The following is a 144,179-nucleotide window of genomic DNA, read 5'->3' as shown; positions in this document are numbered from 1 at the left end:
AGTGAATGGTAGTGGTAGATAGTGAATGGTAGTAGTAGATAGTGAATGGTAATTACAGATAATGAACGGTAGTTGTATAAAGTGAATGGTAGTGGTAGATAGTGAATGGTAGTGGTAGATAGTGAATGGTAGTGGTAGATAGTGAATGGTAGTGGTAGATAGTGAATGGTAGTAGTAGATAGTGAATGGTAGTGGTAGATAGTGAATGGTAGTAGTAGATAGTGAATGGTAGTGGTAGATAGTGAATGGTAGTGGTAGATAGTGAATGGTAGTAGTAGATAGTGAATGGTAATTACAGATAATGAACGGTAGTTGTATAAAGTGAATGGTAGTAGTAGATAGTGAATGGTAGTGGTAGATAGTGAATGGTAGTGGTAGATAGTGAATGGTAGTAGTAGATAGTGAATGGTAATTACAGATAATGAACGGTAGTTGTAGATAGTGAATGGTTGTGGTAGATAGTGAATGGTAGTGGTAGATAGTGAATGTTAGTGGTAGATAGTGAATGGTAGTAGTAGATAGTGAATGGTAGTAGTAGATAGTGAATGGTAGTAGTAGATAGTGAATGGTAGTAGTAGATAGTGAATGGTGGTGGTAGATAGTGAATGGTAGTGGTAGATAGTGAATGGTAGTAGTAGATAGTGAATGGTAATTACAGATAATGAACGGTAGTTGTATAAAGTGAATGGTAGTGGTAGATAGTGAATGGTAGTGGTAGATAGTGAATGGTAGTGGTAGATAGTGAATGGTAGTGGTAGATAGTGAATGGTAGTAGTAGATAGTGAATGGTAGTGGTAGATAGTGAATGGTAGTGGTAGATAGTGAATGGTAGTAGTAGATAGTGAATGGTAATTACAGATAATGAACGGTAGTTGTATAAAGTGAATGGTAGTAGTAGATAGTGAATGGTAGTGGTAGATAGTGAATGGTAGTGGTAGATAGTGAATGGTAGTAGTAGATAGTGAATGGTAATTACAGATAATGAACGGTAGTTGTAGATAGTGAATGGTAGTGGTAGATAGTGAATGGTAGTGGTAGATAGTGAATGGTAGTGGTAGATAGTGAATGGTAGTAGTAGATAGTGAATGGTAGTAGTAGATAGTGAATGGTAGTAGTAGATAGTGAATGGTGGTGGTAGATAGTGAATGGTAGTAGTAGATAGTGAATGGTAGTGATAGATAGTGAATGGTAGTGATAGATAGTGAATGGTATTTATAGATAATGAACGGTAGTTGTAGATAGTGAATGGTTGTGGTAGATAGTGAATGGTAGTGGTAGATACCACTACCACAGTACAACGGTTTGATTTGTTTGATCGTAGCTAGCTACATAGCCGTCTTTGTTTCAAAGATAATTGTGTAGTCTAGACCGATTTCCTAGGTTAGCTAGCCAGCTATTGTCGTTCTTTTAACTCAACGTAACGTAAACAACACTGCTAGCTAGCCAGCTAGCCCCCGAATAGCAGCACTGTAGAATTATTACACTCAACGGAACGACTTGATTAGTGTAGTGTCAACAACGCAGCTACTGCCAGCTAGCCTACTTTAGCAGTACTGTATCATTTTAATCATTTTAGTCAATAAGATTCTTGCTACGTAAGCTTAACTTTCTGAACATTCGAGACGTGTAGTCCGCTTGTCATTCCAATTTCCTTGCATTAGCGTAGCCTTTTCTGTAGCCTGTCAACTATGTGTCTGTCTATCCCTGTTCTCTCCTCTCTGCACAGATCATACAAACGCTCCACACCGCGTGGCCGCGACCACCCTAACCTGGTGGTCCCAGCGCGTACGACCCACGTGGAGTTCCAGGTCTCTGGTAGCCTCTGGAACTGCCAATCTGCGGCCAACAAGGCAGAGTTCATCTCAGCCTATGCCTCCCTCCAGTCCCTTGACTTCTTGGCACTGACGGAAACATGGATCACCACAGATAACACTGCTACTCCTACTGCTCTCTCCTCGTCCGCCCACGTGTTCTCGCACACCCCGAGAGCTTCTGGTCAGCGGGGTGGTGGCACCGGGATCCTCATCTCTCCCAAGTGGTCTTTCTCTCTTTCTCCCCTTACCCATCTGTCTATTGCCTCCTTTGAATTCCATGCTGTCACAGTTACCAGCCCTTTCAAGCTTAACATCCTTATCATTTATCGCCCTCCAGGTTCCCTCGGAGAGTTCATCAATGAGCTTGATGCCTTGATAAGCTCCTTTCCTGAGGACGGCTCACCTCTCACAGTTCTGGGCGACTTTAACCTCCCACGTCTACCTTTGACTCATTCCTCTCTGCCTCCTTCTTTCCACTCCTCTCCTCTTTTGACCTCACCCTCTCACCTTCCCCCTACTCACAAGGCAGGCAATACGCTTGACCTCATCTTTACTAGATGCTGTTCTTCCACTAACCTCATTGCAACTCCCCTCCAAGTCTCCGACCACTACCTTGTATCCTTTTCCCTCTCGCTCTCATCCAACACTTCCCACACTGCCCCTACTCGGATGGTATCGCGCCGTCCCAACCTTCGCTCTCTCTCTCCCCGCTACTCTCTCCTCTTCCATCCTATCATCTCTTCCCTCTGCTCAAACTTTCTCCAACCTATCTCCTGATTCTGCCTCCTCAACCCTCCTCTCCTCCCTTACTGCATCCTTTGACTCCCTATGTCCCCTATCCTCCAGGCCGGCTCGGTCCTCCCCTCCCGCTCCGTGGCTCGACGACTCATTGCGAGCTCACAGAACAGGGCTCCGGGCAGCCGAGCGGAAATGGAGGAAAACTCGCCTCCCTGCGGACCTGGCATCCTTTCACTCCCTCCTCTCTACATTTTCCTCCTCTGTCTCTGCTGCTAAAGCCACTTTCTACCATTCTAAATTCCAAGCATCCGCCTCTAACCCTAGGAAGCTCTTTGCCACCTTCTCCTCCCTCCTGAATCCTCCCCCCCCTCCCTCCTCCCTCTCTGCAGATGACTTCGTCAACCATTTTGAAAAGAAGGTCGATGACATCCGATCCTCGTTTGCTAAGTCAAACGACACCGCTGGTTCTGCTCACACTCCCCTACCCTATGCTCTGACCTCTTTCTCCCTCTCTCTCCAGATGAAATCTCGCGTCTTGTGACGGCCGGCCGCCCAACAACCTGCCCGCTTGACCCTATCCCCTCCTCTCTTCTCCAGACCATTTCCGGAGACCTTCTCCCTTACCTCACCTCGCTCATCAACTCATCCCTGACCGCTGGCTACGTCCCTCCCGTCTTCAAGAGAGCGAGAGTTGCACCCCTTCTGAAAAAACCTACACTCGATCCCTCCGATGTCAACAACTACAGACCAGTATCCCTTCTCTCTTTTCTCTCCAAAACTCTTGAGCGTGCCGTCCTTGGCCAGCTCTACCGCTATCTCTCTCAGAATGACCTTCTTGATCCAAATCAGTCAGGTTTCAAGACTAGTCATTCAACTGAGACTGCTCTTCTCTGTATCACGGAGGCGCTCCGCACTGCTAAAGCTAACTCTCTCTCCTCTGCTCTCATCCTTCTAGACCTATCGGCTGCCTTCGATACTGTGAACCATCAGATCCTCCTCTCCACCCTCTCCGAGTTGGGCATCTCCGGCGCGGCCCACGCTTGGATTGCGTCCTACCTGACAGGTCGCTCCTACCAGGTGGCGTGGCGAGAATCTGTCTCCTCACCACGCGCTCTCACCACTGGTGTCCCCCAGGGCTCTGTTCTAGGCCCTCTCTTATTCTCGCTATACACCAAGTCACTTGGCTCTGTCATAACCTCACATGGTCTCTCCTATCATTGCTATGCAGACGACACACAATTAATCTTCTCCTTTCCCCCTTCTGATGACCAGGTGGCGAATCGCATCTCTGCATGTCTGGCAGACATATCAGTGTGGATGACGGATCACCACCTCAAGCTGAACCTCAGCAAGACGGAGCTCCTCTTCCTCCCGGGGAAGGACTGCCCGTTCCATGATCTCGCCATCACGGTTGACAACTCCATTGTGTCCTCCTCCCAGAGCGCTAAGAACCTTGGCGTGATCCTGGACAACACCCTGACGTTCTCAACTAACATCAAGGCGGTGTCCCGTTCCTGTAGGTTCATGCTCTACAACATCCGCAGAGTACGACCCTGCCTCACACAGGAAGCGGCGCAGGTCCTAATCCAGGCACTTGTTATCTCCCGTCTTGATTACTGCAACTCGCTGTTGGCTGGGCTCCCTGCCTGTGCCATTAAACCCCTACAACTCATCCAGAACGCCGCAGCCCGTCTGGTGTTCAACCTTCCCAAGTTCTCTCACGTCACCCCGCTCCTCTGCTCTCTCCACTGGCTTCCAGTTGAAGCTCGCTATCCGCTACAAGACCATGGTGCTCGCCTACGGAGCTGTGAGGGGAACGGCACCTCAGTACCTCCAGGCTCTGATCAGGCCCTACACCCAAACAAGGGCACTGCGTTCATCCACCTCTGGCCTGCTCGCCTCCCTACCACTGAGGAAGTACAGTTCCCGCTCAGCCCAGTCAAAACTGTTCGCTGCTCTGGCCCCCCAATGGTGGAACAAACTCCCTCACGACGCCAGGACAGCGGAGTCAATCACCACCTTCCGGAGACACCTGAAACCCCACCTCTTCAAGGAATACCTAGGATAGGGTAAGTAAGGGTAAGTAATCCTTCTCACCCCCCCCCCCCCCCAACAAGATTTAGATGCAAGTGGCTGTTCCACTGGTTGTCATAAGGTGTATGCACCAATTTGTAAGTCGCTCTGGATAAGAGCGTCTGCTAAATGACTTAAATGTAAATGTAAATGTAAATAGTGAATGGTAGTGGTAGATAGTGAATGGTAGTTGTAGATAGTGAATGGTAGTGGTAGATAGTGAATGGTGGTGGTAGATAGTGAATGGTAGTAGTAGATAGTGAATGGTAGTGATAGATAGTGAATGGTAGTGATAGATAGTGAATGGTATTTATAGATAATGAACAGTAGTTGTAGACAGTGAATGGTATTTATAGATAATGAACGGTAGTTGTAGACAGTGAATGGTATTTATAGATAATGAACGGTAGTTGTAGACAGTGAATGGTAGTGGTAGATAGTGAATGGTAGTGGTAGATAGTGAATGGTAGTGACCTGCATTGTTAATGATTAGCCTAAAAAAATGCTGTACATGAGAATTCTCCTGTCGTCCTGCCGCCAGCAGAAACAGGCTGCAGGTTCCACAATAGCCTACAGAGAAGCACCTGGTGTGTGTGTGTGTGTGTGTGTGTGTGTGTGTGTGTGTGTGTGTGTGTGTGTGTGTGTGTGTGTGTGTGTGTGTGTGTGTGTGTGTGTGTGTGTGTGTGTGTGTGTATGTGAATTTACCAGGTCACAGATGTAATGCACTCGGACGCCCTGTTTGTTTGTGTGTGTGTTGTCCGTGCAAGTGTGTGCGTGCGTGTGTATGCATACATTTGTGTGTGTGGGCACCACCCTCTCAGTGCCCTGCCTTCCCCCTGAGGAGCAGAGCAGAGCGGAGTGGAGTGAAGTGCGGCTGAGTGGGTGGCTGGGTGGGGGAGGGGCAACCTTGGGACAGGCCCAGAAAAACCACAGCAGGATCGCAGACATTGGGATGGGCATGGTTGCCAGGGAAACGTGATTAGCGCAGGAAACCGCAGCAACGGGTAACTAAGGAACAGGAGCACACAACAGAGAAAGATTTGAATGGTACTTCCAGAGTTGGTTTATTATGGGACATGCTGTGTGGTCCACAACCGTGCTGGAACAGGACTTTGTTTGAACTAGGAGTTCCACAGTGCAGGGGAGAGTGTGTGTGCTCGTGTCATGGTTGTGCAAGAGGCTCATGAGAACAGATACAGAGGACAACTCACAGCTTGCAGCTGAGAGTGCCTGGCTGTCACATATTCTATAGTGTGGCATCAAGATAACCCTGCCACTGTGTGTGTGAGAGAGAGAGAAATAGAGTATAATCTCTCCACAGCCAGAGTCTGAGTGCTGGAGTCTCTCTTTCCTATGGGACCTAGTCCTGTGCCTCTGTCCTGCCCAGATTGGAGGGCCTCAGTGTGGGGTGAAATACGACAGGAAGCCCCCTATCCACCACATAGGCCTGGGCTGTCAAACACACACAGAGGTCTGGGCCTGGCAGTACTGTTAGTCCTGAGGTCAGGGAGAGACAAGCTTACTGGCATGTTATTCACAGTGCTGGGCAGGAAGCCATCAATTACCCTCAACAGACCCTTGCTCCAGAGGGTCATTATATATACACTGCTCAAAAAAATAAAGGGAACACTTAAACAACACAATGTAACTCCAAGTCAATCACACTTCTGTGAAATCAAACTGTCCACTTAGGAAGCAACACTGATTCATAATAAATTTCACATGCTGTTGTGCAAATGGAATAGACAACAGGTGGAAATTATAGGCAATTAGCAAGACACCCCCAATAAAGGAGTGGTTCTGCAGGTGACCACAGACCACTTCTCAGTTCCTATGCTTCCTGGCTGATGTAATGGGAACTTTTGAATGCTGGCGGTGCTTTCACTCTAGTGGTAGCATGAGACGGAGTCTACAACCCACACAAGTGGCTCAGGTAGTGCAGCTCATCCAGGATGGCACATCAATGCGAGCTGTGGCAAGAAGGGTTTCTGTGTCTGTCAGCGTAGTGTCCAGAGCATGGAGGCGCTACCAGGAGACAGGCCAGTACATCAGGAGACGTGGAGGAGGCCTTAGGAGGGTGTCGTGGAAATGTCCTCTTTTTACCAAATCATGGGAGCAAACCACACACACAAGTCAGAGTTAGTTATAAAAGTACATCTTTAATTATATGAGCTCTATCACAATCCTGTGACTCTCAGATAAATTCAGTGTCTCTCAATGAATTCTCTGAGAGCCCCCTTACAATGCAACTGAGATCCTTTAATAGCAAAGAACCCACATAATCAGACAGCATAGACATAATAAATCGTTCAGCTTTGTCTCCTTTCTCAAACCCCAGAACCATAAACCGATCCTCCATATCAACAGGCATATATCAAATTGTCATTTAGATACAACCAACCCTAAATACAACCAATCCTGGACAAGCTCACGGAGAGGAGAGTGAGGCTATAGGTTAAGATAAAAGGGAGCATGAGAATGATTCCAGACACTGCCACCCTCCTTTCCCCACTAGAAAAAGGTAGGGAGTAAAAGATATGTTTACACATGATGACACTTTGACCTCTCCCCTCTCTGGGCCCATGCAACTTAGTCTTGACATAGAACAGATAACTGCAACCTCGCCACAGTATTACACAAAAATACCATTCTGATGAGAAGTAACTTACACACATTTGATGAATAAAAAACATCTTACATATGTTACCAACAAATTCTGAATCTTCCACGACAAGGGCAACAACCCAGCAGCAGGACCGCTACCTCCGCCTTTGTGCAAGGAGGAGCAGGAGGAGCACTGCCAGAGCCCTGCAAAACAACGTCCAGCAGGCTACAAATGTGCATGTGTCTGCTCAAATGGTCAGAAACAGACTCCATGAGGGTGGTATGAGGGCCCGACGTCCACAGGTGGGGGTTGTGCTTACAGCCCAACACCGTGCAGGACATTTGGCATTTGCCAGAGACCACCAAGATTGGCAAATTCGCCACTGGCGCCCTGTGCTCTTCACAGATGAAAGCAGGTTCACGCTGAGCACATGTGACAGACGTGACAGAGTCTGGAGACACCGTGGAGAACGTTCTGCTGCCTGCAACATCCACCAGCATGACCGGTTTGGCGGTGGGTCAGTTACAGTGTGGGGTGGCATTTCTTTGGGGGGGCCGCACAGCCCTCCATGTGCTCGCCAGAGGTAACCTGACTGCCATTAGGTACCGAGATGAGATCCTCAGACCCCTTGTGAGACCATATGCTGGTGCGGGTGGCCCTGGGTTCCTCCTAATGCAAGACAATGCTAGACCTCATGTGGCTGGAGTGTGTCAGCAGTTCCTGCAAGAGGAAAGCATTGATCCAAAGTTGGATCAGCCTGTAGTGTGGTTTTCCACTTTAATTTTGAGTGTGACTCTAAATCCAGACCTCCATGGGTTGATACATTTGATTTCCATTGATCATTTGTGTGATTTTGTTGTCAGCACATTCAACTATGTACAGAAAAAAGTATTTAATAAGAATATTTCATTCATTCAGATATAGGATGTGTTATTTTAGTGTTCCCTTTATTTTTTTGAGCAGTGTATGTGTGTGTGTGTGTGCGCGTGTGTGTGTGTTTGAGTATCTGCACACATGTGCGTCTGTACGTGTGTGAGGGTGATGGAGAGAGAGCGTAAAAGAAAGAAAGACAGGAACACAAAGACAGAAAAGGAGAGAGACAAGGCGGAGAGAGAGGGTAATAGTAACAGGCATAGAGGAAGTGGGATTAGTTAGACATGTTGAGCCGACGTCTGTTTCCCCTTTGAAACCACATGATGGAGGGAGAAGGAACACTTCTTATCCCCCGGGTCAGTCTCGCCCTGCGGTGAGCGGCCTACTACACTTACCCCCCCATTCACACACACTCATAAACACACACACACACACCTACGACCCCCTCCCCTCCCCACATACACTCCCATTCAAAAACACACACATCCTGGGGGCCCGGGTCCACTATACACAGCCCCTGCTGACTCCGGTGTACTGTTGGCCACCATGCCAAGGATCAGGCTACAACAGCGCAGGTTAAGATCAAAAATATGATTTTTGTTTTTATAAAATTGGACTGCAGCTGGCCTATCGAAGGTTAAATCGCTTAGTTCTGCCTCCAGGATGTCAACCTGCCTACAGTATCCTAGGTTCTGATCAGGAATGTGCTATTTTACTTTTGGCTTCCTGTAGAAGCAGAGGGCTGACAAACAGATGTAATGGTATGGGAATGATAAGGGAATCTTCCAACTATTTCAAAAGCCTGGCTTCTGTAGTACTTTTGTGTAGATGACCCCCTGTCCCTTCTGATTTTCCTTTTCACTGAGCCAAATTCTTGATATCGCAAAATAGTTTTTGCACCAATAACAAAGACTTTCCACTGGGCACACACTGGTTCAATCAATATTGTTTCCACGTCGTTTCAATTAAATGAAGATGAACCAACGTGGAATAGACGTTGAATTGACGTCAGTGTCCAGTGGGTTATGATGCAGTCCCTTGAGGATTTCCAGTTCGGAGAAGGTTAATTTCTTGTCTCACACAAGTATAAATTCCAAAGATAAGGATGGAGGTTTCTATTACAAATGTTCTAAGATGTTTTCAATTCTCTGACTCTTGCCTCTGCAGCCAGACGATATGCCCCGACAAGCACCAACCTGCTGAGGCTCTCTGGGCTGAGTGGGCTGGGAGAAGCCTGTCCTAATGACCCCACCTCCCTCACAGCTGGGCTCCTCTGGGCTATATGGGGTGCAGAGGAGTAAGAAAACAAGGACGTTATCGGTTTCATACTTTATACAGGTATGCCACCAAAGGTTTCTGTAGGAATGGGATGCTTATCTAACACCCTTCTAACACTACTGAGACCAACCATAGTTACCACCATCGTTTCTGGAACCGTGCTGGAAAGAACAACATGGTAAATAAGATATTCAAGCCAGCCCAGTACAGTTCGGGTTGGCACTATAGTGTAAATCAGGTATGAGTATAGTGATGCTGGTATACTGGTAAAGACATTAGACACATTGCTCTCAAAGGACTCTTCGAAGACCAGTGTTTTCCTCTATTCTTCAAAAAGTACAGTGGTCTAGCAGTGACAATGTGCTCCCAGACTGCAGTTTGATGGATTCATGGCTGCTTCCACTGTCTCGTCATGTGAGACTCAAAAGACACAGACACACAGAGCAAAACATGGATTTGCATACACGTGCACACCCTTATTTTAGGATGCAATGAAAAGCGGAAAGGTTTTTAACTTTTGGGAAATGTTATACAATTACACACACACACACACACACACACACACACACACACACCCTCAGGTAATGACACACAAGTCAGGGGAAGTTGGTTTTAAACCTTCTGGAAATTCTTAACTACATATAACACACACACACATACACAGAAATCGTGCCAACAGAGAGGGCTGCCTCGCTTCTAGCTCTTAGTAAACTTTGCAGTATTTAGTTTTTGTATGTATTATTTTTTACATTCTTAGCCGGGAAGAACTGTTGGATATCAGTGGCGGTAACTCAACAGCACTACCAGCATTACGACCAGGAATACGACTTTCCTGAAGCAGATCCTTTGTTCGCACCCCCCAGGGCAATGGAACTGATTCCAGAAACCAACCCAAAACAACACCGACGGAGGAGAAGTACTCGGAGTGGTCTTCTAGTCCGACTTAGGAGGCCGGTATATTCATCGCTAATGTTCAGTCTCCGTATAATCAAGTTGACAAGCTCAGGGCGAGGGTTTCTTTCCAGAGATCAGGGATTGTAACGTACTCTGTTTCATGGCTCTCTCGGGATATACTGTCTGAGTCGTTCCAGCCAGTTGGGTTCTCAGTTCATCGCGCAAACAGGAAAAAATATCTCCCCGGGAAGAAGGGCACCTGAACTAAATTACTATCGCCCCGTAGCACTCACTTCTGTCATCATGAAGTGCTTTGAGAGACTAGTCAAGGATCATATCACCTCTACCTTACCTGGCACCCTAGATCCACTTCAAATTGCGTACCACCCCAATAGATTCACAGACGATGCAATCTCCATCACACTGCCCTATCCCATCTGGACAAGAGGAATACCTATATAAGAAACCTGTTCATGGACCTGTTCATATAGCTCAGCATTCAACACCATAGAACCCTCTAAGCTCATTATTAAGCTCAAGGCCCTCGATCGGAACCCCACCCTGTGCAACTGGGTCCTGGACTACCTGACGGGCCGCCCCCAAGTGGTGAAGGGAGGAAACAACACCTCCACCTCGCTAATCCTCAATCCTGGGGCCCCACAAGGGTCTGTGCTCAGCCCCCTCCTGTACTCCCTGTTCACCCGACTGCGTGGCCAAGCACAACTCCAACATCAAGTTAAGACAACACAACAGTAGTAGGCTTGATTACCAACAATGATGAGACAGCCTACAGGAGGAGGTGAGGGCTCTGTGAGTGTGGGGCCAGGAAAATAACCCCTCACTCAACGTTAACAAAACAAAGGAGATGATCGTGGACTTCAGGAAACACCAGAGGGAGCACCCACTTATCCACATCGACGAGACCTGTAGTGGAAAAGGTGGAAAGTTAAGTTCCTCGGCGTACACATCACTGCCAAACTGACGCAACAGCGCCTCTTCAACCTCAGGAGGCTGAAGAAATTTGGCTTGTCACCTAAAACCCCCACAAACCTTTACAGATGCATAATTGAGAGCATCCTGTCGGGCTGTATCACCACTTGGTACACCTACAGCACCTGATGTCACAAGAAGGCCAAAAAGATAATCAAGGACAACAACCACCTGAGCCACTACCTGTACAGCCCGCTATCATCCAGAAGGCGAGGTCATATCAGGTGCATCAAAATCGAATTTGTCACATTTGCCGAATACAACAGGTGTAGTAGACCTTATAGTGAAATGCTTACTTACAAACCCTTAACCAACAATGCAGTTAAGAAAAATAAGTATTAGTAAAAAATAGAGAAGTAAAAAATGTAAATAACAAATCGTTAAAGAGCAGCCATAAAATAACAGTAACGAGGCTATATACAGGGGGTACCGGTACAGAGTCACTGTGTGGGGGCACAGGTTAGTCAAGGTAATTGAGGTAGGTAATATGTACATGTAGGTGGAGTTAAAGTGACTATGCATAGTGTTAGGTTCTTATTTTTCAGAGTAAATAACCCAGACACTAGAGAAGCTTTAACCAAGTTGAATTCCTCCCAAAGGTTCTGTACAGCTGTAATCAGACAACCCAAAATTTGTCCCATCCAGATATTTATATCCCACTTAAGACACTCCTCCTTCTCTCCAATTCTTCTTATGGTTTAACAGGAAAAGAGTAACAAGATCCCAAATCCGTATTACTCCCTTCAGGTGACCTGTCCTCACCTCCTGACCTCAACCCCTCCATCTAATCCACAGATGTCCATCTGTCTTTCCTGTATCAACACGGTGCTCTGCTCCAGTCCCCCAACACATTCCACAGCTATCTGTCCTTCTACAGAGAACCCTTAACTTTCTCCTTTGATTCTATCATGTATTTAATATCTCAATGTTCAAAATCTCAAACCCAACAATAGATAATAACCAGAGAGTAGCAGCAGCGTAAAAGAGGGTGGGGGGTTGGGAACAATGCAAATAGTATGGGTAGCCATTTGAATAGCTGTTCAGAAGTCTTATGGCTTGGGGTAGAAGCTGTTAAGAAGCCTTTTGGACCTAGACTTGGCTCTCCGGTACCACTTGCCGTGCGGTAGCAGAGAGAACAGTCTATGACTAGTGTGGCTGGAGTCTTTGACAATTTTTAGGGCCTTCCTCTGACACTGCCTAGTATAGAGGTCCTGGATGGCAGGAAGCTTGGCCCCAGTGATGTACTGGGCCTTACGCACTACCCTCTGTAGTGCCTTGCGGTCCGAGGCTGAGTAGTTGCCATACCAGGCGGTGATGCAACCAGTCAGGACGCTCACGATGGTGTAGCTGTAGAACGTTTTGAAGATCTGAGGACCCATGGCCTCTTCACAACTATCTGGTGTGTTTGGACCATGATAGTTTGTTGGTGATGTGGACAGCAAGGAACTTGAAACTCTCAACCTGCTCCACTACAGCTGCGTCGAAGAGAATGGGGGCGTGCTCTGCCCTCCTCGTCCTGAAGTCCACAATCATCTCCTTTATCTTGATCACGTTGAGGGAGAGGTTGTTGTCCTGGCACCACACGGCCAGGTCTCTGACCTCCCTATAGGCTGTGTCATCGTTGTTGGTGATCAGGTCTACCACTGTTGTGTCATCGGCAAACTTAATGTTGTCGGAGTGGTGCCTGGTTATAAAGTCATGGGTGAACAGGGAGTACAGGAGGGGGCTGAGCAAGCACCCCTGAGGGGCCCCCCATGTTGAGGATCAGCGTGGCAGATGTGTTGTTTACCTACCCTTACCACCTGGGGTGGCCCATCAGGAAGTCCAGGATCCAGTTGCAGAGGGAGGTGTTTAGTCCCAGGATCCTTGGCTTAGTGATGAGCTTTGAGGGCACTATGGTGTTGAACACTGAGCTGTAGTCAATAAACAGCATTCTCACATAGGTGTTCCTTTTGTCCAGGTGGGAAAGGGCTGTGTGGAGTTCAATAGAGATTGCATCATCTGTGGATCTGTTGGGGTGGTATGCAAATTGGAGTGGGTCTAGGGTTTCTGGGATAATGGTGTTGATGTGGGCCATTACCACATCATGCTGGGACCAAGAGACTGACAAATAGCTTCTATCTTAAGGCCATCAGACTGTTAAACAGCCATCACTAGCACATAGAGGCTGCTGCCTATATACAAATACTTCAAATCACTGGCCACTTTAATAAATGGAACACTAGTCACTTTAATTATGCTTACATATCTTGCATTGCTCATCTCATATCTTTATACTGTATTATATACTATTCTACTGTGTCTTAGTCTCTGACATTGCTCATCTCATATCTGTATACTGTATTCTATACTATTCTACTGTGTCTTAGTCTCTGACATTGCTCATCTCATCTTTATACTGTATTCTATACTATTCTACTGTGTCTTAGTCTCTGACATTGCTCATCTCATCTTTATACTGTATTCTATACTATTCTACTGTGTCTTAGTCTCTGACATTGCTCATCTCATATCTTTATACTGTATTCTATACTATTCTACTGTGTCTTAGTCTCTGACATTGCTCATCCATGTATTTATATATTCTTAATTCCATTACTTTAGTTAGATTTGTGTATATTGGGCATATGTTGTGAAATTGTTAGATATTACTGCACTGTCGGAAGTAGAAACACAAGCATTTCCCTACACCCACAATAACATCTGCTATACACGTGTACGTGACCAATAGGATTTGATTTCATTTAGGGGCAGGATGAGAACTAGAGGAGTGGTGTTGAACCTGGTGGAAATGTTGAACATACATGAAGTCGAGAAATGTTTTGACAAAAAGAATCATTGGAAAAAAGGAAAGCTGTACAGTAGCTGCAAGTTCTTGAACTCTTGTATTGATACCGTCTCTCTCAGGGGACTTACCAGAGGATACACCCAACTGTGAAACTGCTCAAAGTACCAAAGTCAACAAAGTGTAAAAGGCATAAGTAATGGCAGGAGATTCTGAGAAATAACTAACCTGAATTAAGCTTCTACTTCCTCTTCTGTGCTCTACTCACCAACGGTATTCTCCCTCTCACACACCCACAAGCACACACACATGGAAAAAAGGGTTTGCTTTCATTTGAATTATTATGGATATTTCTCACCAAGGGGTTTTCCTCATAGAATACACTGGAAATAGGACAAAGCTGGATTTCTTAGAAAGGCAGATTTCTGACAATATGCAGGTATTAATAGAACTATCCTCCCTCGTTCCCCTTTCAAAACTGCATCATGTGCATCAATATATCTCGTATACCTTTATCGTAAATAAGAATAGAATGTTTCTAAACACTTCTGCATTAAAGTAGATGCTACCATGAATACAGATAATCCTGAATGAATCGTGAATAATGACCAGTGAGAAAGTTTGATGCAAAAATTTCATAACCCCCCCAAACATGCTAACCTCCCCTGTTGTAATGGTGAGAGGTTAGCATGTCTTGGGGGGGTATAATATTTCTGCGTCTAACTTTCTCACTCATCATTATACATTCAAGACTATCTGTAATCATGGTAAAATTCACATTTGGTCCAGACACTCCAATATGTCCACAGACTGTGCAATCACCGTCACACTCCACACTGCCCTATCCCATCTGGACAAGAGGAATACCTATGTAAGAATGCTGTTCATGGACTATAGCTCAGCATTCAACACCCTCGTCCCCTCTAAACTCATCATTAAGCTTGAGGCCCTTGGTCTCAACTCCGCCATGTGCAATTGGGTACTGGACTTCCTGACGGGCCGTCCAAGTGGTGAATGTAGGAAACAACAACTCCACTTCGCTGACCCTCAACACTAGGGCCCCACAAAGGTGCGTGCTCAGCCCCCTCCTGTACTCCCTGTTCACCCATGACGGCGTGGCCATGCACGCCTCCAACTCAATCATCAAGTTTGCAGACGACAACAGTAATAGGCTTGATTACCAACAATGACGAGACAGCCTATAGGGAGGTGAGAGCTCTTGGAGTGTGGTGCCAGGAAAACAACCCCTCACTCAACATCAACAAAACAAAAGCAGATGATCGTGGACTTCAGGAAACAGCAGAGGGAGCACACCCTTATCCACATCGACGAGACAGCAGTGGAGCAGGTGAAAAGTTAAATTCCTCGGCGTACAAACTGAAATGGTCCACTCACAAAGACAGTGTGGTGAAGAAGGCGCAACAGCGCCTCTTCAACCTCAGGAGGCAGAAGAAATTTGTCTTGTCACCTAAAACCATCAAACTTTTACAGATGTACAATTGAGAGCATTCTGTCGGGTTGTATCACCGCCTGGTATGGCAACAGTCTGCACAACGCATCACTGGGGGCAAACTGCCTGCCCACCAGGACACCTACAGCACCCGATGTCACAAGAAGGCCAAAAAGATCATCAAGGACAACAACCACCCGAGCCACTGCCTTTTCACCCCGCTAATATCCAGAAGGCGAGGTCAGTACAGGTACATCAAAGCAGGGACCGAGAGACTGAAAAACAGCTTCTATCTCAATGCCATCAGACTGTTAAACAGCCATCACTAACACAGTGAGGCTGTTGCTTACATACAGACTTGAAATCATTGGCCACTTTAATCAAATCGGTCACTAGTCACTATAATAATGTTTACATATCTTGCATTACTCATCTCATATGTATATACTGTATTCTATACCATCTATTGCATCTTGCCTATGTCGCTCTGTCATTGCTCATCCATATATTTATATGTATATATTCTTATTCCATTCCCTTATTCCACATCCCTAGATGTGTGTATTAGGTAGTCATTGTGGAATTGTTAGATTACTTGTTAGATATTGCTGCACTGTCGGAATTAGAAGCACAAGCATTTCGCAACACTTGCAATAACATCTGCTAACCATGTGTATGTGACCAATAAAATTGGATTTAATGCAGAAGCGACTCCAAAATGCGAAAATTTATCAAAATACTTTTGGTCCCCTAAAATGTGGGGACTATGTATAAAAAGTGCTGTAATTTCTAAACGGTTCACCCGATATGGATGAGAATACCCTCAAATTAAAGTTGACAGTCTGCACTATAACCTCAGTGATTGTGTCATTTCAAATCCAAAGTGCTGGAGTACAGAGCCAAAACAACAAAATTGTCACTGTCCCAAAACTTTTGGAGCTCACTTAAGTAGAGACCAATATTTCCCTCCTTTCTTCTTCTGAATAGACTTAGTATTGGCTGGGACAAGCACCGACATGCAGGGATTGTCAGGGAGGGAAGAGTGGATGAAAAGTGAAAGAGGAGAAGAGGGGGGATTTTGGGAGGAGGCCAGCAACTTGAGAAACTGAGTGAGTGAGTAGGTTCAGACAGAAGATGTGTTCATAAAGAAGACATTAAACCCAACATGACTGAATGAGTAATCGAATGAATTGATGACATTGTCATTAAACGTGGAAAGCCTATGGCTGATAAGTTACTTAATAAAACAAGTGCAAGATCATATACTGTACATTCACTGAGACAAGTGGAGACAGACATTCCTCTTAAGTTTTACTTCTCCAAAAACAAATCACATATTCTGCTCAACATCCTATTTGTCATAATAACCATGTAAGCAGCAATGCAGGCAGTTTTTGTTAAAATTATAAAATTGACTAAATGTATCAGTTTCACTTAAAGTCAAAAAGTTTGACAGTAATACCGTATATAATTCAAGACAGTTGGAAACAGTTTGATGTCCCAATACCGTGGCATAGGGTCTATGGACTGACATATAAAACAATAATTGACAAATCAATCCAGGCCAGCAGGTAGCCTAGTGGTTAGAGCATTGGACTAGTAACCGAAAGGTTGCAGATCGAATCCCCGAGCTGACAAGGTAAAAATCTGTTTTTCTGCCCCTGAACAAGGGCCGCCGTTGAAAATAAGAATTTGTTCTTAACTGACTTGCCTAGTTAAATAAATGTAAAATAAAGAGTTGGAGTTAAGATCAGAATAAATAGTGGAGTGGACGCTGTGGGTAAAGATCAAGCACCTGAGGAAATTAGGAATACATCTGTAAATATTTAACTACAGGTACCATAGATGTGAGCGAAGTAGAAGTATTGCTGTCTGTTAGTTTACTCCAGTTAGGGTAAGGATGGTAGAGATTACAATATTAAAGTTGTTTTCTGCTTCAAGCTCTTATTCACAACATTTAATGAATACAGAATGTCCACAAATGACAGATCATTGTTGCAGGCCCAAATGCTAGTATGAACTATGGATGGGTGTACATTTAAATGTGACTTCTTGACTAATTAAGGTATAAAAGTAGGATGGAATAACAACTAGTATTCACATGCTTCTCTCTACAGTGTATTTGGCTCCCCATTGTTGTCTCATATTGGTGTCAGTGGACTATCTACTGAAACCTGTTATTAGAACCAATTTGACAGTATGTTCTATATCAGCGTAATAACTGACTATCTTGGTGTAATTGTCTGAGGATATTATTCAGAATTTCTATCATTCATTATTATGTGAATACTTACAGCAGACCAATACGACATCTGAATACTTTATTTGGAGAGAAAAAAGTAAGTGCAAGTGTGAATCATGTTCCATTTGATTTTGTTAAAAATAATGTTAAGCAAATCAGTAATATAAATGAGAGATCGCAAAAAATTGTGACACGTATGCCTCACATCACTTGTCGTGACAGCCAATGGAATTAAAGTCATTGGGTTACAATATAATACTTTCTCACAAAACAAAACGGACAGTTACTAATGCACACAAAATCACTACTGCAAAACAATTGTGCACATTTCAAAAGACAAATGTCAAAATAACACAAAAGACATATTGAAATCTTGGTATGTGAGAACCTGGAAGGTTCATTCAGATTCAGTATGTTCTATTTTGAACTGCATGCATGCCCCAAATTGCCCCTGTTCACTATAAAGGGAATAGAGTGCCAATTGGGATCCATCCAGTGTCAATCACTTCCATCTCCTCTTTTGTTTTCTGCTGCCCCTCTAGGACACATATTCAGTACATGCTCTTGCTACTGGCGATCAGGCTCAGCTGAAACAGTCCATACTGGCTTTGGCCCTCTCCATTTCATGGAGAAAGTTGTAAAACTGGGGGAGGGTCAACTCTAAAAATAAAAAAAAAAAAAAAAAAAACAGACCAAATATGTGAATGATACCAAGAACAATAAGCAAAGTAAACCAATTACATACTGACTGGGGTACAGTACGAGTTAGAGACTCACCCATGTAGACATTTTCAGTTGAGTTCCCCTTTCTGATGACCAACTTAAGCTGGAAGAGACATAGATATATTTTCAAATAGTGCAGTAGAAAACAGCAATGTGCCAATGTCTTTGAAATATTAGACATTGGTGAGGACAGATTGTGTATATTGTGCTAATACTAAACATATGCTCATGCTATGGTCATTCAGAGTGCTACTTTCACTGTGTGTGGACATACTTGTCAACACATTAAAGCGGCTGAAGGGGAGAAATACAGTATTAGCAGTCCGCAGGAATTTTGACAAGTAGGAAGGCAGACCACGGAAACTAACGGCTAAGTCTGTTGTCATAGCGATCTATTACACCTTCATCGGTCAGTCAGTTAGTCCATAAAGCTGTAACATTCATAATTCACACTTCTTACAATAAAATGTTACTGTCCATCAAACCTTATTTTAACCTCTACGTTATGGTCTCGACAGTAGATACACACTGAATCCAGATTATATTAGCCATATTTGAGAACCTGGTCAATCTATTCAGAAAGTACTCACACTCCTTGACTTTTTCCACATTTTGTTTCATTACAGCCTGCATTGAAAATGGATTGAATAGAGATTGTGTCACTGGCCTACACACAATACCGCATAATATCAAAGTGGAATTATGTTTATTAGAATAAGTTACAAATTAATAAAATATGAAAAGCTAAAATGTCTTGAGTCAATAAGTATTCAACCCCTTTGTTATGGCAAGCTTAAGTTCAGGAGTAAAAATGTGCTTAACAAGTCACATAATAAGTTGCATGGACTGCAATAATAATCTTTCAAAAATCATTGTAAACACTATCTCATCTCGCTACCCCACACATACAGATAATTGTAAGGTCCCTCATTCGAGCAGTGAATTTCAAACATTGATTCAACCATAAAGACCAGGGAGGTTTTCCCAATGCCTCGCAAAGGGCACTTATTGGTAGATTGGTTAAAAAAAAAAATATATATATACACAGACATTGACTATTGAGCATGGTGAAGTTATTATTTACACTTTTGATAGTGTGTCAATACACCCAGTCACTACAAAGATACAGGTGTCCTTCCTAACTCAGTTGTCGGAGAGGAAGGAAACCGCTCAGGGATTTTACCATGAGGCCAAGGATGACTTTAAAACAGTTACAGAGTTGAATGGCTGTGGAGATAACTGACTCCACAATACTAACCTAAATGACAGAGTGAAAAGAAGAAAGCATGCACAGAATAAAAATAATCCAAAACATGCATCCTGTTTACAATAGGGCACTAAAGTAAAACTTCCAAAAATGTGGCTAAGAAATGTACTTTTTGTCCTGAATACAAAGTGTTATGTTCGGGGCAAATTTAACAACACATCACTGAGTACCACACTTCATATTTTCAAGCATAGTGGTGGCTGCATCATGTTGTGGTATGCTTGTCATTGGAAAGGACTAGGGAGTTTTTTAGGATAAAAAGAAATGGAATAAAGCAAAGGCAAAAATCCTATAGGAAAACCTGGTTCAGTCTGCTTTCCAACAGACACTGGGAAACAAATTCACCTTTCAGCAGGACAATAACCTAAAACACAAGGCCAAATATACACAAGGAGTTGCTTACCAAGACGACATAAAATGTTCTTCAGTGGCCTAGTTACAGTTTTGACTTAAATCAGCTTGAAAATATATGGCAAGACTTGAACATGTCTGTTGAGCAATGATCAACAACCAACTTGACAGACCTTGAAGATTAAAAATTAAAAAAAGAATAATGTGCAAATATTGTACAATCCAGGTGTGCAAAGCTCTTAAAGACTTTCCAGAACGACTCACAGCTGTAATCGCTGCCAAAGGTGACATGTATTGACTCAGGGGTGTAAATACATATGTAAATTAGATATTTCTGTATTTAATTTTCAACAAATTAGCAAACATCTCTAAAAACATGTTTTCACTATTATTATGGGGTATTATGTGTAGTTGGGTGAGATTTTTGAAAATGTTAAATCAATTTTCAATTCAGGCTGTAACACAATAAAATGTGGATTAAGTCAAGGGGTATGGATATTTTCTGAAGGCACTGTACATGTATTCTATATGTAATCATAATGGCAACAAATAATACCTGTAGAAAGGTGTTTCCAACTTTCTGAAGTTCACTCGTCCCCACGGTCACTATGGAGACAGACAACATTCAATCACAATGCCTTATTGTCCATATTGTAATTGAACTGCACTTTTAACCATCAAGAGAGGGAGGCATTTAGCTTGGCTTCAGCCAAGTGCTCGAGACACGTGGATTATAGACATGCGCAGATGCTTGAGCAATAATAGGCATGCCTGAGCAGTAATTTGTTAAATGAAGATTGTACTTAGCATACTCACGTATAGTACTTAGCATAATCGTTACTTAGCATAGTGAATACTGATTGGTTGAGTCATTAGGTCACTGTTAAATCTTTCAGTTTAGACCACTCACTGATCACAAACATTTTATGTATCGTTGTACACCTAATCACAACAGATAACCTAATGAGTCTAACGCCAACAAACCACAATAACATGCTCTGCTCATGTTGTCGTGCCCAGAGACATATATTTAGAGAGTTAGGTCAACTTTTAGAATTTTGAATATTGTTCTAATTTTAGACTTTCAGTTCCATAACATGGGGAATATTTAAACAGTGCTATGTTAATGGAGAGCTAACATGACTTTGCCTGACGAATCAAACGGAATGGTTCCTCTGCTCTATGTTCGCTACATACTTCAGTGAGACTGCCATCGTTGAAGTAGTTTGTGATGGTGGTTGTTGTACAAAACAAAGTATTCAGCGATTGGATCCTCTAAGCAGGGTATTCCCCAGAGGTATGCGCAATGCCGTCTGGGGTACGCCAAATAAAAATGTGATTTTTCTTTCAACAAAAAATATTTTTCTTAACATTTTCATACAGTACATTTATATTTTCCAACAGGGCTATACATTTAGGTGAGGTTTTTCTCTCGCCTGAGTAGCCTCATTTCACTGCCAACAATAAAATTAAACCATCTAGTGTTCAGCGAAATAAAAACAATGTCAAATACAGGTAGCCTAGTTAAATAATTAACCATTACTCTCGCGGGAAAAGTAAGCCACGGGAGTTTGAGGAAGAATAAAGACAACTTTCGAGTAGTAAGACGTATAAAAGCAACAGATACCATTAATAAGAAGGGGCTAGAAGCGTCTTATATGGTGAGCTACTGAGTGGCTAGGACAGGCAAGCCCCTTACTATTGTGGGGGACTTAATTCTTCTTGCTGCCACGGATATGGCTGGGACAATGCTGGGGGAAAAGTTTAAAAAACTATACAGACAATGGCTTCATCAAACAACACTGTTTCACGACGCATCAGTGACATGGCAGGAGATGTTTTGAAACAATTACTGCTTATCATACAAGCCAGTGAATTATATGCGTTACAGCTGGATGAGTCAACAGATGTGGCGGGCCTGGCACAGCTCCTAGTATATGTCTGTTACAGCTGGATGAGTCAACAGATGTGTCGGGCCTGGCACAGCTCCTAGTATATGTCTGTTACAGCTGGATGAGTCAACAGATGTGGCGGGCCTGACACAGCTCCTGGTATATGTCTGTTACAGCTGGATGAGTCAACAGATGTGGCGGGCCTGGCACAGCTCCTAGTATATGTCTGTTACAGCTGGATGAGTCATCAGATGTGGCGGGCCTGGCACAGCTCCTAGTATATGTCTGTTACAGCTGGATGAGTCAACAGATGTGGCGGGCCTGGCACAGCTCCTAGTATATGTCTGTTACAGCTGGATGAGTCAACAGATGTGGCGGGCCTGGCACAGCTCCTAGTATATGTCTGTTACAGCTGGATGAGTCAACAGATGTGGCGGGCCTGGCACAGCTCCTAGTATATGTCTGTTACAGCTGGATGAGTCAACAGATGTGTCGGGCCTGGCACAGCTCCTAGTATATGTCTGTTACAGCTGGATGAGTCAACAGATGTGGCGGGCCTGGCACAGCTCCTAGTATATGTCTGTTACAGCTGGATGAGTCAACAGATGTGTCGGGCCTGGCACAGCTCCTAGTATATGTCTGTTACAGCTGGATGAGTCAACAGATGTGGCGGGCCTGGCACAGCTCCTAGTATATGTCTGTTACAGCTGGATGAGTCAACAGATGTGGCGGGCCTGGCACAGCTCCTGGTTTACGTCCGTTTATGGGGGGGGTCAATTAAGAAAGACATCCTCTTCCGCAAACCACTGGACAACAGGAGAGAATATTTTTAAAGTACTGGACAGCTTTGTGACATCAAATGGACTTTGGTGGTTAAGATGTGTTGGTATCTGTACTGATGGCGCAAAAGCCATGACAGGGAGACATAGTGGAGTGGTAGCGGATGTGCAAGCAGTTGCTCCCGATGTCACTTGGGTACACTGCAGCATCCACCGAGAGGCTCTTGCTGCCAAGGGAATGCCTGACAGCTTGAAAGACGTTTTGGACACTACAGTGAAAATGGATAACTTTGTTAAAGGAAGGCCCCTGAACTCTCGTGAATTTCCTGCACTATGCAATGGATATGGGCAGCGACCATGTAACGCTTTTACAACATACGGAAGTGCGCTGGTTATCAAGGGGCAAAGAATTTACATGTTTTTAAAATTGAGAGCCGAGCTTAAAGTTTTCACTGACCATCATTTTCACGTGTCTGACCGCTTGCGTGATGACGAGTTTCTCACACGACTGGCCTATCAGGGTGATGTTTTTTCTCGCCTGAATGATCTCAATCTAGGATTACAGGGACTTTCTGCAACTATATTCAATGCGCAGGACAAAATTGAGGCTATGATTAAGAAGTTGGAGCTCTTTTCTGTCTGCATTAACAAAGACAACACACAGGTCCTTCCATCATTGTATGATTTTTTGTGTGCAAATGAACTCAAGCTTGTCAAATGTGCTATAGCGAAGCACCTGAGTGAGCTGGGTGCGCAATCACGCAGATACTTTCCCGAAAAGGACGACACAAACAACTGGAGTAGTTATCCCTTTCCATGCCCTGCCTCCAGTCCATTTACTGATAGCTGAACAAGAGAACCTCATCGAAATTGTAACAAGCGGTTCTGTGAAAATGTCATTTAAATCAGAAGCCACTGCCAGATTTATGGATTGGGCTGTGCTCAGAGTATCCTGCCTTGGCAAAACTTGCTGTTAAGACACTGATGCTCTTTGCAACCACGTACCTACGTGAGAGTGGATTCTCGTCCCTCAAGAGCAGGAAAACTAAATACAGGCACAGAATGTGTGTGGAAAATTATTTAAGACTGAGACGCTCTCCAAAACAACCCAACATTGCAGAGTTATGTGCATCCTTTCAAGCACACCCTTCTCATTAACCTGTGTTGAGTTACTCACCATTTTTGTTGAACAAATAAGACTTAAAATGTAAAATGGCTAAATAAAGAGCAAAATTATTGATTATGATTTGTGCCCTGGTCCTATAAGAACTCTGTCACTTCCCACGAGCTGGGTTGTGACAAAAACTCACTCATTCTTATGTTTAACAATGAAGGCAGTGGTTCCCAAACGTGTTATAGTCCCGTACCCTTTCAAACATTCAACCTCCAGCTGCATACAATGAAGGCAAAAAACAACATTTGAGAGTGCGCTGACCCTAGAGGAGGTAAACAGCTGGAGGTTGAATGTTTGAAGGGGTACTGGACTATAAAAAGTTTGGGAACCACTGTTCTAAGCAATAACATTTTCAAAACGTTGCTTTACCCACGTGTGTTCTGCCTCTGTCTCAACCCATTGCGGAGAACAAACTAAAGTCCGTGGGTGTGGCGTAGAGTTTGGCCCGGAGCAAGAAGCGTTCATGTAAATGCATCATAATGTAGAAACTGCATTGGCCCAACTCTCTAAATACATGGCTCTGTTCGTGCCTATTCAAGTGTATAGAGCAATTTAGTGGCCTTTGTACATCTCAACGAGAAAAGAGAAAGCTGTGCCTCCCCAAAGATAAGCTCCGTATTGCCCCCCTTCACCCTCATCATTCATGGAAAGGACCAGAAATAGGGTAATTCATCCATCCCAAATGCACACTATACACAACATCCATCTATCTATCTATAATACGATGAGGGTTATTTACAACGGCAATTCTATCCTTGCCCCCTATTCGTAAAGTATCTCAGAGTAGGAGTACGGATCTAAGATCAGGTCCATCCTGGCCATATAATAAGTATTCATTATTATCTAAAAGGCTAAACTGATCCTAGATCAGCACTACTGTTCTTACAGGCCCTGGTCTTCTGTTCATAAGATGTCAGTCCCTGATTAAGTCTTACCACCAAACTTCCACTCCATGTCCACCAGCTGGTTGACCATCAGTGTCTGTCCTACAGCCAGCCTGGACAACACAGGGTAGTGGAGGCTCCACTGAAAAAAAACATATATATATAAAAAGTCAATCAATTACATTTTTTCTCAATTCAGAACTGTACTTAAATAGAGTACTGACACAGCATGGAGGATATGATATCAAATATACCTGTTGTGAGAAATGGTCTGCCTTGTCTTCACTGACTCCTAAAAATGAAAACATTATCTATGTTGCACAGTGACACTGTAAAACTCATTAATAATGAGGACTGTGGAGACAGGAGTATGAATTAGCTTTGATACATACAGCATATGGTATTTCATATTACAACAGACCTAAAGTGAGAAGGTCCTCTTTGACTTGGTCTTCTGTCAGATTTTTCTTCAGGGAACCTAGAATTTAAAAAAAATCTTGGTTCGAGTTAAATTATACAACACAGCCAAACACATTTAAACTCAGTTTCACAATTCCTGACATTTAATTCCAGTAATAATTCCTTGTCTTAGGTCAGTTAGGGTCACCACTTTATTTTAAGAATGTGAAATGTCAGAATAGTAGAAGAGAGAATGATTTATTTCAGATTTCATTTCTTTCATCACATTCCCAGTGGGTCAGAAGTTTACATACACTCAATTAGTATTTGGTAGCATTGCCTTTAAATTGTTTAACTTGGGTCAATAGTTTCAGGTAGCTTTCCATAAGCTTCCCACAATAGGTTGGGTGAATTTTGGCCCATTCCTCCTGACAGGGCTGGTGTAACTGAATCAGGTTTGTAGGCCTCCTTGCTTAGACACGCTTTTTCAGTTCTGCCCACAAATGTTCTATAGGATTGAGGTCAGGTCTTTGTGATTGCCACTCCAATACCTTGACTTTGTTGTCCTTAAGCCATTTTGCCACAACTTTGGAAGTATGCTTGGGGTCATTGTCCATTTGGAAGACCCATTTGCGACTAAGCTTTAACTTCCTGACTGATGTCTTGAGATGTTGCTTCAATATATCCACATAATTTGTTTCCTCATGATGCCATCTATTTTGTGAAGTGCACCAGTCCCTCCTGCAGCAAAGCACCCCCACAACATGATGTTGCCACCTCCGTGCTTCACGGTTGGGATGGTGTTCTTCGGTTTGCAAGCCTCCCCCTTTTTCCTCCAAACATAACAATGGGCATTATGGCTAAACAGTTATATATTTTTTTCATCAGACCAGAGGACATTTCTCCAAAAAGTATGATATTTGTACCCATGTGTAAAGAAGAAGTTACAGGTCTGTGAGAGCCAGAAATCTTGCTTGTTTGTAGGTGACCAAATACTTATTTTCCACCATAATTTGCAAATAAATTCATAAAAAAATCCTACAATGTGATTTTCTGGATTTCTTTTTCTCATTTTGTCTGTCATAGTTGAAGTGTACCTATGATGAAAATTAGAGGCCTCTCATCTTTTTAAGTGGGAGAACTTGCACAATTGGTGGCTGACTAAATACTTTTTTGCCCCACTGTATGTCGCGCTGCATGGGGCAAATGCCAATCACACCAGATACTGACTGACTTTCTGATCCACGCCCCTACCTTTTTTTGTGACCAACAGATGCATATCTGTATTCCCAGTCATGTGAAATCCATAGATTGGGGCCTAATTTATTTATTTAAATTGACTGATTTCCTTATATGAACTGTAACTCAGTAAAATCTTTAAAATTGTTACATTTTGCATTTACATTTTTGCTCTCTATGGTGGTAACGGTATGGACCAGAACATAATTTAAATTTTCCTTGATATACCATATATCTAAGATGTGTGATGGAATCTTTACAATATTTTGGTGTATGTGTATTTCATGTTGTACAAATTTGAAGCTAAATACAAAAGTTGTTTTTAAAAAATATGCTTATTTGTGAGTGCTCGGTCAGTCTCACCATGGGGAAGCAGCAGGAGGCTCTTCATGAGGTTCCTCAGTGGGCCTGCACTCATCCCATTCTCTCCTGCAAACTCACTCAGCTGATGCAGGAACCTGTCCGCCTGCATACACAACACAATGAATGAAACACCAGTCAAGTGGCTGTCTGTCCACACAGCACAACATGAATGAAAAAGCTCTTCAAATAATATATTAAATAAGTCTTATTCCTCCCTCCCCCAAAAAATAAAAACTTGCACTTGACTTTTCCTACTTGCACTGACTTTGCTGATAACGGCTTTATTGAGGAAAACATGCATTACTACAACTGTGATATGTAGTTCTCTCACCTAGCTGTCTTAACATGAATGCACTGACTAAGTCGGTCTGGATAAGAGCGTCTGCAAAATTACTAAAATGTCAAAAATCATGCAGGGGTGTGTTTACCTCTTTTGGCTCCAACAGGAAATTGAAAAGAATCTCAGTCAGACTTGTGAATTGCTACAGGGAAACAGTTTAAAATGTGTTTATTGGCCTCTTCAATACAGTAATTGCTATTTTGCCACAGATCTACTTTGTTGACATGTAAGGCAGGTAAGACCTAATTGGAATTATGAATCATGTGACACTTGCTAGTCATGTGACCCGGCATGTTGACTCAGGCCAGAGAGGATGAGACAAAGTGAGAGGTTTTACTCTGCCTAAAATCTGTCTATGAAAATATGCCCACAAAGTGAGGAATTTTTGTATTGAGGTCAATGAGAGAGTTGAATTTGGTCAACAACAAAATGTAATTGCTAATTTGCTACGTGAGGCTTATTTGATCTAATAAAAATGTCATAATGGTTAGGTTGTTACGAATGCACTGACATAAGTGAGCATTTCTGCAACTTGTTGTGCCCATTTTCATAGAGAAAAATAGAGGACTCATCATGGATATAACCCGTTATAGCAGACATTGCCATTTAGGGATTCCACCATTTTAAAGTAGTCAACCGGATGGGGATTCCTATGAGTTGGGAGCAATCAGTCAATGAAGAAAAAAATGTAATACTTTAAATAAAATGGAGATGGCCTCAATGGCGCTGCCCATGTTGTCACAGACTATAATGACACCGATACAAAGAGTCCTCCTCTATCTCTTAGACCTGTTCTTTGCACGTCTATCTGCCCAGTCTGATCTCGCCTCCTCTAACCTGCCTTCCATCTTTGAGGACATGTATTTCCATTGTTAGAGCAGTCACTTGACTATCTTGTCAATATAGACAATCTTTGCTAAGGAACAAATGTCTATCTTTGTCGACACAAATGTGTTATCTTCATTTTGCAACATTGTATCATACTAAAAACAGCATGATTCTATAACAGTTTGACTACTACCGGTATGTCAATTCATTTGTTCCTGAGCAAAGCTTGTCTATTATATTGACTACAAGCATACAGCTAAGATTTGCATGCAATTCACTGTTCTTATCTAACGCTCAAAACGAAAATGTCGAGTTACTGAATGCTCACCTGCTCGTTGAATTTGTTCAAGTTCTGAAAGTCATTGCTCACAGAATCTGGTAAAGTATCTTTAGTAAATTGCAATTGCAACATTATAGCTGTCGGCCTGGAAATGTTTACTTTAGTGGCTACTTCCGTGATGGTATACTCAAATGAAGCTATCTTGCTATTCAACTCAGCACATTCCATATTTTTATCTTGCCTATACAGTGCATTAAAGTCGGGAAAACTATCAATTTTATTTAAAAAATAATAATAATCTAATTGAAAATATATTTATTTCAAAAATACACAATCTGTTGTAAAGTAATTTATGCTTTATTTGTTCAAGGATTGTTACAAGTGTGTCAATAGTTAAATACAATGGAAGTGTGACAATCCTCACCTCTGATGCATTAAAGATAACTTGCCTTGGATAACATAGGCCTATTGGAGCAGATTTGGCCTTAAATGGTGCTGTAATTACAATGAAATGAAGTCTATGTGACCAATCACATTTGATTTGATGAATGGCCATACCATGTGGTAAATTGTAGCAGTGAAGATTGAACAAGGTGCAATACAAAGGGAGTTGCACCTTGTTCAATCTTCACCGCTACAATTTACCACATGGCATGGCTATTCATCAAATCAAATGTTATTTGTCACATAGACTTGTTTAGCAGATGTTATTGCGGATATAGCGAAATGATTTTGTGCTTCTAGTTCCGACAGTGCAACAATATCTAACAAGTAAAGAAATGGATTAAGAATATAAAAATATATGGACAAGCAATGTCAGAGCAGCATAAACTAAGATACAGTAGAATACAGTATATGGAATATGAGATGAGTAATGCAAGATATGTAAACATTATTAAAGTGACTAGTGTTCCATTTATTCAAGTGGCTAATGATTTCAAGTCTGTGTATATAGGCAGCAGCTTCTCTTTGCTAGTGATGGCTATTTAACAGTCTGATGGCCTTGAGAGAGAAGCTTTTCATTCTCTCAGTCCCAGTTTTGATGCACCTGTACGGACCTCACTTTTTTTGATCTAACCCTTATTTTACCAGGTAAGTTGGCTGAGAACACATTCTCATTTACAGCAACGACCTGGGGAATAGTTTCAGGGGAGAGGAGGGGGATGAATTAGCCAATTGTAAACTGGGGATGATTAGGTGATCGTGACGGTATGAGGGCCAGATTGGGAATTTATCCACGACACCAGGGTTAACACCCCTACTCTTACGATAAGTGCTATGGGATCTTTGGTGACCACAGAGAGTCAGGACACCCATTTAACATCCCATCTGAAAGACGGCACCCTAAACAGGGAAATGTCCCCAATCACTGCCCTAGGGCATTGGGATAATTTTTTTTAGACCAGAGGAAAGGAAGCCTCTTACTGGTCCTCCAACACCACTTCCAGCAGCATCTGGTCTCCCATCCAGGGACTGACCAGGATCAACCCTGTTTATCTTCAGAAGCAAGCCAGCAATGGTATGCTGCCTTCTGGGTGATAACGGGGTGAACAGGCAGTGGCTCAGTTGGTTGTTGTCCTTGATGATCTTTTTGGCAGGTAGTTTGCCCCCAGTGTTGCGTTGTGCAGACTGCACCACCCCCTGGAGAGCCCTGCGGATGTGGGCGGTGCAGTTGCCGTGCCAGGAGGTGATACAGCCGACAGGATGCTCTCAATTGTGCATCTGTAAAAGTGTGTTAGGGTTTTAGGCGACAAGCAAATTTCTTCAGCCTCCTGAGGTTGAAGAGTCGTTGTTGAGCCTTCTTAACCACACTGTCTGTGTGAGTGGACCATTTCAGTTTGTCAGTGATGTATATGCCCAGGAACTTAAAACTTTACACCTGCTCCACTGCTGTCCAGTCGATGTGGATAAGTGGGTGCTTCCTCTGCTGTTTCCTGAAGTCCACGGTCATCTGCTTTGTTTTGTTGACGTTGAGTGAGAGGTTATTTTCCTGGTACCACACTCCCAGAGCCCTCACCTTCTCCCTATAGGCTGTCTCGTTGTTGTTGGTAATCAAGCCTATTACTGTTGTGTCGTCTGACAACTTGATGAATGAGTTGGAGGTGTGCTTGGCCATGCAATCAAGGGTGAACAGAGAGTAAAGGAGGGGGCTGAGCATGCAGCCTTGTGGGGTCCCAGTGTTGAGGATCAGCAAAGTGGAGGTGTTGTGTCCTACATTCACCACCTGGGGGTGGCCCATCAGGAAGTCCAGTACCCAATTGCACAGGGCGCTGTTCAGACCCAGGGCCTCGTGCTTAATGATGAGCTTGGAGGGTACTATGGTGTTGAATTCTGATGTATAGTCAATAAACAGCATTCTTACATCGGTATTCCTCTTGTCCAGATGGGATAGGGCAGTGTACAGTGTGGTGGTGATTGCATCGTCTGTGTACCTATTGGGGCGGTAAGTAAATTGAAGTGGGTCTAGGGTGACAGGTAGGGTGGAGGTGATATGATCATTGACTAGTCTCTCAAAGCACTTCATGTTGACAGAAGTGAGTGCTACAGGCTGACAGCATCAGTTAAATTAAGTGGTTATGATTTATATTATAGCATCCACATATTGTATTTTGCTTGTACCAATAGGTAAAAGGTATGGTTAGTTGCTACGCACATTATTGGATTCAATAAGGAAAGCCAATTCAAAAGTTTTATTTCAGTCATGAGTCATAGCAATACTCTAATACTCTAATACTCTAATACTCTAATACTCTAATACTGATCTATTTCATTCGTGACAATAGAGCCTACTTATGAATGACGACAATACACAGACAATGTGGTGAGTTGTGACTGTTCAGTAGGCTAGGCTGTGGGCTTTGTGGTCTGCTTTTGATTTGAGTGGCAACCATATAATAAGTGGGTGTATGCACCCTCAGCAGAAGTTATACACAGTCTGTCATATCCTCCTATAATCTTCTGGTTTATATCTGATCTAATATCTCATGGACAGACACACATAACATAGCCTAACTGGTATCGAGCAGCTGACGCAATTATGCAATATTTTAGTTCTGGGTTTCAGAAATTGTATCTGGTCAGAAGAGAAGGGGTCAAAGATCAGGTTTGGTTTGCAAGTAGGATGAACATAGAACATTACACAGGCTACAATGCAATAACAGAGACACGTAAGACAATAGTGTGATATAATTTAAATGGGCACAGTTATGATTATTATTATATGATTATGTATCTGTTATTATACCAATGGATTTAAAGGTAGTCAGATATTGGGATGAGCAATAAGGTAGCCAGATATTGCGATGAGCAAGATACAAGACTTCGCTCTCACACAATCACACAGAGTATCTGCACATGTGCACGGGTTCGCTTCACGCTTTTGGAATGTGGTAGCTACGGGATTAAAACAGTGGAGAAGTTTAGCCTTGCTCTCCAACACTCTTAGTTGTTGTGGAAATTGACCCACTATGCTGTTTACTTTGAGTATCTACATTTCATATCGCTGACTCTACCCTTTATACTATTTCAGTATATTCATTCAATGTGCTATCCTTTTCCAGTGACAACATCAAATGTTTGGATGGGTTGGTTTATTGTGAACATTAGGCTTCACGCACTCTCCTAATAAGGACCAGTGGTGGAAAAAGTACCCAATTGTCATACTTGAGTAAAAGTAAAGATACCGTCGTAAAATTTACTCTAGTAAAAGTGAAAGTCACCCAGTAAAATACTACTCGAGTATCAACAGTAAATGTAATTGCTAAAATGTATTTAAGCATCAAAAGTAAAAGTATAAATAATTGCAAATACCTTATATTAGGCAAACCAGAAGGCACAATTGTTTTATTTACATATAGACAGGGGCATACTCCAACACCCAGATGTAATTTACAAACTAAGCATGTGTGTTTAGTGAGTCCACCAGATCAAAGGATGTAGGGATGACCAGGGATGTTATCTTGATAAGTGTGTGAATTTAACTATTTTCCTGTCCTGCTAAGCATTCAAAATGTAATGAGTACTTTTGTGTGTCAGGGAAAATGTACATAATTTTATTTTGGAATGTAGTGAAGTAAAAGTAAAAGTTGAAAAATATCTAAATAGTAAAGTAACGATACCCACAAAAACGACTTAAGTAGCACTTTAAAGTATTTGTATTTGCCAGCAGGGTAGTAGACCATTGGCAGAACTGCATATAAATGGTGTATAAATGCAATACCTTTGTATTAAGGGTTAACACTGGAAAAGGTAAATCTAGTTTCCATTCAGCTACAGTGTGATTCGAGACCCGGGAAAAGTTACGCCTGAACATTGTGGCACATTGTGGAAAAAAACGAAGAAAAAAAGATTACAACAGGCAAGTTTGAAAAGAAGAGAACTCCACTTAGATATTTGCCCCACAGGGTATAAAGGCATGCATATGTTGAGGTAAATAGTGTGACACTTCGAGGCACCTTGGCAAGCAGTGAGAGAGGACCAATCAATCTCAACTCTTCCCCGCTCACCGAACGACTACCCCTGCAACAGGTACATTTTTGTGCAGTTGCCATTTATGTGTTTATGCATGCTAGTCTGCAGAGCATTATTTAGGAGATCAGTTAACAGCATGCTGTCAGAAACTGGAAGAATTCATGCATGAGGTTTGATAACTTTCTTACTGTTACAGTAATTTGCTCGATAGAGTCAATTTAATTTAAACTGTTTTGCGGAAAGACTTAGGGTAACATTACATTTCGATTCAATTGATGAAACAATGTTGCGTCGATGATTATGTAAATTGGAGACAAGGAAGGGAAAATACCCTACATATCCTCAAACATGGTAAATAAGTATATTTATCCTATAATAAAATAATATTATAATTTTTTTGTATGGGAATGTTATTGCATATGTTATTGCATAGTTTCAATTCAGAGTTGACCTGCGTCACGCGCGAGTGGAACCTAATGGATTTTTATGCGTGGGTAGTTTGTGGTTTCCAATCAGGTGGTGATTTATTTATTTTTAGCGTGTCTTGGACGTTTATTTCAACGTTTTTTGAACTTCAACTTCACTAATGGAGTGTTAGATTTTTCTTGTGGTATTGGCACAATTTCCTCAAAATCACTATAAGTTCGATTGCGCGATTGCGTTGTTTTTCATACAAACAAGTGCATGTTTCCTACTCCATGCCGTTAGAGACAGATAGTTTAGTATTTTTGTATGGCTTATTTGAAATAATTGTCTTCTGTATGCCTTGATAATCATTCCCAGTAGTGGAATTTCAATTCGAATGCTGAAACATAATATAATAAGCCTATAACCACAGGCTAGTCGCTTAAGTATGACACAATTTCGTGGACTGTTGGTGCACCTGCGTGTATTTTTTTCTATCAAATTTGCAGTTTTTGAAGTTGGGTCTTTATTCTCGGAGAGTGCCCGCGTTAGTCGTGCGCGTGTCAGCTGTTTGTTCATCCGCACCAAACCGCAATTGCTAATTCAGGGTTTCGGTCCTCGTGACCCCAAGGAGTGCACGTTTTGGTTTTTGCTCTTGCACAACACAGCTTTCAAATAATCATCAAGCTTTGATCGTTTTAATAATTTGTGTAGTGTTACGGCAGAAAACAAAACGTGCACCCGAGGAGCGAGTTTGGGAAACGCTATAATATAGGCTATGCCACGGATCTCCAACTGGCAGCATGCAAGTTTTATTTGTCCCCACAAGTTTTCTGAGCAAATTATATATATATATTTATTTATTTTACATTTTTATTGTTGTACAAAAGACTGTAAAAACATCAGGAAATCAGATCCAAGTGATATTAATTTAATAAATCTGTAAGAAATGTTTTTTTTGTCCATTAAATTAACAGACTTGGAAATGGCAGATTTCTTTAATGGAATATCTACATAGGCGTACAGAGGCCCATTATCAGCAACCATCAGTCCTGTGTTCCAATGGCACGTTGTGTTAGCTAATCCAAGTTTATAATTTTAAAAGGCTAATTGATCATTAGAAAACCTTTTGCAATTATGTTAGCACAGCTGAAAACTGTTGTCCTGATTAAAATGCAATAACACTGTCTTTCTTTAGACTAGTTGAGTATCTGAAGCATCAGCATTGGTGGGTTCGATTACAGGCTCAATTGGCCAGAAACAAAGACTCTTCCGTCTATTCTTGTTCTGAGAGATGAAGGCTATTCCATGCGAGAAATTGCCAAGAAACTGAAGATCTCATACAATGCTGTGTACTACTCCCTTCATAGAACAGCACAACCTGTCTCTAACCATGTCACGTTCGTCATAACGAGGAGACCAAGGCGCAGCGTGATATGAATACATTCTTCTTTATAAAACGAAGAACACTAAACAAACTAACAAGACTCTATAAACAACTAGTGCTGACATGCAACTACACAGACAATATACCACAAAACCAAAATGGCAACCTAAATAGGATCCCCAATCAGGGACAACAGTAAACAGCTGGTTCTGATTGGGAACCAATTCAGGCCACCATAGACTTACATATACCTAGACATACCAAAACCCCATAAAATACAAAAACCCTAGAAAAAGACAAAAACACACATACCACCCTCGTCAAACCCTGACCTAACCAAAATAATAAAGAAAACAATGATAACTACGGCCCCCCCCCAAAGGTGCAGACTCCCGGCCGCAAACCTAAACCTGTATGGGAGGGTCTGGGTGGGCATCTGGAGACCCCGGACTGGGGACTGTGGTTTGAGGTTCTGGACTGTGGCACGTCATTTGAGGTTCCGGTCTGTGAACTGTAGCCGGACGCTCTGGACTGGGTACTGTCACCGGACGTCCTGGACTGCCGAGGCGCACTTTAGGCCTGGTGCGTGGTGCTGGAACTGGTGGTACCAGGTAGGGGACACGCACCTCAGGGCGAGTGCGGGGAGGAGGCACAGGATACACTGGACCATGGAGACGCATTGGAGATCCAGAACATAGAGCTGGCTCAATACGTCCTGGCTGGATGTCCATTCTAGCCCGGCAAATGCGAGGAGCTGGAATAGAGCGCACCGGGCTAGAATAGCGCACTGGAGACACCATGCGAATCTCTGCATAACAAGGTGCCTGACCAGTTACACGCTCGAGGAGTTGGCTCAGGTCTCCGACCTGACTCATGCAATCTCCTCGTGTGTCCCCCCAAAACATGTTTTATTGGGACTGCCTCACGGGCTTCCGTGCTAGCCGTGTACCTTCATATCGTCGCCGTTCCTCTATTCTCTGGTATTTCTCCTCGTAGTATCGCCGTTCCGCTTTCGCTGCCTCCATCTCCTCCTTAGGATGGCGATACTCCCCCGGCTGTGTCCAGGGTCCTGCTCCATCTAATATCTCCTCCCAGGTCCATTTCCCCATTAACCTCTTCAATCTATGGGTGCGCTATGTCATTATTGGATAAAAAGATGTGCCCGTTTTAAGCGCGATATTTTGTGACGAAAAGATGCTCGACTATGCATGGAATTGACAGCCTTGGAAAGACAAAACTCTGACGTCTCCAAAACTGCAAAGATATTAGCTGTGCGTGCCCCAGAACTAATGCAACAGGCGAAACCAAGATGAAGTTTCATACAGGAAATGCCCCAGATTCTGAAGGCGCTGTGTTCCAATGTCTCCTTATATGGCTGTGAATGCGCCAGGAATGAGCCTGCGGTTTCTGTCTATTCCCCGAGGTGTCTGCAGCATTGTGACGTGTTTGTAGGCATATCATTGGAAGATTGACCATAAGAGACTACATTTACCTGGTGTCCCGCCCGGTGTCCTGTGTGCGTAATCTGTAGGTCCATGCGCATTCCATTTCTTCAGAAGAGAAAGTAAACTGCCACGATGGATTTTATCGTCGATAGATATGTGAAAAACAGCTTGAGGATTGATTCTAAACATCTGTTTGCCATGTTTCTGTCGATATTATGGAGTTAATTTGGAAAAAGTTTGCGTTTTAATGACTTAATATATATATTTTTTTCCCTCCCCAAATGTGATGAACAAAACGGAGCGATTAGTCGACACAAATAATATTTTTTGTAAAAATGGAACATTTGCTATTTAACAGAGTCTCCTCATTGAAAACATCTGAAGTTCTTCAAAGGTAAATTATTTTATTTGAATTCTTTTCTGTTTTTTGTGGAAAATGTTGCATGCTGAATGCTAGGCTTAATGCAATGCTAGGCTATCAATGCTCTTACACAAATGCTTGTTTAGCTATGGTTCAAAAGCATATTTTGAAAATCTGAGATGACAGTGTTGTTAACAAAAGGCTAAGCTTGAGAGCAAATAGATTCAGCCTTTTGAGAGCAAATAGATTCATTTAATTTCATTTGCGATTTTCATGAATAGTTAACGTTGTGTTATGCTAATGAGCTTGCAGATAGATTTACACAAACCTGGATACAGGTTTGTTTTCGTAGCTAAATGTGACGCAGAAAACGGAGCGATTCATCCTAAACAAATAATCTTTCAGGAAAAACTGAACATTTGCTATCTGAGAGTCTCCTCATTGAAAACATCCGAAGTTCTTCAAAAGGTAAATTATTTTATTTGAATGCTTTTTCTGGTTTTTGTAGAAAATGTTGCCTGCTGAATGCTAACGCTAAATGCTATGCTAAATGCTACGTTAGCTATCAATACTGTTACACAAATGCTTGTTTTGCAATGGTTGAGAAGCATATTTTGAAAATCTGAGATGACAGTGTTGTTAACAAAAGGTTAAGCTTGAGAGCAAATAGATTAATTTCATTTCATTTGCGATTTTCATGAATAGTTAAACGTTGCGTTATGGTAATGAGCTTGAGGCTGTAGTCACGATACCGGATCCGGGATGGCTCGATGCAAGAAGTTAAGCGCTGTTCCTCCTTTTCACGCTGCTTGGTCCTGGTTTGGTGGGTTATTCTGTCACGTTCATCATAACGAGGAGACCAAGGCACAGCGTGAGATGAATACATTCTTCTTTAATAAACAAAGAAGACTAAACAAACTAACAAAACGACCGTGACGCTATAATCAACTAGTGCTGACATTCAACTTCACATAGTCAATAACCCACAAAACCAAAATGGAAAATTGCAACCTAAATAGGATCCCCAATCAGAGACAACGGTAAACAGTTGTCTCTGATTAGGAACCAATTCAGGCCACCATAGACCTACATATACCTAGACATACCAAAACCCCATGAAATGCAAAAAAAAAACCCTAGACAAGACAAAAACACACATACTACCCTTGTCACACCCTGACCTAACCAAAATAATAAAGAAAACAAAGATAACTAAGGTCAGGACGTGACAAACCAGAATATAAAGAGGAGTGGGAGATCCTGGTGCACAACTGAGCAAGAGGACAAGTACATTAGAGTGTCTAGTTTGAGAAACAGATGTTACTCAGAAACAATGTTCAAGGAATCACAGCTAGTGATTCAGTGTGATTTTATGCATGAATATTGCACATTTAAACGTACTGTTTTGTGTACTCTCCTAACTACTGCATTGTCTTGTTTGTTTTGCCTCCAGGTTAGAAGATAATCAAAATAACAATAATTGACGAAGGTAACTGCAACAGTAATGCCATCCAACAAGTATTCTTCAGCCATCATGGTTGAGAGTGACAAGATGACGGCAACAGTAAGTCATGTGGGTCTCCATTTTTATTTTAAAGAGTGGCTGCAGAGCTGACTTTTCTGGACCTTTCTTCCCAACTGCTAAAGGTCCTGAAGCATGTGCTACTCGTAGAGAACAGGCTACTCTGGTGAATGGTGCTTGTTTAATAGTTACATCAAAGCTGAATCAATGTCTGCAAAATCACATAATGATAGCATTGTACATAACAGAACCGAATATAATAGCAAAGTATAATGTTACTGTAAGACAAAGAAACACCTAATTTCTAATGAGATTTTAGGATGATTGTTCTCTCCTGCGTCCACAACTCAACAGCATGCCACTAGGTCCAATTTTTGCCATATAGCACGCCTACTGGTTCACCCACTAACACTCTCACACAAAACTGTACCATGATACACTGTGACTGAAAGTTTTGGTTGGATCAGTTTTGCCCTCAGATCCCCCTTTTCCATTCAGTAGGACAATATTTCTGCCCCGTTAGTTACATTAGAAAAAAGTTACTTCCAGGCAGCCCCAGTAGCATCCTTTGCCAGTTGGGTTTTGGCCTTCACTCCTGGATTATACCATTAGTACCATGCGTATGTTTAAAAATGTTGTTATAAGGACTATCTAGATAAATCTGCATATCATTGTAATAAATGTAATAAATGACCTTCTGTGGGGTCTGTGGTAGTGTAGTGTTGGCTGTTGCTCTATCCCAGAGTGAGAGAGTTCTTAACTATGATTCAGTGTGATTTATGGCTCAGAGCCCACACTAGTCTTTACGGCATCAGGGAACTCTCTCTCTCTCTCCCCATTTCTCATCCTGTTGCTTCCGGTCCTACTCTATTGCTAGAGTACAATAAACCACACAGCCACCGGAACTCCCCAACCCCCTACCTCAATCACCTAACCCCCTACCTCAATCACCTAACCCCCTACCTCAATCACCTAACCCCCTACCTCAATCACCTCACCCCCTACCTCAATCACCTCACCCCCTACCTCAATCACCTAACCCCCTACCTCAATCACCTAACCCCCTACCTCAACTTTTGGTGGAAGTCACGACAGTACCCTCCCCCCTGACGCGCGGCTCCTGCAGCGCGCGGACACCAGCCTCGAGGACGACCCGGAGGGCGATCCAGATGGAGGCGGTGGAAATCACTCAGCAGTGGTGGATCCAAGATGTCCACCGGTACCCAGCACCTCTGCTCCGGACCGTACCCCTCCCAATCCACGAGGTACTGCAGGCCCCTCACTTGGCGTCTAGAGTCCATGATGGAACGTACCGTGTATGCCGGGGGCCCCTCGATGTCCAGGGGGGGCGGAGGGACCTCCGGCACCTCACCTTCCTGCAGGGGACCAGCTACCAGCGGCCTGAGGAGAGACAAATGAAACGAGGGGTTAATGCGATAGTAAGGAGGGAGCTGTAACCTATAACACACCTCGTTTATCCTCCTCGGGACTTTAAATGGCCCCACACACCGTGGCCCCAGCTTCCGGCAGGGCAGGCGGGGGGCAGGTTTCGGGTCGAGAGCCAGACCCGGTCCACCGGTGCGAACTCGGGGGCCTCACTGCGGTGGCGGTCAGTGCTCACCTTCTGCCGCCCACCAGCCCGTTTTAGCGATTCCTGGACGGCTCTCCAGGTCTCCTTTGAGAGCTGCACCCACTCCTCCACCGCAGGAGCCTCGGTCTGGCTCTGATGCCACGGTGCCAGGACCGGCTGGTAGCCCAACACGCACTGGAAAGGCGACAGGTTCGTGGAGGAGTGGCGGAGTGAGTTTTGGGCCACCTTCGCCCATGGGACGTACCTCGCCCATTCTCCTGGCCGTTCCTGGCAATATGACCGCAGAAACCTACCCACATCCTGGTTCACTCTCTCCACCTGCCCATTGCACTCGGGGTGAAAACCTGAGGTCAGGCTAATTGAGACCCCCAGACACTCCATGAACGCCCTCCAAACTTGGGACGTGAACTGGGGACCCCGATCAGAAACGATGTCCTCAGGCACCCCGTAGTGCCGGAAGACGTGGGTAAACAGGGCCTCCGCAGTCTGCAGGGCCATAGGGAGACCGGGCAACGGGAGGAGACGGCAGGACCGATCCACAACGACCAGGATCGTGGTGTTCCCCTGAGAGGGGGGAAGGTCGGTGAGGAAGTCCACCGACAGATGTGACCAAGGCCATTGTGGAACGGGGAGGGGCTGTAACTTGCCTCTAGGCAGGTGTCTAGGAGCCTTACTCTGAGCTCACACTGAATAGAAGGAGACATAAAACCTCACTTCCTTCGCTAAAGTTGGCCACCGGTACTTCTCCCTAAGACCACGCACCGTCCTCTCAATTCCCGGATGACCTGAGGAGGGTAGCGTGTGGGCCCACCGGATCAATTTGTCACGAACACCAAGCGACACGTACTTCCGGCCCGCTGGACACTGTGGTGGCGTGGGTTCTAACCATGACGCCCGCTCAATGTCCGCGTCCACCTTCCATACCACCGGTGCCACCAGACATGAGGCCGGAAGTATGGGAGTAGGATCGGTGGACCGCTCCTCGATGATAGAGACGGGACATCGCGTCGGCCGTAGTGTTAAGGGAACCTGGTCTATAAGAGATGGTGAACCAAAACTGGTGAAAAACATGGCCCACCTGCCTGGCGAGGATTCAGTCTCCTATCTGCCCGGATGTACTCCAAATGACGGTGGTCAGTCCAGATGAGAAAAGGGTGTTTAGCCCCCTCAAGCCAATGTCTCCACACCTTCAGGGCTTTTACCACAGCCAGCAACTCCCGGTCCCCCACGTCATAGTTTCCCCCCGCCGGACTGAGCTTCCTCAGGGTAAAAAAGCGCAAGGGCGAAGCTTCGGTGGCGTGCTCGAGCGCTGTGATAGCACGGCTCCAACCCCAGCCTCGGTTGCGTCCACCTCCACCATGAATGCCAAAGAGGGGTCCGGATGCGCCAATACAGGAGCATCGGTAAACAGCGCCTTCAGACGACTAAACGCTCCTCCGCTGACCACCACAAACACACCGGCCCCCCCTTCAGCAGTGAGGTAATGGGAGCAGCCACCTGGCCAAAACCCCGGATAAACCTCCGGTAGTAATTGGCAAACCCTAAGAACCGCTGCACCTCCTTTACCATGGTCTAAGTCGGCCAATTGCGCATGGCTGCAACGCGGTCACACTCCATCACCACCCCAGATGTGGAAATGCGATACCCCAGGAAAGAAACGGCTTGTTTGGAGAACACACATTTCTCAGCCTTGACGTACAGGTCATGCTCCAACAGTCGCGCAAGTACCCTGCGCACCAGAGACACATGCGGGGCGCGTGTGGTGGAATAAATCAGAATGTCATCGATATAACCCACCACACCCTGCCGATGCAGTTCCCTGAGAATCTCGTCTACGAAAGATTGAAAGACAGCTGGAGCATTCTTCAACACATACGGCATGACATGGTTCTCATAATGGCCAGATGTGGTACTAAATGCGGTCTTCCACTCTTCTCCCTCCCGGATACGCACCAAGTTATACGTGCTCCTGAGATCCACTTTAGTGAAAAAGTGTGCTCCGTGAAATGATTCCACCGCCGTAGCGATGAGAGGTAGCGGGTAACTAAACCCCACTGTGATGGAATTTAGACCTCTATAATCAATGCACGGACACAGATCTTCCTCCTTCTTCACAAAAAAGAAACTCGAGGAGATGGGTGACGTGGAGGGCCGAATGTACCCCTGTCCCAGAGATTCAGTGACATATGTCTCCATAGCCACTGCCTCCTCCTATGACAGCGGGTACACGTGACTCCTGGGAAGTGCTGCGTTTACCTGGAGGTTTATCGCACAATCCCCTAGTCGATGAGGTGAGAATTGGGTCACCTTCTTTTTACAGAAAGTGATAGCCAAATCAGCATATTCTGAGGGAATGCGCACAGTGGAAACCTGGTCTGGACACACCATCGTCGTTGCACCGATGGAAACTCCGATGCACCAATCTGAACACTCCTCTGACCATGTTTCCATGAAATCTGAGGATTGTGAATAGCCAACCTGGGAACCCCAGCACCACTGGAAACGCAGGAGAATCAATGAGGAAGAGACTAATCATGTCCAGTGGAACCGTGGCCTCCCTGACCAGCCCTGACCCTAAAGGTTGACTATCTAGAGAGTGCACGGGGAAGGGTTGGCCTAACTGCACCATCGGAATCCCTAACCTATGAGCGAACACCAACGGAATCCCTAACCTATGAGCGAACACCAACGGAATTCCTAACCTATGAGAGAACACCAACGGAATCCCTAACCTATGAGCGAACCCTTGGTCCATAAAACTCCCAGCTGCACCTGAATCGACTAGCGCCCAATGATGGGAAGAGGGGGAAAACTCAGGAAAATAGATTAGTACAAACATATGACCAACAGGGAGCTCTGGGTGAGTCTGGTGCTGACTCACCTTGGGTGTGACTCCCAGACAAGCTCCTCACGCACCGATCGGCAGTGTGGCCTCTCCAACCACAATTGGTGCAGGAGGAGATTCCTCCTCCGGTTACCCTAGATGCAGCACCCCCTAACTCCATGGGTGTTGGAGCGGGAGTGCTGGGGGGAAGAACAAACAGGACCCGCTCTGGACGCCTGCGAAAACTAAGCAGGTTGTCCAGCTGTATTTACATGTCAATTAGTTTGTTTAGTGTGAGGGTGGCGTCCCGACAAGCTAGCTCCCTGCGGACCTCCTCCCGGAGGCTACACCAGTAGTGGTCAATCAGGGCCATGTCGTTCCACCCGCTCCAGCGGCAAGGTTATGAAACTCCAGCGCAAAGTCCTACGCGCTCCTCGTCTCCTGCCTAAGGTGGAACAGCCATTCACCCGCCGCTCGACTCTCCCTTCCACCCGGCAGCCGTTCCATCGTACTCCCTCGGGGGCGCGAGCCGAAGAGCGCTGGGTCCGGACGCCACCGGAGAAGTTGGTAGCGCAGGCTGAAGAGGAGCTGGAGACGAAGTAGGCAGGCCGCTCCTCTCCCATCTGTCCATTCTCTCCATCTGATCCATCGCCGTCCCGATCCGGTGTAGGATGGCTGTGTGATGGAGGACACGCTCTCCATGGATAGGAGAGGGGGTGCAGCTGCTCCTGCTGACTCCATGGCTTTCGGTGCGGGCTTCTGTCATGGATAGCTGGGAGTGGTGGGTGTGGAGTCAGGCGCAGAGAGCAATGCTTCCAATGCATACGTTTATTAAGCTGGGTCTAGCCAACAAACAGGCATAATGACCACAAAACAGGTATGTCCCCAAAACCAGGGAAAATAACAGACAGCAAAATACGTAAGCAAAACAATTTCACCACTGACAGTGAGAATAAGCCCGCACAAAAGCAGGCGGGCCCTAGAAGTTTAAATAGGCTATAAGTAACAACAAATAAGTAACAGGTGAAAACAATCAGGACAAAACTAACAGAAAAGCAAAAAGAATCGGTGGCTAGTAGACCAGTGACGACCACCGAGGGAGAGGAGCCACCTTCGGTGGAAGTCGTGACAATCTTGGCTTTTTTAAATTTGTTTAGAGAAAAACAAGAAATGGAGATATATATAGTGAATCATCTGAACCAAGTAAAAAAATGGAGATATTACTTTTAGGCCATATTGCCCAGCCCTACAGCCATATATGCATTATTTAATCAATTATAAAATCAATTTGACTTCGTTTTTACAAAACAACATAGTGGTAATAATTTATTTGAATGGTAAATCTCTGTTGATAAACTGGGTAAATGAAGATTTAGCCTAGGTCTATTCACAATACAGGTGAATTCATATGATTCAATAGGAGAGTGTGCATGCATTCAGTTTTTGAGGGGCAGCAGGTAGCCTAGTGGTTAGCGCGTTGGGTCAGGAACCGAAAGGTTGCTAGATTGAATCCCCGAGCTGACAAGGTAAAAATGTGTCATTCTGCCCCTGAACAAGGCAGTTAACCCACTGTTTCTAGGCTGTCATAGTTAAATAAATGTTAAATTAAAATTTAAATTCAAATTTTAAATAATTGAGTCCACCCGACACGCAGGCGTCCCATCTAGACATCTGGAAATGCAAATGCGCTACGCTAAATGCTAATAGCACTCGTTAAAACTCAAACGTTTATTAAAACACACATGCAGGGTACTGAATTAAAACTACACTCGTTGTGAATCCAGCCAACAAGTCATATTTTTAAAATGCTTTTCGGCGAAAGCATGAGAAGCTATTATCTGATAGCATGCAACACCCCAAAAGACCCGCAGGGGACGTAAACAAAATAATTAGCATAGTCGGCGCTACACAAAACGCAGAAATAAAATATAAAACATTCATTACCTTTGACGATCTTCTTTGTTGGCACTCCTAGATGTCCCATAAACATCACTATTGGGTCTTTTTTTAGATTAAATCGGTCCATATATAGCCTAGATATCGATCTATGAAGACTGTGTGAGCAAGGAAAAAACACTGTTTTATAACGCAACGTCATTTTTTTTTATTAAAAAAGTTGACGATAAACTTTCACAAAACACTTCGAAATACTTTTGTAATGCAACTTTAGGTATTAGTAAACGTTAATAATCTATCAAATTGATCACGGGGCGATGTATATTCAATAGCTTCACGTCTTCAAATCATGTTCAGAAATTTCTACTCCAAAACATCCGGTCGGAGACCGGAAGAAATGGGCTGTCTCTTCTTTGTTTGACCAAGAAACAAAGCCTAGGCAATTGACAAGACTGGTGACATCGTGTGGAAGCTGTAGGAATTTCAATCTCGGCTCCAGGTAATGTGGTTTCCATTCAACAATACATTCAAGTGGCGCATTGATATATTTTGCAATTTTCAGTGATCAGATTTTCCTGCGCTTTTCGATGAAACGCACGTTCTGTTATAGTCACAGCCGTGATTTAACCAGTTTTATAAATGTCTGAGTGTTTTCTATCCACACATACTAATCATATGCATATACTATATTCCTGGCATGAGTAGCAGGGCGCTGAAATGTTGTGCGATTTTTAACAGAATGTTCGAAAAAGTAGGGGGTAGGATCAACATGTTAAACTGATTTCATGAGGCTACAGATGACAAACAGTACCTCCAATTTAAGACTTATTTTATTGGCAACTGCTAGGAAAACATATTATTTTATTGTATAACATTTGCATAGAAGAAGCAATCTCTTCTTTTATAAAAGTGTATGCTGTCTCTTAGAAAGTTATGACATCATTCACATGGCTGTGGAATCTGACATTGTGGCCATGGAATCTAGTGGAAACCAGACGGGAGGCGAGGGAGAAGTGAATTACTTTTTGTTGGCAAGGGAGACAAAGTCAATTAATAACGTTTTTGGTGACAATCAGCTTTGAAATCAGCATATTTTGTGTTATGTTTGCATATTATCACAAACAAAGTACTAGAGTAGTGAATTCATCTGTAAACTAGGAAGGAAATTTAGCCTTCAATTAAAGCTGAAAGATACCGGCATTGTCTTGCATTGTAAAAGTGTTCTAGCCTGTAAGGACATTGTTTTGCGAACAGTAATGAACAGTGTCAACATTTCTACATATGGTGTTGCGTTATTGAGGGGCGGCAGGGTAGCCTAGTGGTTAGAGCGTTGGACTAGTAACCGGAAGGTTGCAAGTTCAAACCCCCGAGCTGACAAGGTACAAATCTGTTGTCTGCCTCTGAACAGGCAGTTAACCCGCTGTTCCTAGGCCGTCATTGAAAATAAGAATTTGTTTTTAACTGACTTGTCTAGTTAAATAAAGGTCAAAAATTAAATTGTGTTAATTTCTGTGCAGCATGAGTGGGGAGGTAACAATGCAGCCCAGACAGCTCTAACAATGAATGAGGAAGTAGAGCAGGTACTTTGCTTCACTCCGCTGATAGACAGACTCTCAATGCCGAGAAACACTTTTGACAGAAGTACTGAACGTATCTTTATTTTATTAGAAAAGTACAGTAGTTTCGGTATACCTTGGAACACTAGTGTACAGTGATACCCTGGGAAATGCCTTATGGGTTTCTACATGCTTTTACAATAGTTTTTTTTAATCATTCCTGGGTCTTCCTGGCAAACTGGTTCTCAACTATGTGAATCTGTGATCCCAGATAAGAATAATATTGTTCTATAGAAAGCAGTTAAAGCACAGACATGGTATTCACAGGTATATAGTTTATGTAGTTCCCCTTTAGGGTTTTCTGTCACGCTGTTATCTTGGTGTCTTTGTGCCAAGCCAGGGATGAGAGTAACTGACATCAGCTAAGCACATTTACATGGCTAGCCAGTGCCTCATGTTGTAAATGTGTCTGGAAGGTGTGTGTGCTATACTGTAGGTCAGGTATGGGTCCATTGAAAGGGAGTATCTCTCTCCAACTGAGTCCATTCCTTCCTAACCTCTCCTTTGTTTCCCGTATCTGTGTCCAACCCGTATCTGTGTCCAACCCAAGGGCTGAGGTGTCAGGGAGGCAGAGATACTGAAAGGGCTCCAAGCCACCTGGTCTGAGCCCCAGCTTTTAGTTTCCACTCATACTTTGTTCTCCTTTTACAAAAGCAGGGGCTGTGGCAGAGCCTTGTCTGGGCCCCTTCAGCTTGGGCTGGGGGGGTGAAGATGTACTTTGTCAGGGAATATTTATTTTGAGGACGTTTGAGTGGGCAGAAACAGACGGATGGACGGACAGACAGATCAACCAAAGGTCTTGCTCTTTTAATCTGTCAACACACTTTTAATCAATCCACACGTGCATTGTCTTTTGTCAGACACGGTTTTCATAGCCGTCTGCCCTGAGATGTTGCCTGAGCCTCTCCTAGCCAGATGTGGGGCTGAGAGGGAAGGAGGGGTGAAAGGGTGCAGACAGGAGGGTAGGGAGGGGCAATGGGGGTAGCAGACGAAGTGTTGACAGGTGTAGAGGGGTTTCCTGGTCTGGAAAAAGGTGTCTCTCTCAGGTCTAATCTCACTAATGAGAGAAACTCTGGCACTGACCTGCTGACCTAGCTGTCTCTCTCTCTCTCTCTCTCTCTCTCTCTCTCTCACCCTCACTCTGTCTCCTCTCTTTCTGTCTCTGTCTGTCTCTCTCGCGCTCTCTCTCTCATTCTCATTCTCACCCTCAATATGTCTCTCTCTTTCCCCCTCTCTAGTTCTCTCTCTCCACCTTTGCCCCTGTGGCCTTAATAATCCCTTTATCCATGGTGCATTGAGTGCTTTGGGGTCTATAACTGTACTGTGTCGTGCTCTACTATGTTATACTGTACTGTGCGGCCCAGGTTGGCTTAGGTGTGATTTGAGCTGACACGGTTGCAGGTCCGTGAGAAAGAATCTCACTGCCTGAGTGCTGCCTGTGAGAGAGGGGGGCGGGGGGAGAAACTGCTTATTTCTTTGAATTGCATTTGTATTGCAGTGCTGGTTTCCTAGAGTGAGAGAGTGCACAGTGTGTGGTATGTCATTGAACTATGCTCAGCTCTACTGTGCAGCTGTGCTAGCCTGGGTTGGCTTGTGTCTTCCCCTGTGCCTGCTGGTTGGCTGTGTTAGCTTTGGCAAGTGACTGTGCCACTGGAGGACAGCTATGGCGGTAAGGGAACCGTGACTCAGACTGGCATTCCAGAGGAAGATTCCTGATATCCCACAACCGCATGCATTGTTCCCAAGGCCAAGGGCTTACGCTTCCTCAGGAGGAAGCCTGCCAATGGGGTGAAGGCCCTTAACTCTCTCACCCCCAACTCCCTGGCTGTCTCCCCCTCAGGGAGTTCTACCTCTCTCACCCTCTTCTGGCCTCAGCCCGGTGTTCAGCCTAAAGATGTTGGATAGATGCTTTAACTCTGTATCTCTCTATGTTGTTATATTTTTTTTGTGGTCTTGTTTTATTTTGGTGTGTGTGTGTGTGTGTGTGTGTTCCTATAGCTACCTCTGCATCTATTACACAGCTGGAACTAACATTCTTCTCCTTTACCTTTTAATCAAGTCAGCAGATCCCATCACTCTCACTGTTAACCACCCCCCCACACACACACACACACACATATATATGCATACTGTAAATTTTAAATTAAATAGCAAGTCTCAAATAGCCACCTGCCCCTTTTAATAGCTGGGCAACGGCACACATTTCAGCAAATACACCACTGTTTCAAATAAACAGTGGGTTAATTGTTTACGAGGTTTAATGTTTTATTTGTAACATTCAATAATTCAGTAATGACTGGAAAAATGATTGCAAATCAGCTTATTCTTTTGGCTCCTAACAGCTGAGAACTGCTACTGGTATGCACAAAAACAGTCAACAACTTCGGGAGTACAGAGCCCTAGAAATCAGTAGAAGTAAGCACTGTCAAAGAGGAGAATAATTATTCTCAATTAATTGTTATGTATATTTTTTTAAATATAGGCATACTAAGACAAAACAAACGTGACACTGTGTAAATAATAACACATTAGTGCAGGAAATGAATACATTGATAAAAATGCTGAAAGTGAATGCTGAAATTAAACATGAACTAGAAAATGAGCAAAGGTTGTGTGCACTAAGGAAATAAGTTAGAGGCCTGGCTCAAATAGAAGCCTGTCTCTAATAAGTGCCTATTGTGTTCAGTGATTTAAGCAAATAAACACCTGGGCTATTAATTAAAGTTTTACTGTAAATAGCCCACCCAACTACCTCATATTGTTCTTTTTTTGATCTTTTTGCACCCCAGTATCTCTACTTGCACATTCATCCTCTGCACATCTATCACTCCAGTGTTTAATTGCTAATTTGTAATTATTTCACCACTATGGCCTATTTATTGCCTTACCTCCCTAATCCTACTCCATTTGCACACACTGTATATAGACTTTTCTATTGTGTTATTGACTGTACGTTTGTTTATCCCATGTGTAACTCTTGTGTTGTTGTTTTTGTCGCACTGCTTTGCTCTATTTTGGCCAGGTCGCGGTTGTAAATGAGAACTTGTTCTCAACTGGCCTACCTGGTTAAATAAAGGCAAAATAAATAAATACAAATGAGTATCTCCTCAGTTTAGTCCCTTGAGCTCAGAAAAGTCAAGGAGGCTTATAGGCCGACCACACCGCTCGCGTCGCGTGCGCCAACGAGGGCTAAAATAGAAGTAATTCCTATTTCTGACGCAGATCGCGCTGCAAGTCCTGCCCCTCCCATCTCCTCATTGGTTTATAGAATCAGGTACCCACGTGCCATCTCCTCATTGGTTATACTCACGTGGGTGATTGAAAGACGAAATGTTTTGCCGGTCGTTGTGGTAATACTATGAAAGTTTAGATGCCAACCACCAAGTTCTAAGTTCAACGATGAAAAGGCCTGGAAGGAGGAGAGATGACTAGAAACGATTCGGTTGACTGTTTTATGTGAGGATTAATTGTCGGAGTAGAGGACCTTGTGCATTTCAGGTAAAATAACAACTCAATGTTTATATCCCAGGACAAATTAGCTAGCAACAGCGAGCTAGCTAAATAGGACAAATTAGCTAGCAAGTGCAAGCTAACTAGCTAAATTGCCATAAATGTTTAATTCTTTTCGACCTGTCCCCAAATTACTGTAATTGAGTCAGAGTTTGTTTTGAATTTTAACCTGCGTATCGTGATCTCGTTTGGTGTAGGGGGACAAAATATATTTATGCATGATGGCGCACACGCACAACCGGTTTGGGTTCCGTGTTAGGGTAAAAAAACAAGGCTGCAGTTGATGCTGCTGAAACTCCACATCTTTAGCTGGCATTTGGCAAAGCACTGGAGTCTTGCAGTCCTGTTTAAATCAAATCAATCTTTATTTGCCACATGCGCTGAATACAACAAGTGTAGACTTTACTGTGAAATGCTGACTTACAAGCCCTTTACCAACAGTGCAGTTCAAGAAGAAGAACATATTTACCAAGTAGGCTAAAATAAAAAGTAATAATAAAAAGTAACACTAAGAATAACAATAACGAGGCTATTTACAGGGGGTACCGAGTCAGTGTGCAGGGGAACAGGCTCGTTGAAGTAATCTGTACATGTAGGTGGGGGCGAAGTGACTGCATAGGCAACAAACAAACAGCGAGTAACAGCAGTGTACAAGGGGATGGTCAATGTAAATTGTCCGGTGGCGATTTTTATGAATTGTTCAGCAGTCTTATGGCTTGGGGGTAGAAGCTGTTGAGGAGCCTTTTGGTCCTAGACTTGGTGCTCCGGTACCGCTTGCCGTGCGGTAGCAGAGAAAAAAGTCTATAACTTGGGTGACTGGAGTCTCTGACAATTTTATGGGCTTTCCTCTGAGACCGTCTATTATATATGTCCTGGATGGCTGGAAGCTTGGCCCCAGTGATGTACTGGGCTGTTTGCACTACCCTCTGGGGCACCTTACGATCAAATGCTGAGCAGTTGCCATACCAGGTTGTAATGCCTTCGCTTGAATAGAGATAGAGAGAGACATAGAAAAAGACAGGGAAAGGAAAAAACAAACATGTATCCATACACTCCTCCACCCCTGGCCCCACTCACTCCTTCTGGCATATAGAGTCACTGAGTCTTGCAGCTAGCTAACCTTTTTATTCATATGCTAGCGTACCTGTAGACTTCCAGTCATTGCGCTAACGCTACAGTAGTTAGAATTAGCTTGCGGAACTACCTCTAAAAATGGTATCCACTAGTTCTGGGTAAGTAGAACAACTTAATTGACAGAATTTCACAATATCCCTTTAAATTGAGTGAGAGAGAAAATATAAAAATTGAGAGAGGTTGGTAAGAGCTGAACTGAATATAACAGTTTGCCAGTGGAAGGGAGGACAGTAGCATGTGACCCAAATGTTGTTTGTGACTACTATGATTTCCCATTGTCGTCAATTTAATTGCAGGAATTCCATCAATTATTTAAAGTAATTATTTAACCAATTTAGTAACAAAGAGTTTTAATCACTTAATAATTCATAAACTAAATTAAAATCAGGAAAATCACTACACATAATTGGTAGGACTACCTTGTTACTTACAGTGCCTTGCAAAAGTATTCACCCCTTGGTGTTTTTCCAATTTTATTGCATTACAACCTGTAATTTAAATATAGTCTTATTTGGATTTCATGTAATGGACATAAACAAAATAGTCCAAATTGATGAAGTGAAATTTAAAAAAACAAACAACAGAAAAGTGGTACGTACATCCCCTTTGCTATGAAGCCCCTAAATAACATCCGGTGCAACCAATTGCCTTCAGACGTCACATAATTAGTTAAATAAAGTCCACCTGTGTGCAATCTAAGTGTCACATGATCTGTCACATGATCTCAGTATATTTACACATGTTCTGAAAGGCCCCAGAGTCTGCAACACCACTAAGCAAGGGGCACCACCAAGCAAGCAGCACCATGAAGACCAAGGAGCTCTCCAAACAGGTCAGGGACAAAGTTGTGGAGAAGGACAGATCAGGGTTGGGTTATAAAAAAAATTCTGAAACTTTGAACATCCCACGGAGCACCATTAAATCCATTATTAAAAATGGAAATAATATGCCACCACAACAAAACTGCCAAGAGAGGGCCACCCACTGAAACTCATGGACCAGGCAAGGAGGGCATTAATCAGAGGCAACAAAGAGACCAAAGATAACCCTGAAGGAGCTGCAAAGCTCCACAGCGGAGATTGGAGTATCTGTCCATAGGACCACTTTAAGCTGTGCTCTCCACAGAGCTGGGCTTTATGGAAGAGTGTCCAGAGAAAAAGCCATTGCTTAAAGAAGAAAATAAGCAAACACGTTTGGTGTTCGCCAGATGGCATGTGGGAGACTCCCCAAACATATGGAAGAAGGTATTCTGGTCAGATGAGACAAAAATTGAGCTTTTTGGACATCAAGGAAAACGCTATGTTTGGTGCAAACCCAATACCTCTCATCACCCTGAGAAGGTCAGCCCCACAGTGAAGCATGGTGGTGACAGCATCATGCTGTGGGGATGTTTTTCATCAGCAGGGACTGGGAAACTGGTCGGAATTTAAGAAATGATGGATGGCGCTAATACAGGGAAATTCTTGAGGGAAAACGGATTCAGTCTTCCAGAGATTTGAGACTGGGACGGAAGTTCATCTTCCAGCAGGAAATAACCCTAAGCATACTGCTAAAGCAACACTTGAGTGGTTTAAGGGGAAACATTTAAATGCCTTGCCTAGTCAACCAATCCAATTGAGAATCTGTGGTATGACTTAAAGATTGCTACACCAGCGGAACCCATTCAACTTGAAGAAGCTGGAGCAGTTTTGCCTTGAAGAATGGGCAAAAATCCCAGTGGCTAGATGTGCCAAGCTTATAAAGACATACCCCAAGAGACTTGCACCTTTAATTACTGCAAAAGATAGCTCTACAAAGTGTTAACTTTGGGGGGGGGGTGAATAGTTATGTGCGCTCAAGTTTTCTGTTTTTTTTGTTGTCTTATTTCTTGTTTGTTTCACAAAAAAAAATATGTTGCATCTTTGAAGTGTTGTGTAAATCAAATGATACAAACCCCCCAAAAATCTATTTTAATTCCAGGTTGTAAGGCAACAAAATAGGAAAAATGCCAAGAAAGGGTGAATACTTTCGCAAGCCACTGTATGTGAACCTTCATTATCCTCCATCATGAGGGAGAGAAATTAGAAATGGTCATAAATGTATGTGGGTTTCTGCTAACAGAATGACAAGACATTAGGTCATTTTTCTTAAACTTACAGAAGTCAAATAACTTCTCCAAAACTAAATGTCAGTGTTGATATTAGTTGATAGGGGTCTTTAATGAAATATTACTGTGTTGTGTATTTCAAATACCTTTTGAGACCTTTTCTGGTACATGTTTTCTAAGACCCCTTTTCCATATGAATCTTTACTCATTCCACATTTTTAAGATGGAACATTTTAGAAAAATGTATGCCTTAATTTCCCCAAAATATAGACTGAGCTTTGTTTTTACATCCAATTTGATATGCTCCTATCAATTTCACATGTTAATCCTCATGGGTCTTTTTACGAAGAAATGCCTTCCACAGAAGACTACAAAGCTACTAATCGGAATCAGAATTACCTTTATTTGCCTAGTATATTTACATACACCCGTAATTTGACTTAGTGAGAAGGTACTACCAGCAATAGAAAATATACTAACGGAATACAGACACAAGCCAACATAGACATCATATATATATATATATATATACAGAATATACAATATCGGAACAATAAACAAACTCTGGAGTATAGGCTCATTGCAGTGGGAACATACCATTTACAGAGGGGGATTTACAGTTCCTTCAGAAAGTATGCATACCCATTGATAGAGATGAAATGGTAGGAACATTTCATATCGCGATTATAGTGACCAAAATGATTACGGTTATCAGTATTATTGCGGTATCGTTAAAATGTGCTGGAAATGTTCAAAAAGTACTGATACACATACTGAAAACATTTCATCAAGTTTTATATTGAAAAACAACAACCAACAAAAGTTTCCCTAGTGCAGGTTTAAATGAACACAACCTTAAGTAAGCAAATTAAATAAACAAACAACAATTAGCAGCACTATGTAATTTTTGTGTGCATAAAAATGTCAATAATAACATTAACATTAAAGATGGCACCATGTGATTATTTTCTTGCCTTTTTACCTGACTTTCAGTTGAAGTCGGAAGTTTACATACATTTAGGTTGGAGTCATTAAAACTCGTTTTTCAACCACTCCACAAATGTTTTGTTAACAAACTATAGTTTTGGCAAGTGGGTTAGGACATCTACTTTGTGCATGACACAAGTCATTTTTCCAACAATTGTTTACAGAGAGATTATTTCACTTATAATTCACTGTATCACAATTCCAGTGGGTCAGAAGTTTACATACACTAAGTTGACTGTGTCTTTAAACAGCTTGGAAAATTCCAGAAAATGGTGTCATGGCTTTAGAAGCTTCTGATAGACTAATTAACATCATTTGATTCAATTGGAGGTGTACCTGGGGATGTATTTCAAGGACTACCTTCAAACTCAGTGCCTCTTTGCTTGACATCATTGGAAAATCAGAAGACATCAGCCAGGGCCTCAAAAAAAAAAACTGTAGACCTCCACAAGTGTGGTTCATCATTGGGAGCAATTTCCAAACGCCTGAAGGTACCACGTTCATCTGTACAAACAATAGTACACAAGTATAAACACCAAGGGACCACGCAGCCGTAATACCACTCAGGAAGGAGACGCATTCTGTCTCCTAGAGATTAACAAACTTTGGTGTGAAAAGTGCAAATCAATCCCAGAACAACAGCAAAGGACATTGTGAAGATGCTGTAGGAAACGGTACAAAAGTATCTATATCCACAGTAAACCGGGTCCTATATCAACATAACCTGAAAGGCCGCTCAGCAAGGAAAAAGCCACTGCTCCAAACCGCCATTAAAAAAAAGCCAGACTACGGTTTGCAACTGCACATGGTGACAAAGACTGTACTTTTTGGAGAAATGTCCTCTGGTCTGATGAAACAAAAATAGAACTGTTTGGCCATAATGACCATCTTTATGTTTGGAGGAAAAGGGGGAGGCTTGCAAGCCGAAGAACACCATCCCAACCGTGAAGCACGTGGGTGGCAGCATCATGTTGTGTGGGTGTTTTGCTGCAGGAGGGGCTGGTGCACTTCACAAAATAGATGGCATCATGAGAAAGGAAAATTATGTAGCTACAGTGCCTTGCGAAAGTATTCGGCCCCCTTGAACTTTGCGACCTTTTGCCACATTTCAGGCTTCAAACATAAAGATATAAAACTGTATTTTTTTGTGAGGAATCAACAACAAGTGGGACACAATAATGAAGTGGAACGACATTTATTGGATATTTCAAACTTTTTTAACAAATCAAAAACTGAAAAATTGGGCGTGCAAAATTATTCAGCCCCCTTAAGTTAATACTTTGTAGCGCCACCTTTTGCTGCGATTACAGCTGTAAGTCGCGTGGGGGTATGTCTCTATCAATTTTACACATCGAGAGACTGAATTTTTTTGCCATTCCTCCTTGCAAAACAGCTCGAGCTCAGTGAGGTTGGATTGAGAGCATTTGTGAACAGCAGTTTTCAGTTCTTTCCACAGATTCTCGATTGGATTCAGGTCTGGACTTTGACTTGGCCATTCTAACACCTGGATATGTTTATTTTTGAACCATTCCATTGTAGATTTTGCTTTGTGTTTTGGATCATTGTCTTGTTGGAAGACAAATCTCCGTCCCAGTCTCAGGTCTTCTGCAGACTCCATCAGGTTTTCTTCCAGAATGGTCCTGTATTTGGCTCCATCCATCTTCCCATCAATTTTAACCATCTTCCCTGTCCCTGCTGAAGAAAAGCAGGCCCAAACCATGATGCTGCCACCACCATGTTTGACAGTGGGGATGTTGTGTTCAGGGTGATGAGCTGTGTTGCTTTTATGCCAAACATAACGTTTTGCATTGTTGCCAAAAAGTTCAATTTTGGTTTCATCTGACCAGTGCACCTTCTTCCACATGTTTGGTGTGTCTCCCAGGTGGCTTGTGGCAAACTTTAAACAACACTTTTTATGGATATCTTTAAGAAATGGCTTTCTTCTTGCCACTCTTCCATAAAGGCCAGATTTGTGCAATATACAACTGATTGTTGTCCTATGGACAGAGTCTCCCACCTCAGCTGTAGATCTCTGCAGTTCATCCAGAGTGATCATGGGCCTCTTGGCTGCACCTCTGATCAGTCTTCTCCTTGTATGAGCTGAAAGTTTAGAGGGGCGGCCAGGTCTTGGTAGATTTGCAGTGGTCTGATACTCCTTCCATTTCAATATTATCCCTTGCACAGTGCTCCTTGGGATGTTTAAAGCTTGGGAAATCTTTTTGTATCCAAATCCAGCTTTAAACTTCTTCACAACAGTATCTCGGACCTGCCTGGTGTGTTCCTTGTTCTTCAAGGAACACACCAGGAAGTGGTCCTTCTGTGGCTCAGTTGGTAGAGCATGGCGCTTGTAATGCCAGGGTAGTGGGTTCGATTCCCGGGACCACCCATACGTAGAATGTATGCACACATGACTGTAAGTCGCTTTGGATAAAAGCGTCAGCTAAATGGCATATATTATTATTATTATTATTATTCATGATGCTCTCTGCGCTTTTAACGGACCTCTGAGACTATCACAGTGCAGGTGAATTTATACGGAGACTTGATTACACACAGGTGGATTGTATTTATCATCATTAGTCATTTAGGTCAACATTGGATCATTCAGAGATCCTCACTGAACTTCTGGAGAGAGTTTGCTGCACTGAAAGTAAAGGGGCTGAATAATTTTGCACGCCCAATTTTTCAGTTTTTGATTTGTTAAAAAAGTTTGAAATATCCAATAAATGTCGTTCCACTTCATGATTGTGTCCCACTTGTTGTTGAATCTTCACAAAAAAATACAGTTTTATATCTTTATGTTTGAAGCCTGAAATGTGGCAAAAGGTCGCAAAGTTCAAGGGGGCTGAATACTTTCGCAAGGCACTGTATATTGAAGCAACATCACAAGACATGAGTAAGGAAATTAAGGCTTGGTCAGAAATGGCAATGACAATGACCCCAAGCATACTTCCAAAGTTGTGGCAAAATGGCATAAGGACAACAAAGTCAAGGTATTGGAGTGGACATCATAAAGCTCAGACCTCAATCCCATAGAACATTTGAGGGCAGAACTGAAAAGGCGTGTGCGAGCAAGGAGGCCTACAAACCTGATTCAGTTATACCAGCTCTGTCCAGAGGAATGAGCCAAAATTCACCCAACCTATTGTGGGACGCTTGTGAAAGGCTATTCGAAACGTTTGACCCAAGTTAAACAATTTAAAGCACTGCTACCAAATACTAATTGAGTGTATGCAAACTTCTGATCCACTGATAATGTGATGAAAGAAATAAAGTTTAAATAAGTCATTCTCTACTATTATTCTGACATTTCACATTCTTAAAATAAAGTGGTGATCCTAAATGACCTAAGACAGGGGATGTTTACTAGGATTAAATGTCAGGAATTGTGAAAAACGGAGTTTAAATCTAGTTAGCTAAGTTGTGTGTAAACTTCCGACTTCAACTTTACATATCTTAGATCACCTTTTGCAAAACATTAAATGCAAATTTTATCAGTGAATACACATTCAGTGTTATAATATAATAATAATATATGCCATTTAGCAGACGCTTTTATCCAAAGCGACTTACAGTCATGTGTGCATACATTCTACGTATGGGTGGTCCCGGGAATCGAACCCACTACCCTGGCGTTACAAGCGCCATGCTCTACCAACTGAGCCACAGAAGGACCACTGTGTTAAGTGTTTTGTTCCCAGAATATTAACACATTGTTTTAATCAGAAGATAAAGGTGTGCAATTGTGTTCATTGTTTCAGGCAATCAGTAAATACTACTGCATGAAATTCTAAATCATTCCGTCAGTGTCATAACATGTCATACCATGTACATGGTTCCCCAACTGGCTGCCCTCATGCCGAATTTGCAAAACATTTTCGTTGATGGATTGTGATGATACAGATGAATGAATCCTGAACACGATGTGCTTGTTTTTTATTTTATTTTTTACAGGAATAGTATTTGATTTGATGTGTATGAAATTGTTGTGTGAAATATGCATAAAGGGAGAGTAATTGCCCATAATTCTTCACCTTTGCATTGTTGTACTTTTAGTAGTATTTATTAGGATCCCCAGTAGCTGTTGGCAAGGCAGCACCTACTCATCCTGGGGTCCAAACAGGGGTAGACATTTGTATCATCATTAGTGACTGCAAAGAAAATGTATTGATCTCCTGGGATTTTTTAAACACAGACTAACTTTCTGTTCTGTCTGCTTGGACTTGAGATAAATATGGTTGCTTTGATCTTTTTGCTGGCAGTCGTGTTGTTTTGATGAATGTATTTTCAATTTTGACAACTTAATTTGGAAAACACATGTACTGTCTTGCAAAAAAACACAGAGTGGATTGTTTTGAAAATTGACAACATTGTTCCAAAAATGCTTGTACGCGATTGAGAAAAACTGTAGTGTTGTCTTAGTGGCAGAATTAGCAAAGAGGATGCTGGGTCATGTGATTTATAGACCCACAATGCTATTGAAGCCACGGCGAGAGAGACCGCCTAATTTTTCATCACTCCTTTACTGGCTGTCTCTCTAGATTAAAGGGTGTAACTCAAGGGGAAGAGATGAGTGCTGAAGTGGGACACAGGCACCACAGCTGAGTCATTCAAATCTAGCAGTCCAGAAACGTTTGGTTCTTGCCACGAGACTGACACCATTTCTGAATCTGCATCATTTCTTACATACTGTACATACACCAATCATGCACAGTGAAAGCACATATAGCACACTTAGAAAGTACTGCCCTTAGCTTGACTTGCTAATATACAAGTTTTCTGATGAATGCTCTTTTGCTTTTTTGATGACAATTGTTGTTGTGTGATGTTAGGTTAAGTGAATAGGCTCTATTTGTTAGGTGGGGTGGTTTGTGATGGAAGCTGACTGGTCTATAGGTAGTTGGCTGCTGTTTGGGGTGGTTTGTGATGGAAGCTGACTGGTCTATAGGTAGTTGGCTGCTGTTTGGGGTGGTTTGTGATGGAAGCTGACTGGTCTATAGGTAAGTTGGCTGCTGTTTGGGGTGGTTTGTGATGGATGCTGACTGAGTTGGCTGCTGTTTGGGGTGGTTTGTTTGGACTGTTTTGCTGTTTTTTTAACTGAGTTGATAGCACATCTTCTGTCGTCCCCAGGCTGAGGTGAACGGGGACATTCCTGCAGCCGAGGGACCATCAGAGAACGACTGTGGCGCAGAGATGACCAATGAGAACAGCCCGCTGACCGCTGCTGAGCCGCCCTCCCCCTTCAGCCCCAAGCAGAACGGAGACGCTGCCTCACCTGCAGGTCAGGAACACATACAACACTGATAGTAGCAAACATGCATGGTAGCAAGATTGGAAAGGAACATTTAAAATATTTTAAGCTCTCTAGTTGGTTTACAGTAGAGCTAAGTGATGAACAGAAATGTAGGTTATTTTACTGTTTTTAAACAACTACTGTAATTGACCTGACATCACATACAGTGGGGCAAAAAAGTATTTCGTCAGCCACCAATTGTGCAAGTTCTCTCACTTAAAAAGATGAGAGAGGCCTGTAATTTTCATCATAGGTACACTTCAACTATGACAGACAACAAAAAAATCTAGAAAATCACATTGTAGGATTTTTAATGAATTTATTTGCAAATTATGGTGGAAAATAAGTATTTGGTCACCTACAAACAAGCAAGATTTCTGGCTCTCACAGACCTGTAACTTCTTCTTTAAGAGGCTCCTCTGTCCTCCACTTGTTACCTGTATTAATGGCACCTATTTGAACTTGTTATCAGTATAAAAGACACCTATCCACAACATCAAACAGTCACACTCAAAACTCCACTATGGCCAAGACCAAAGAGCTGTCAAAGGACACCAGAAACAAAATTGTAGACCTGCACCAGGCTGGGAAGACTGAATCTGCAATAGGTAAGCAGCTTGGTTTGAAGAAATCAACTGTGGGAGCAATTATTAGCAAATGGAAGACATACAAGACCACTGATAATCTCCCTCGATCTGGGGCTCCACGCAAGATCTCACCCCGTGGGGTCAAAATGATCACAAGAACGGTGAGCAAAAATTAGATTTTTACTGAAAACCTCCTTCCATCAGCAAGGGCATTGAAGATGAAACGTGGCTGGGTCTTTCAGCATGACAATGATCCCAAACACACCACCCGGGCAACGAAGGAGTGGCTTCGTAAGAAGCATTTCAAGGTTTGAAAATCTTTGGAGGGAGTTGAAAGTCTGTGTTGCCCAGCAACAGCCCCAAAACATCACTGCTCTAGAGGAGATCTGCATGGAGGAATGGGCCAAAATACCAGCAACAGTGTGTGAAAACCTTGTGAAGACTTACAGAAAACGTTTGACCTCTGTCATTGCCAACAAAGGGTATATAACAAAGTATTGAGATAAACTTTTGTTATTGACCAAATACTTATTTTCCACCATAATTTGCAAATAAATTCATTAAAAATCCTACAATGTGATTTTCTGGATTTCTTTTCTCCATTTTGTCTGTCATAGTTGAAGTGTACCTATGATGAAAATTACAGGCCTCTCATCTTTTTAAGTGGGAGAACTTGCACAATTGGTGGCTGACGAAATACTTTTTTGCCCCACTGTACATACTCATACTTGAATACACACACACACGCACGCACGCACGCACGCACGCACGCACGCACGCACGCACACACACACACACACACACACACACACACACACACACACACACACACACAGCCCAACTCTCTACTCCTCCAGACTCTGCACATAGTGCTGCAGTTTCTCTAGAGATAAATCAGATTAAGCCCAACTGTGTAATGTAGTAGGGAGTTGTAGTTTCCGGCAGGCCAATATTCTACATAGTTTTGCTGTCACGAAAGACCCAGCCACGTTTCTTTTATTGATAAATGTCGCCAACAAAACAAAGAACAAGGAAACAACCGTGAAGCTTACTTAGACTATAATGCCACTATCAAAGACAACTACCCACAAATACAAAAAGGCAAAAAGGCTGCCTAAGTATGATTCCCAATCAGAGACAACGATAGACAGCTGTCCCGGATTGAGAACCATACCCGGCCAAAACATAGAAACAAAGAAAATAGAGTTTCCCACCCGAGTCACACCCTGACCAAACAAACATAGAGAATAAAAGGATCTCTACGGTCAGGGCGTGACATTAGTGTAGAAAATTGGTCAATTAACCCATTACAGTCTAAACCCTGTCTAAACTGGGGGAGGGGGTGGTTCTACTGAGCTATATGGAATTGTTTTAAGAAAGTCACACCAAGGATCATTGTGTTATTTTATTTAGAATTTTAAGAGTCATTGAAGTATAAAAAAAATATACAGTACCAGTCAAAAGTTTGGTCACACCTACTCATTCAAGGGTTTTTATTTATTTTTTACTATTGTCTACATTGTAGAATAATAGTAAAGACATCAAACTATGAAATAGCACATATGGAATCATGTAGTAACCAAAACAGTGTTAAACAAATAAAAAATATATTTGAGATTTGAGATTCTTCCAAGTAGCCACCCTTTGCCTTGATGACAGCTTTGCACACTTCTCTCAACCAGCTTCACTGGAAAGCTTTTCCAACAGTCTTGAATGAGTTCCCACATATGCTGAGCACTTGTTGGCTGCTTTTCCTTCACTCTGCGGTCAAACTCATCCAAACCATCTCAATTGGGTTGAGGTCAGGTGATTGTGGAGGCCAGGTCATCAGATGCAGCACTCCATCACTTTCCTTCTTGGTCAAATAGCCCTTACACAGCCTGGAGGTGTGTTGGTCATTGTCCTGATGAAAAACAAATGATAGTCCCACTAAGCGCAAACCAGATGGTATGGGGTATAGCTGCCGAATGCTGTGGTATCCATGCTGGTTAAGTGTGCCTTGAACTCTAAATATATCACTGACAGTGTCACCAGCAAAGATCCGCACACCATCGCACCTCTTCCTCCATGCTTCACAGTGGGAACCACACATGCGGAGATCATCCATTCACATACTCTGCGTTTCACAAAGACAAGGCGGTTGGAACCAAAAATCTAAAATTTGGACTCATCAGACCAAAGGTGTAACGTTCTTCGTTAAGGGTAGACCAAGGCACAGCGTGATTGAAGTTTATTATATTTTATTAAAATGTGAACCAACAAAAAAAAACAATAAACAGTACAACGAACGAAAAGCTTTGTCGTGCAAAAATACATGCAACCAAAGACAAGATCCCACAACTGAAGATGGGGGAAAAGGGCTGAATAAGTATGATCCCCAATCAGAGACAACGATAGACAGCTGCCTCTGATTGGGAACCATACTAGGCCAACAAAGAAAAAGAAAACATAGATATACAAAAACTAGTGTACCCACCCTAGTCACACCCTGACCTAACCAAAATATAGAGAATAAACAGGGATCTCTAAGGTCAGGGCGTGACAAAAGGACACATTTCCACCGGTGTTTCTTAGCCCAAGCAAGTCTCTTCTTCTTATTGGTGTCCTTTAGTAGTGGTTTCTTTGCAGTAATTCGACCATGAAGGCCTGATTCACGCAGTCTTCTCTGAACAGTTAATGTTGAGATGTTTCTGTTATTTGAACTCTGTGAAGAATTTATTTGGGCTGCAATTTCTGAGGCTGGTAACTCTAATGAACTTATCCTCTGTAGCAGAGGTAACTCTGGGTCGTCCTATCCTGTGGCTGTCCTCATGAGAGCCAGTTTCATCATAGTGCTTGATGGCTTTTGCAACTGCACTTGAAGAAACTTTCAAAGTTCTTGACATTTTCTGGATTGACTGACCTTCATGTCTTAAAGTAATGATGGTCTGTCGTTTGTCTTTGCTTATTTGAGCAGTTCTTGCTATAATATGGACTTTTTCTTTTACCAAATAGGGCTATCTTCTGTCTACCAACCCTACCTTGTGACAACACAACTGATTTTTTATTTTTTTATTTCACCTTTATTTAACCAGGTAGGCTAGTTGAGAACAAGTTCTCATTTGCAACTGCGACCTGGCCAACATAAAGCAAAGCAGTGCGACACAAACAACAACACGGAGTTACACATGGAATAAACAAGCGTACAGTCAATAACACAAAAGAAGAAAAAAAAGTCTATATACAGTGTGTGCAAATGGTTGGCTCAAACGCATGAACCTTTTCACATGTGAGTTCCAAATATCTCTAACGGTCGCCCCAGTGTGAGTTTTTTTATGCACGTGATGTCAGAATTCACTCACTGTTCCAAAATATGATTATTACGCAACAGGACAGTTAACATGCGCTTCCTGCTAATTATCTATAGGCTATGTTTGAACTTGTCAATTTCAAATTATTTTCGAACAAGTTGTATTTTCTAACAACAGTTTGAATTGAGGTGTGTCCTGCCTCCTCATTAATTCACACAGAAGTAGTCCATTTCAACATTGCGGGCAATTTATGTTTGAGGCTTTACTGAGCCAGATAAACTTCTCTCTTCCAGGAGAACCCACCGTACTTCACTCATGTTTGTGCAGATCAAGTATGAGTATATTTGCACAGTCTTGCAAGAATTTGAATGTTTTCTTGCTGGCGCTCGCTTTGCCTACCTGTTTTCATTACACATAATAACTTTGGACATGTGTTCGTTCCTATCAAAGTAATTTCTTTATTTTCTGTATATCGTGTTGTCGTTTCTACTGTAGCCGCATACAGTATGGACAGTTGAAGTTGGAAATGTACATACACTTAGGTTGGAGTCATTAAAACTTGTTTTTCAACCCCTCCACAAATGTCTTGTTAACAAACTATAGTTTTGGCAAGTCGGTTAGGACATCTATCTACTTTGTGCATGACATAACTAATTTTTCCAACAATTGTTTACAGACAGATTATTTCACTGCATCACCATTCCAGGGGGTCAGAAGTTTACATACACTAAGTTGACTGTGCCTTTAAACAGCTTGGAAAGTTCCAGAAAATGATGTCATGGCTTTAGAAGCTTCTAATAGGCTAATTTACATAATTTGAGTCAATTGGAGGTGTACCTGGGGATGTGTTTCAAGGCAAGTATAAACACCATGGGACCACGCAGCCGTCATACCACTAAGGAAGGAGACGCGTTCTGTCTCCTCGAGATGAATGTACTTTGGTGCAAAAAGTGCAAATCAATCCCAGAACAACAGCAAAGGACATTGTGAAGATGCTGGAGGAAACCGGTACAAAAGTCTATATCCACAGTAAACCAGGTCCTTTGTCGACATAACCTGAAAGGTCGCTCAGCAAGGAAGAAGCCACTGCTCCAAAACCTCCATAGAAAATCCAGACTACGGTTTGCAACTGGACAAAGATCATACTTTTTTGGAGAAATGTCCTCTGGTCTGATGAAACAAAAATAGAACTGTTTGGCCATAATAACCATCGTTATGTTTGGAGGAAAAATGGGGAGCTTGCAAGCCGAAGAACACCATCCCAACTGTGAAGCACTGTCACGATCGTCGTAATGGGGAGACCAAAGCGCAGCGTGATTAGAAAAATTATTTTATTGAAGGAAGAACACGAAGAACAGTTAAACAAAATCAACGAAACGAACGTGCCGCTATGACCAACACAGGCAACTTCACATAGACAATAACCCACAAACCACAATACAAAACAGGCTACCTAAATATGGTTCCCAATCAGAGACAACAAACACCTGCCCCTGATTGAGAACCATATCAAGCCAAAACACATAGAAACAGACAAACTAGACATGCAACATAGAATGCCCATACCCTGACCAAACAAAACATAGAAACAAACAACGCAAATAATGGTCAGAGTGTGACAAGCACGAGGGTGGGAGCATCATGTTGTGTGGGTGCTTTGCTGCAGGATGGACTGGTGCACTTCACAAAATAGATGGTATCATGAGGATGGAAAATGATGTGGATATATTGAAGCAACATCTCAAGACATCAGTTAACGCTTGGTCGCAAATATCTCTTCCAAATGGACAATGACCCCAGGCATACTTCCAAAGTTGTGGCAAAATGGCTTAAGGACAACAAAGTCAAGGTATTGGAGTTTCCATCTCAAAGCCCTGACCTCAATCCTATTGAAAATGTGTGGGCAGAACTGAAAAGGCATGTGCGAGCAAGGAGGGCTTACAAACCCGACTCAGTTATACCAGCTCTGTCAGGCGGAATGGGCCAAAATTCACCCAACTTATTGTGGAAAGCTTGTGGAAGGCGACCCGAAACGTGTGACCCAAGTTAACCAATTTAAAGGCAATGCCACCAAATACTAATTTAGTGTATGTAAACTTCTGACCCACTGGGAATGTGATGAAATAAATAATTCTCTACTATTATTCTGACATTTCACATTTTTAAAATAAAGTGGTGATCCTAACTGACCTAAAACAGGAATTTTTTACTAGGATTAAATGTCAGGAATTGTGAAGAACTGAGTTTAAATATATTTGGCCAAGGTTTATTTAAACTTCCGACTTCAATTGTAAGCACTTTGTGACATCTGCTGATGTACAAAGGGCTTTATAAATACATTTGATTCGTTTGACCAAATTCTCACCTTACACTTGACTACCGCATTAAGTAGCAGCTTCCTCTCACCTCTCAAGCCTAAACTTCTCACACACTCTCTGTACCCTGTGTTTTCATAAGTCACCATTTTTACTCAGTCCCCCATGTCTCTCTCCCTTTCTCTCGCTCTCTCTCTCGCTCTCTCCTACCATCTCTCTCCCCAGACTCAGATGTTAACCAGTTGTCTGGGAGCAGGAAGAGAACCAGGAAGAGGTCCTCTGAGGAGGAATATTGCAGCTGGGACTCCTCCTATAGTGAGGTGAGTATTTACACTACATAGACCCACATACACACACATGCGTGCGGACAGTTTACTCATACATAGATACACACATGTAGATACACACACACACATATATACACACAAAAACACACCCTGCCCAACACTCTACTCCACCAGACTCTGCACATTGTGCTGCAGTTTCTCTAGAAATAAATCAGATCATGCCCAAACTGTATGGGGTTGTAGTTTCCAACAGGCCAATGTTCTGCATAGTTTAGCGCAGAATACGTGATACTGAACTACAATGACCATAATCCAATCCAACCATAATCTACTTGTCTGGTCTGTGTTTCTTTTACACCTGCTACATAAGAGACAAAAGATTGCGGGATCAAGAAGGGATACATCGAGAGCAGTTGCTTCTCAAGGTACACTATATGTACAGAAGTATGTGGACACCACATGAGGTTGGTGGCACCTTAATTGGGGAGGATGGGCTCATTGTAATAACTGGAGCGGAATATGTGGATTGGTATAAAATACATCAAACACATGGTATCCAGGTGTTTGATGCAATTCCATTTGCTCCATTATTATGAGCCGGCCTCCCCTCAGCAACCTCCTGTGGTGGATACCCCTTCAAATTAGTAGATTTGGCTATTTCAACCACATCCGTTGCTGACAGGTGTATAAAATCGAGCACACAATCTCCGTAGGCAAACATTGGCAGTAGAATGGCCTTACTGAAGAGCTCAGTGACTTTTAACGTGACACCTTTCCAACAAGTCAGTTGCCCTTCTAGAGCTGCCCTGGTAATTGCTGTTATGTGATGTGGAAATGTCTAGGAGCAACAACTGCTCAGCCGCAAAGTGGTAGGCCACACAAGCTGACAGAACGGGACCGCCGAGTGCTGAAGTGCGTAGCGCGTAAAAATAATCTCTCCTCGGTTGCAACACTTACTACCGAGTTCCAAACTGCCTCTGGAAACAACGTCAGTACAACAACTGTTTGTCGGGAACTTCATGAAATGGGTTTCCATGGCAGAGCAGCCATACACAAGACTAAGATCACCATGCACAATGCCAAGTGTCGGCTGGAATGGTGTTGAGCTCGCCGCCATTGGTCTCTGAAGCGGTGGAAACACTGGAGGGATGAATCACTCTTCACCATCTGGCAGTCCGACAGACGAATCTGGGTTTGCCGAATGCCAGGAGAACACTATCTGCACAAATGCATAGTGCTTAAAGTGATGATCCTAACAGGAGAACCAGTTAGCCCTGCTGTTAGTCTGTATTGAACCCCATCTCATCAACAAAACCAGAAGGGTGATGATGTTGTCTCGTAGCCAGACACTGTGCGCTGTAGAATTAGGATACAGGAATGGACATGAACCTTCTTATGATGGACCAAATGTCAGCCTGATTGGGCAGGGAGTTGGTCAACCATGGTTTAGCAGTGCTGTGTCTTCTCTACAGCAGAAGGCCAAGGTAGCAGGAGTGGGGGGCTTGGAGTCTGGCTCGGGTCTGAGACAGAGACCCTCTCCCAGGACCATCTTCCAGGCCGGTCTGCTGGCCCCTCACAACAAACCACGCAGCCGTGAGCAGAGAAGGGGAGGACGCCAGAACAAGCTGGAGCACCACAGCAGTCCTCTGGTGAGAACACACACTACATGTGGACACACGCCATTCAGAGTAGCCTGAATATGCAGCAACGTAATGAACAGACACTATATACCCCAGGGCTCACATCTAGTCTGTCAAAAATATTCAGCTCTGTTTTATGTTCTCACAAAGAAAAACAAATCCACTTCTGTCATATTTGACATATTTTTTCATTCAAATTTGACACCCCCACAGAAATGAATTACTCTGTTCTAACAGTACCTTAGACATTTGAGATTAAAAATATATATTATGTCAATCCTGTCTGTGACACATGACTTGGTAGTCATACTATACTTCTCAGAGTTCAGTGTGTCAAATCGGAGGGCCTGTTGTCAGGACCTCTGGCAGTCTCTTTGGGGGTACCACAGGGTTCAATCCTCGGGCTGAATCTTTTCTCTGTATATATCAATAATGTCGCTCTTTCTGCAGGTGATTCTTTGATCCACCTCTACGCAGACGACACCATTCTGTATACATCTGGCCCTTACATTTAACATTTACATTTAAGTCATTTAGCAGACGCTCTTATCCAGAGCGACTTACAAATTGGTGCATTCACCTTATGACATCCAGTGGAACAGCCACTTTACAATAGTGCATCTAAATCTTTTAGGGGGGGGGGGTGAGAAGGATTACTTTATCCTATCCTAGGTATTCCTTAAAGAGGTGGGGTTTCAGGTGTCTCCGGAAGGTGGTGATTGACTCCGCTGTCCTGGCGTCGTGAGGGAGTTTGTTCCACCATTGGGGGCCAGAGCAGCGAACAGTTTTGACTGGGCTGAGCGGGAACTGTACTTCCTCAGTGGTAGGGAGGCGAGCAGGCCAGAGGTGGATGAACGCAGTGCCCTTGTTTGGGTGTAGGGCCTGATCAGAGCCTGGAGGTACTGAGGTGCCGTTCCCCTCACAGCTCCGTAGGCAAGCACCATGGTCTTGTAGCGGATGCGAGCTTCAACTGGAAGCCAGTGGAGAGAGCGGAGGAGCGGGGTGACGTGAGAGAACTTGGGAAGTTTGAACACCAGACGGGCTGCGGCGTTCTGGATGAGTTGTAGGGGTTTAATGGCACAGGCAGGGAGCCCAGCCAACAGCGAGTTGCAGTAATCCAGACGGGAGATGACAAGTGCCTGGATTAGGACCTGCGCCGCTTCCTGTGTGAGGCAGGGTCGTACTCTGCGGATGTTGTAGAGCATGAACCTACAGGAACGGGCCACCGCCTTGATGTTAGTTGAGAACGACAGGGTGTTGTCCAGGATCACGCCAAGGTTCTTAGCGCTCTGGGAGGAGGACACAATGGAGTTGTCAACCATGATGGCGAGATCATGGAACGGGCAGTCCTTCCCCGGGAGGAAGAGCAGCTCCGTCTTGCCGAGGTTCAGCTTGAGGTGGTGATCCGTCATCCACACTGATATGTCTGCCAGACATGCAGAGATGCGATTCGCCACCTGGTCATCAGAAGGGGGAAAGGAGAAGATTAATTGTGTGTCGTCTGCATAGCAATGATAGGAGAGACCATGTGAGGTTATGACAGAGCCAAGTGACTTGGTGTATAGCGAGAATAGGAGAGGGCCTAGAACAGAGCCCTGGGGACACCAGTGGTGAGAGCGCGTGGTGAGGAGACAGATTCTCGCCACGCCACCTGGTAGGAGCGACCTGTCAGGTAGGACGCAATCCAAGCGTGGGCCGCGCCGGAGATGCCCAACTCGGAGAGGGTGGAGAGGAGGATCTGATGGTTCACAGTATCGAAGGCAGCCGATAGGTCTAGAAGGATGAGAGCAGAGGAGAGAGAGTTAGCTTTAGCAGTGCGGAGCGCCTCCGTGATACAGAGAAGAGCAGTCTCAGTTGAATGACTAGTCTTGAAACCTGACTGATTTGTATCAAGAAGGTCATTCTGAGAGAGATAGCGGGAGAGCTGGCCAAGGACGGCACGTTCAAGAGTTTTGGAGAGAAAAGAAAGAAGGGATACTGGTCTGTAGTTGTTGACATCGGAGGGATCGAGTGTAGGTTTTTTCAGAAGGGGTGCAACTCTCGCTCTCTTGAAGACGGAAGGGACGTAGCCAGCGGTCAGGGATGAGTTGATGAGCGAGGTGAGGTAAGGGAGAAGGTCTCTGGAAATAGTCTGGAGAAGAGAGGAGGGGATAGGGTCAAGCGGGCAGGTTGTTGGGCGGCCGGCCGTCACAAGACGCAAGGTTTCATCTGGAGAGAGAGGGGAGAAAGAGGTCAGAGCATAGGGTAGGGCAGTGTGAGCAGAACCAGCGGTGTCGTTTGACTTAGCAAACGAGGATCGGATGTCGTCGACCTTCTTTTCAAAATGGTTGACGAAGTCATCTGCAGAGAGGGAGGAGGGGGGGAGGAGGATTCAGGAGGGAGGAGAAGGTGGCAAAGAGCTTCCTAGGGTTAGAGGCAGATGCTTGGAATTTAGAGTGGTAGAAAGTGGCTTTAGCAGCAGAGACAGAGGAGGAAAATGTAGAGAGGAGGGAGTGAAAGGATGCCAGGTCCGCAGGGAGGCGAGTTTTCCTCCATTTCCGCTCGACTGCCCGGAGCCCTGTTCTGTGAGCTCGCAATGAGTCGTCGAGCCACGGAACGGGAGGGGAGGACCGAGCCGGCCTGGAGGATAGGGGACATAGAGAGTCAAAGGATGCAGAAAGGGAGGAGAGGAGGGTTGAGGAGGCAGAATCAGGAGATAGGTTGGAGAAGGTTTGAGCAGAGGGAAGAGATGATAGGATGGAAGAGGAGAGAGTAGCGGGGGAGAGAGAGCGAAGGTTGGGACGGCGCGATACCATCCGAGTAGGGGCAGTGTGGGAAGTGTTGGATGAGAGCGAGAGGGAAAAGGATACAAGGTAGTGGTCGGATACTTGGAGGGGAGTTGCAATGAGGTTAGTGGAAGAACAGCATCTAGTGAAGATGAGGTCGAGCGTATTGCCTGCCTTGTGAGTAGGGGGAAGGTGAGAGGGTGAGGTCAAAAGAGGAGAGGAGTGGAAAGAAGGAGGTAGAGAGGAATGAGTCAAAGGTAGACGTGGGGAGGTTAAAGTCGCCCAGAACTGTGAGAGGTGAGCCGTCCTCAGGAAAGGAGCTTATCAAGGCATCAAGCTCATTGATGAACTCTCCGAGGGACCTGGAGGGCGATAAATGATAAGGATGTTAAGCTTGAAAGGGCTGGTAACTGTGACAGCATGGAATTCAAAGGAGGCGATAGACAGATGGGTAAGGGGAGAAAGAGAGAATGACCACTTGGGAGAGATGAGGATCCCGGTGCCACCACCCCGCTGACCAGAAGCTCTCGGGGTGTGCGAGAACACGTGGGCGGACGAAGAGAGAGCAGTAGGAGTAGCAGTGTTATCTGTGGTGATCCATGTTTCCGTCAGTGCCAAGAAGTCGAGGGACTGGAGGGAGGCATAGGCTGAGATGAACTCTGCCTTGTTGGCCGCAGATCGGCAGTTCCAGAGGCTACCGGAGACCTGGAACTCCACGTGGGTCGTGCGCGCTGGGACCACCAGATTAGGTGGCCGCCACGCCACGCGGTGTGGAGCGTTTGTATGGTCTGTGCAGAGAGGAGAGAACAGGGATAGACAGACACATAGTTGACAGGCTACAGAAGAGGCTACGCTAATGCAAGGAGATTGGAATGACAAGTGGACTACACGTCTCGAATGTTCAGAAAGTTAAGCTTACGTAGCAAGAATCTTATTGACTAAAATGATTAAAATGATACAGTACTACTGAAGTAGGCTAGCTGGCAGTGGCTGCGTTGTTGACTTTGTAGGCTAGCTGGCAGTGGCTGCATTGTTGACACTACACTAATCAAGTCGTTCCGTTGAGTGTAATAGTTTCTACAGTGCTGCTATTCGGGGGCTAGCTGGCTAGCTAGCAGTGTTGATTACGTTACGTTGCGTTAAAAGAACGACAATAGCTGGCTAGCTAACCTAGAAAATCGCTCTAGACTACACAATTATCTTTGAAACAAAGACGGCTATGTAGCTAGCTATGTAGCTAGCTACGATCAAACAAATCAAACCGTTGTGCTGTAATGAAATGAAATGAAAATGTGATACTACCTGTGGAGCGAAGCGGAATGCGACCGGGTTGTTGAGTGCAGAAGTTCTATTCGGTAGACGTTGGCTAGCTAGCAGTGTCTCCTACGTTAAGGACGACAAATAGCTGGCTAGCTAACCTCGGTAAATTAAGATAATCACTCTAAGACTACACACTCTAAACTACACAATTATCTTGGATACGAAGACAGCAAAGACAACTATGTAGCTAGCTAACACTACACTAATCAAGTCGTTCAGTTGAGTGTAATAGTTTCTACAGTGCTGCTATTCGGTAGACGGTGGACGTTTGCTAGCTGGCTAGCTGCTGGGCAGATAGCAGTGTAGACTACGTTAGGACGACGAAATACGATAATTACGCAATTATCTTTGATACAAAGACGGCTATGTAGCTAGCTAAGAAGAAATTGCTAAGATTAGACAAATCAAACCGTTGTACTATAATGAAATGTAATGAAATGTACACTGTGTTAACAAACCTCCAAACGAGCTTCCATGCCATACAACTCTCCTTCCATGGACTCCAACTGCTCTTAAAAGTTAGTAAAACTAAATGCATGCTCTTGAACCGATCGCTGCCCACACCCGCCCGCCTGACTAGCATCACTAGTCTGGACGGTTCTGACTTAGAATCTGTGGACAACTTCAAATACCTAGGTTTCTGGCTAGTCTGTAAATTCTCCTTCCAGACTCATATTAAGCATGTCCAATCCAAAATGAAATCTAGAATCGGCTTCCTATCTCGCAACAAAGCCTCCTTCACTCACGCTGCCAAACATACCCTCGTAAAACTGGCTATCCTGCCGATCCTTGACTTTGGCGATGTCATTTACGAAATAGCCTCCAACACACTACTCAGCAAACTGGATGCAGTCTATCACAGTGCCATCCATTTTGTCACCAAAGCCCCATATACCACCCACCACTGCGGCCTGTATGTTCTCGTCGGCTGGCCTTCGCTACATATTAGTCGCCAGACCCACTGGCTCCAGGTCATCTATAAGTCTTTGCTAGGTAAAGCGCCGCCTTATCTCAACTCACTGGTCACCATAGCAACACCCACCCGTAGCATGCGCTCCAGCAGGTATATCTCACTGGTCATCCCCAAAGCCAACACACACTTTGGCTGCCTTTCCTTCCAGTTCTCTTCTGCGGACTGGAACGAATTGCAAAAATCGCTGAAGTTGGAGACATATCTCCCTCACTAACTTTAAGCATCAGCTATCTGAGCAGCTTACCGATCGCTGCAGCTGAACATAATAGCCCATCTGTAAATAACCCACCCAACTACCTCATCCCCGTGTTGTTTTTATTAACTTTTTTGCTCTTTTTGCACCCCAGTATCTCTACTTGCACATTCATCTTCTGCACATCGATCACTCCAGTGTTAATTTGCTCAATTGTAATTACTTCGCTACTATGCCTTACCTCCTTACTCCATTTGCACACACTGTATATAGATTTTTCTATTGTTGTATTGAGTGTACTTTTGTTTATCCTATGTGTAATGTTTTTGTCTCGCTGCTTTGCCAGGTTGCAGTTGTAAATGAGAACTTGTTCTCAACTGGCCTACCTGGTTAAATAAAGGTGAAATAAAAACAATCACTCTGAACCATGGCAACATCCTTGCCATTAACACCACTAACAGAGTAGGACAGGACAAGACATGACATGTGGCTGGAGGAATGTAGCTCTGTGTGTCTTCTGTCAGTTCTCTGAGAAATTATGAGACAGCACCTGTAGAAACACACACCTTCCAACAAGAATGACTTGTCACTCTGAAACAGTCACACACACACACACACACACACACACACACACACACACACACACACACACACACACACACACACACACACACACACACACACACACACACACACACACACACACACACACACACACACACACACACACACACACACACACACACACACACACACACACACACACACACACACACACACACACACACTTGCCACGCTCAAACAGCAGCTATGAGAGGGTAGGTACAGAGGAGAAACCAAACCGTTGGAGACACACACAGCAACCATAGGGGCTGCCTTTGTGTGAAACGCTGCGGCCTGGAAGGAGTGACAGTCAGCGTACAATTGGATCCTCGTGGTTTATTTTCTGAAGTCTCTTGTTTGCAGCGTGAGCCAGTTAAAACATGCTTGTCTGCTGTCCATCATGTGATGAGATTTCAAAAGTGCCTTCTTAAGTGCTCGGCGTCTGCCCTTCGTGACTGACAATGTTCAACGGCTCTTTATCTCTCTCTTTCACTCTCCCTCTTGTACTCTCTCTCTTTTGCTTTCTGTCCCTCTTTCCCTGTCTCTTTCACTCTCCCTCTTGTACTCTCTCTTTTGCTTTCTGTCCCTCTTTCCCTGTCTCTTTCACTCTCCCTCTTGTACTCTCTCTTTTGCTTTCTGTCCCTCTTTCCCTGTCTCTTTCACTCTCCCTCTTGTACTCTCTCTTTTGCTTTCTGTCCCTCTTTCCCTGTCTCTTTCACTCTCCCTCTTGTACTCTCTCTCTTTTGCTTTCTGTCCCTCTTTCTCTGTCTCTTTCACTCTCCCTCTTGTACTCTCTCTCTTTTGCTTTCTGTCCCTCTTTCCCTGTCTCTTTCACTCTCCCTCTTGTACTCTCTCTTTTGCTTTCTGTCCCTCTTTCTCTGTCTCTCACTCTCTCATCACCTCTCTCTTTCCCTGTCTCTTTCACTCTCCCTCTTGTACTCTCTCTCTTTTGCTTTCTGTCCCTCTTTCTCTGTCTCTCACTTTCTCATCACCTCTCTCTTTCCCTGTCTCTTTCACTCTCCCTCTTGTACTCTCTCTCTTTTGCTTTCTGTCCCTCTTTCTCTGTCTCTCACTCTCTCATCACCTCTCTCTTTCCCTGTCTCTTTCACTCTCCCTCTTGTACTCTCTCTCTTTTGCTTTCTGTCCCTCTTTCTCTGTCTCTCACTTTCTCATCACCTCTCTTTCCCTGTCTCTTTCACTCTCCCTCTTGTACTCTCTCTCTTTTGCTTTCTGTCCCTCTTTCCCTGTCTCTTTCACTCTCCCTCTTGTACTCTCTCTTTTGCTTTCTGTCCCTCTTTCCCTGTCTCTTTCACTCTCCCTCTTGTACTCTCTCTCTTTTGCTTTCTGTCCCTCTTTCTCTGTCTCTCACATCACCTCTCTCTTTCCCTGTCTCTTTCACTCTCCCTCTTGTACTCTCTCTTTTGCTTTCTGTCCCTCTTTCCCTGTCTCTCACTCTCCCTCTTGTACTCTCTCTTTTGCTTTCTGTCCCTCTTTCTCTGTCTCTCACTCTCTCATCACCTCTCTCTTTCCCTGTCTCTTTCACTCTCCCTCTTGTACTCTCTCTCTTTTACTTTCTGTCCCTCTTTCTCTGTCTCTCACTCTCTCATCACCTCTCTCTTTCCCTGTCTCTTTCACTCTCCCTCTTGTACTCTCTTTTGCTTTCTGTCCCTCTTTCTCTGTCTCTGTCTCTCACATCACCTCTCTCTTTCCCTGTCTCTTTCACTCTCCCTCTTGTACTCTCTCTCTTTTGCTTTCTGTCCCTCTTTCTATGTCTCTCCCCCTCTCTGTCTCTCATCACCTCTCTCTTTCCCTGTCTCTTTCACTCTCCCTCTTGTACTCTCTCTCTTTTGCTTTCTGTCCCTCTTTATCTATCTCTCCCCCTCTCTGTCTCTCACTCTCTCATCACCTCTCTCTTCCTCTCGCTCATACCCTGTGTGTCTCTCTGTCAGTCTACAGTACCTGCAAAAAGGTTGCTTTATTTCAGTTACCAGTGAGATTACATCAAAAAGAGAAAAGAACACTGAGTAGGTTCCAAGGTGATGGTCTGGACTGAAGAACACTGAGTAGGTTCCAAGGTGATGGTCTGGACTGAAGAACACTGAGTAGGTTCCAAGGTGATGGTCTGGACTGAAGAACACTGAGTAGGTTCCAAGGTGATGGTCTGGACTGAAGAACACTGAGTAGGTTCCAAGGTGATGGTCTGGACTAAAGAACACTGAGTAGGTTCCAAGGTGATGGTCTGGACTGAAGAACACTGAGTAGGTTCCAAGGTGATGGTCTGGACTAAAGAACACTGAGTAGGTTCCAAGGTGATGGTCTGGACTAAAGAACACTGAGTAGGTTCCAAGGTGATGGTCTGGACTAAAGAACACTGAGTAGGTTCCAAGGTGATGGTCTGGACTGAAGAACACTGAGTAGGTTCCAAGGTGATGGTCTGGACTAAAGAACACTGAGTAGGTTCCAAGGTGATGGTCTGGACTAAAGAAGACTGAGTAGGTTCCAAGGTGATGGTCTGGATTAAAGGACACTGAGTAGGTTCCAAGGTGATGGTCTGGATTAAAGAACACTGAGTAGGTTCCAAGGTGTTAGTCTGGACTAAAGAGCACTGAGTAGGTTCCAAGGTGATGGTCTGGATTAAAGGACACTGAGTAGGTTCCAATGTGATGGTCTGGATTAAAGGACACTGAGTAGGTTCCAAGGTGATGGTCTGGATTAAAGGACACTGAGTAGGTTCCAAGGTGATGGTCTGGATTAAAGGACACTGAGTAGGTTCCAAGGTGATGGTCTGGATTAAAGGACACTGAGTAGGTTCCAAGGTGATGGTCTGGATTAAAGGACACTGAGTAGGTTCCAAGGTGATGGTCTGGATTAAAGGACACTGAGTAGGTTCCAAGGTGATGGTCTGGATTAAAGGACACTGAGTAGGTTCCAATGTGATGGTCTGGATTAAAGGACACTGAGTAGGTTCCAAGGTGATGGTCTGGATTAAAGGACACTGAGTAGGTTCCAAGGTGATGGTCTGGATTAAAGGACACTGAGTAGGTTCCAATGTGATGGTCTGGATTAAAGGACACTGAGTAGGTTCCAAGGTGATGGCCTGGATTAAAGGACACTGAGTAGGTTCCAAGGTGATGGCCTGGATTAAAGGACACTGAGTAGGTTCCAATGTGATGGTCTGGATTAAAGGACACTGAGTAGGTTCCAATGTGATGGTCTGGATTAAAGGACACTGAGTAGGTTCCAAGGTGATGGCCTGGATTAAAGGACACTGAGTAGGTGCCAAGTTGATGGTCGGGATTATCTGGTTAGATGTGAGAGTCCATTTGGGTCAAGAGAACTATGCTAAAACACACACTGATGGAGCTAAGAACTAGGATTGGGTGGAGTGGAGAACATCAGGTGGAAAATAACCTCACACTCAACGTCAACAAAACTAAGGAGATGATTGTGGACTTTAGGAAAAAGCAGAGAGAACACCCCCCTATCCACATCGATGGAACAGTAGTGGAGAGGGTAGTAAGTTTTAAGTTCCTCGGCGTACACATCACAGACAAACTGAATTGGTCCACCCACACAGACAGCATCGTGAAGAAGGCGCAGCAGAGTCCCTTCAACCTCAGGAGGCTGAAGAAATTCGGCTTGTCACCAAAAGCACTGACAAACTTGTACAGATGCACAATCGAGAGCATCCTGTCGGGCTGTATCACCGCCTGTATCACCGCTTATGTACATGTTCTTTATCCCCTTACACTTGTGTCTATAAAGTAGTAGTTTTGGAATTGTTAGCTAGGTTACTTGTTGGTTATTACTGCATTGTCGGAACTAGAAGCACAAGCATTTCGCTACACTCGCACTAACATCTGCATGTGACAAATAAAATTTGATTTGATTTGGATAGGGACCAAATTAAACAAAAAAACACATACAGATTTAGCAGTTGTTCGTACTTGGTAACATTGTGTAATTACACATAGGTTTTAACACACTTCAAAACATGTAACCTTCTCATAAAGCTCGTTGCAAAATTCCGGAAACATTCAATAAATTCCCTGGTTTTCCCGAAATCACAGTTGGAAGATTCTCAGAATTGGAGGGAATAAACAGGAATCCTCCAACCGGGATTCCGGGAAAACCAGGGAATTTATTGAACATTCCTGGAATTTTGCAACCTTAATCCCAACTAATGTTTCATGCATTGTGTCCTTCTCTCCTTCCCATCTCTCCCCCTCCCACCTGTCTCTCTCTCCACAGAGCCTGGCCTGCAGTGTTGGCCCCGGGCCCCTGGTGTCCGTGGTCCCTGAGAGCCCCTCCCTGGAGCTCCTTGAGCAGGACTCTAAGGATTCGGCCCAGAGCACCTCCTCCACCTCCCTGGCCTCCAACACCACAGAGCCTGCCTGCCAGCCAGAGTACAAGGTAACGGAAGGGGATAGAGGACAGAGGAAGGGAGAAGGAAGGAGGGGAGAGAGGGAGGAGAGAGACAGGGAGAGGGGAGGAAGTGAGGAAGGGGGAGAGGACAAAGGGGGGAATATAGGGCCAATAGAAGAGGGAGTTAAGTTAACAGAAAACGAGAGGAGAATGTGGATAATATCATAGAAGTCTCCCATCCCTTCTGTTTGTCCACCTGCAGAGACAATGTGTGTTTGGAGCATGACTGACTGTGTGTGTTTGTACATCTCTGCCTCCATTGTCTTTGATGTCTGTAACCTCACAGGTTACAGAGCTGTGTGGTGTGCGGTTAGTCAGTGGCAGTGGCACATGAAGCAAATGAAGTATAACATAGTCTCATAGTAAGACTGAGTCTTTGTAATGTGTGTTTATAGGCCAACCTGTATCCACAACAGGACTAATGGAACCCACAGTCCCCTAGCAGTGGTATATCCATTATAATGATGTGTACCTGGCGGATTGTCTATGCGCTGACATGTCCTAGAGTCAAAGACCCACCTGTTTCAAACTCCAAATCTAGTTCACACACACACCTCTTTACCCCTCAAACTGTCCCCCGTCCTCTCCCCAGGACAACAAGGGTTTTGGCATTGGGGAGCTGGTGTGGGGGAAGATCAAGGGGTTCTCCTGGTGGCCAGGCATCGTGGTCACCTGGCGCGCCACGGGCAAACGACAAGCCACTCATGGCATGAGGTGGCTGCAGTGGTTCGGTGATGGCAAGTTCTCTGAGGTGAGAATTGAGGAGGATGGTTCCCACCCTGTGTACTCACAACAATCACAACACTCCATCATTGTTTTGGCAGAGAGGAACATTTTGGATGTTATCATGTCTGTCATAAAGCCTGCTATATTTCAGGGTCAGCATTGACAAAAGCCCCGTTTATACCCAGGGCTAACATTCATCCTTTTGTCGTTATCTTGTCCACATTCTGATTGTGCCCACATTTTTAGACAGGTGTAGACAATTGTGATCTGGTTGTGATCAGATCTTCCTGACCACATCTGGAGGTAGTCAGGCAAGCATTGTGTCTGGAAATCAATCAAGTGTAGACGAATCTGGATACCAATAATTGTCTCTTAAAATAAATACATCCATATTATATGAATGCAAAGACATTGCATACAGGGAGGGACTAGGAAATCTGGTCAAAATGCAGACACAGTGGATGGATGAAAGGTAAACCTTGATTAGATAGTGATTGGATCATATTGATAAGATCATGAACCCCACATATTAGTGCAAGGTGTAAACGAGGCTCATGCGACACGAAGTAGGAGTGCTGGTCGATGATCAGTCCTCTTGTAGATCATAAAGAATAACATTACATGGACAGGGGGCACCTTATCCTAGTTAAGCACTCCTACTCTGAGACACTTTGTGAATATGGACCTTGTTTTACAGTAAAGCAATGAATGAGCTTTTAACCTTCCATATCTCCACCTGCTAATGTCTTGTCCTTGGCTTCTACACATCATCCTCACCAGGTTTCAGCTGACAAGCTGGACTCCATCACTGCTTTCCCCAAGTTCTTCAACCAAGCCTCCTACGCCAAGCTGGCATCCTACCGCAGGGCCATCTTCCAGACACTGGAGGTAAGGAGGGGGAGGAGGAGGGTGGCAAAGAAGAATGTAGAGATTCATTTGTGTGTGTGTGTGTGTGTATATATATGTGTGATGTGTGGGGGAGGGTTTGGTTACTCTACAGTGCATTCGGAAAGTACAGACCCCTTGACTATTTCCACATTTTGTGTAACGGTTCTCTTGTGGTGAAGGAGAGTCGGACAAAAATGCGGCGTGTAGATTACGATTAATGTTTAATGAAAAAAAACACACTAAACACAAACACTACAAAACGTAACGAAAACAGCCTATACTTGTGTAAACTAACACAGAACAAGGACACTAAGGACAATGACCCACAAAACAACCAAAGAATATGGCTGCCTAAATATGGTTCCCAATCAGAGACAACGATAAACACCTGCCTCTGATTGAGAACCACTTCAGACAGCCATAGACTTTGCTAGATAACCCCACTAGCTACAATCCCAATACACACCAAAACCCCAAGACAAAACACACCACAATACAAAAACCCCAGGCCACACCCTGGCCTGACCCAAACATGAAGATAAACACAAAATACTTCGACCAGGGCGTGACATTTTGTTACATTACAGCCTTGTTCATCAATCTACACACAATAGCCCCTAATGACAAAGCAAAAACAGGTTTTTAGCCATTTTTAGAATTTTATTAAAAATAAAAGTGTGTGTTAATTAATGGTCAATTACCTTGAGATCGACAGTTATTTGCTTGACAATCACCAGCTGACGACATTTTTGTGACTGCCACAGCCCTATGTCCAATCAATTGAATTTACCACAGAGTGTGCAAGAGTGTGCAAAGCTGTCATCAAGGCAAAGGGTGGCTACTTTGAAGAATCTCAAATATAAAATATATTTAGATTTGTTTAACACTTTTTTGGTTACTACATGATTCCATATGTGTTATTTCATAGTTGTGATGTCTTCACTATTATTCTACAATGTAGAAAATAGTAAAAATAAAGAAAAATCCTTGAATGAGTAGGTGTGTCCAAACTTTTGACTGGTACTGTATATTAATTTTTAATGTCAATACAGGGTCCGGGAATTTCCCTGCATTTCCTTGATCTCAATACTAGGGCCTGTTAATAACTTCACAATACCGACAAACAGACAGACAGTAGGTATGGGAATTTGAAATAATGTTACTATTTGAAAAATATCATACATTTTTTGGGGGGTATTCAGATTTTCGTAATACATGTGTTTCCTTAACTTCGCTATGTTTTTAACCTGAACACTTGCTCAGCAAGGTAGAGGCAATGCGCTCTGCTGCAGCAAAGGTGCCAGTGTGTGTGTAAGGGGTGTGCTGAGCAAACAGGGAGAGGCAGAGAGAGATGCAATGTAGCCTAGTCAACTCGCGCTAACTTGTTGATGCTATATGTTATTTATAGTCCCATCTGACAGTGCCTGTGTTGACTGCATCAAGTCGGAGAAGAGATGTTACCTAAAATAGCCAGCTAGCCAGCTAGGCTAATTGAGGCAACATTTTGCTGTGCTTCCTGTCCTTGTCTACAAATAGCAACAAATAACAATGATCTCTCACTTGACTTGCTACACATGGAGCCTCTATGACTGTAGTGCCGCTTTGATTGGCAGACACAACAAGTGGGATATGTTTTTTATGGAGTGCAGAGGATAAAAACTACATTTAAAAGTTTGTTGTTTTATTAAATTAACAATATCAAATGTCAGGTTATATATTTGTATGTGACAATGTCACATGGATATTTTAATTTAACTTAGACAATTCCTTTTCATTGTTAAATCTAGATCTTGCCTAGTTAAATAAAGGGGGGGGGGAAAAATAAAAAATAGGCCTATAATATTTCCCCTAAAAGGTATACTCACACAAGCAATTGTATTTTTTCACATTGTTATTATTATTTTTTTCACCTTTATTTAACCAGGTAGGCTGGTTCCACCTTCCACCTAACCTCCTACCTCTCCCTCCCCTCCCTCACTCCTTCCCTCACTCCACCTTTTCTCCCTCTTCCACAACCCTGCCTCCTCCCTTTCCTCTCTTTCCCCCTCTCTCAGATGGCCAGTGTGCGTGCTGAGAAGCCATTCCCTCCGTGTGAGTCAGAGGGGCCAGAGGACCAGGTCAAGCCCATGCTGGACTGGGCCAACGGGGGCTTCCTGCCTAAGGGCCAGGAGGGCCTCAAACCCACAGAGAACCCTGGTGAGACTCACCAACCAAAGTCAATATAAGGTCTTAATGCCATGGCTGGGGTTTTCTCCTGGCCCCCTTCTGTCCAGTCTTGTCCACTATGGGCCCCTTAAAGGGATAGCTGCCGTTTTTTCAGTTTTCACATCATACAATAGTTGTGAATTTGCTAGAATAAGCTAGGAAGCATATCTGTAGTCCAATGTATCACTGTTATAGCACCCAACTTAAATGATATCCCCGGTTAGTGCTGTGAACAATAGTTGCTGACAGATTTAAAATAGTTCCACCGTTACTTTCTCTAGATCAGGTTCTCCAACCCTGTTCCTGCTACCGTCCTGTAGTTTTTAGCTCCAACCACAATCTAGCACAACTGATTCTAATCATTTGATTCTAATCATTTGCTTCTAAGCTGTTTTTAGAATACTTACGTAATTTATTTATGGCAGGGTAGCCTAGTGGTTAGAGCGTTGGACTAGTAACCGCAAGGTTGCAGGTTCAAATCCCCAAGCTGACAAGGTACAAATCTGTCGTTCTGGCCCTGAACAGGCAGCTAACCCACTGTTCCTAGGCCGTCATTGAAAATAAGAATTTGTTCTTAACTGACTTGCCTAGTTAAATAAAGGTAAAAAAAAAAATTAAAAAAAAGGCTCTACTTGGCATCTCCCACACTCGCCCTTATCTTTGTCTTTCTGTCTTTCTCCCCCAGTCTTTGTTTGCACATTGTCTGTTAACTGTATGTTGACACACTATTTCATCGGGGTGGCTACGGGCTGCCTCCTGTTTAGTATGCTTCATGTCATCCACAGTACTCCATTGGTTAGGGTTCCATGGGTTTGTCAGGGGATTAGCCAGGTGTGAAAGTATATAGAATGAATCCCTTAATATGATGTCTGGACTAATAGTCAATATTATATTTTGTGGCATAAACAAAAACCAGTCATAATGTTTTCATCTAATTTTCAAACAATCACTTCAATTAGGCTCCTGTAAGCCTCGCCACCTGCTCACCTTCATCCACTCTAAACAGTGCACTGTGTAACTACCATTTCATGAATGGCCATGTACTCTTACAATCTCCAACGGGCACAGCCAGAAGAGCACTGGCCACCCTCAGAGCCTGGTTATCACGTTTCAGGTATGACCCAGATGCAGACAGTGTCGAAGAAACAAACGTTTATTTCTAATACAGGGGCAGGCAAACGACAGGGTGCAAAGGGTCCAGAACGGTAGGCAGTCTCAGGGTCAGGGCAGGCAGGGGTCAATAATCCAGAGAGGGTGCAAAGGGTCCAGAACGGCAGGCAGTCTCAAGGTCAGGGCAGGCAGGGGTCAATAATCCAGAGAGGGTGCAAAGGGTCCAGAACGGCAGGCAGTCTCAAGGTCAGGGCAGGCAGGGGTCAATAATCCAGAGAGGGTGCAAAGGGTCCAGAACGGTAGGCAGTCTCAGGGTCAGGGCAGGCAGGGGTCAATAATCCAGAGAGGGTGCAAAGGGTCCAGAACGGCAGGCAGTCTCAAGGTCAGGACAGGCAGGGGTCAATAATCCAGAGAGGGTGCAAAGGGTCCAGAACGGTAGGCAGTCTCAGGGTCAGGGCAGGCAGGGGTCAATAATCCAGAGAGGGTGCAAAGGGTCCAGAACGGCAGGCAGTCTCAAGGTCAGGGCAGGCAGGGGTCAATAATCCAGAGAGGGTGCAAAGGGTCCAGAACGGCAGGCAGTCTCAAGGTCAGGGCAGGCAGGGGTCAATAATCCAGAGAGGGTGCAAAGGGTCCAGAACGGTAGGCAGTCTCAGGGTCAGGGCAGGCAGGGGTCAATAATCCAGAGAGGGTGCAAAGGGTCCAGAACGGTAGGCAGTCTCAGGGTCAGGGCAGGCGGGGGTCAATAATCCAGAGAGGGTGCAAAGGCTCCAGAACGGTAGGCAGTCTCAGGGTCAGGGCAGGCAGGGGTCAATAATCCAGAGAGGGTGCAAAGGGTCCAGAACGGTAGGCAGTCTCAGGGTCAGGGCAGGCAGGGGTCAATAATCCAGTGAGGTGGGGCAAGGTACAGAACGGCAGGCTCTCTCAGGGTCAGGACAGGCAGGGTCAATAATCCAGTGAGGTGGGGCAAGGTACAGAACGGCAGGCAGGCTCAGGGCAGGAAGAAGGGTCAAAACCGGGAAGGACTTGAAAACAGGCGTAAGAAACAGGCAGGGGCAGGGGAACAAACTCTGGTAGGTTTCACAAACAAAACGAACTGGCAACAGACAAACAGAGAACACAGGTATAAATACACAAGGGATAATGGGGAAGATGGGTGACACCTGGAGGGGGGCGGAGACAAGCACAAAGACAGGTGAAACAGATCAGGGTGTGACACTGGTTCCTCTCTAGGTTTCTGCCTTTCTAGGGAGTTTTTGCTAGCTACCGTGCTTCTACATCTGCATTGCTTGCTCCCTGGGGTTTTTGGCTGGGTTTCTAGAAAGCCCTTTGTGGCACTTTGTCTGCTGATGTAAAAAGGGCTTTATAAATGCATTTGCTTGATTAATTGATAAATGGAAAGAAACATCTGATACAAAACACCAAAAAGTATAATGAATGACCATCAGTGATTGTCATTCTTTAAGGGCACAAGGCGAGACCCAGATGCAGACACGGGAGGCAGATGGTTTGAGTCTTTGATATTTATTAGTTCCAAAAGGAGTAGGCAAGAGAAATGTCGTGGACAGGCAAAAGGTTCAGTGTTCAGGAGTTCAGTGTCCAGGAGGTACAGAGTGGCAGGCAGGCTCGAGGTCAGGGCAGGCAGGCGGGTACGGAGTCCAGAAAACAGGCAAGGGTCAAAACCGGGAGGACTAGTAAAAAGAGAATAGAAGCAGGAGTACAGGAAAACATGCTGGTTGACTTGAAAGACGTACAAGACGAACTGGCACAGAGAGACAGGAAGCACAGGGAAAAATACACCAGGACAAATAAGCGACACCTGGAGGGGTGGAGACAAGGACAGGTGAAACAGATCAGGGTGTGACACATTCATTAGGCCTACACTTGTAACCTGAAATGATGCGTCCACTGCTGTCCGCAAGAGTCTCAGTCTGACACTCACCTCTGCCTTCGCAAACCGTAACTTTTATCGTCAAACCACACTGCATTTTGGAGTGTATTCTACACGTTTTCATGTCCATTCTTTCATTTGTTATGCAGCTGACATACAGTAATGATAAATAATATTGTAATTGCCTTTAGTTTTCTTGGCATGTTTGTTTTAATTATTGTGATAGGCTCATGTTATACTGGTACGCCGTAACATCTACTCCGTACCGGACTGTCCCGGCTTCATTTCACCCTGATGTTACTTGGCCAATAATTTACTGTCAGTGAGATTTTAAAAAGTAATGCAACATTTGCCTAAACAAAATGTTGTATTACATTTTTTTATCTCACTGAAAGTAAGCTGGTATAACTTCATCTGTCTTATAATTTGACTATTGTTTTTGTTCTGTATGTGTCCTCTCTAGACAGCAACCCGTTAAACCACAAAGTGTTGGACGTCAGTCTGCTAGAGTATTTCCCCACAGCCAAGAGGCCCCGCATCAGCCTTTGTAAGGCCAAGAGCAGCCCAGAGGAGGTCTACAGTAGAGGTCAGAGGTCAACCTGGGGTACCAGGGTCATATTAATTTGGCACCAAACAGAAGAAAACAGACTGAAACAGGGAGGGACTACTTAGATTTGTCCTATAAGAAACATTAATTTCCCATTTCTGTTGCAAAACATTTTCAAAATGTTATGCCCTAATGAATACGAACCTGGAGTTGTCTGTTTCAAACATATGTAGCTAATTCCCTTAAGATTGTTATTTATTACTATACAGTAGTATGTTATGGTTCAAGACCTGTCTTGATTATTGACTTGGATGTGTGTGTCTCTCTCTGTGTATCCTCTCTGCCCTTCAGAACAAATGGTGCATGAAGTTTTGAAGAATAACAGAAGTATAGAAGGTATGTTCTCATTTTAGTTTAGGACATTTCTCTAAAAAGATCTCTAATTGATGTAGCTATGGAACATAAACTGCGAAAGTGCTTTAGTCTGAAGACTTCATCTACCTGTCTTTTTTCTGGCAGAGTTTTGCCTCTCATGTGGGAAAACACGAGCGGCAACCTTCCACCCACTTTTTGAAGGAGGCCTTTGCCAAGCATGCAAGGTTAGTGCACTTCTCTCAGTCAGAAACGGCACACTCCCAAGAAATACACCAATATTATCTTTAACTGTCATCACTCTCACTCAACCATCCTTACAACACCCATTGACTATTACAGTAGATCCCACGTTTTACTTGTAGAGTAGAAAATAATTGTTGAAAAAAGCAGGACACCCTGAGGTGAATGACATACAGACATTTATCTACCTACCTAAATATTTAATCCACTCCGAGCCCTACGATGTGTCACAATGTGTATTAATGTGTTTGTGCTGCTCTCTGGAAGCAGGATTTCCACAATAGTCATCTAGATCTATTCTGTCAATAGAGCCACTGTGTTCAACATTTTAGAGTTGTCAATGCCTGGGCTTGCCTCTCTTTGTTGTGTAAGGGACTAGAGCAGTGGTCACCAATGGGTTGACCAACTGGTCAATCTTCAAGGCATTCCTAGTCAATCACCAAACATTTCTGTAGAAATTCCAGCGATAAATCCTTGCGCTCCTACTTTGTTTCAATTTGTCTTGCGCTGTTGGTGGTAGGTGCACTTGATTCAGAAGCCCTGCACACTGGGTAGGCAAAGTGTTCCCATTTTCAACCATTTCATTTGTCTGAAGGGACAAACTCCACCTATCCGGTGGACCAGGATAACTAAATCAAGTGTGCTTACTGCGCTGGCCAATCGGATAGCTCAAATCACCGTGCCAACAGCTTCCACGATCCCACGGCAAAGTTTGATATCCTCCTACGTGAGATTTTCTAACTTTTAAAACCATGACCAGAGAGAAACTGTCAACAAATACAGCACAGAGCTAATATTTTTATGAGTTTGTTTGTTTGTTTATTCAGCACTGTCAACACTGTTTTTATTCAACACTTTTACAAAACATAAAACGCCCTACTTCCACTCATGCTACAACTAGCACTGCAGCTGCAATCAATGAGTAGCCAAGTGTATTGATAGGCCTGTGTTTTTATTATTAGCAGATCGTCGTGTCTATTTTAATATCGAGGAATATTTCACTTTCTTTCATCCTAAGGAACAACATGAATTTGTGCACGGGTCAGAAATAATGTGGTGCAACTCCAGTCTCGCCACCAGGTGGAAGACGGTGTCCCCTCTCTCTGGTCAATCTCACCGGAGGAAAGGAGAGAGCAGGGAACGTGAGAGGCGAACCCTCTGCTGCTCTCTCCCTCCGCTGAGACTGACCATCAGATGCAGGTACCATCAGTCCAGTAAAATAAAAAAGTGAATTATTTAAATGTATGCTCAGCTGTGCCTCGCAAGTGATACAACAACTGATCTATTTTGTTATCAAGCTCGAGTTTTGAAATATAATATGGTCTGATTAACAATATTGGCAGACCAAGCATAGCCAATATGCTGTGATAATGTATTAGGCCTAATGCACAAACCTAATTTCTACAGAACTATCTTTATTAGGTTAATGTTGCATAGGGTTCTATTTTTTTGTCATGTTTAAAAGGAAATCTGAGCCGTAGATCTCGGCTTGCCTTTTGACTCCAAAAGTGATCTTGACTCAAAGGTTGGTAACAGGCACTGCATCGCAGTGCTAACTGTGCCACTAGAGATCCTGGTTCGAGTGCAGCCGGCTGCAACCGGCTGCAACCGGGAGACCCATGGGGTGGCACACAATTTGACCAGCGTCGTCCGGGTTAGGGGAGGGTTTGGCCGGCAGGGATGTCCTTTTACCATCGCGCACTAGCGACTCCTGTGGCGGGCCGTGCGCAATACATGCTGACATGGTCACCAGGTGTACAGTGTTTCCTCAGACCCATTGGTGCCGCTGGCTTCCGGGTTAAGCGGGCATTGTGTCAAGAAGCAGTGCGGCTTGGCTGGGTTGTGTTTCGGAGGACACATGGCTCTCGACCTCCCGAGTCCGTACGGTAGTTGCAGCGATGGGACAAGACTGTTAACTAGTAATTAGATACCACGAAAAAGGGGTAAAAAAAAGAAAAGGTTGGTACCCCCTGGACGAGAGGCATCGATACCAGGCTTGGCTGGCTGCTTCTATGGAATACCTCCAGTCCAATAGATCAGTCTGGGTACCAGTCTTTTTAGCTAACACTCCTGTTATTTGCCAATGAGACTGGCCATTCAGAAATCTCCACGTTCAATATGCAGCTGGATTTAAGGCGCAGTTACTGACTGATTGGTAGTTGGAAACATAATGAATATTTTCCATGACAATGTTATGGAACATGGGGTGTGTACAAATTTGGAGCAATATAGAATTCAAATTTTAAGAACAACAATAAACAATACCGTTTACGACCAGCCAGTGGTATAAAGTACTTAAGTAATTTTTGGGGGTATATGTACACCACTGTTTGGGGTCACTTAGAAAGGTCATTGTTTTTAAAGGAACACGTTTTTTTGTCAATTAAAATAACATAAAATGTATCAGAAATACAGTGTAGACATTGTTAATGTTGTAAATTACTATTGTAGCTGAAAAAGTCTTGATTTTTTATGGAATATCTACATAGGCGTAGAGGCCCATTATCAGCAACCATCACTCCTGTGTTTAAAAAAAAAAAAAAAATGTTTTAACCTTTATTTAACCAGGCAAGTCAGTTAAGAACACATTCTTATTTTCAATGACGGCCTGGGAACAGTGGGTTAACTGCCTGTTCAGGGGCAGAACGACAGATCTGTACCTTGTCAGCTCTGGGATTTGAACTCACAACCTTCTGGTTACTAGTCAAATGCTCTAGCTAATCCAAGTTTAAGAATAGACTAATGAGTTAGTTTCAAAAGAAAGTATTTTGTTTTTGGTCATTTTGAGCCTGTAATCGAACCCACAAATGCTGATGCTCCAGATACTCAACTAGTCTAAAGAAGGACAGTTTTATTGCTTCTTTAATAGAACAACAGTTTTCAACTGTGCTAACATAATTGCAAAAGGGTTATCTAATGATTCATTAGCCTTTTAAAATGATAAACTTGGATTATAGCCCCACGAGGTGAAATCTTGCATGGAGCCCCAGACCGAGGGTGATTGACCGTCATCTTGAACTTCTTCCATTTTCTAATAATTGCACCAACAGTTGTTGCCTTCTCACCAAGCTGCTTGCCTATTGTCCTGTAGCCCATCCCAGCCTTGTGCAGGTCTACAATTTTATACCTGATTTCCTCTCTGGTCTTGGCCATTGTGGAGAGGTTGGAGGCTGTTTGATTGAGTGTGTGGACAGGTGTCTTTTATACAGGTAACGAGTTCAAACAGGTGCAGTTAATACAGGTAATGAGTGGAGAACAGGAGGGCTTCTTAAAGAAAAACTAACAGGTCTGTGAGAGACGGAATTCTTACTGGTTGGTAGGTGATCAAATACTTATGTCATGCAATAAAATGCAAAGGAATTACTTAAAAATCATACAATGTGATTTTCTGGATTTTTGTTTTAGATTCTGTCTCTCACAGTTGAAGTGTACCTATGATAAATATTACAGACCTCTACATGCTTTGTAAGTAGGAAAACCTGCAAAATCGGCAGTGTATCAAATGCTTGTTCTCCCCACTGTATGTGCATTATGTCATTGCTCTCTCTCGCTCTTCTGTGTGTGTATCATGTGCATCTTGCTAGCTGTCACTCATATAGCTAGAAGCTGAAGCTCATTGGTTGAACTCGAATTGCTCGGGGCTCGGAAACGTGGGGGAAAATGGTGCAGCACAGCTTCCAGAAAAACAATTGCTATCAAACTAGGGATTTCGTGGCTATTTGAGGTAAAACAGTAATTCTGGTCATATGTTATGCATGCATGAACTACACATTGACACATCTAGCCCAAAAATACTTAGTAGTCGCTAAAGTTCCGGAGCATGTATTTTTTTGCCCATATCTTGCAGTGTGGAAATGATCTCAAATGAGATCAACTTTTGGTTGAAAAATATAATATGATATTTTGGCCATAATCGTCTATCGATTGATTGTTCTATGATGATGCGTAGTTTTTCCATGTGGTCCGTACATTGTCTGTCTTTCCTAAACCTGGCCTGCTGGTCCCTGATCAGCTTTTTGGAGGCGCATGAGGATGATCCTATTCAGGATTTTGCAGGGTATAGACAGAGTAATCCCTTAGTAATTCCTGCATTCCATTAGGTCGTTTTTCGGAAGCTTGACAATGTGCCCCTCAGCCCATTCTTTGGGTGTTTTCTCCTCTTCCCAGACCCCTCATAGAGCATGTCTGTAGATGCGTTGATATCGCCTCAAAGGCCTCCGATGGAATGTTGTCAGCTCCAGCTGCCTTTCCACTCTTTTGTAGTTTAATTGCAGCTTTTATTGGTCTCTCGCAATTCACATTCAGCAGTATTTCAGCTCTGGATATGTTTGAGGTTTCTGCTGGTGTTGGTCTTTTTAGATTTTTTTTGTGTTCCACCCATCTTTCAAGTGCATTTGACCATCCTTGTCTTTACTTGGTTTGTTGGTTTGAAAAATGTTACAAATTTGCCTAAATTTTACAATATGTTGAGAATTTGCAAAACTTATGATATGTTACTAATTGTAGCTAGGTGGCTAACATTAGCTAGGCTAAGGGTTAGGGTTAAGTTTAGGAGTTAGGTTAAAGCGTTAAGGTTTGGGGAAGGGTTAGCTAAAAGGGTTAGGGTTAGGGGAAGGATTAGCTAACATGCTAAGTAGTTGCAGAGTTGCTAAAAAGTAGTAAGTAGTTGAAAAGTTGCTAAAATGCTAAAGTTGTCCGTGATGAGATTCGAACTTGCACACTTTGGGTTAGTTTTTACGTTATGTAACCAAACATAGCATATCATAGTAATTTGAGTGCCCCTGATTTACTATGTTACATCTAGTGTATGAGACCAGGCTAAGTTTAAACAATCCTGAAAATCCTTCCTTGCAAACCAAACAGCCAAGGCTTTAGGCCTACACATAGGCTACTGTCAATAAAAGTTGCAGTAGGCTAAACATTACTTTGACAAGTTAAACTTATAAACTAATATTTCTAATATTGTCAAAGTGTTTATTGATGTCCTTGAATTGTGCAACAGGCAATTGGGATTTATCTCCCGCCTATTGAACTGTACAAATCCTACATATATGCCTACAAGCTACAAAATAAATAAACTGCCTTAACAAATTAAGTATGAAAATAACTTATTTTTGTGCAAATGAGCCTTTCAAGGTTTGACAGAATATTTTAGCCTATCCTATAGGCTATGTCTTTCAAATAAGATGCATCTGGATTTGAATATATTCTCCATTTAAAATTAAATAGAAAGGTGCAATGAGAAACCATTAGGCCTAGTTGATTTTTTACAATTTCTTAGGCCTACCTAAATGTTTTTGGCAAGAAACTCCAGCATGTTTACCTTTTCTGCCCAGAGAAGCGAACTCAGCAGGATGATGGACTTGTAAATGTTAACGGAGGTTTGTAGTCTGCCCATCCCTTGCCCTGATAATCTGTTAGCATAGTCTGCAAGAATTCGGTCAGGTCTGCTGGCTCAACTTTATAATTCGGCCTGAAATCGAAGAACTGCCATACAGGCAAAGTCATGCTTTTCTTTCCCACCAAGTCAGCCATCATTCTTTTTATGATTAAGCTAAGGCAGACTACATTTGAGTTACTACGGGACAGATCTAAATTTACTGGGGTTGGAGGGGTGGTCCAAAATAGGGGAGGGTTGTCAAACTTGTTTTTGTTGCTTTGGGTAGGGTTGCATGTGTTTCCTGATTGACTGACCTTCATGTCTTAAAGTAATGGACTGTAGTTGCTCATTGCTTATTTGAGCAGTTCTTGCCATTATATGGACTTGGTATTTTACCTAATAGGGCTATCTTCTGTCTATCAACCCTACCTTGTCACAGCACAACTGATTTTACTCAACGTATTAAGAAGGAAAGAAATTCCACAAATTAACTTTTAACAAGGCACACCTGTTAATTTAAATGTGTTCCAGGTGACTACCCCATAAAGCTGGTTGAGAGAATGCCAAGAGTGTGCAAAGCTGTCATCAAAAATGTATCTGATTTGTTTAACAGTTTTTTGGTTACTACATGATTCCATATGTGTTATTTCATAGTTTTGGTGTCTTCACTATTATTATACAATGTAGAAAATAGTATAAATAAAGAAAAACCCTTGAATGAGTAGGTGTCCAAACTTTTGACTGGTACTGTATATATTTATAAACATATTAATATCATACAGTGGACACCTAAGCCTATAGGCATATGCATGCAATTCCATGATGCATTTAGTGCTCAAATCTCTGACAGCTGAACCGTGAGGTGGACAAATATTATTTTAGGAAAGTAGCCTAAAAACCAATAAAAAATGTGGCTATAAAGTTTTACATATGCTACACATCGAAACACAAGGAATAGTGTTTTTGTAATTTGTTATAGCTGTTAAGGACACGTAAATATGGCTCATTTGGCCAACATCCCTAATTTTTTGATGGCGCTTAGTCTGATCTGAATGCATATGGATGTCTATAAAATTTAGTCTGATCTGAATGCATATGGATGTCTATAAAATGTAGTCTGATCTGAATGCATATGGATGTCTATAAAATTTAGTCTGATCTGAATGCATATGGATGTCTATAAAATTTAGTCTGATCTGAATGCATATGGATGTCTATAAAATGTAGTCTGATCTGAATGCATATGGATGTCTATAAAATTTAGTCTGATCTGAATGCATATGGATGTCTATAAAATTTAGTCTGATCTGAATGCATATGGATGTCTATAAAATTTAGTCTGATCTGAATGCATATGGATGTTTATAAAATTTAGTCTGATCTGAATGCATATGGATGTTTATAAAATTTAGTCTGATCTGAATGCATATGGATGTTTATAAAATTTAGTCTGATCTGAATGCATATGGATGTTTATAAAATTTAGTCTGATCTGAATGCATATGGATGTTTATAAAATTTAGTCTGATCTGAATGCATATGGATGTCTATAAAATGTAGTCTGATCTGAATGCATATGGATGTCTATAAAATGTAGTCTGATCTGAATGCATATGGATGTCTATAAAATGTAGTCTGATCTGAATGCATATGGATGTCTATAAAATGTAGTCTGATCTGAATGCATATGGATGTCTATAAAATGTAGTCTGATCTGAATGCATATGGATGTCTATAAAATGTAGTCTGATCTGAATGCATATGGATGTCTATAAAATGTAGTCTGATCTGAATGCATATGGATGTCTATAAAATTTAGTCTGATCTGAATGCATATGGATGTTTATAAAATTTAGTCTATAAAATGGATGTTTATAAAATTTAGTCTGATCTGAATGCATATGGATGTCTATAAAATTTAGTCTGATCTGAATGCATATGGATGTCTATAAAATTTAAAATTTAGTCTATAAAATGATCTGAATGCATATGGATGTCTTAAAATAAAATGCATTATGTCTATAAAATGATCTGAAATGCATATGGATGTCTATAAAATGTAGTCTGATCTGAATGCATATGGATGTCTATAAAATGTAGTCTGATCTGAATGCATATGGATGTCTATAAAATTTAGTCTGATCTGAATGCATATGGATGTCTATAAAATTTCTCAAATGTCAGGTGAATTTAAGTCTTCCCTGTCAAGTTGTCTGGCGCCAAATTTTCCAAAGAGAAACTCTGAAATAGCATATTGTTTTTAGGAAGATTTTTGAATATTCACATGAAAATCTATCGCCAATTGGTATATATATAAAGACTCTGGCAAGTGCGCTAGTCCTGTGTCACTTTGATGATGCCTGCACATCATGGTTCACCAGCAGCTCCAAATATTTAAAGAATAAGCTACCAGCCAAACAAGCTTGTAAGAATGGTGCTTAAACTCCCCCCTCATGCTCATCTGAAGGTTGAGCATTTTTCGTCTCCTTGTAATGTCTGTTTCTATGTAATTGTACGTGTTTATGTAAAAAAAAAAAAGGGACCATAATGGAAATAAGTCCACGACTTTATTGTGGCATCCCGGGGGAGGGGTATTCCATTTATTTTACAGTATAAGGGCAGGGTCCTGTGAAAATATTTTTAATGAAGAGTGGGGCATTTTTTTCCTGACACTTAGATTTGGATCAGCCCCTCCCCCCCAGTAAATCTATCACTTTTTTAAAAAGTCTGATACTGTCAGAAAGTAGCCTAATAGAAGAAATAATGTTGCAAATGTGCTTGTTTACTCAGATGATCAAGATAACAACACCTGATATGGATATAATATTCATTTTTTTAAAGGTAGGCTAATATAACTGATATCTGTGTTTTTATGGATGAGAGAAACATAGCCCTACCAATTTGAAAATCGTTCTGTCGCCTAGACAAAACATAAAAAAGAGATTGTTTCTGGCTTTAGTAACAATTTAAATAAGGAGAATGACATGCACCAATTTACAGTTTTTGTATTACCAATTTGTCCTTTATACAGCGCATTTGGAAATTATTCAGACTTTTTGCATTTTGTTACCTTACAGCCTTATTCTAAAATGGATTACATTGTTTTTCCCCCCTCATCAATCTACACACAATACCTCACAACGACAAAGAAAAAACAAGTTGTTCGAAATTTTTGCAATGGAAATAATAATCACAATAACAGCACTTACAGTTGACCAGGGTAACTGGCAGGGCAGAAATTTGACGAACTGACTTGTTGGAAAGGTGTCATCCTATGCCACGTTGAAAGTCACTGAGCTTTTCAGTAAGGCCATTCGACTGCCAATGTTTGGCTATGGAGATTGCTTGGCTGTGTGCTCGTTATTTATACACCTGTCAAAAATGGGTATGGCTGAAGTAGCCGAATTCACAAATTTGAAGGGGTGTCCACATACTTTGTATATATAGTGTACGTGGACAACACCTGCCAAGTCACTGGTCTCAGAACAGAGGTCAGTTGTCATGAACAACAGAGCGCTATTGCATGCCATCATCCAGCGCATTGCGCCACCATAAGCATCATTTAACATATTTCCTCTCAAAGCAAGTAGATTTCCCTTTGGGTAGTGTAAAACAAATTGGGGACGTAATAGCATACTATTAGTGATAGGCACCGATATGGAAAGTCTATCAATATACATATATACAGTGCATTTGTAAATTATTCAGACCCCTTGACTTTCTCCACAGTTTGCTACATTACAGCCTTATTCTAAATGGGATCAATCTACACACAATACCCTATAATGACAAAGCAAAATCAGTTTCTTTTTACATTTTTGCAAATGTATTCGATTTAAAATATATATATATATATATATATCTCATTTACAAAAGTATTCAGACCCTTTACTCAGAACTTTGTTGAAGCACCTTTGGCAGCGATTACAGCCTTCAATCTTCTTGGGTATGATGCTACAAGCTTGGCATACCTGTATTTGGGGAGTTTCTCCCATCCTTCTCTGCAGATCTTCTCAACCTCTGTCAGGTTGGATGGAGTGCGTCGCTGCACAGCTATTTTCAGGTCTGTCCAGAGATGTTCAAGTACGGGTTCTGACTGGGCCACTCAAGGACATTCAGAGATTTATCCCGAAACCACTCCTGCATTGTCTTGGCTATGTGCTTAGGGTCGTTGTCCTGTTGGAAGATGAATCTTCACCCCAGTCTGAGGTCCTGAGCGCTCTGGAGCAGGTTTTCATCATGGATCTCTCTGTACTTTACTCCGTTCATCTTTCCCTCAATCTTGACTAGGCTTCCACAGTCCCCACAGCATGATGTTGCCACCACCATGCTTCACCATAGGGATGGTGCTAGGTTTCCTCCAGACGTGACGCTTAGCATTCAGGCCAAAGAGTTCAATCTTGGTTTCGTCAGACCAGAGAATCTTGTTTCTCATGGTCTGAGAGTCCTTTAGGTGCCTTTTGGAAAACTCCTAGCGGCCTGGCATGTGCCTTTTACTGAGGAGTGGCTTCCGTCTGGCCACTCTAACATAAAAGCCTAAATGGTGGAGTGATGCTGAGATGGTTGTCCTTCTGGAAGGTTCTCCCATCTCCACAGAGGAACTCTAGAGCTCTGTTAGAGTGACCTTTGGGTTCTTGGTCACCTCCCTGACCAAGGCCCTTCTCCCTTCTTCTCTCAATTTGGCCGGGCGGCCAGCTCTAGGAAGAGTGGTGGGGTTCCAAACTTCTTATATTTAAGAATGATGAAGGCCATTGTGTTATTGGGGACCTTCAATGCTGCAGAAATGTTTGTGACCCTTCACCAGAGCAGTGCCTCGACACAATCCTGTCATGGAGCTCTTGTTCTGACATGCACTGTCAACTGTGGGACCTTTATATAGACAGGTGTGTGCCTTTCCAAATCATGTCCAATCAATTGAATTTACCACAGGTGGACTCCAATCAAGCTGTAGACACATCTCAAGGATGATTAATGGTAACAGGATGCACCTGAGCTTAATTTCAAGTCGCATAGCAAAAGGTCTGAATACTTATGTGAATAAGGTATTTCTGTCTAAAAACCTGAGTGCAGAGTAAGTGTCGGAAACATGATTGTTGCTAGTGCTAACGAGAATGTCGATTTTGTGCCAAAGAAGGGCACATTTTCAGTGGTATGGCAGTATTTAAAAAGGTAAATAAAACAGTGTTGGTTTTGCACAGTTTGAATAAATTCATATGATCTCATTTTAGAGAGACCCTGACTCTTGTTTTAACCATGTCTGACAGAATTACCAAGTTTTCAACCAAGTGTTTGAAAATCGCAACTGATAATCACAATGAATCACAGATAATTGTGTGTTTGTGTGTCTCAGTCACCAGATCTCAACCTAATTGAACAGTTATGTGAGATTCTGGAGCGGAGCCTGAGACAGCTTTTTCCACCACCATCAACAAAACACCAAATGATAGAATTTCTCGTGGAAGAATTGTGTTGCATCCCTCCGATATAGAGTTCCAGACACTTGCCTGTATTTATGTTTTCATTGTTTTTGGGCAGAATTACGTTATGTGTTGTTGGAGGTGGAAATTCATACTGAGAAAGACTGTCATTTCTTCAAACAATCATCTTTATTTACTATCGATTCATTATTGCCGTAATGAGACTATCCCACAGTCTTGACCTTTAGGCTGAGTAGCCTAACCTTTACACAAATGCAGAGTTCTTTATATAGCTGAATGCTCACTCATGGTTGGTTCCACACCTCCCTGTCAAGCCTGCTCCTGTTCTTCCCCCTGGTGCTCGAGGTTGCCAGGCTCCCCAGCATTACACACTCCTGCCACCATCGTTACACACACCTGTCTTCCCTCATCACACGCATCAGCGATTTATTGGACTCACCTGGACTCAATCACCTGTTTATTACCTCCCCTATATTTGTCAGTTCCCCATCTCTGTTCTCAGCTGCTGCATTCATTGTCTTACGTCTGTGTTTTACCCAGTTCTGAAGCTGTTAATGTCCTGTTCCATGTCTGTCCCTAATTAAATGTTGACTCCTCGTACCTGCTTCTCGACTCCAGCGTCAGTCCTTACACTCCCATGCAGATTAGGACATTATAAGCCACTCTGGGTTCATCCTGTCGTCATCTGCATTGGGTTGTTGTCTTAACCCCTGGCTTAGTTTCCCAGTTGCCAGGATGATTTTGAGACAATGAGATCTTGGGAGTAGAACAATCCATCTCTAGTAAAACACATTGTTGTCTAATGTAATGTAGTGTTTAATTCATTTGTCAGGTCAAGACATCTCTGGTGACCATACACCCAGATTATCTGCAGGGAACTAGAGTGGAGACCATAAAAACACAGACACTAGTAGGACAGAAATGTCTTACTATTAGTTAAATATTAATTGTTAACCTTTATTATCAAATAGATCAGGTAAATATGTAATTTGTCAACCACACGTCTTGGTCAGTTTAGCTCGGAAAATGCTGCCCTCATCAATCTGCAGCCCCAGGCGGCTGCTTAATCCTGCCTAATGTGAGGGCCGGTCCTGTTTGCATTCACATTCTTGTTTGATCTCCTGGCTCACCAGACATGCACCTAGTTAATCATGGTGCCAAGAATTTGCATTTTGAAAATGTGGTTCTGTTTGTCAGTATGTAGAACACTGGCATCTGGATATTGTTGTTAATTTGTGTTTATCTTTGTGTGTGTTAGGACGTGTATCTTGAGATCTCCTACATGTATGATGACGATGGCTACCAATCGTACTGTACCGTGTGCTGCGGGGGGCGCGAGGTGTTACTGTGTGGGAACGCCAACTGCTGCAGGTGGGACTCAACACTCACTTCTTCAACTGTAACTCTGTATTCTACTGACTGTGTTCCAAATGACACCCTTTTCCCTTTATTGTCAACTACTAAGTAGTGCACTATATAAGGAACACAGACTGTATCTTGGTTAATTTTTAACTTTTGTATGTTCAGTCAGCTTCTACTTTCTTTCACCTGTTGATTAGAAGTATTTTTTTTTCTCTCGTGTCACCTTTTTTTTACCACTAGTTCCTCCTGCCTCCTATCGTTGCTTTCCATCTGTCTCTCCCCCCTATCCCCTCCCTTATTCATTAATCTCCCTCTCTCCCCTCCTTCCCCCTCAACCTTATTTCACACATCTCCGTCTGTCTCCTTCCTCCCCATGCAGGTGTTTCTGTGTAGAATGCCTGGACATTCTGGTGGGCGCGGGGGCGTCGAACAGTGCCCGTAACCTGGACCCATGGCGCTGCTACATGTGCCAGCCCCTGCAGCCCTACGGTGTGCTCAAACAACGCCACAATTGGAGCATGAAGCTGCAGGAGTTCTTTATCAACGACAACGGCCAGGAGTTTGTGAGTCCCATCAAGATACTTAACTCCTCACATTGGCCCTTGTCACAATACTGATCACAAAACAATTTATCTCATACAGCATCTAGGGCCTGCCATTCTCCTTGCTCAGGTCACAGGGTCTGGAAAACCTCAGGGTTCCACTCATTGCAACATTACTACATACAGTGCCTTCCGAAAGTATTCGGCCCCCTTGAACTTTGCGACCTTTTGCCACATTTCAGGCTTCAAACATAAAGATATAAAACTGTATTTTTTTGTGAAGAATCAACAACAAGTGGGACACAATCATGAAGTGGAACGACATTTATTGGATATTTCAAACTTTTTTAACAAATCAAAAACTGAAAAATTGGGCGTGCAAAATTATTCAGACTCTTGCAGACTCCATCAGGTTTTCTTCCAGAATGGTCCTGTATTTGGCTCCATCCATCTTCCCATCAATTTTAACCATCTTCCCTGTCCCTGCTGAAGAAAATGCAGGCCCAAACCATGATGCTGCCACCACCATGTTTGACAGTGGGGATGGTGTGTTCAGGGTGATGAGCTGTGTTGCTTTTACGCCAAACATAACGTTTTGCATTGTTGCCAAAAAGTTCAATTTTGTTTCATCTGACCAGAGCACCTTCTTCCACATGTTTGGTGTGTCTCCCAGGTGGCTTGTGGCAAACTTTATACAACACTTTTTATGGATATCTTTAAGAAATGGTTTTCTTCTTGCCACTTTGTGCAATATACGACTGATTGTTGTCCTATGGACAGAGTCTCCCACCTCAGCTGTAGATCTCTGCAGTTTATCCAGAGTGATCATGGGCCTCTTGGCTGCATCTCTGATCAGTCTTCTCCTTGTATGAGCTGAAAGTTTAGAGGGACGGCCAGGTCTTGGTAGATTTGCAGTGGTCTGATACTCCTTCCATTTCAATATTATCGCTTGCACAGTGCTCCTTGGGATGTTTAAAGCTTGGGAAATCTTTTTGTATCCAAATCCGGCTTTAAACTTCTTCACAACAGTATCTCGGACCTGTCTGGTGTGTTCCTTGTTCTTCATGATGCTCTCTGCGCTTTTAACGGACCTCTGAGACTATCACAGTGCAGGTGCATTTATATGGAGACTTGATTACACACAGGTGGATTGTATTTATCATCATTAGTCATTTACGTCAACATTGGATCATTCAGAGATCCTCACTGAACTTCTGGAGAGAGTTTGCTGCACTGAAAGTAAAGGGGCTGAATAATTTTGCACGCCCAATTTTTCAGTTTTTGATTTGTTAAAAAAGTTTGAAATATCCAATAAATGTCGTTCCACTTCATGATTGTGTCCCACTTGTTGTTGATTCTTCACATAAAAATACAGTTTTATATCTTTATGTTTTGAAGCCTGAAATGTGGCAAAAGTTCGCAAAGTTCAAGGGGGCCGAATACTTTCGCAAGGCACTGTCGATGTGGTTGTTTATATAAACATTGTGATTTGGTCTATATGTTTCTCAGGAAAGCCCAAATATGTACCGGGCTGTCCCTGCAGAACAGAGGCACCCCATCCGCGTGCTCTCATTGTTTGATGGCATCGCCACTGGTAAGTGTGTGTGCGTAGGTGTCAAGTGTAATATTCAGAGGGCCTCCCGAGTGGTGCAGCGGTCTAAGGCACTGCATCACAATGCTTGAGGCGTCACTACAGACCCGGGTTCGAGCTGTGTCACGGCCGGCCGTGACCGGGAGACCAGTGAAGCGGCGCACAATTGGCCCAGCGTCGTCCAGGTTAAGGGAGGTTTTGGCCGGCCAGGATTTCCTTGTCCCCATTGCGCTCTAGCGACTCCTTGTGTCGGGCCGGGTGCTTGCAAGTTGTGTGCAATGCCAAGAGTGTGCAAAGCTTTCATCAAGGCAAAGGGTGGCTACTTTGAAGAATCTCAAATATAAAATATATTTTGATTTGTCAAACACATTTTTGCTTACTACATGATTCCATGTGTGTTATTTCATAGTTTTATATCGTCACTATTATTCTACAATGTAGAAAAACCCTTGAATGATTAGGTGTGTCTGAACTTCTGACTGGTACTGTATATTTCCATGTGTGTGGGTGCATGTGTCTAGGCTACTTAGTCCTACGAGACCTAGGATTCAAAGTGGACCATTATATTGCATCAGAGGTGTGTGAGGATTCCATATCGGTGGGGGTCGTCCGACATGAAGGAAGAATCCAGTACGTGCACGACGTGCGCAACATCACCAGAAAAAATGTAAGCAGAACACATCTCTTTCCCTGTCTTTCTCTCTTCGCATTACTGACAACTGGATGGGCAGAGCAAACTTAATCTGAGTCAAGTCAAATAGAGGGAGGAGTGAGAAGGGATAGTACTAAGTTTGTCTCTATAGCAAAAATCCAATCCCTTCCCCAATGACTGATTTTGTTGTTTTGTAAAGCAGGTGCTTCATGAAACATTTCTTTCTGGTCCTTCTCTTTATTCAACATCTGAGGATTATCATCTGAACTGGTCTACATTATTCATATTATTTATCATATGGGAATAAATTGCCAAGAACCAATGGCTAGTGCCTTTATGTCTCATGGAGTAGTCCTCAGCGTCTTTCGAAATGCAAAAATTTGCACATACGACACACCCGTTTACTGCTTTTTCTGTGGGCTATTGCCTGTCCAGACAGGACAGTAGTGCCTTATTGTAGCTTAATGAGCCTCACTTTTTATAGTTATCGTGAATGCTCCCCTGCCCTACTTTGTGGATCCACAATGAAACATATACAGACACATGGGCTCTTGAGGGCTCTTTTGAGTGCTTCAACACAACACACACACACACACACACTACAGCAACACAAAACATTAACCACACAAACCTTGATCCACCCAGCTTTCATCCCTGTTCATAACAAAATACAACTTCCCCCTCTACTCCCAAGTCATAGCTAAACACAACACTCCGCCACTGTGGCAGAGAGGGACGCGCTGCCGGGTTGCATGCGAGTCCTTGACGTCATCTGGGTTAGAGGACAAAGCACAGCCTCTTGTCAGAGTAAATCCCCCAGAACTCATTCATCCCTTTGTCAACGATTCAGAGCACTCCTCAAAGAGGGTCTGGGCCCGAAGAGGGTCGGCCTGGCTGTTTTGGGAACCTACAACCCCTCTCACATAACCCTTAGGCAGTAGGTAGTCAACGGCCACCACCCCCTCGAAGTTGCGTAAGAGTCTCAGCAGCACAGTAGCACTACTACTCTCTCTCTCTCTATTCTATTCAACAGGCTTTATTGACATGGGGAAAATGTTTAGATTGCCAAAGCAAGTGGAATAGATGTAAACAAATTAACAATCAGAAATTAACTGTAAAAATGACACTCACAAAAGTTTCAAAGGAATCGAGACATTTCTAATGTCAAATCAAATTATATTAGTCACATGTGCCGAATACAACACTGACCAAGACGTGTGGTAGACAAATGACATATTTACCTGATCTATTTGATATTAAAGGTTAACAATTTATATTTAACTAATAGTAAGACATTTCTGTCCTACTAGTGTCTGTTTTTATGTTCTCCTCTCTAGTTCCCTGCAGATAATCTGGGTGTATGGTCACCAGAGATGGCTTGACCTGACAAATGAATTAAACACTACATTACATAGACAACAATGTGTCGGTGATCAGGCCTACCACTTAATGATGGTGTTGGAGTCGTGCCTGGTCGTGCAGTCATGAGTGAACAGGGAGTACAGGAGGGGACTGAGCAAGCACCCCTGAAGGGCTCCCGTGTTGAGTTTCAGCGTGGCGGATGTGTTGTTACCTACCCTTACCACCTGGGGTGGCCCGTCAGGAAGTCCAGGATCCAGTTGCAGAGGGAGGTGTTTAGTCCCAGGGTCCTTAGCTTATTAATGAGCTTTGAGGGCACTATGGTATTGAACGCTGAGCTGTAGTCAATGAATAGCATTCTCCAATAGGTGTTCCTTTTGTCCAAGCGGGAAAGGGCATTGTTGAGTGCAATAGAGATTGCATCATCTGTGGTGTGGGTCTGCTGGGGCAGTATGCAAATTGGAGTGGGTCTAGAGTTTCTGGGATTATGGTGATGATGTGAGCCATGACCAGCCTTTCAAAGCACTTCATGGCTACAGACGTGAGTGCTACAGTTCGGTAGTCATTTAGGCAGGTTACCTTTGTTCTTGGACACAGGCACTATGGTGGTCTGCTTAAAACATGTTACAGACTTGGACAGGGGAGGTTAAAAATGTCAGTGAAGACACTTGCCAGTTGGTAAGCGCATGCTCGCAGTACACGTCCTGGTAATCCATCTGGCCCTGCAGCCTTGTGAATGTTCACCTTACTCACATCGGCTGCGGAGAACGTGATCACACAGTCTTCCGGAACAGCTGGTGCTCTCATGCATGTTTCAGTGATATTTGCCTTGACGCGAGCATAGAAGTAGTTTAGCTCGTCACCAGGCAGCTCTCAGCTGTGCTTCCCTTTTGTAGTCTGTAATGGTTTGCAAGCCCATCCGACAAGCATCAGAGCCAGTGTAGTACGATTTGATCTTAGTCCTATTTACCTGTTTGATGGTTCGTCGGGGGTGGCATGATTTCTTATAAGCTTCCGGGTTAGAGTCCCGCTCCTTGAAAGCGGCAGCTCTAGCCTTAAGCTCAGTGCAGATGTTGTCTGTAATTCATGGCTTCTGTTTGGGGTATGTACGTATGATCACTGTGGGGATGACGTCATCGATGCACTTATTGATGAAGCCAATGACATATATGCGTCTCTGTGTGTGGAGTGAAGGTGGACCAGAGGTTTTTTTCCTCTGGTTGCACATTTAACCAGCTGATATAAATTTGGAAAAACAGATTTAAGTTTCTCTGCATTAAAGTCCCCGGCTACTAGGAGCGTCACCTCTGGGTGAGCGTTTTCTTGTTTGCTTATGGCAGAAATACAGCTCATTCAATGCTATCTTAGTGGCAGCCTCTGACTGTCGTGGTATGTAAACAGCTATGACAAATACAGATGAAAACTCTCTAGGTAGATAGTGTGGTGTACAGCTTATCATGAGATGCAATAGCTCGAGACTTCATTAGATATCTTGCACCAGCTGTTATTTACAAAAATACATTGTCCATCCCCCTTGTCTTTCCAGGCGCCGCTGTTCTATCCTGCCAGTACAGCGTATAACCAGCCAGCTGTATGTTGATAGTGTCGTCGTTCAGCCACGACTGATATTACAGTTTTGAATGTCCTGTTGGTAGTTTAATCTTGCGCGTAGGTCATTTATTTTATTCTCCAAAGATTGCAGTAGCACGCGTTCCAGCAGGTATATCTCACTTGTCACCCCCAAAGCAAATTCCTCCTTTGGCTGCCTCTCCTTCCAGTTCTCTGCTGCCAATGACTGGGACGAACTACAAAAATCTCTGAAACTAGAAACACTTATCTCCCTCACTAGCTTTAAGCACCAGCTGTCAGAGCAGCTCACAGATCACTGCACCTGTACATAGCCCATCTATAAATAGCCCAAACAATTACCTCTTCCCCTACTATATTTATTTATTTATTTTGCTCCTTTGCTCCCCAGTTTGTCTACTTTGCACACTCATCTACTGTCAAATCTACCATTCCAGTGTTTTAATTGTTGTATTGTATTTACTTCACCACCATGGCCTATTTATTGCCTTTACCTCCCTTATTTCACCTCATTTGCTCACATTGTGTATAGACTTAGTTTTCGACTGTATTATTGACTGTATGTTTGTTTTACTGCATGTGTAACTCTGTGTTGTTATATGTGTCGAACTGCTTTGCTTTATCTTGGCCAGGTCGCAGTTATAAATGAGAAATCGTTCTCAACTTGCTTACCTGGTTAAATAAAGGTGAAATAAATAAATAAAAATTGCACGTTTGCTAGCAGAATGGAAGGAAGTGGGGCTTTATTTGATTGCCTAAGAATTCTCAGAAGGCAGCCTTTTTTATCCGCCTCCTCTTCACGCAAATCACGGGGATCTTGGCCTGTTCCCGAGAAAGCAGTATATTGTTCGCGTCGGGCTCGTCACACACGTTAAAGGAAATAAAGGATTCTGCCAGTCCGTGATGAGCGGCAACATTATGTACAAAATAAATGTAAAAAATAAGTTACAAAAAATGCTAATAAACGAGCAATAAAACACAATCGGTTGGGTACAACTTCTTCTCCGGCGCCATTATAATGACATACATATTATGGCTATGTACAGTGTTGTGAAAATAGTTCAAGTACAAAAGGGAAAATAAATCAACATAAATTTGGGTTGTATTTACAATAATGTTTGTTCTTCACAGGTTTCCCTTCTCTTGTGGCAACAGGTCACAAATCTTGCTGCTGTGATTGCACAGTTGTATTTCACCTAATAGATATGGGAGTTTATCAAAATTGGATTTGTTTTGAAATTCTGTGTGGGTCTGTGTAATATGAGGGACATATATATGTGTCACTAATATGGTCATACATTTGGCAGGAGGTTAGGAAGTGAAGCTCAGTTTCCAACTCATTTTGTGGGCAGTGTACACATAGCGACTCTTGAGAGTCAGGTCTGCCTACGACTGCCTGTCTCAATAGCAAGGCAAAACTCACTGAGTCTGTACATAGTCAAAGCTTTCCTTGATTTTGGGTCAGTCACAGTGGTCAGGTATTCTGCCACTGTGTACTCCAGTTTGCTCTGTTCTTTTGGTTAATTCTTTCCAAAGTGTTGAGTAAATATCTTTTTGTTTTCTCGTTTGTTCTCAATTGTGTTGCTGTCCTGTGGCACTGTGGGGTCTGTTTGTGTTTGTGAACAGAGCCCTAGGACCAGATTGCTTAGGGGACTCTTCTCTAGGTTCATATTTCTGTAGGTGATGGCTTTTTTATGGAGGTTTGGGAATAATTTCCTTTTAGGTGGTTGTAGAATTTAACAGCTCTTTTCTGGATTTTGATCAATCGCGGGGATCGTCATAATTCTGCTCTGCATGCATTAGTTGGTGTTTTATGTTGCACACAGAGGATTCTTTTTTGCATAATTCTGCATGCAGAGTCTCAATTTGGTGTTTGTCCCATTTTGTGAATTTTTGGTTGGTGAGCGAACCCCAGTCCACACAATCATAAAGGGCAATGGGTTCTATAACTTATTCAAGTATTTTTAGCCAGATCCTAGTTGGGATGTTGAATTTTAAGTTCCATTTGATGGCTTAGAAGGCCCTTCTTGCCTTTTCTTTCAGATCGTTCACAGCTTTGCAGAAGTTACCCTGGGTGCTGTTATTGTGTGTGCTCTTGGGCAACGGTGTCTAGATGGAATTTGTATTCGTGGAACTTTTTTGAAACATTTAATCTCAGGGCCCAGGTCTGACAGAATCTGTGGAGAAGATCTAAATGCTGCTTTAGGTCCTCATTGGTTGGGGACAGAAGTACCAGATCATCAGAAGACATTTGACTTCAGATTCTAGTTGGGTGAGGTCGGGTGCTACAGACTGTTCTAGTGCCCTCGTCAATTTGTTGATATATATGTTGAAGAGGGTGGGGCTCAAGCTGTCTCCCTGTCTCACCCCACGGCCATGTGGAGAAAAGGGTGTGTTTTTTTGTCAATTTTAACGCACACTTGTTGTTTGTATACATGGATTTTATAATGTTGTATGTTTTTCCTCCAACACCGCTTTCCATCAATTTGTATAGCAAACCCTCAGGTGAATTTGAGTCAAAAGCTTTTATGAAATCAACAAAGCAATGGAAAACGTTGTTTTTGTTTTGTTTGTTTGTTAGTAAGGGTGTGCAGGGTGAATATATGGTCTGTCGTATGTTAATTTAGTAAAAAGACAATATGACATTTGCTTAGTAGAGGAAATGTAAGTGCCTGCTGTTAATGATAATGCAGAAGGTTTTCCCCAAGGTTGCTGTTGATGCATATCCCACGGTAGTTATTGGGGTCAAATTTGTCTCCACATTTATGGGTGGGAGTGATCAGTTCTTGGTTCCAAATATTGGGGAAGATGCCAGAGCTGAGGATTATGTTAGTTTTCAGTATAGCCAATTATAATTTGTGGTCTGTATATTTGATCATTTCATTTAGAAATCCATCAACACCACAGGCCTTTTTGGGTTGAAGGGTTTGTATTTTGTCCTGTTCATTCAATGTAATTGGAGATTCCAGTGGGGGTTATATACTATCCTATGTTGGGGTTGTTTGGTAATATGGATGGGGGGAGGTGACGCTATGTAGGGATAGAGTAGAGGGGATTGGGAATGAGAAAAGGCCCTGACTACAGATGGGTACAAATGTTGGGGCATTGACTTGTGTTACACTCAGTCTGACAGTAGGTGGTGCTGTTGTCTCACACAGATAGAAGAGTGGGGCCCATTTGACCTGGTGATAGGAGGAAGCCCCTGTAACGACCTATCTATCGTCAACCCCGCCAGGAAGGGACTGTACGGTAAAAAACTTAATTAAAAAGTATCAATTGGGCCTCCCGGGTGGTGCAGTGGTCTTGGGCACTGCATCGTTTGGCTGGTAGGGATATTCTTGTCCCATCGCGCACTAGTGACTCCTGTGGCGGGCCGGGCGCAGTGCACACTAACCAGGTCGCCAGGTGCACAGTGTTTCCTCTTACACATTGGTGCGGCTGGCTTCCGGGTTGGATGCGCGCTGTGTTAAGAAGCAGTGTGGCTTGGTTGCGTTGTGTATCGGAGGACGCATGGCTTTCGACCTTCGTCTCTCCCGAGCCCGTACAGGAGTTGTAGCGATGAGACAAGATAGTAACTACTAACAATTGAATACCACGACATTGGGGAGAAAAGAGGGTAAAAATTCACACACAAAAAAAATCTATTAATCTTAATCAAACTTCAATAAATGTGTTAGGAAGCATGCTTCACTTCACTCCAATTACACTCCATGCCAAGTGTTACAGGCTGAAGTGGCAGGGAAGTAGTTATAATAAAATGTCATTTCTATACATTCCCTCTTATATGCATAGTATAAACTTATACCTTGTTTTCCATATACATTAAAGGTACAGCAATCAAAGAGATATTTGCAATTGATATATATTGTTATTCAGTCAACATTGGACGGTATTAAAAATCTCCTCATCCCCCGTCTGTCTGTCTGTCCAGAGGGCACAGGGAGGTTGTTCTTTGAGTTCTACCGCCTGCTGAGTGAGGCCAAGCCCAAGGAGGGCGAGGACCGCCCATTCTTCTGGATGTTCGAGAATGTGGTCGCCATGGGCGTCAATGACAAGAGGGACATCTCTCGTTTCCTCGAGGTTTGTTATATCCACAATATCAATACAATACAAGTGACAATCTCAGAGGTCTTTGGCATTACTTCATTAGAGCATTTTAAAAGTTGTTGTAGTCTTTATATGTCGTTGTGGACTCACATAACACAAAGGCGTAAAGAGCGAAAATGTGTAACCCATGATAGATAGCTGTGTGTGTGTGTGTGTGTGTGTGTGTGTGTGTGTGTGTGTGTGTGTGTGTGTGTGTGTGTGTGTGTGTGTGTGTGTGTGTGTGTGTGTCCGACAGTGCAATCCAGTGATGATCGATGCCATTGAGGTGTCTGCGGCTCACAGGGCTAGGTACTTCTGGGGCAACCTACCAGGGATGAACAGGTGTGTGATGCCCACAGTCTACTTGTTTTCCTATAATAACACAGTCTTTCATATTCCTGTTTTTAATTAAATGGCCATTTATGGATATCTCGTATTCCATATCACATTACTATTGTTCATGTGCCAGGCCTCGGTGTGCATCTGGGATGGACAAGTTAGAGCTACAGGACTGTCTGGAACATGGCCGTGTGGCTAAGGTAACACTATCTACCTTTTCTTCAATCAGTGGAACTGGACAAAAATCAACAAGTGGTTTTATTTCAGTATATTACAATATACACTCAGTGGCCAGTTTATAAGGTACCCCCATCTAGTACCGGATGGGACCCCCCTTGGCCCCCCAGAACAGCCTGAATTCTCTGGGGCATGGACATGTTGCTCAATTGGTATTAAGGGGCCCAACGTGTACCAGTAAAACATTCCCCACAACATTACACCATCACCACCAGGCTGTACCATTGACACCAGGAAGGATGGGGCCATGGACTCATGCTTACGCCAAATCCTGATCCATTTAACTTGCTCGATTCTTGCCATTCTCCTTTGACCTTTCATCAAGTAGCGTTTTTTGCCCGCTGACTGTATGTTTGTCGCACCATTCTCGGTAACTCCTGTTGTACATGAAAAGCCCAGGAGGCCGGCCATTTCTGAGATACTGGATCCGGCACGCCTGGCACAGACGGATCATACCACGCTCAAAGTTGCTTTGGTCACTCGTTTTGCCCATTCTAATGTTCAATCGAACAGTAACTGAATGTCTCGATGCCTGTCTGCCTGCTTTATATAGCAAGCCACGGCCACATGAACCATTTTTATGAATGGGATTTTGTAGCCAATAAACTGGCCACTGAGTGTATATTTCACAATATCCCACAGAAAACACACACCACATGATCAAAAGTATGTGGACACCTGCTCGTCAAACATCTCATTCCAAAATCATGGGCAATAATATGCAGTTGGTCCCTCCTTTGCTACACAAACAGCATCTACTCTTCTGGAAAAGCTTTCCACTAGATGTTGGAACATTGCTGCAGGGACTTGCAGGGCTTCCATTCAGCCACAAGAGCATTAGTGAGGTCGGGCACTGATGTTGGGTGATTAGGCCTGGCTCGCACTCAGCATTCCAATTCATCCCAAAGGTGTTCGATAGGGTTCATTGAGGTCACGGCTCTGTGCAGGCCAGTCAAGTTCTTCAACACCAATCTCAACAAACCATTCCTGTATGGACCTCGCTTTATGCACTGGGGCATTGTCATGCTGAAACAGGAAAGGGCCTTTCCCAAACTGTTGCCACAAAGTTGGAAGCACAGAATCGTCTACAATGTTATTGTATGTTGTAGCGTTAAGATTTCCCTTCATTGGAACTAAGGTGCCTAGCCCAAACCATAAAAAACAGCCCTAGACGATTATTCCTCCACCACCAAACTTGACAGTTTACACCACTCCAGCCGAACTTAGGCTTGTGTGCAGATGCTCGGCCATAGAAACCTTTTTCACAAAGCTCCCGACTAACTGTTCTGGTGCTGAAGTTGCTTCCAGAGGCAGTTTGGGACTCGGTAGTGATTTTTGCAACCGAGGACAGATGATTTTTAAACGCTACGCGCTTCAGCACTTTCTGGTTGTGTGACTTCGCGGCTGAGCCATTGTTGCTCTTAGACTGTTCCACTTCACACTAACAGCACTTACAGTTGACCGAGGCAGCTCTAGTAGGGCAGAAATTTGGCGAACTGACTAGTTGGAAAGTGGCATCCTATGATGGTGTGACGTTGAAAGTCTTTGACCTCTTCAGTAAGGCCATTCCACTGCCAATGTTTGTCTATGGAGATTGCATGGCTGTGTTTATTAATTTTTATACACCTGTCAGCAACGACTGTGGCTGAAATTGCCTAATCCACTAATGTGAATATATATATTGTATATTATATTACAGTACAGTACAGATATGAATAAAACCACACTCAGTCCTTCTGTGTCTCCTTCAATATATACAGTTCCGGTCAAGAACATCTTAAATAAGATATCTTAATCATATCCCCCACCAAAAAAAATACAAAAAATAGCACTTGTCCTTTCCTACTAGCACTGACTTTGCTGATAACTTCTTTATTGAGGAAGAATTTACTTTCTACAACTGTGATATGTGGTTGTCTCAACTAGCTATCTTAATATGAATGCACTGGAAATCGCTTTGGATAAAAGTGTATGCTAAGTGACTAAAATGTAAAGGTCAAATGTCATAGTCCCAAGGTCCAGAACAGACTATGGGAGATGCACAGTACTACATAGAGCCATGACTACATGGAACTCTATTCCACATCAAGAAACTCATGCCAGCAGTAAAATTTGATTTTAAAAAATGATAAAAAATACACCTTATGGAACCGCAGGGACTGTGAAGAAACCAGAGGTGGGATCAAGTCATTGTTTTACAAGTCACAAGTAAGTCTCAAGTCAAGACCGACAAGTCTCAATTCCTAAACTGAGTTTTGAGTCCTAAACGAGTCATTATGTGCTCTTCACCAAATGTAATACCTTTTCATATTAGTAATAGTTAGTATATTACATTTACGCAAATCACGAATGCTTTTAAAAAATATATATATTTACTACTTTCCAAATAAACTTTATATTTCCATGGAAATATATGGGTAGCCAGGAGAAAGACCGTGAGAAAGACCCCCCGTCACGATCGTGGTATTGAGGAGAACAAAGCGCAGCGTCGTGTGAATGCATGATTTAATGCAAGACGGGAAAAAATACGAAATACACTAAAACAAACTAACAAGATGAACGTGACTGCTATCGAAACACTGGGCTAACATGCAACATAACATAGACATTAACCCATGAAATACCCAAAGAAGATGGCTGCCTAAATATGGTTCCCAATCAGAGACAACGATAAACAGCTGCCTCTAATTGAGAACCAACCTAGGCAACCATAGACATACATAAACACCTAGATGGTAAACAACCCCATGAACCTACAAAAAAAACCTAAACAGTACAAAAACACATACATCACCCATGTCACACCCTGACCTAACCAAAATATATAAAGAAAACAAAGAATACTCAGGTCAGGGCGTGACCCCCCCCTCAATAGCGATTGACTATCGAGGATCGCTATGAGGCGCAATCAGGCGATGTAGGCTTGTACACAATTGCCCAACCTTAACCCATACATCCTCTCTGTATGTGGTTACAGTAGGCTAAGGTATGTCAATGGTTTTAGGAACAGCAGTAAAGTCGGGCAGGATTTAGGCTACCAACTGCAATTGGTTGCAATGATCACATTCCCGCACTGATGACTGTGGAGGCTCATTGATTTAACGTTACGTTAGCCTACATTCTACACTAGCAAAGTTATAAATTATATAGCTGTCGGCTGTATTAGCCACGATTCTTTGTGCAGCTTCAAATGTTGAACAAAGTTGGAAATTGTTGCGCCTCCGTCTGTAATTTTGTTCCTGCAAGTTGCAATTTTTTGTTGATACAGCGGCGTCTTTACATCTGAAAATAATAATTTGGGGTATCATCTTTCCAAGCGCTCCATCTGAATTCACCCGCCGACGTTCCTCTGTACAGCCACGCACAACTTTTTCTCAGCTGGCACGATTTGATTGGCTGCTGTCCAGTTCAAACTGTAATCTGTTAAATGAAGAGTTGACACGCTGCACACTTTTTTTTAATAGCATCAATTTTATATTTGGGCTTGGGGAGGGTATCAAGTGGGTTTGAGTCAAAAGGCTCAAGTGCAAGTTAAGTCATGAGTGTCACGGCTGGCTGAAGGACTGGACCAAAATGACACAGACAAAACGAAGAACAACAAACCACCCGTGAAGCTTTGGGCTATGTGCCCTGAACAACTACATAGTTAACTTCCCACAAAACAGGTGGGGGAAAAGGGTACCTAAGTATGGTTCTCAATCAGAGACAACGATAGACAGCTGTCCCTGATTGAGAACCATACCAGGCCAAGACATAGAAATACAAAACAGAAAAAAGGACATAGAATGTCCACCCTAGTCACACCCTGGCCTAACCAAAATAGAGAATAAAAAGCCTCTCTATGGCCAGGGCGTGACAACGAGTCATTGGTGTTAAAGTCAAAGTAGAGTTGCAAGTTATCATATTTCTGACTTGAGTCCAAGTCATGTGACTTGAGTCCAAGTCATGTGACTTGAGTCCACACCTCTGGAAGAGACACATGCATCACACACTTGATAACATAAGCACTATACACACATGTACACATTGATTTTTTTTTATTGTAGACATGTGGTAGTAGAATAGTGGCCTGAGGGCACACACAAAATGTAAAATTGTATAACTGCCTTCCTTTTGCTGGACCCCAGGAAGAGTAGCTGCTGCCTTGGTCATTTCCACTTATTTTAGAAGAAATAGTGAATCGAGCAAGAGGGTCAATATTTTGATCGCATCTGTATAGTGTTAATATGAGTGTGTATTTTCTCTGTCCTGTAGTTTGGAAAGGTGCGCACCATCACCACGCGCGCCAACTCCATCAAGCAGGGCAAAGACCAGCACTTTCCCGTCATGATGAATGGCAAAGAGGACATTCTGTGGTGCACCGAGCTGGAGAGGTGAGACCAATGATGTGTATAAACCCTGGATGACTAACAGGAAGAGCTGTATTGAAGCCACCGCGCAGCCATCTTGGTACTCCTCCTCAATTGTAAAAGATTTTGGAAGCTATAGAATACGCTTTTATTAATGTCTACATTCATTGACACATTTATTCTATTACAAACACCTTCATGTATGCTTTTAAATTATATTATGTGAGTTAAACATAAAGATAAAAACATTTTCCTTCATGTATTTTCGAGAGTACTAATGTTACTGTCCCATCTGCAACAAACAAAAACTTAAATACACATTTTTGTCCTTAGAACATTTTATTCATATACTGTAGAATTCCATGTATTCCTATGGAGGACTGCTCCTAAAAGGGTGTGCCAATATGGCCAACCGGTAGCTTCAAAGCCTCTCATTGGCTAATACATAGCATTAGCAATCCAGGTTTTATAAACATCATTGGGTGAGACCAAGACCCACAATTCTATTCAGACTGTGCCGCTCACACGTTTAGAAACTGTTCTAATCCTCTGTTCCCTCCAGGATCTTTGGCTTCCCGGTCCACTACACAGATGTGTCCAACATGGGCCGCGGTGCCAGGCAGAAGCTTCTGGGCAGGTCCTGGAGCGTACCTGTCATCAGACACCTGTTTGCCCCTCTGAAGGACTACTTTGCATGTGAATAGCGCCCTCCCTAACCAACCTCTCTGTAGTTCTAACTTGACATTGGCACTTCAATCAGAAGTGCCAAAGTCAAGTTAGACAATCTTGTTATCCCCTGGTAGGCAAAAGCCAAAGTGTTATTTTAGGGTTTTAAGGTTTTATACACTGCTTTTACTTTTTAACAAATTACTTCCCCTCATGTTGTCTTTGAGTGGATTTGTTGTAATCACAAAGTCAGACATATTTTTATGCCACACTGATTTTCTAAAACTAGAGAAAGTTTTATATAACAATTTATATAGATCTCTTTATCAATTAGTAGACATTTTTGTTTCATTTTCATGATGTCAACATTGGAAAATGTACGTGTTCTTCTCCCAAATGCCAATGTGAAGTAATACTTGAAACCATTCAATACAAAAATGTCCAATCGAGCTGAGAGACAATAAAGAACGCTCCATTCTCAGCCATGCCAAAATACATTTTAAAAATGTACTGTAAAATCAATACAAAGACGTAAAGGCATCTCAATATTGGACATTTTGACATTTGTCATGTGCTACTGTTCTAAAGTATCCATATTCTTGAACTGGAAGTTAGTTTTTGCTTTCACCAAATATAAGTGAGAGTTACCTCATCATCCAGGGCATCTGAAAACTCATCTTGGCTATCTGTACAAAAAGTCACTGGATTGTTTTATAGAAATTGTATACTTCATTTTTATACTGTATATATGAAAATGTTTACAAGATTTTAAAAATATTTGATTGGACTTTGGGAGTTTCATTGTCCCAATGTCATCTTAAATTTCTATTTTTAAATCTGTAAATTTCAGTGGTTGATAAACCCCAGTATGGTGCATAGATATCCTCACCATTGTTAAAATGCTCTGGACTTCAGATTGAAGTACAATATAAACTTATTTTGGCTACTCATTTTGGCTACTTTTGTAGCCATTTTTTGTTTTGGTAAATGAATGTGGAGAGTTTGCTGTGCAGTTTTAAAATACTGGACTTTTTTGTGCTGATTTTACATAGCATATGTTCACAGTGGAGACCTGCCAGTTATTTGTTTTTTACTGAGTACTACTCAGTACTACTCACTCGTTCATGGTGCCTTTTAGCAGTCTGTTCAAAGAGCTTACTTTAGTAAAACACTGACTATATGTCATAACCAGCATTTGCTTTACTTCAAATGTTAATTTTTACTAAGATGCCAAAATACAAAAGATGTTTACATGCTTTATTAATAGCACTGTATCCTTTTCATTTTGATGAATGTCATACTTATGATTTTGAATATTCAAAATGTTTTTTCTATTCTTTTTATGGCATTTTATGACAACACCTTCAACATTTTTTGTTTTATATACTCAGATCTTCTGCTTACTTGCAACAAAAGCTGAAGTAGTAGCACAATATATACAGTGCCTTCAGAAAGTATTCATACTCCTTGATTTATTCCACATATTGTTGTGTTACAGCCTGAATTCTAAACGGATTAAATATATTTTTTTCCTTACCCATCTACACATAATACCCCATAAAGACAAACGGAAAACATGTTTTTAGACATTTTTGCTCATTTAATGAAAATGCAATATACCATTTACATAACTATTCACACCCCTGAGTCAATACTTTGTAGAAGCACCTTTGGCAGCGATTACAGCTGTGAGTATTTCTGGGTAAGTCTCTAAGAGCTTTCCACATCTGGATTGTGCAACATTTGCTCATTATTTTTACAATTCTTCAAGCTCTGTCAAATTGGTTGTTGATCATTGCAAGACAACCATTTTCAGAGTCTTGTCATATTTTTCCAAGTAAATTTAAGTCAAAACTGTAACTCGGCCATTTGGTCTTGTGTTTTAGGTTATTGTCCTGCTCATAGGTGGAGAGCAGACTGAACCAGATTTTGCCTGTGCTGAGCTCCATTCCGTTTATTTTTTATCCTGAAAAACTCCCCAGTCCTTAACGATTACAAGCATACCCATAAGATGATGCAGTCACCACTATGCTTGGAAATATGGAGAGTGGTACTCAGTAATGTGTTGTATTGGATTTGTATTCGGGACAAAAATGTATTGCTTTGCCCACATTTTTTGCAGTGTTACTTTAGTGCCTTGTTGCAAACTGGATGCTTGTTTTGGAATATTTTTATTTTGTACAGGCTTCCTTCGTTTCATGCTGTCAATTAGGTTCGTATTATGGAGTAACTACGATGTTGTTGATCCATCCTCGGTTTTCCTTCCTCTGTGGCAACTGAGTTAGGAAGAATGCCTGTACAGTGCCTTGCGAAAGTATTCGGCCCCCTTGAACTTTGCGACCTTTTGCCACATTTCAGGCTTCAAACATAAAGATATAAAACTGTATTTTTTTGTGAAGAATCAACAACAAGTGGGACACAATCATGAAGTGGAACGACATTTATTGGATATTTCAAACTTTTTTAACCATTCAAAAACTGAAAAATTGGCCGTGCAAAATTACTCAGCTGCCTTAAGTTAATACTTTGTAGCGCCACCTTTTGCTGCGATTACAGCTGTAAGTCGCTTGGGGTATGTCTCTATCAGTTTTGCACATCGAGAGACTGAATTTTTTCCCCATTCCTCCTTGTAAAACAGCTCGAGCTCAGTGAGGTTGGATGGAGAGCATTTGTGAACAGCAGTTTTCAGTTCTTTCCACAGATTCTCGATTGGATTCAGGTCTGGACTTTGACTTGACCATTCTAACACCTGGATATGTTTATTTTTGAACCATTCCATTGTAGATTTTGCTTTATGTTTTGGATCATTGTCTTGTTGGAAGACAAATCTCCGTCCCAGTCTCAGGTCTTTTGCAGACTCCATCAGGTTTTCTTCCAGAATGGTCCTGTATTTGGCTCCATCCATCTTCCCATCAATTTTAACCATCTTCCCTGTCCCTGCTGAAGAAAAGCAGGCCCAAACCATGATGCTGCCACCACCATGTTTGACAGTGGGGATGTTGTGTTCAGGGTGATGAGCTGTGTTGCTTTTATGCCAAACATAACGTTTTGCATTGTTGGCAAAAAGTTACATTTTGGTTTCATCTGACCAGAGCACCTTCTTCCACATGTTTGGTGTGTCTCCCAGGTGGCTTGTGGCAAACTTTAAACAACACTTTTTATGGATATCTTTAAGAAATGGCTTTCTTCTTGCCACTCTTCCATAAAGGCCAGATTTGTGCAATATACAACTGATTGTTGTCCTATGGACAGAGTCTCCCTCCTCAGCTGTAGATCTCTGCAGTTCATACAGAGTGATCATGGGTCTCTTGGCTGCATCTCTGATCAGTCTTCTCCTTGTATGAGCTGAAAGTTTAGAGGGACGGCCAGGTCTTGGTAGATTTGCAGTGGTCTGATACTCCTTCCATTTCAATATTATCGCTTGCACAGTGCTCATTGGGATGTTTAAAGCTTGGGAAATCTTTTTGTATCCAAATCCGGCTTTAAACTTCTTCACAACAATATCTCGGACCTGCCTGGTGTGTTCCTTGTTCTTCATGATGCTCTCTGCTCTTTTAACGGACCTCTGAGACTATCACAGTGCAGGTGCATTTATACGGAGACTTGATTACACACAGGTGGATTGTATTTATCAGCATTAGTCATTTAGGTCAACATTGGATCATTCAGAGATCCTCACTGAACTTCTGGAGAGAGTTTGCTGCACTGAAAGTAAAGGGGCTGAATAATTTTGCACGCCCAATTTTTCAGTTTTTGATTTGTTAAAAAAGTTTGAAATATCCAATAAATGTCGTTCCACTTCATGATTGTGTCCCAGTTGTTGTTGATTCTTCACAAAAAAATACAGTTTTATATCTTTATGTTTGAAGCCTGAAATGTGGCAAAAGGTCGCAAAGTTCATGTGGGCCGAATACTTTCGCAAGGCACTGTATGTTTGTAGTGGCTGGGTGTATTGATACACCATCCAAAATGTAATTAATAACTTCACCCTGCTCAAAGGGATATTCAATGTCCCTTTTGTAAACACATGTTTATTCCTGAACTTATTTTGGCTTGCCTTAGCAAAGGGGTTCAATACTTAATGACTCAAGAGATTTCAGCTGTTCAATTTTAATTCATTTGTAAAAACATAATACCGCATTGACATTATCGGATATTGTGTGTAGGCCAGTGACAAGAAGTGTAAAAAGTCGAGGGGTGTGAATACTTACTGAAGGCACTGTATAAGGCTTGCTTGAGATGTTTTATTTTATCAAGCATTTTAGAACATTATTAATCAATAGGCTTTTTTGTATGTTAGATTTGCAACATATTTTTATATATATATATATATGATTTATATTTGGTGAAAAATACTTTCTCCAATAATACTGTACTTCCATTGTGCATTCAAATGTTTTTAAACTAAACGTGTTGTTTGAACAGGGAGTTATTCAAAAAGATCTGTCTCCTATTTTTGTACTTGTGTACTGTTTGGAAATGCAGCAAGAAAGTATTTATTTTTACTCATATATGTTACTTCTTTCTATTCAATAAAAATGGCTTTAATTATGTTCTTTACTATGTTGGTTTTCCTTGTAATTTCAACAGTAAAACACTGTAGAATCCACTGTAAAATACCTTAAATGTGTTTTACAGCATTAATGCTGTAGATTGCACTGCATATGGGTAAAATGCTGAAAAATACTGTTATTAATTTTAAGCCTCCTGTAAAAATTACTCTTGGTTTATTTCTTTACAGTAGTACCTGCTAAGAAAAGCAACTTCTGATAGTCAAAACCTGCAGACCTTCCCTGAGAACAGTCTTGGTTTCAACAATGGGACAGCGCTCTTTCTCTCTCTCTCACACACACCACAGATGTTTGGCACTGCATTCATTACTCATGCAAAAAAACAGAAATGTGGCGAACTACAGTTTTGCTTGTGGGTAGAGTGACCTTGCACCAAAGCATCACAACTTGTTGCACTACCACAACCTCATCCTGCAATTTGGGCGACTCATTAGAGATTGTGGACACCAAGGTTTGAGAGCAAGCACTCCTGCTTCAAGGAGTGAGCCAGAAAACTTGTCTGAGAGCCACCAGTTACTCCAATCTTACTTATGCAGCTGCCAATTGTTTCCACATAGTATTGAAGTTGTTGGTGTCATGAATTAATTTGTGGAGCAATTATTAATAACGCCATTCAGGGAGCTGTACAGTCAAAAGTGTTCGCAAAGTACTGTAGATGTTCAAAATTGTATACAAAGTAAAAACACACTAAAGGCCTTGTTCTAATGGGAGAAAATGATGACAGATACACATTTGGAAAGAAATCACTGATATCGGTCACAGAATCACATGTTCATTTTATTGTTGGGGTGTATCAGTCTGTGTCACTGATCGATGTCGCGGTTCATTTTATACCAGATTCTCTGATTAATGATGTGTATGTTAATGAAGATAGTCTGAGTAATTATTACCCACTACCAATTTATAAAGTGTCAGGTTTCTTTGTTTCCCTGCATCACTCAGTGTGTTCTCCTTAAACCAGTGTCAGGATGGAGGGTCTTCAAGATGCAATTAAACACCAACTGCCCGAGTTGGAGACCGAGATGGTGAGATCTTTGTCGGTGCATCTGAGGGCAAATGTTGGAGTGGAGAATATTAACGACCTTGAATATGTTCAGCCGGAGGACATAAAATACCATTTGACGCCAACATAGTGCCGGGAATTGCTTCAGTCCTTCAACCAAAGAGGTGAGCTCTTGATTGATAAATATTTATGTAATTGTTATGAAAAAAAGGTGCTATCTAGAACCTAAAATGGTTATTTGGCTGTCCCCATAAGAGAACCCTTTGAAGATCCCTTTTTGATTCCAGGTACATGTATAACCCTTTTGGTTCTAGGTAGAAATCTTCTGGGTTCCATGTAGAACCCTTTCCACAGAGTGTTCTCTGTGGAAAGGGTTTCCAGACATTTCTGGGGGGAATGGCCCTAACCCTCACCCTCCGATCCAACAGGTCCCAGACATGCTCAATGGGATTGAGATCCGGGCTCTTCGCTGGCCATGGCAGAACACTGACATTCCTGTCTTGCAGGAAATCACGCACAGAACGAGCAGTATGGCTGGTGGAATTGTCATGCTGGAGGGTCATGTCAGGATGAGCCTGCACGTGGGTATAAACAATGGACATTGGGCATCTTTCTTTTTGTGTTTTTCCGAGTTTGTAGAAAGGCCTCTTCAGTGTCCATAACTGTGACCTTAATTGCCTACTGTTTGTAAGCTGTTAGTGTCTCAATGACCGCTCCACAGGTGCATGTTCATTAATTGTTTATGGTTCATTGAACAAGCATGGGAAACAGTGTTTAAACCCTTTACAATGAGATCTGTGAAGTCATTTGGATTTTTACTGTCACGCCCTGGTCTAAGTATTTTGTGTTTTTCTTCATGTATTGGGTCAGGCCAGGGTGTGGCATGGAGTTTTTGTATTGTGGTGTGTTTTGTCTTGGGGTTTTGGTGTGTATGTATTTGGGATTGTAGCTAGTGGGGTTATCTAGCAAAGTCTATGGCTGTCTGGAGTGGTTCTCAATTAGAGGCAGGTGCTTATCGTTGTCTCTGATTGGGAACCATATTTAGGCAGCCATATTCTTTGGTTGTATTGTGGGTAATTGTCTTGATGTCCTTGTTCTGTGTTAGTTTGCACCAGTTAAGGCTGTTTCGGTTTTCACTACGTTTATTGTTTTGTAGAGTTTGTGTTTTGGATTCGTGTTACGTTGTGTGATTAAACATGGATCGCAATATACACGCTGCAGTTTGGTCCGACTCTCCTTCACCACATGAAAACCTTGACATTTACGAATTATCTTTGAAAGACAGGGTCCTGAAAAAGGGACGTTTCTTTTTTTGCTGAGTTTAGTTCATTTGTTTGCCCTAAAAAAATGGTTTATGCTACGAGGGAGCGAGACATATGCAATAAAATGGACGGAAATGACAAAAATACATAAAAGTACAGAAATATTCAAATGTTTAAGGGTTTTTGTCCTTCTTACGAAGAGGAGTAGTATGAAAGATCAGAGGACCAAAACGCAGTGTGGTAAGTGTCCATAATGTTTTTTAATAAAGACAATAGAACACTCGAACAAAACAACAAACGATGACGTGAATATACAAACCGAAAACAGTACCGTGTGGCCCAAACACACACGGAAAACAAACACCCACAACCCAAAAGTGAAACCCAGGTTAACTAAGTATGATTCTCAATCAGGGACAACAATTGACAGCTGCCTCTGATTGAGAACCATACTAGGCCGAACTCAAAAACCAACAGACTGCCCACCCAACTCACGCCCTGACTATACTAAAACAAAGATATAATAACAGAACTAAGGTCAGAACGTGACAATGTTTCTGAAAATGAATTGTTTGTCCTCTTGTGCTGTTATGGAGTGCAGCCTAACAGCCAATTAACCTCCAGACGAGCTTCAATGCCATACAACTCTCCTTCCGTGGCCTCCAATTGCTCTTAAATACAAGTAAAACTAAATGCATGCTCTTCAACCGATCGCTGCCTGCACCTGCCCGCCTGTCCAACATCACTACTCTGGACGGCTCTGACTTAGAATCCGTGGACAACTAAAAATACCTAGGTGTCTGGTTAGACTAAACTCTCCTTCCAGACCCACATCAAACATCTCCAATCCAAAGTTAAATCTAGAATTGGCTTCCTATTTCGCAACAAAGCATCCTTCACTCATGCTGCCAAACATACCCTTGTAAAACTGACCATCCTACCAATCCTCGACTTCGGCGATGTCATTTACAAAATAGCCTCCAATACCCTACTCAACAAATTGGATGCAGTCTTATCACAGTGCAATTTATTTATTGCCTTACCACCCTTATCCTACCTCATTTGCACACACTGTATATAGACTTTTTCTAATGTATTATTGACCGTATGTTTTGTTTATTCCATGTGTAACTCTGTGTTGTTGTATGTGTCGAACTGCTTTGCTTTATCTTGGCCAGGTCCCAGTTGCAAATGAGAACTTGTTCTCAACTAGCCTACCTGGTTAAATAAAGGTGAAATAAAAATAAATAAATACACCCTCTCATGGGTCAAGCCCTTCAGGAAGACCACATGAGACATACACTACATGACCAAAAGTATGTGGACACCTGCTCGTTGAACATTAATTTCAAAATCATGGGCATTAATATGGAGTTGGTCCCCCCTTTCCTGCTATAATAGCCTCCACTCTTCTGGAAAGGATTTCCACTAGATGTTGGAACATTGTTGAGGGGACATGCTTCCATTCAGCCACAAGAGCATTGGTGAAGTCATGCACTGTTGTAGGGAGATTAGGGCTTGCTCGCAATCGGTGTCCAATTCATTGCAAAGGTGTTTGATGGGGTTGAGGTCAGGGCTCTGTGCAGGCCAGTCAAGTTCTTCCACACCGATCTGTACAAACCATTTCTTTATGGACCGCTTTGTGCATGGGGGCATTGTCATGCTGAAACACAAAAGGACCTTCTCCAAACTGTTGCCACAAATGACAGAATCATCTAGCATGCCATTGTATGCTGTAGCGTTAAGATTTCCCTTCACTGGAACTAAGGGGCCAAGTCCAGTCTCTGCCTGGGACACTCAAGGACATTCAGAGACTTGTCCTGAAGCCACTCATGTGTTGTCTTGGCTGTGTGCTTAGGGTCGTTGTCCTGTTGGAAGGTGAACCTTCGCCCCATTGTCACGCCCTGGCCATAGAGAGGCTTTTATTATTTATTTTGTTTAGGCCAGGGTGTGACTAGGGTGGGCATTCTAGTTTCTTTATTTCTATGTTTTGACCGGGAATGGTTCTCAATCAGGGACAGCTGTCTATCGTTGTCTCTGATTGGGAATCCTACTTAGGCAGCCTTTTTTCCCACCTGTGTTTTGTGGGTAGTTGTTTTCTGTATAGTTTATGCACCTTACAGAACTGTTTCGGTTTTCCCTCTGTTTATTTTGTTCAACACTTACCACGTGCTTTGGTCTGATCCTCATTACCATGAGAGCCGTGACACCCAGTGTGAGGTCCTGAGTGCTCTTGAGCAGGTTTTCATCAAGGATCTTTCTGTACTTTACTCTGTTCATCTTTCCCTCGATCCTGACTAATCTCCCAGGCCCTGCCACTGAAAAACATCCCACAGCATGATGCAGCCACCACCATACTTCACCATAGGGATGGTGCCAGGTTTCCTCCAGGCGTGAAGCTTGGTATTCAGGCCAAAGAGTTCAATCTTGGTTTCATCAGACCAGAGAATCTTGTTTCTAATGGTCTGAGTCTTTAGGTGCCCTTTGGCAAACCCCAAGCAGGCTGTCATGTGCCTTTTACTGAGGAGTGGCTTCTGTCTGGCTGCTCTGCCATAAAGGCCTGATGAGAAGAAAAATAACAATTGAATCTATTTCAGAATAAGGCCATAATTTAACAACATTTAGAAAAGGTAATGGGGTCTGAATACTATAATAACTTTTCACCACCATTTTGCAGATAAATAATATTAGTCACAAAAAGATCCCACCATGTTGAACGAACAAATTAGGCCTATTTGTCGGCATTTAAACGTTCTATCACAGCTGTCGTGTGTTTTTTTTTATACATATTACTTTACTCGCAAAAAACGGTGGATAGAAACGTGGATAATGTTAATCCATTCGTTTAACCAAATTACTCGGAGTTTGAGTCGATCCCAACTGAGCTCAGTTTCGACCTTCGCCATTTTAGACCCGTTGGAGCTGCCATTTGACAACAGAAGAACTAGGCTACTGTAGGCCTGTGCACAGAATGTTTCAACTAAATAGGACGGAATGGTCACATTACTACAGTTTTAGCCTGTCCAGATTTAGGCATATTTCGGGAACGAAGGCGTTATGTTTCTATCAAGAAAGTTCAACCCTGTGGTCCCCCTACCTACCCCCATGGTGTTTTTATAGTCCTAAATGTTGTTTTGTCGTGGAACGTGATGAATATGTGGGTACATTCGGTTACTTCCTTTTAGTGGCCACACTAGAAAGTTCGATCATCTGAGATGCTGAGTAAATTTCGCCTAGATCCGTTTTGATTGGCTTTTTGTCTGCAACACCTTGTGGCTCTCAAAATGTCGTAAACACAAGCCTACAATGATACAACAATAGATTACGATGTTTCGCCTACGATTCTGACTTGGAAACTGTAAAACAGTGTTTCCATTGTTTCGATGGTTGGCGGGCGCAAATAGCTACAGCATAGTTTGCGTGAATGCGCACGAAGCGGGATCGGAGTCCAACCCCACTCAACATTAGCATAGAGAAATCATTGGTTGGAATCCCGCCAACACCAGACATTAGCATAGAGAGAATATTAGTTGGAATCCCGCGGACGAAACATAGCTATGGGTCTTCTGTACAGCCGCAGCGAGTTAAATATCCCGTATTCCCTGAGCCAAAGGGGTGAGTAGCTAGCTTGGCCAAACGACAGACCACGAGTTTGGGACATTGAAAACGCCATGAAAAGGAAAGGAGAGCTAGGTGAGCGCACATGTCTGAACAATGTTGAACATTTTCGATATATCGTAAGCAAATAGACAAGTAGCCTAGCCCATAGCCTCACATGAACTTTTACCAGGTTGTATTGTACTTTACGTTCACCAAGCTTTATAAATAGCATAGGTTACACATAACAATGTAATTGAATGATATATACTTTTCTTTTACCAATATGTCCAAATAAATGATTATTGCTTGGAATGCTGAGAAATCTATGTTTTGCCATTTTGGCTACAGTTTACCAGCCTTGTTGAAAACACGAGTTAAATATGGTTCTAAATAACGTTCTAATAACATGTGGGGCACCTGAAGAAACACTTCTGCGTTTGTTCGGTTCACTCACGTTCTCTCAACACTGCATGGTTACTATACACGTGGCTGCTTGGGTCAGCATTGGTCCAAATACAATACATTAATTCGGTGTTTTTGCGGGAAAATAATATGTGCATGAGTAAGTTTAGCCCTTGGCGAATTGTGTAAACATTTAAAATCAGAACATTTGACTATAGCCTATATTAACAGTTACTATTTAAACATTCAGGAAGTTAAGGTGAAGCACGAATGCACAAAGCAAGAGCGCAGATGAATCGACACAATTTTACAACACCCTGAATCGTTAGAGAGCGATACAATGTTGCAGCAGCTATATGTGACACACTTGTAGCGGTAGTTTACTGTTATTGTTATTGCGATGTTCGATTCCATCCCCCCAACCTTTACAATACGCAAATGGATGTTTACGTTGATGTTTACCAGTGCCTGAAAGTAGCCTTGTTGGTGGAGTGTGCACTCCGTACTGAATATTAATTCATGCATTTAACACATACTATCACTTATACAAATACTGTGATCCTTGTTTTAGTTATTAAGCTACATTGTTATTGATATGTGCTTTTGCTACAGGTGGAGACCTGGAGATGGCAGTGAATGTCCAAGTCAAGCCTGGTGAGAAACACAACCGCTATGAGCTGCTGGCTTGGCTCAATGAATCTCTACAGACCAGGTTCACAAAGGTGGAGCAAACATGCTCAGGTAGGCTAGATGCTCATTGTACACACTGTTGACATTCTCTAGGCCTATGTATTGTCTCTAGATAATACACTGTTATGTGTCTGTCATACTTAGAGAACATTCCTCTACATCAATGTTTTTATTAAACTTTTATTTAACCAGGTAGGCCAGTTGAGAAGTTACCATGTTTCAGGGATGGGTTAAGACTCTAAGTGTGTGTTCCAGGTGCTGCGTTCTGCCAGCTGATGCATTGGCTGTTCCCTGGTTCTGTGGACGTACAGAGAGTGAGGTTCCATGCCAGTGATGAGGTGGATGTCCGTCACAACTACAGTGTGCTGCAGGCCGGCTTCAGGAGGAGTGGGGTGATCAAAGTGAGTTACACTCTACAGCACTCTACAGCCATACACCCGTTAATGATATACTGCAGTCTGAAAAGACTGTGTGTAATCTGCACACAACTTCTTCATTCCATTGCTCTTACACATGTGTAGCAACACTGCAATTACTCTAGTAATAACATGGTGTAATTACATATTATACACTGCTCAAAAAAAAATAAAGGGAACACTCAAATAACACATCCTAGATCTGAATGAATGAAATATTCTTATTAAATACTTTTTTCTTTACATAGTTGAATGTGCTGACAACATAATCACACAAATTATCAATGGAAATCAAATGTATCAACCCATGGATGTCTGGATTTGGAGTCACACTCAAAATTAAAGTGGAAAACCACACTACAGGCTGACCCAACTTTGATGTGATGTCCTTAAAACAAGTCAAAATGAGGCTCAGTAGTGTGTGTGGCCTCCACGTGCCTGTATGACCTCTCTACAACGCCTGGGCATGCTCCTGATGAGGTGGCAGATGGTCTCCTGAGGGATCCCCTCCCAGACCTGGACTAAAGCATCCACCAACTCCTGGACAGTCTGTGGTGCATGGAGCGAGACATGATGCCCCAGATGTGCTCAATTGGATTCAGGTCTGGGGAACGGGCGGGCCAGTCCATAGCGTCAATGCCTTCCTCTTGCAGGAACTGCTGACACACTCCAGCCACATGATGTCTTGCATTAGGAGGAACCCAGGGCCAACCGCACCAGCATATGGTCTCACAAGGGGTCTGAGGATCTCATCTCGGTACCTACCTCTAGCGAGCACATGGAGGGCTGTGCGCCCCCCCCCCTCCAAAGCCCTTGTGAAACCGGTCATGCTGGAGGATGTTGCAGGCAGCAGAACGTTCTCCACGGCGTCTTCAGACTGTCACGTCTGTCACATGTGCTCAGTGTGAACCTGCCCAGTGGCGAATTTGCCAATCTTGGTGTTCTCTGGCTAATACCAAATGTCCTGCACGGTGTTGGGCTGTAAGCACAACCCCCACCTGTGGACGTCGGGCCCTCATACCACCCTCATGGATTCTGTTTCTGACCGTTTGAGCATGCACATTTGTGGCCTGCTGGAGGTCATTTTGCAGGGCTCTGGCAGTGCTCCTCCTTGCACAAATGCGGAGGTAGCGGTCCTGCTGCTGGGTTGTTGCCCTCCTACGGCCTCCACGTCTCCTGATGTACTGGCCTGTCTCCTGGTAGCGCCTCCATGCTCTGGACACTACGCTGACAGACACAGAAAACCTTCTTGCCACAGCTCTCATTGATGTGCCATCCTGGATGAGCTGCACTACCTGAGCCACTTGTGTGGGTTGTAGACTCCGTCTCGTGCTACCACTAGAGTGAAAGCACCGCCAGCATTCAAAAGTGACCAAAACATCAGCCAGGAAGCATAGGAACTGAGAAGTGGTCTGTGGTCACCACCTGCAGAACCACTCCTTTATTGGGGGTGTCTTGCAAATTGCCTATAATTTCCACCTGTTGTCTATTCCATTTGCACAACAGCATGTGAAATTTATTGTCAATCAGTGTTGCTTCCTAAGTGGACAGTTTGATTTCACAGAAGTGATTGCCTTGGAGTTACATGGTGTTGTTTAAGTGTTCCCTTTATTTTTTTGAGCAGTGTATATGTAATCTAGTACTTATTACATTTTATAACATGCATATTGTTACATGTAGTGATTTAATAATGTTGTGTAAAATATCTCCTCCCCCAGTCAATCCCAGTGGAGGGTCTGATCGGAGGGAGCTCTGAGGCGAGCCTGGGCTTCCTACAGTGGTTCAAGGTGTTCTTTGACTCCAACCACAATGGCCAAGAGTATGATGCTCTGGAGTCGCGGGCTGGACAGAGCATGCCACCTGCTAATGCTGCTAAACAGCCACAAAGACCCAAAGCCCTGACACAACTCGACTTCTGTGAGACTCAACTTCACTCTCTCTGTTCTTTTGTTTGTTCATGTGAATTGCTAGTATGAAATTCTAGTCCACTGTATCCACTTTATTTGTGTTTTGGTTTCTCAATGTTGTCACCCACAGCTAGGGAAGTGGAGATGTCTGAGGGGCCCTGGCAGAACCAGGAAATGGTACTGGATGTTCAAACAGCAGAGGAGAAGGAGGATACATTTTTCCATTTCAGCCCCAGCCTGCTGCAGCTCATCCAGAAGCACTGGCCCAGCCCAGCAAAGCACGGGACAGAACTTACCCAGGATCAGGTAGCCAGACACGTTCTGGGTCAGAAATACCCTCAGGACATCACCGCTGCCTGCTCCCAGACCCCCTACTGCCTCTACCTGTACCGAGGTGTGGAGCTGGGAGGGGATGGAGACCGGGAGACGGCCAGTGTGCTCCTGATGGGCTACTTTGACCAGAGGTCAGGGGTCAAGCATGTGCGCCTGCTAGACACCCTTCAGCCCAGGGATGCCACAGTGTCAGCTGGTACAGCTGAGCTGAACTGTCTGGTGGAGACTCTGAGGAGGTTTGAGCTCCCCTTGGCGAACTTGGCTGTGTTCTACTGTGGAGACACAGGGCTGGGCCAGGTGTTGGAGTCTGGGCTCAGGGCCCTGAACCCTGGGCTGGTGTCCCTCTGTGGTCTCCCTGGCCTGGCTGGACGGGCGTGTCAACTGGGCGTGAGTGCGCTGCCGGAGTCGGTCCTGGAGCTGGTTAGAGACATCCACCACCACTACTCCACCTGCCCCACCACCAACCTCAAGGAGATATTTGCCGATGTGCCATCCTTGGACCCTCTCCTTCCCCTGTCGTCCCAGTGCCTTTTCCTGGGCAGGATAGTGCAGAGGATGGCAGACGCCTGGCCCGAGCTGCTCCAGTACTTTGAGTCCCGGGCCAATGAGGGGGACGCGGAGCAAGTGTGTACCCGTCTAAGGGACCTAAAAGTCCGACTGAGCCTGCTGTTCCTGGGGCACGCCTTGGAGCCCCTCTGTGCCTTCCAGGAGCTCCTTGAATGGGGCGACTCTGATGTGGCCAACATCCTACAGCAGGCCTCCAGCCTGGTGCACTCCTATGCAGCCAGCTTCCTCCTCTCGCCCGCCGTGGACCGCTCCCTGAGGCGGCGGGAGCCCACGCTCCTTGCCAACGAGAAGGATCACCTCCTGAGGGTGGATGTGAATACGGGCACCCGCGTGAAGGACTTCCTGTCGGAACATCAGGCAGAACTCGAAGACGATGTCGTAGACTCTTTCCGGGAGAGCAGTGTCTCCTTCTACAAGGCTACCACCTGGAGCCTGATGAAGAGCCTGCCACTATCCAACGTGGCCCTGAAGAACATTCCCATCTTGCTGAGGCCTGCTGGGAGGCTGGAGGTGACGAGTAGGGTAGTGGCTGAGCTGGGGTCCCTCATGGGGCTGTGTGGAGTCCCGGGGGACATGGCCCTGCTGACCGATGAGTTCCTGGAGTATATGATCTCAGAGGGTGAGAAGCCTACTGCCGACTCTCCCACCCCTGGCCCCACGGTGGAGCAGCACTGGAAACAGGTGCTGAGAACCATGGGAAAGACATCTATCCTTCGGAGGCTGATCTGCAGCCTGCTTACTCTCCCCTCTGGCTCTCTGCAAAGGGACAAGGTCTTCGCTCGGGTGTGTAGCTAACTGGACTAGACGGCACTGTTTGGGAAATTATGTTGGTGTGTTAGCTCTGCTGTAATGTATGCTATTACTATAGTCACATTGTTTTGCAATGTAGAACATAGAAACAACAAAAAAATTGTGTCTGTTAATGTGTTGGTATGGATGTCTTTTATATGTGTCCAGGCTACCTTGCTTGGTGATGGTAGTCGGGATGAGGATGACTGGCTCACAGAACGCAGTGAGGACGAAGGCATACCCTCATCACCCTCAAGTCCTCTAAAACAGGAGAGCAACTCATCTGGTAAGATTGTACTATATATTTACCGGAATGTGACACTTGACAAACTGTTTATTCGGAGCAGAGGTCTCCAGCTCTGTTTCTGTGTGCAGGTTTTTGTTCCAGCCCAGCAGTAACAGACTCAATTCAACTAAGCCTCTCTCCAGACTGAAGGGCATTTATTTGTTGTTTATTTGATGCAAGTGTATGAGTGCTGGGCTGGAACAAAAACATTGCATACCCCGTAGGTGAATACAGATATACTGTATATTTAATAATTCCGATTGTTCAAGATTTGATTGACATCACAGAGCCTGCTGAGACTGAACCTAGGCCTGTTCAGACAGACACAAGACCAGGTAAGGATAGCACTGAGAATCACATACACTCATTAAAGGATCATTGTCAGACAATTGTATGAATATTGTATGTTTATATGTCCTAAAAAAATATTGACCTCTTTGCAATTTGCCCACAATGGCAGCGCTAAAGCCAACTGGGTCTATTGAAATTATTCTTCTCGATGACAGCGACGATGACGTTATTTGGACTGAGACCATACAGCACAAGGTACATTATATTTTTGTTTAAATCTATTTCCTTTTTTTATATAAAATGTGATTATGTGCAGTGCATATATTATGGAAGCATAATATAAGTGTTTCTCTCACTGAATCCCAGCTTAAAAATGACAATGCCCTGCCGATGGCCACATCCACCCCTGAAGGACCATCTAAGACATCCTCCTGCCTGTACGAGGTAGGTACTGTTGACTCCATAAAAAACAGATTGTCAATGTTATTATATTAAATTATACTGTTATGTATGTACAGTGGCAAGAAAAAGTATGTGAACCCTTTGGCATTATCTGGATTTCTGCATAAAGTCACAACAGACAAACAGTCTGCTTAAACTAATAACGCACAAACTATTGTATTTGTCTTGTCTATATTGAATATATCATTTAAACATTCAGTGTAGATTGGAAAAAGTATGTGAACCCAGGAGTCGGCTAACCTGGGGTACAATCATTGAGACGAGATTGGAGATGTTGGTCAGAGGTGCCCTGCCCTATAAAAAAGCTCACAAAATTTGAGTTTGCTATTCACACGAAGTATTGCCTGATGTGAACCATGCCTCGAACAAAAGATCTCAGAATTGTTGCCTTGCATAGAGCTGGAAAAGGTTACAAAAGTATCTCTAAACCTTGATGTTCACCAGTCCAGGGTAAGACAAATTGTCTATAAATTGAGAAAGTTCAGCACTGTTGCTACTCTCCCTAGGAGTGGTCGTCCTGCAAAGATGACTACAAGAGCACAGCGCTGAATGAGGTTAAGAAGAATCCTAGAGTGTCAGCTAAAGACATTTAAAAAAATCTCTGGAACATGCTAACATCTCCGTTAACGAGTCTACGATACGTAAAACAGTAAACAAGAATGTTGTTCATGGGAGGACACCACTGTACAAAAAAAACATAACTGCACGTCTGAAGTTCACAAAAGAGTATCTAGATGTTCCACAGCGCTATTGGCAAAATATTCTGTGGACAGATGAAACTGAAGTTGAGTTGTTTGGCAGGAACACACAACACTATGTGTGGAGAAGAAAGGGTACAGCACACCAACATCAACCTCATCCCAACTGTAAAGTATGGTGGAGGGAGCATCATGGTTTGGGGCTGCTTTGCTGCCTCAGGGCCTGGACAGCTTTCTATCATCAACTGAAAAAAGAATTCCCAAGTTTATTAAGACATTTTGCAGAGACTGTAAGGCTATCTGTCCCCCAATTGAAGCTCAACGGAAGTTGGGTGATGCAACAGGACAACGACCCAAAACACAGAAGTAAATCAACAACAGAAGAAAATACATCTTCTGGATGGGCCCAGTCAGAGTCGTGCCCTCAACCCAATTGAGATGCTGTGGCATGTCCTCAAGAGAGCGGTTCACGCCAGACATCCCAAGAATATTGCTGAACTGAAACAGAGGAATTGTGACGCAGTCTCCTCTGAAGAGTTGATGTTGAGATGTGTCTGTTACTTGAACTCTGTGGATGTCACTTATACTCCCTCTCCGGCCTCTAGGTCATCAGGCTGCTGATTATCCAGCACACCTGTCACCATTGTCTCGCACACCTGTGCCTCATGTCACTCACCTGGACTCTATAATCTCTTTGATTATCTTCCCTATATCTGTCACTCCCCTTGGATCTTTACTCTGGTGTTAATGACTCTGTTATTTTATTTATTAAAACACTCACTCCCTGAACTGGCTTCCCGACTCTCAGCGCACTCGTTCCAGGAATGGTCCAAAATTCCTCCTGACTGTTGTGCAGGTCTGATCCGCAACTACAGAAAATGTTTGGTTGAGGTTATTGCTGCCGAAGTAGGATCAACCAGTTATTAAAACCAAGGGTTAACATTAGAGGCCGACCGATTTATGATTTTTTTGTTTATTTTTTTCCAATGCCGATACCGATTTTTTTTATTTTTTTATTTTTTATTTATTTATTTTTTTTTTTTATTTTTTTTTTGGAGGACCAAAAAAGCAGATACCGATTAATCAGCCAATTTAAAGATAAATGTATTTGTAATAATGACAATTACAACAATACTGAATTAACACTTATTTTAACTTACTATAATACATCAATAAAGTCAATTTAGCCTCAAGTAGAAAATGAAACATGTTCAATTTGAAATGATGCAAAAACAAAGTGTTGGAGAAGAACGTAAAAGGGCAATATGTGCTATGTAAGAAAGCTAACGTTTCCGTTCCTTGCTCAGAACATGAAAGCTGGTGGTTCCTTTTAACATGAGTCTTCAATATTCCCAGGTAAGAAGTTGTAGTTATTATAGGACTATTTCCCTCTATACCATTTGTATTTCATTAACTTTTGACAATTTGGATGTTCTTATAGGCACTTTAGTATTGCCAGTGTAACACTATAGCTTCCGTCCCTCTCCTCGCTCGAATCAGCAACACAACGACAACAGCCACCACATCGAAGCAGCGTTACCCATGCAGAGCAAGGGGAACAACCACTCCAAGGCTCAGAGCGAGTGAAGTTTGAAACTCTATTAGTGCACGCTAACTAGCCAGCCATTTCACTTCGGTCACACGAGCCTCATCTCGGGAGTTGATAGGTTTGAAGTCATAAACAGCGCAATGCTTGATGCACAACGAAGAGCTGCTGGCAAAACGCACGAAAGTGCTGTTTGAATGAATGTTTACGCGCCTGCTTCTGTCTACCACCGCTCAGTCAGATACTTAGATGCTTGTATGGTCAGTCAGATTATATGCAACACAGGTCACGCTAGATAATATCTAGTAATATCAACCATGTGTAGTTAACTAGTGATTATGATTGATTGTTTTCATAAGATCAGTTTAATGCTAGCTAGCAATTTACCATGGCTTACTGCATTTGCATAACAGGCAGTCAGTCTCCTGGTGGAGTGCAAGAGAGAGAGAGGCAGGTCGTTATTGCGTTGGACTAGTTAACTGTCAGGTTGCAAGATTGAATCCCCCGAGCTGACAAGGTGAAAATCTGTCTCTCTGCCCCTGAACGAGGCAGTTAACCCACCGTTCCTAGGCCGTCATTGAAAATAAGAATGTGTTCTTAACTGACTTGCCTAGTTAAATAAAGGTGTACAACAACAAAAAAAAACATTTGGTAAATCTGCGCCCAAAAATACTGATTTCCAATTGGTATGGAAACTTGAAATCGGCCCTAATTAATTGGTTGACCTCTAGTTCACATACTTTTCCCACCCTGCACTGTGAATGTTTACACGGTGTGTTCATTAAAGATATGTACACGTGTTATTAGTATAAGCAGACTGTCTATTGTTGTGACTTGGATGAAGTTGAAATTTGATGACCAATTTATGTCCAGGTAATTCCAAAGGGTTCACACACTTTTTCTTGCCAAGGTCTTATACATTTGTTAAGTAGTATTATGTTATTAGTCTTAATTCTCTCTGCTTAACTGAAGTGTGTAAAATAATCCTTTCTCTTTTCTGATTTACATTATCATGACAGTTAGCTTTGAGGCCAACAATGGTACATATCAATGTATTTCAGTGTTCAATCTCACCAGATGTGTTTTGTGGTGTATGGCTGACTGTGTGCTGTGCATTTCCCTGTAGGATGAGAAGGGCTACAATGTGGGGGATCTGGTATGGGGACAGATGGGGGGATTCTCCCTGTGGCCAGGGACTGTCCAACCCTGGAAGGGGCGGCAGGCAGCCAAAAGCATCCGGAAAGTTGAATGGTTTGGGGATGGCATGTTATCCGAGGTGAGGGTGGAGAAGGACATCGTGTTTTTGTTGTCAGTGTGTTTATGTGAGTTATGAGTGTCCATATTTGATGGACAATAATGTTTTTTAAATTAAATTGTAAAGGTGAATTGTTGTGCCTATCACTCAGTGAAATTCTGTCTGTTTCAGAAAAACACCCGGGGACTGCTGCCATTTGGATCGTTTGCACAATGTTTCTGCACAAATAGCTTCGCCACCCTCGTCACGTACAGGGATGCTATATTCCAGTCTTTACAGGTCAGTCTGTCTAGCTCTGCTTGTGTATGATTGTCGATTTGTATGTGTGTATCCCATCCGATTGTGTGTTGATATGTAACCGTGTAGGTGGCTGCTTCAAGATGTGGGAAGGTGTTTTCCCTGGGTTCAGAGAAGCGGGAGGAGCACCTCAGGGAAATGGTGGACTGGGCCTTCGGCGGTTTCAAACCCACTGGTCCAGATGGGTTCCAACCACCACTCCAGACAGAGGGTAAGCTAAGAGGCTGACTAACATATCATTCTGTATCTACCCACTTGAGCCAATGTTCCCACGTAATTTCAATTAAATTACGTTGACCCAATGTGGAATAGACGTTGAACTGACGTGTGTGCCCAGTGGGTATTACATACATGATACCCCTCTTTAATTTTGAAGATGTTATAACAACTTGTATGAAAATAAATAGATATATTTTGTCTTAATGGTGTACAATATTTTGATGTTAATGATGTTTACAGCGAAAGGGATTGCTAATGGGAAGCAACCGGACCAAGAAAAGGCAACATCCATCAACCGCGAACTGCACAACCTGAGCCAGGTGTCTGTGTGTCTCACCAAGCTCTCGCTGAACCTGGACAGCGGCACCTTCAACCTCAGGCAGGAGGAGGATGCAGGTGCCTCGTCCAACATGGAGAAAAATGATCAAAATCCGGACTGCCAGCCACCACTCAAAAAACAAAAGCAGCAGTCCGACAAAAGAAAAGACCCAGGCTATGTCTATGAACAGCCGGATCAGAAATACAGAGGTGGGCCTTCTCTACTCTTTCTTCACGCTGATATATCCTCTGTTAATAATTGTGTTTCAAATCACTTCCAACAGCGGTATTTCCTATTTGATTACTTTTCTCAATGCACTGACACTGTCTCTGCGCACTCATTTAATATACTGTATTTTGTATCTTTATTTTCTCAGAGGAGATGGTTCAAAGGGTACAGAAGAAAAGACTGGACATTGAAGGTGAGAGCTTGTGCTGACATGGACACACTTTTGTATTAAATAGTGGTATTGTGTTGGAAGTCTGGTTCCTTCATTGTTTTGTTCACTCACTTTGTAATTTTTTTTTTGTATCTTCCAAAGCTTTCTGCCTGTGCTGTATGGCTGATGATATAGAGATTTTCCATCCACTGTTTGAAGGAAGCCTTTGCCTTAAATGCAAGGTAAAGCAAAACATATATTCATCTTGTGGTTCTTGCTACATTTCATCATGTTGTACAGGTCAGAGAGGTTACAAAAACATCCAGTACCAGTCAAAAGTTTGGACACTTACTCATTCATGGGTTTTTCTTTATTTTGACTATTTGAGATTCTTCAAAGTAGCCACCCTTTGCCTTGATGACAGCATTGCACACTCTTAGCATTCTCTCAACCAGCTTCACCTGGAATGCTTTTCCAACAGTCTTGAAGGAGTTCCCACATATGCTGAGCACTTGTTGGCTGCTTTTCCTTCACTCTGCGGTCCAACTCATCCCAAACCATCTCAATTGGGTTGAAGTCGGGTGATTGTGGAGAACAGGTCACCTGATGCAGCACTCCATCAATCTCCATCATGGTCAAATAGCCCTTACACAGCCTGGGGGTGTGTTGAGTCATTGTCATGTTGAAAAACAAATGATAGTCCCACTAAGCGGAACCCAGATGTGATTGTATATTTCTGCAGAATGCTGTGGTAGCCATGCTGGTTAAGGGTGCCTTGAATACTAAATAAATCAGACAGTGTCACTAAAGCACCATCACACCTCCTCCTCCATGCTTCACGGTGGGAACAAATATGCAGAGATCATCCGTTCACCTACTCTTGGGGCGGCAGCGTAGCCTAGTGGTTAGTGTTGGACTAGTAACCGAAAGGTTGCAAGATCGAATCCCTGAGCTGACAAGGTACAAATCTGTTGTTCTGCCCCTAAACAAGGCAGTTAACCCACTGTTCATAGGCCATCATTAAAAATAAGAATTTGTTCTTAACTGACTTGCCTAGTAAAATGCATTTAAAAAATACTGTCTCACAAAGACAATCTCAAATTTGTACTCATCAGACCAGAGGACAGATTTCCACTGGTCTATTGTCCATTGCTAGTGTTTTGTTGGCAAGTCTCTTCTCAATCAATCAATCAATCAAATGTATTTATAAAGCCCTTCTTACATCAGCTGATGTCACAAAGTGCTGTACAGTAACCCAGCCTAAACAGTTTGATGGCCTGGAGATAGAAGCTAAGGGTCTTAGGGACACAGCTGAATTTCTTCTTTAGCCACCATCACAGTGTCGGTGTGGAGGGATCATTTCAGGTCGTCAGTGATTTGCACGTTGAGGAACTGCTTTTGACCCTCTACACTGTGACCCGTCGATGTGGGTCGGGTTGTGCTCTCTCTGCTGTTTTCTGTAGTTCACGATCATCTTCTTCATTTTGTTGACATTGAGGTAGAGGTTATTTTCCTGGCACCATTCCACCAGGACTCTCATCTCCCTGTAGGCTGTCCCGTCGTTGTTGGTAGTCAGGACTACACCTGATGTGTTGTCAGCAAACTTGATGATTGAGTTGGAGATGTGCATAGCCACGCAGTCATGGGTTAACAGGGAGTACAAGAGGGGGCTGAACACACACCCCTGTGGGACCCCCATGTTGAGGATCAGCGTGGCGGAAGTGTTGTTGCCTACCATCACCACCTGGGGTCGGCCGTCAGAAAGTCTTGGACCCAGTTGTACAGGGAGGAGTACAGGCCGAGGGCCCTGAGCTTAGTGATGAGCTTAGAGGGCAATGTTGTTGTTGAAGGCTGAGCTGTAGTCGATGAACAGCATTCTCACATAGGTATTCCTCTTGTCCAAGTGGAATAGGGCAGTGGGCAGTGCAATGGCAATGAGGCATCCGTGGATCTTGATGAACTGGTGGACGATGATGTGCAGGCAGTGCTTCTTCATGTCCCAGGCCTGGGTCTTGTCCGCCGCCTCCAGGATCTGGAGGACGTTCTCCACCGTCACATTCATCTCCAGGTTCTGCTTGCAGTAGGCCTGTAGCCTGTTGTTGGAGAAACCATAGTAATATGGCGCTGCGAACAGGTAGAGAGAGTCTTCGGGAGGCATGCTAACGTCGCCGTAGTAGATATAGCGGAGCATGGACTCAAAGGCCTGCTTGCTGGGTACCATCTCCCCGATGGAGATGTTCACCTGGCCGTCCTCGGGCATGAAGGACCGGAACATCGCCTCAAAGTAGCTTGAGCGGGCGGCTAGTATAGCTTTATGGGCGGGCCGCGGGTGTCCGTCCAATAGCAGGACGATGTCACAGAAGTCCAGGCCGCCGCCCTCCAAGTAGGCCTTCATGTCCTGCACCAGGGAGGTGCCGATGTCCACGGGCTGATCCGAGTACACCCTGGGGGGAGGCTGCTGCTTCCGCCGGACTATCTCCACGATCAGAGGGGTGGACAGGTGCTCAAACTCCTTGGTCATGATCACCTGGTTAAAGTGAGTCTCCTTCACCACAAAGTTAAGACAGTGCTCCTTGAGCTGATCCAGCTGCAGCTTGTTGGCTTGTTCGCACACGCTCAGAACGTTCTGAAGGTCCACCGACGCCTCGATGTACTGCACACACAGCTGCTCCAGCCGCGACAGCTTGAAGCTCAGCGCCAGCTTGTAGACATCCATGATTAGCAGAACGTCCTGGACGTGACCTCTGCGCGGGTACTGGATCTTGTCTGTGTACAGGAACTGCATCAACACCTCGAAGGGCTGGGCCTCGGCCTCTCTGATGTGCACCTCCAGCATGGGCTGGTTCCCTGAAGCCCTGGTGCCCCCTGGGATATCCCTGGGACCTCCGGCCCCCGCCCCCTCCTCACCCCCCTCCTCACTGTTCTCCTGTTGTTTAATCCTCTGTCTCTGTCTATCCCGGGCCTGCAGGATCTTCTTTCTCAGCCACTGGCATCTTGCAGTCACGATGGCAATATGACCAAGGACTCTCTCCTCCCTCTCTCCCAGGATGAACTCCACATCGCAAAACTGACGGTTCTCTTCTTATTGGTGTCCTTTAGTAGTGGTTTCTTTGTAGCAACACAACTGATTGGTTCAAACACATTAAGAAGGAAAGAAATTCCACCAATTAACTTTTAACAAGACACACCTGTTGATTGAAATGCATTCCAGGTGACTACCTTATGAAGCTGGTTGAGATAATGTCAAGAGTGTGCAACACTCATCAAGGCAAAGGGTGGCTATTTTAAAGAATCTCAAATATTTTTGATTTGTTTAACACTGTTTTGGTTACTACATGATTCCATATGTGTTATAAAAGAAAAACCCTTGAATGAGTAAGTATGTCCAAACTTTTGACTGGTACTGTATATGTTATACATTTTGTTTATGTGTGTTGCCTCCATTTCTTTCAGATGGTCATGTCTTCCCTAGTTGTGCCAATTCCTAAATCTTTATATGGGAAGTTATAACACTGACTACTCTTCCCTACAGGATAACTTCACTGAGACTCTCTATCGATACGATGAGGATGGCTACCAGTCATACTGTACAGTGTGCTGTGCTGGCCTGGAGGTCATCCTCTGTGGGAACGACAGCTGCTGCCGGTGAGTAACAGTATTTGCTACTAACGCTCTCTCCAGTGGAGGCTGGTGGAAGAGGGACCGTCCTCCCCATTCTCACTCCACTGGCCTCCTATGCCATTGTTTACTCTAAACCTTCCAGACATGGGTCATGTTCTAACATATGTCTTCTCCCAGCTCCTACTGTTTGGACTGCCTAAACATCTTGGTTGGCCCAGGTACCTTTGACTTTCTGAAGGAGGTGGATCCATGGATCTGCTACCTGTGTGAACCATACAATGCCCACGGTGCCCTGAAACCCCGTCTTGACTGGAGCATCCGTGTCCAGGAGTTTTTTGCAAATAACAGTGCCTTTCAGTTTGTGAGTGGTGGTTGTAGCGTTACCTTAGAATGGAATGCTTTTTGTTTTGATTTGATCTATTAGTAACATTCATTTACATACCGGTACTGCACTTATTGGTCAATAACCGAATGAGTGTGCTAAACCTTTGCCCTCTCTAGGAGCCCGATCGGGTATACCCGTCCATCCCTGCCAACCTGCGTCGACCAATCAACGTCCTCTCACTGTTTGATGGGATTGGCACAGGTTAGCTGCTGCGCCGGAGTTCTTCCATTCTAATTCTAATAGATTTAGATGCACTATTGTAAAGTGGCTGTTCCACTGGATGTCATAAGGTGAATGCACCAATTTGTAAGTCGCTCTGGATAAGAGCGTCTGCTAAATGACTTAAATGTAAATGTAATTCTGCTGACAAAAATACTACTGTATTTGTTTTAATTCTACTCTAATTTTGATTCTACAATTATTTGTTCTGCTTCTACTGTGACTATTTCATTTGATGCTAATTCTATTGTTTTTCAACTGTTCTGATTCCACTGTGAAAATGATACCCCTTTTAAGGTCTAACGAGAAGAGGAACTTCAATAATCAGACTTTGCACAGTAGCACTTAACCAAAACAGACATCGGTTTTATTTGACCCTTAGGTTACTTGGTGCTGAAAGAGCTGGGATTCAAGGTGGACAAATATGTGGCCTCGGAGATCTGTTCGGAGTCCATTGCTGTTTCTGAGATCAACCATGAAGGCAAGATCATACATGTGGATGATGTCCGGCTCATCACCAAAGAGCACGTACGTCTTATAATGTGAGCACAGCACTTTTACTGTCGGTTTGAAACATTGGTCATTACTAAAACAGACCTCACAACTCTTGTCCAATGCAGATCCTAAAGTGGGGTCCGTTCGATCTGCTCATTGGTGGGAGCCCTTGCAACGATCTGGCCATGGTGAACCCAGCACGGAAGGGACTGTTTGGTATGTCTGGGACTTGAATAGTTTACCTTGTGAGATCAACAGAGTAAAAATATATTTAAGTATTTTCTACACATTTTGTAGTGTGGCTTATAGACATTACCAGCAGAGTGCAGTGTACAACCGTGTGGTTAGTTTGGAATAGGCAAGTAGAGTGCAACATCTGTGTTAGCTCTAATGTGGATATCAGCTCTGCAATGTTGTTCACTGCTTAGCTACAGTGCATAACCTGACTTCCCAGACTATTCCCCTGTGTTATGGGTGCTTATTAAATCTGTCATTCTGTCTGTAGAAGGGACAGGGAGGCTCTTCTTTGAGTATTACCGGCTTCTTCACATCATGAAGCCCAAAGAAGACGACCGGAGGCCGTTCTTCTGGTTTTTCGAGAACGTGGTGTTCATGAACAACCACCACAAGGTCGACATCTGCCGCTTCCTGGAGGTTAGCAAGCCCCATTCACTCTCCTCTTAGAACAGTTGTATCGTGCTGCGTACATTTTTGTCTCCGAAAATTGGGAATTCTAATGGGAAACTTAGGGTTCAAGCTTAAAACAAAATTTTGCTGCTTATATTTCTGAGTCTTTGTGGTTTTGGTCTGGGTCTCAGAATGAACGGGTTTGAAGTCAGAAAATCGAATAATTCACATGAACACAGCACCAGATCTCTTGATTTGTATACAAATCATACTGTCTAAATGTTCTGTAGTTTAGAACTCAAATAACTGAGTCTGTTCTCAGTGCAACCCAGTTCTGGTGGATGCGGTGAATGTGAGCCCGGCCCACAGAGCGCGATACTTCTGGGGCAACATCCCTGGGATGAACAGGTACGTGTCTGCACCCTGGACCAAACTAAACCACTCAGCTGATCCATGATCCTTTCTCATCAACCCCTTTGATTATTGAAACCATAGATTAAAATGATTTATTCAGTGCAATTGATCTCTATAGTCTACAGATATGTGGGTCTTCACAAAAACCCAGGACCACACCAGTATGACACCATCTTTAGTCCCATCTCTGTGACTATTTGACCAGGTAGGCCAGTTGAGAACAAGTTCTCATTTACAACTGCGACCTGGCCAAGATAAAGCAAAGCAGTGCGACACAAACAACACATGGGATAAACAAACGTACAGTCAATAACACAATAGAAAAGTCTATATGTAGTAAGATTAGGGGGGTAAGGCAATAAATAGGCCATAGTGGTGAAATAATTACAATAATTATCTTCTTAGTGATGAGTCTGCTTCCTGCCTTTAGAAATCTTCTTGGGTTTTGTCCAATGTGTCTGATTCTGTTCTAGACCCATCATTGCATCCCAGACCGACAAGGTTATTCTCCAGGACTGCCTTGAAAGGGGAAGAGTTGCCAAGGTCAGAAAATGTTTCAAATTAATTTTCTATTTAACTAGGAAGTCCCAATCTGATCCTCTTTGGTTCTTTTCAAATGTTTTTTTTTTTTTTCATTTGAGTTAGTCTACCCGTCTTTCTTTAGAACCGGTGACTGTTTGTCCGAGCATTTCCTGGTGTCTTACTTTCTTGTTTTCCTTTGTTTATTTTGTATTCTATTGCACAGTTCACAAAAGTGAGGACCATCACCACCAACCCGAACTCCCTCAAGCAGGGCAAGGACGTGAGCAAGCTCCCTGTGTCAGAGAAAGGCGTGGATGACCACCTGTGGATCACGGAGTTAGAGAAGTAGGCATTTTGAAAAATGGCATTTCATTTTTTTAAATATAACTCAGTGGATACTAAAGATGTTCTCTTTCTCTTCTGCCTTTCACTTCAAGGATCTTTGGCTTCCCCAAGCACTACACCGATGTAAAGAACATGAATCGCCAGCAGAGGCAGAAGGTGCTGGGGAAGTCCTGGAGTGTGCCTGTGATCCGCCATCTCTTTGCCCCACTGAAGGAGTACTTTGCCTGCGAACAACTTCCCCCGTTCCTTTCGCAGCCATCTAGTTCCTCAGCAACAGCTATGGGGGAGGGGTCAATGGGTGGCCCATCATGGTTTAGTCCCCTGGAGTGACAGTCAGGTTCATTAAGGGAGCTTACCCTCCACCCTACGGGTCTGTGGCCAATAAGACAGAACTAAATTAATAGGGGGGAAAACTAAACAGAAAATACCCACAACAAAAAATCTCCTTATCTGATCTTTTTTAATCTTTTAAGTTTTCTACTTAAACCCTTTTATGCATCTCTTTTATTATGTTCACACGGGTTTTCTTACCTGACACAAAGGCCAAGCAAGAAGAAAGAGCAGACACATCTTACTAAGACAAAGCTTCATCATCACAGTTGGGTTCACAGTCTGTGTTAATAGTGCTAAGTTGGATAATCCTCTCATTGGGTTATTATTCATTTATGTCTCTTTTTATGGGAAAATTACTTGATATTTGGCCTCTATTAGATGACTTGAGATTTCATGTATGTAGTTTTTTTTTTTTTTTTACCCACTGTCACTTTCTGTGCAAGTCAAAGCTGTGACATGCAGGGATGTTCTCAACAAAGCTGGTTAGATCCAGCAAGACTACCTCTGTTGCTTTATGACAGCCATATGAGAAACACTCAAACATATCTGCTGCTAACAAGCCACCTTCTACTGTAAATGTAATGTACCTTTTGTAAATAGAATTGAAGTTGGTATGATACTACTGTAAATCATTTGGTCAGATATTGGATGTTTTTATAAGATTCCTTTGTGTGAAAGTAGGAAGACAGAATCATGGTCATTTAAAAAAAACTGAGTTCTATTGTGTTAAGCCAAGGGATATATATATAGTGATATCTTGTTTAAAAATGAATAGTACAAATAAAAAAATTATGAAATGTTTAATATGATGTCATGGTTGTGTTTTATTGTCAGTCATATGCATTGGGTGATTTTGCAAATGGTGATTGTAGTATGTAATCCAAATAGATTATTATAGTAATTAGTATAAATTAAAGGTCGACTCGGCGATATGCAGAAAGTAAACAGCATAGTGGGTCGATTTCCGCAACAAGTAAGTGTTGAAGCGCGAGCCTCAACTTCTCAGCTGTTTTGGTACCCTGGCGGTCACACTGAACAGCGTGAAGTGAACCTTGCACCTGCACAGATACTGTTTGACGGTGAGAGAAGTCTTGCATCTCACTCATCTCAATATCTGTGGTGCTGCTCGTGGCAACTTAACTGAGTCTACCCTTAAACTACAATACTTGCCCAAAAGATCGGGTCACACATTTACATTTCAACCAGGCCTACCTCAAAGCAGCGAGCCGTTTCGTCATAATGAGCTCCAACACTTTTTTTTGTCAATCTGGTTCGGGTCTGATTGTTTTTGGGACAAGTAGTGTCACATCTAGTAATAAACACTACCAATGTTTTTCACCCAAGAAGACCTCTAGTGCATACATTGCTTTGTAAGTGTGTAGTTTGTGGTCAAGCCTTTTGTGAGAAGAGCCCATTCAGATGGAATGGCCCTTTCATAGCACAGAGGAGCCATTGGTGACATTACAACCATCTAGATTCTAGAATAAAAGGTTAAAGGATGAAGTCACTGATATTTAGTTTGAGATACAACTTGAGCAGTTAATCCTACCCCATGTTGGATTGGAGGGAATCATGCAAGTAATTGTTAATTTACCAATCTACCAAATACTTCACACTAGAAGAAGTTAAGCTACTTTGAAAACGTAGTGCACTACATCAAAGCTACTTCAGGACAAATTATATCTAAATCTGAAATGTCAGACTACAAGAATGTGTAATTTGCCATATTAAACACAAACTGTTTCAAGTGAGAATTAAGCTGTTCTGTTGCTGATAAAAACAATGTTTGCTTATTTCCCCCCATATTTTCTTCTATATATATATATATATATAAACAGTATTATGTAGTTCCAGTAGTTAGCTACAACGCTACATGATAAAACAGTAATGTGTAGTTCCAGTAGTTAGCTACAACGCTACACGATAAAACAGTAATGTGTAGTTCCAGTAGTTAGCTACAACGCTACATGATAAAACAGTAATGTGTAGTTCCAGTAGTTAGCTACAACGCTACATGATAAAACAGTAATGTGTAGTTCCAGTAGTTAGCTACAACGCTACATGATAAAACAGTAATGTGTAGTTCCAGTAGTTAGCTACAACGCTACATGATAAAACAGTCATAAGCTACTTCAAGCATAATTCAAGCATAATTTGAATTTAGTTTAACGACCACAAACCTACTGAAAAATGTAGTTGAATTACTAGTTGAACTACATATAGTTCACTATTCCCCAACACTGATGCCTGTACTAATAACCAGCATAACTGCCACAGTTGTAAAGTTTAAATAAATGGTGTAAAGCAAAAGTGTAAAGAAATCTGTTTTAGAATTATTATTTTTTAATTGCTTACTATGTTACAAATAACTGATGTTCCCTTTTGTATTTTTTTAATGTAACCTTTATTTAAACTAGGCAAGTCAGTTAAGAATAAATTCTTATTTACAATGACGGCCTACCAGGGAACAGTAGGTTAACTGCCTTGTTCAGGGGCAGAAGGACAGATTTTTACTTTGTCAGCTCTGGGATTCGATGGCCAAGCACTCAAATCCCAGCTATTTCTTCACTTTCTCTTCTTAAAATGAGATTTTAAACCTAACCTTAATTAATAAAGATTAGAAATCAAATAGTTGTTTTCATGATTTGTTTTTATTTATAGCCATTTGAGGAAAGTAATAATTAAAAAGACAGAAGAGGAAGCAAGCCACCCCACTAGCTGTTTATTATGGATCCTCATTAGCTGTTGCCAGAGGTTGAGCAAAATTAAAGCAGTTTCACAACACATTAAGTGTGCACCCTCAGGCCAATACTCTACTACCACATATCTACAACACAAAATCCATGTGTACATATAGTGCGTGTGTTATCATGTGCGTGTGTGTCTCTTCACCTTACCCGCTGTTCCATAAGGTGGATTTTTATCAGATTTTTACATTTGATTTTATTGCTTTCAAGAGTTACTTGATGTGGAATAGAGCTAGACCTAGAATAGGTCTCTTTGGTACTGTACGCATCCCGTAGTCTGTTCTTGTGGGGTATGCATGGGTGTCCGAGCTGTGTGCTAGTAGTTTAACCAGACAGCTCGGTGCAGTCAACATGTCGATAGTTCTCACAAATACAGGTACAGTTGTGGCCAAAAGTTTTGAGAATGACACAAATATTAATTTTCAC

General features: G+C 43.1%; 4 protein-coding genes across 16 annotated transcripts; 3 read left to right on the top strand and 1 right to left on the bottom strand.

Annotated features, from left to right (window-relative positions):
- Positions 1 to 17,806: 17,806 nt before the first annotated feature.
- On the bottom strand, positions 17,807 to 28,476 carry commd7 (COMM domain containing 7). The gene is made up of 9 exons (XM_035766505.2): positions 28,310 to 28,476; positions 27,242 to 27,295; positions 26,814 to 26,916; positions 25,234 to 25,290; positions 25,067 to 25,104; positions 24,864 to 24,954; positions 20,640 to 20,689; positions 18,520 to 18,568; positions 17,807 to 18,402 (listed from the first exon to the last, which is right to left on the bottom strand). The coding sequence occupies exons 1-9, from the start codon at positions 28,391 to 28,393 to the stop codon at positions 18,326 to 18,328; spliced, it is 603 nt and encodes a 200-aa protein (XP_035622398.1). The 5' UTR covers positions 28,394 to 28,476; the 3' UTR covers positions 17,807 to 18,325.
- A 4,066-nt stretch (positions 28,477 to 32,542) lies between these two features.
- LOC118364023 (DNA (cytosine-5)-methyltransferase 3B-like) lies at positions 32,543 to 117,313 on the top strand. 12 transcript variants are annotated; one of them, XM_052482094.1, is made up of 24 exons: positions 32,543 to 32,788; positions 36,327 to 36,362; positions 36,735 to 36,797; positions 37,783 to 37,893; positions 58,626 to 58,776; positions 65,206 to 65,300; positions 66,740 to 66,916; positions 77,013 to 77,174; positions 77,779 to 77,937; positions 78,693 to 78,800; positions 80,855 to 80,996; positions 84,467 to 84,589; positions 84,902 to 84,946; positions 85,070 to 85,149; positions 97,242 to 97,354; positions 97,725 to 97,908; positions 99,397 to 99,481; positions 100,000 to 100,145; positions 106,235 to 106,325; positions 107,008 to 107,156; positions 107,419 to 107,504; positions 107,632 to 107,701; positions 111,993 to 112,111; positions 112,650 to 117,313. In XM_052482094.1, the coding sequence occupies exons 4-24, from the start codon at positions 37,834 to 37,836 to the stop codon at positions 112,789 to 112,791; spliced, it is 2,487 nt and encodes an 828-aa protein (XP_052338054.1). In that variant the 5' UTR covers positions 32,543 to 32,788; positions 36,327 to 36,362; positions 36,735 to 36,797; positions 37,783 to 37,833; the 3' UTR covers positions 112,792 to 117,313. The 12 variants fall into 12 exon arrangements, with proteins under 12 accessions (XP_052338054.1, XP_052338052.1, XP_052338048.1 ...); XM_052482092.1 differs by having other exon boundaries at positions 37,783 to 37,902; positions 66,743 to 66,916; XM_052482088.1 differs by having other exon boundaries at positions 37,783 to 37,902.
- LOC127912509 (uncharacterized) lies at positions 72,924 to 75,539 on the top strand. The gene is made up of 2 exons (XM_052482106.1): positions 72,924 to 75,343; positions 75,383 to 75,539. Exon 1 carries the CDS (start codon positions 73,223 to 73,225, stop codon positions 74,753 to 74,755), a length of 1,533 nt encoding a protein of 510 aa, XP_052338066.1. The 5' UTR covers positions 72,924 to 73,222; the 3' UTR covers positions 74,756 to 75,343; positions 75,383 to 75,539.
- Positions 117,314 to 122,964: 5,651 nt separating the features above from the next.
- Positions 122,965 to 141,810, top strand: LOC118364195 (uncharacterized). Of its 2 annotated transcripts, XM_035745506.2 has the most exons (25): positions 122,979 to 123,282; positions 124,204 to 124,332; positions 124,537 to 124,682; positions 126,416 to 126,614; positions 126,735 to 128,287; positions 128,462 to 128,579; positions 128,849 to 128,914; positions 129,040 to 129,125; positions 129,237 to 129,314; positions 132,703 to 132,852; positions 133,003 to 133,110; positions 133,198 to 133,339; positions 133,588 to 133,875; positions 134,043 to 134,087; positions 134,208 to 134,287; positions 137,578 to 137,690; positions 137,844 to 138,027; positions 138,168 to 138,252; positions 138,653 to 138,798; positions 138,891 to 138,981; positions 139,271 to 139,419; positions 139,715 to 139,800; positions 140,280 to 140,349; positions 140,552 to 140,673; positions 140,766 to 141,810. In XM_035745506.2, the coding sequence occupies exons 1-25, from the start codon at positions 123,261 to 123,263 to the stop codon at positions 141,001 to 141,003; spliced, it is 4,494 nt and encodes a 1,497-aa protein (XP_035601399.1). In that variant the 5' UTR covers positions 122,979 to 123,260; the 3' UTR covers positions 141,004 to 141,810. The 2 variants fall into 2 exon arrangements, 1 of the variants encoding a protein (XP_035601399.1); XR_008083018.1 differs by lacking the exon at positions 140,766 to 141,810 and having other exon boundaries at positions 122,965 to 123,282; positions 139,925 to 140,349; positions 140,552 to 140,631.
- The last annotated feature ends 2,369 nt before the right edge of the window (positions 141,811 to 144,179 follow it).

The sequence above is a fragment of the Oncorhynchus keta genome, chromosome 27 (genome assembly GCF_023373465.1).
Source record: "Oncorhynchus keta strain PuntledgeMale-10-30-2019 chromosome 27, Oket_V2, whole genome shotgun sequence".
Classification (NCBI taxonomy): Eukaryota; Metazoa; Chordata; class Actinopteri; order Salmoniformes; family Salmonidae; genus Oncorhynchus; species Oncorhynchus keta.
The sequence above is the reverse complement of the archived record's forward strand: the minus strand, read 5'-3'. Positions and strand labels throughout refer to the sequence as shown.

Bases quoted from the DNA above. Each gene is read 5' to 3' on its own strand.
- LOC127912509 (XM_052482106.1), top strand. From the start codon at position 73,223: ATGTTCAACGGCTCTTTATCTCTCTCTTTCACTCTCCCTCTTGTACTC.
- LOC118364195 (XM_035745506.2), top strand. From the start codon at position 123,261: ATGAAAAGGAAAGGAGAGCTAG. The intron at 124,333-124,536 runs GTAGGCTAGATG...TGTGTGTTCCAG, and splicing joins GGTGGAGCAAACATGCTCAG to GTGCTGCGTTCTGCCAGCTG. The intron at 139,801-140,279 runs GTACGTGTCTGC...ATTCTGTTCTAG, and splicing joins AACATCCCTGGGATGAACAG to ACCCATCATTGCATCCCAGA.
- LOC118364023 (XM_052482089.1), top strand. From the start codon at position 37,834: ATGCCATCCAACAAGTATTCTTCAGCCATCATGGTTGAGAGTGACAAG. The intron at 78,801-80,854 runs GTAAGGAGGGGG...CCCCTCTCTCAG, and splicing joins CCATCTTCCAGACACTGGAG to ATGGCCAGTGTGCGTGCTGA. The intron at 97,909-99,396 runs GTGAGTCCCATC...TATGTTTCTCAG, and splicing joins ACGACAACGGCCAGGAGTTT to GAAAGCCCAAATATGTACCG.
- commd7 (XM_035766505.2), bottom strand. From the start codon at position 28,393: ATGTTGCAATTGCAATTTACTAAAGATACTTTACCAGATTCTGTGAGC. The intron at 20,690-24,863 runs GTAAGACTTAAT...CTGTCTCCATAG, and splicing joins CATGGAGTGGAAGTTTGGTG to TGACCGTGGGGACGAGTGAA. The intron at 18,403-18,519 runs GTGAGTCTCTAA...TTTTATTTTTAG, and splicing joins AACTGAAAATGTCTACATGG to AGTTGACCCTCCCCCAGTTT.